This window comes from Paroedura picta, chromosome 3 (genome assembly GCF_049243985.1).
Source record: "Paroedura picta isolate Pp20150507F chromosome 3, Ppicta_v3.0, whole genome shotgun sequence".
In the NCBI taxonomy this organism is placed as follows: domain Eukaryota; kingdom Metazoa; phylum Chordata; class Lepidosauria; order Squamata; family Gekkonidae; genus Paroedura; species Paroedura picta.
Window position 1 is genome coordinate 58987210 of NC_135371.1, and position 124842 is coordinate 59112051.

At 44.0% G+C, this 124842-nt stretch overlaps 1 protein-coding gene and 2 long non-coding RNA genes across 5 annotated transcripts; 2 read left to right on the forward strand and 1 right to left on the reverse strand.

Annotated features, from left to right (window-relative positions):
* Positions 1-1981: 1981 nt before the first annotated feature.
* Positions 1982-109134, reverse strand: GRM2 (glutamate metabotropic receptor 2). 3 transcript variants are annotated; one of them, XM_077325885.1, is made up of 7 exons: positions 108825-109134; positions 75479-75540; positions 52837-53572; positions 25218-26055; positions 21016-22082; positions 9058-9223; positions 1982-7268 (listed from the first exon to the last, which is right to left on the reverse strand). In XM_077325885.1, exons 3-7 carry the CDS (start codon positions 53305-53307, stop codon positions 7195-7197), a joined length of 2616 nt encoding a protein of 871 aa, XP_077182000.1. In that variant the 5' UTR covers positions 53308-53572; positions 75479-75540; positions 108825-109134; the 3' UTR covers positions 1982-7194. The 3 variants fall into 3 exon arrangements, with proteins under 3 accessions (XP_077182000.1, XP_077181999.1, XP_077182002.1); XM_077325884.1 differs by lacking the exon at positions 75479-75540; XM_077325887.1 differs by lacking the exons at positions 52837-53572; positions 75479-75540 and having other exon boundaries at positions 108825-109131.
* On the forward strand, positions 38443-47000 carry LOC143832083 (uncharacterized). The gene is made up of 4 exons (XR_013229082.1): positions 38443-38690; positions 38805-38937; positions 40582-40653; positions 46928-47000. It is a non-coding gene; the product is annotated as an uncharacterized LOC143832083 (long non-coding RNA).
* A 57-nt stretch (positions 109135-109191) lies between the features above and the next one.
* On the forward strand, positions 109192-113150 carry LOC143832085 (uncharacterized). The gene is made up of 3 exons (XR_013229086.1): positions 109192-109543; positions 110051-110116; positions 112422-113150. It is a non-coding gene; the product is annotated as an uncharacterized LOC143832085 (long non-coding RNA).
* Positions 113151-124842: the final 11692 nt, after the last annotated feature.

Consider the following 124842-nt stretch of genomic DNA (forward strand, 5'->3'; position numbering starts at 1 on the left):
GTGGTATGGACCTGGGCCTTTTAAAACAGTATGTGTTTCACCCCATTAACAGCTCAGGTCACACCTAGGTTCCCCAACTCGGCACCAGCTGGGTCCAGATGTTTGGCTTCAGAAGTAGACTATCTGGTACTTTCAGTGCATTATCTGATCCAAATAAAAGTTGGTCAGTTAACCCTGTAATGTGTAGTGTTCTCCATTGGGCATGCTTAATAGCTTGGGCTTCTGAAGCTCTTTTAGGGCCCAGTGTGTGACTGTAATCTAAAAAGCAAGGCAGTATATCCTGTAACATTTCTTCTCCCCGTCTTTTCATTCCCATCTTGAGGGGTCCATTTGAGATGTTTGCTTACGTGGTTTGAGTCTTTGGTGTCCAGTTAGCTATATTCCAGTTTTCCTCCCGTCTCTGTCTACAGTTATGAATTAAGCTTCTCTAAGGTTGTAAAGACTTTTCTCAGAGGTTTTTCTGTGCTAAGTTAAAGAAGTCATGGCCCTCAGTTTGCATGTTCTGAACAAGGCTTTTAACAATAGGATATTTGGGAGGTCAGAAGCACCTTGGCAGCACTTGACACACACCCTTGTTAGCATCTGAAGAAATAATTATTTTCCATAACAAGAAACCCTGCTCCAATCCCCAAGTCAGAAATTTCCTGGGAGACTTTATGCTGGATCATCCATTTTGATGAAGGAATGTGACTTCAGGGTCAGCTGCACTGTATATCAGCCATTTTCTCTTAAGTCCTGTGGTGGCTATTTCCTGCCTGCTGGGATAGCATTGTTTTTTGAAATTGGCAGTTGAGTGTCATTAGAACAATGCGCATCTCTGAATGTCCTCTTTTCACTTAAAATAAATAAATAAAAATGTGTGGATATGTTACCTGTCCTGAGCCTTCAGGGAAGGGCAGGTTAAAAATAATAATAAGTGTCTTACTTTTCCCTTAAGAGCTCTCCTTTGTATCACTAAGCTTCTGTGGCAGGCCAGTTGTGAATGGTGTGCCCTGGGTCCCTAGCTAGAATCTCAGGGCAGGGTGAGTGTCCAAGCTTCCAGGGAGACGGGCGGTTCAGTCAGTTCCGCCTCCTTTGTTTCACAGCTGTCCAACTGGCCTCCAAGTTAGTTGAGGTTCTTTCTGGATACCCATAGAGACTCCAACAATTTAAAAAAGCACTTTATTTACATAAATTACAAAAAAATCACAAACTTGTTCACAGAAAAAAAATCACCCTTGTAAAATAACAGTTATCACAATTACACTGTTTAGTTTGAACAAAATTCACATTCTGTTTTGGAGCCTTTTTTTTAGCAGCATTCTTCCCCCTACCCCCCCCCCCCCCCAATCTCCTTGCTCTGTAAGTACTTCATAAAATTTTTAAATACCAAAAGATAAATAGTTAAGACTTCCCTTTCTGGCATTTGGTCGCTTGTGTCTCTCCCCCCCCCCCCCCCCGGTGTCTCATGTTTGTGTCTGGTTGTTGGCAATGTTTTGCCATTGTAGGAGCAAAAGAAACCCTGAATGTAGACTTTTTATACCCAAGAGCAATAGGCAGCCTAAGAGCTTGGTCTGGCACAAGTTGCCCATGAAAAATGAAATAGGAAGAACTTTTTTTCTATATCCCATATACTTTTCCCTATGAGGAACTACAACAGTCATGTTTCAATTGTGCAACAAAGCACCTCATAGTTCTCTGAGTGTGCTTCTGATCTGCTAATGTGGTAGCCCTGCAATTCATTTTTGAAGTGCATCCCTATTAATGCACTAACCCAAACAAATCCTGACATGCACTGCCCCCCCCCCCCCCGCCCGCTCAGATCACAGGAAGCAGGCTAGAAATACAGTGGTAACTTTGTCCCCAGGGTTGGAGGACTAGAAATTGAGAAAATGTAGAAAGAAAAGTTCAGCGGCTGTCTTCTGGAATGTTCAGTTTGGAGGTAGAACAGCTGTAATTGTGTACAGAAATTCTGTTTTTTTATCATGTGCTTTTCTTAAAAAAAAAAAAAAAAAAGCTGCATGTGGTACTAGAATCGAAGCTAGCTGTTCTACTGCCAACCCAATACAGCTACCCTCTGAAACTATGTAGAGATGCTGTGTCAAGGGTAGGGAAAGATTAGCTATCTTCAACATGCTGCTACATGCTGTGCCCTGGCAGGAGGCACATGCACCATTGCACATATGTTTTCAATATGGATGGTGCAGGTGAGGCAGAGATGCATATTATACTGTAGATGCCTCAAATAATGATTAATTTCTTATAGAAATCTAGTACAGCTCACAGGTCTACTGCAAAAATAAAGAAAAAAGGAAAGTGGCACCGATACAACATTTTAATGGTATTCATTAAGTCTTGCCTTTAAACAAACAAAAGAACCTGTGCTACAACACATTATAATACATTGTCTGTTTCAAACACTTACGTGGTTACATAGGAAACACTGCAATATGTAAACACTTTTTAAGACACACCCAAGTCACCATTTAATACTGTGGTTGCCATTTTGTTGACGGCTCTCAGCAGTGAGTTCAGATTAGCAGCGGTCTTTGAAATGTAGGCTTGATGGGCCAGCCTTTGAGTCAGTTTTGCAACACTTCATAGGCTCATAGGCATATGCTGGGGCCCTTCCCTCAAAAAAAAAAAAAAAAAGGAACCTCTCTCTGGAAACAATGGTCTACTGGGGACTTTGAGGTAGCTCCACCTTCTCTCTCCTAAACCTGGGAGGAGAATTATTCATTCAGAGGCAAGAGGTGGCTGCCTGCAGGCTGGGGGAAAATTGTTCCCTAAGCTTCATGCTTTGGACTGGTTTTAGAAGCCGCATAGCAAAACTATACAGAAGGTATTATATTTTTTTACTGAATTGCTTTATAGAACTAAATGTGTGCTTCTGACAGAGGTTTTAGCTTCTTTCATGAATAACTAAGGCCTTAACATAATCTCCCTCATAACTCTGCATGCTGTGCTTTTTCCAGAACATATTTTATAACTTAAAAAAGAGTTACTATAATAGCAATCATGATGTCCCTATTTCTAAGAGTCCTATGTGGGCTATTCTCAATTGTTGGGACTGAGGTGTTAAACCATTTGCAATGAGCTGGTTTCTCCAAAGTGATTGTCAGGCATCAGAATTAAACAATAATGTTTAACAAAAGCATCCATGTATGAAACACCTTGGTTAAAAACAGTTCAATCGGTATTATTCGCCAGGCTTTGCAGTCCTCCAGCAAACAAGGACAGGCATCACTAGTTTCTTCTGACCTTTAATAGAATATCTATGACATTTTGAAAATGGGCCGGGGGCTCCTTCAGCTCTCCTGGCATCTAGGAGGCTGGTGTAGGGGTGGAAGAGTAGCAGGTCAGCATGGAGCACACACTTGGCCTCCTGATACCTTTCCTAGCTTGGGGAGTGGGAAGAGCAGTGGGGCTGGTGCAGAGCGAGGGCTCGGACTCCCACGGTCTTTCCTGGCCGGGTGGAGAAGAGTGGCGTGGCTGGCATGGAGTATGCAGTTGGCCTTCTGCCTCCTTCTGTGGTGTGCAGATTGGGAGTGAGAGAGGCATAGTCGGTGCTGAGCGTAGCTGGTTGCCTGTCTCCACCCTCACAGGGCGAATGGCTGGAATGGTGCGAGGCTGGATGGCCATTGCCAGGGAGGGCAGGGAATTGGGTGGGATGTGGCAGGGCACGGCAGAGAGCATATGGATGGCTGTCCCCAGCTCCCAGCCTGACCTGATGGTGGCTTGTCCTCCTTATGCATGTGAAGTGGGGAAGAGACTTTGGAGGATGCAGCAGCCCTCTGATTGGCCCTCACTGGGAGAGGGCCATTGCCCTATTGGGGGGGATGTCTCTCAGTGAGAGCCAATCAAGACTGGCATGTTGTCGGAAGGATCATGCACATTTTATGTGGTATAATATTCAAAATTCTGGACTTCTTTAAACTTTGGAAAGAAGTAAATAAGGGAATGTATGCTAGTGCCCAGGGTTGCTGGGACTGAACAGGTCAAGAGCTGGCAACTGTTAAGGAGGTTCACCCAGTAAACAGTGTTGCCTTTGGGGATTTTGCACAGCTAGAGCTACCAGCTATGATTTGAGAGATTTCTAAACATCTGAGGGCAGTGTTTGGAGAGGGGAAGAAGCAGATCAGGGGTGTGATGCCATACTGTCCACCCTCCAAAGCTGCCATTTTTCCCCAGTATAACTCATCTTTAGTCTGGAGATGAGTTTAATGCTGGGAAACACTCTAACCCCACCTGGAGGTTGGCAACTTTAGAAACAGCACATGGCCTAACTAGGCTAGTGTTGCTAAGTGCTGCCTCCAACCTTCCCATGTTCTTTGAAAAGTAAGAATGCTACACGGATTTCCTTGTGAGGATGTAGGGGGCTCAGGGACCATGCTTACTGACAGGACTCTCTACTACTGTCCTACACTGATATATTTATGGGGCCAAGGAGCTCCTCAGAAATCTAGATCCAACCATGAAGAGACTTTCTCCCTTTGTACCTTTCATCGTCTCCTCTTCCTGAGAATGGGTTTACACAGAACTGTTTTCCATGTTGATAACATAGTGGAGAAAATATTTTATGTTAGGGTTTATGTGTGTTAGCACTCAACTCCCACCTTCACTCCATAGCTGTGCTTCTTATTGGCTGCGTTCATCTTGTTTGTCTTACTCCAGCCAAAGTTTTATTTATCAATCTTCTGAGGATTCTGTAACAGGAAGTCTTGCTTCAATCCCTCATGGTTTCAAATGAATAGAAGTGAATTTGATCACCCAAGAATGACAGTGAATTTAGTGCCCCAAATTGGAAATTATATGTATTGATATATAGGCTACACAGTTTACTGTAGTTGCTTACACCAGACAATAACTGGCAGCAGCATTCTCAACAGCAATGGTTTATACCCAAAAGTTCAGCACCATTTTTGGCTTTTCTGTGTGAAGATTTCTACGGAAGTCCTCCAGCATCTATGATAGTTTCTCCTTGTTCTCAGAAATCCTGATGGGCTTCCATAGAACAACACATCCAGAAGGAGTCAGAGCTTTAATACAGCTACTTGTATGAATGGGACTGATATTATTAAATATAATAATTCAGTGAGCACAACAAATATTTGTAGTAGTGTTGAACAGGGTTTTATTTTAAAAGCCTTTGGTATTGCAGTTAAACAGCTAGGCCCTGCCCACAGTTCAAGGAAAAACCTCATTAACCCTAATATGAATGGGGTAACAGGACACCAGTTACTTGGAGGACAGAAACAGTACATAGCTAGGTCATGCTCTGCACTGGCTGCACCATGAGTACCTCTTCTACACATGCCTGGATAAGAAGCAAGTCTCAAAAGATAGTCCTGCCCCTGCAGTGGGCAGGAGGAGTGGAGTGGATGAGGAACCCGCAAGGCAGGCCAGGTGTTTTCTAAGAAGAGGATTCTAACAACAACGGTGTGCCACCTGGGCAGGGAGTTCAGAATATTTTTTTAAAAAGAAAAAGGACACCCTGCCAGCCAGCTGAGAGCCAGGCTACACGTAAACAAAAGCTCAGTCGTCCGAGCAATGGGTGTGTCTCCCTGCAATCTCATGGAGCTAAGTTATCAGAGAGGTTCTATCATAGTTGTCTTTCTTTAGATCCCCAGAATCCTTTGGAGGCTAGGATACACTTCCTATTTGGAAGATTTGGCACCAGAACAGAATTTACCTGCCGTTTCCAGGGGCAAAGAAGCAAGGCCTGTTCCTCTAACAATGTTTAGAAATGGCAAGAATCTGCTGTGGTAGGCAATTTTGAGAACCGCAATTCTTACAAAACTTCAGTGTAAACAGCAAAGCAGCAGAGACCACCCTTCCCAACCCAATCTGCACAGGCAAGGGCTTCTGTTTTGCCTGTCTGCAGCCCCTACCCAGGCCTTGACCAAGGTCTCTCCTGCACAGAGTCAACATGAGCCCTATTGAAATGCAGAGAAATTGAGGTACTGAACCTAAGGAGTGTAAATTGCTTCCTTGTCATTGGCAGTTGCCTGTGTTTCTTCTTACATTTAACTTTATCTTGTACTTAAGTGATCTCTCTCTCTCTGTTTGCCTTCATTGACCATTCCATCATGAGCTCTCAGTCCAAATCACCTTCTGTTTACTGGAGTTTTCCTTTTCCTTTCTACAGTCTAGGCAGTTGGTGACAAAGACTTCCTAGGTGGTTGGTCCAAACAGTGGCATTCTCATAGAGGAACACAGACATCTTTCGACAGAGAAAATGGTGGTTTCTTCAGTTTGCTATTATTGCCATTCAGAACTTCTGTTTATCTTTTCTTCCTCCTCCAGCCTGCATCATCCTCTGATCATTCTGTCCCATGGTGATGAAATGGATCTTTTGTGTTTTGAGGCAGAATGCCACAGAATATGAGTTGCTCAGGAATACAGCAGGAGAACCTGTTGCCTTCATGTTCCTAGGAACATCTGATTGTCAGCTGGGAGAAACAGTCTGATGGACCATTATGCTGGTCAAGAAGGGGTCTTCTTATGTTCTTCTTCTACTCCCCAAACTTCGTTCTCAGACACTGGGAGCGTTAGTTCCAGGAAGTTCCTTTCTTCTTAAGGAACTGCCTTTGCAAATCAACATAGGATAACAACTATTTAAATTTGGGGCTGTTTACCCCCAAGCCTGTGTGTCTCCCTAGTTCTTTTTATGTATTGTTTAATGAGATTCTGTCCCATCTGTTCAATCTGTAGCACCTAGTATTCTTGTAAAGTCTGTGGCAGTTTCTCCTTCCTCCTTCCTCTAATAGCAGAAGCATTGTACTGTTTGTTAGGGGAAAGTTTTAAGGGTGGGATAGTACAATAGTACAGTAGCTTGTGTGTAAGAGAGGAAGATGAATATGAATATTCAGTCTTTATAGAATGCTGTCATGTCTCCCAAAGGATCAGGCAGAGAATCCATCTTGTTTGAGTAGTGTCTCTGCCTTATAAAGGAAACCTTTCATAGGTGCACACTTAAGCCTCCTGAAGTTTTCTCTGAGGTGACGCTGGACTTCAGGAGTATAGATCGGTTCTCTGTTCTCACAAGTCAGTTTCCCTTTCCTTGGGAGAAGATTGTCCAATAAACAGATGCAGTTTTGTTTTGGGTAATGTGGAACAAATTTTAAAGGCCCATTAGGAAGAAAAAGGCATGTGTTCATAATAGGAAGACTGCCCAAAGGCAGCATACACTCACTGGCAGAAAACACAGGGCACTCACAAGGAGGAGGTTGTGGAATCTACCACTTCACGGCCATTGCACACTGTTGGGACATACTGAGAAGATGACCCTGTGGGAGGAAGAAATAGGGGAAGATTTAGAAAAAGAATAGCTGTTGAGAATCCCATGTTTACGTGTTATAAATATCACCCAACCTACCTGGTGAGGGTAACACCCTTCTAAGCCCATTGATTCAATGGAGTTCAGTTTGAGACTACACTGTGATTTACCATGTACCGTTAACAACGCCATATTTTCAAAAGCAATCCTAGTACTAAATGCTGTATATTCTGTATATTAACAAATGCTATGGACTATTAGCATGAATGCATTAAAATATTCCTTCCAGATAGAAAACTAGCACATCAGGTAGGAAGATTCTGCTGAAGTCACTTGCCTCTTGCACTGCTGTCCTATTTTACAGAGAGTTTGACATAAGACGTGAATGGGAAAAAAATTGGTTCATCATCTGCAATCTGAATGTTTTCTATCCATTCTACCACATATACAACAGCATGTACATATTCCACACCACCCTTTATCCATCAGCATTGACTGCAGACTATCTAGAGATGCATGGGCTTAGTACAGAGGACCAGATTCAGGATCTTTCAGAAGCTTGGTGAGTGCCTGAGCAGAGGGTTTCTAATGACGGGTGACAGGCTTTGGTGCCACATGCTGTAGTTACTTTGATCAAGGGTTAGAAACAAAATTTATGGTGGTGGGGAAGTGCTCTCAAGTCACAGCTGACTTTTGGCAACCCAGAAAATTTCTGAGACAAGACCCATTCAGGGGTGGTTTGCCATTGCCTGCTTCTTCTTAGCAATCCTGACATTCCTTGACAACATCACATCCAAGTACTAACCAGGGATGACTCTGCATGACTTCTGAGATCTGATGAGATTGGGCAGGCCTAGGTCATCCACATAGGGTAAATACATATAGGTTATAAAATCCATACTTAAATATGCAATCGGAGTTGGCTGTGTACAGAATTTTGGATTCACTTTTTTAAAAAAAATCACAGAATGGACACAGCTTTGCCTTTACTAAAGGTAGCCTGATGTCACGCACTACCAGTGCCATCCTAAGCAGAGTAACCTTCTAATCTAAAGCCATTGGACTCAGTGGGTTAGTCTGCTCAGGATGGAGCTGTACCTTTATCACTGCATCTGTGATTCCCCTACTGTACTTGGTCTGAGCCAAGAAGGGTCTTATGTTTAAAAGTATGACAAGCTTTTGTCCTTTTACAGATTAGATAGAGACAGCAGAGGGAATAGCAGGAGGAGAAAAGGCCATGATATGGCTGGCATTCCTGATGACTAAGAAACTTAAGCCTGGTTCAGTCTGGCCATCCAACTGCATGCAAGGGGAGACTGTATTATGAATAATCCTCTCAATACACACAGTTGCCATTTTGTGTTCATAGTTCACATGCATATTCTCCAGTTTTGGTACATTTAAATATGTATCCTCAAAATCTGGATTTGTAATCATGTGCATCAAAGCTGGAAAACTATATGTGCTGCCCCATTCACACAAAATGGTGACCATGTGCATCAAGAGCATTCTGCAAGTATAATTTCACCTTACGTTTTGTGAGACTGCCAGAAATGTAACAATTGAACAGGGCTACAGTAGAACCTGTCGTTACCCATATTTATATTTTATGTTTTATCAGGAAGCATTTGCACCTTTTCGAAAACACTGCAACCTGAACCAGGTGTAGAATTTTCAGTTGCATCCCCACCACTGAGTAATTCTTTTTCAATATCAGCATTGTAGTTCAGCTGCAGGTTAAGTGAATTTGTCACAATGAGAACGAACACAGTGCAGGAAGAAGCTTCCCTGTAACTCACCGTGCGAACTTGCCGCAGTCACGCTAAAACGGTTGGTGGAGACCCGATGACTAGCTACGTTCTTCTGCGGCTGGAAGAGGATGATATGAAGCTTAGGCGTAAAGAGGCAGCCAAGGACCACAGTGCCACTCAGACTAACCGAGATGCACATAGTAGTGGTCTGAACCTGTGGTCAAGAAGAAGAATGTCAATTCTGCAGATAGGGAGAGAGATGGAAATGCATATATGCTCTGCCAACAACTACCTCAGCACAGGATACATCACCAGCTGGCAGAAGAAGGCATGAGGAGCATGTCATTCTAGGACAAAAAAAGGTATAAGCTTCTTCTATGAGCCCATTCTTCAAAATGTAGGCCTACAGGCTATGTATCACAGCAAATTTAAAAAAAAATAGTTCCCTCCCCTTCCTTGTACCTGCCTCAAAATCTTCCATTTCCTTGGTTTTAGATGTATATGTATGCATTTGGAAGGGGGGAAAAAGTTTCCTGGGGCTGACTTCTATAATATGGAGGCAAAAGTATTGATACTAAGTTACTGCTGGAAACATTGGTTGTTTTTTTAAACTTGGCTGTATAACAACATCCGTGTGCACTGCATATCAGTGTGCATGGCACTGTACAGAGTTACAGGAATCTGAATTGGTGATGACTAATTCTTAAAGAGATCTTGGGGCTGTGGGGGAAAGTCTCATGAAAATGTCAACTCAGTATTCAGTCTAGGGAAAAATTCTATACTAGTGATCATTAGAAAAGGGATTGAAAACAAAGTCAGTATTGAAATAGCCTTTTATAGATCTATGGTATACCACACTGTAATAAAATGTATGGTATTAGTCACCAAATCTCAGTCAATAGGCAATTAACATCTTCATTTGCAGAACTAGCACAAGGAAAAGTACCAATATTGATTCATGAATGAATTTTCCATCTTTTCCAGAAGCCTCAAGCAGGGTGGTAGTAGGAAGTGGGATCTACTGTTAATTGAAAACAATGCACATAGACAGGAATCTAAACCCTGTGAGTATGTGAGGTTTTTTTTCTATGTGATTCTCAAGCAGTGATAGGACATCAGTTTTTAAGAAAAGACAAAACATAAAGGTAAGAGGGCAAAAAACTTGACCCAACACCTGATATCCCCATCACTAAGTTCACTGTAAAACTGATTTCTGCATTTTTCTCCCATCTCACTTCAGATTTCAGCCAACCAAATAAGATGATGGGGGAAGTATCTCCTCTCCTCCAAACACTCCATTTTGGTTTAGTGATACAACCCCTACCAATGTTGTTAATTGCCTATAAAATGGAATAGGTTCTCTTATCTCCTTAGATTTTGGCAGGGAGGATCCCTGGAGTGAGGATCCCTTGAGTTCAGAGGATTTCATCTTTGGGGGGAGGAAACAATGGAAATAAGAGAAGAATACAATAAAGTCAGTGAACTATAATCACTGTTATAAAGATACAAATTTTAAAAACTGCCATGAACTGAAAGTAAACATTCCTACAGATTGTGCCATTAGACTACAGCTGCTTATTAAATACCAACAAATAACAACTGGGTAATCAAGAACAAGGGTTTAAAGACAAAGATGTTAATAAGTGGGTAGTTAGGCAAAATATAAAATAACAAATTGGTTTCATATTCAGTAGTGTCTGGGAAGAATTGAGAGAGTCAATTGCTTCCATTCTTGAATTGCTAAGAAAATTAATATATTGTCAGCTCACCAACATACTTATTTTTTTTAGTGTTTTGCCTTCAACCATACCTTCTCCATACTGACAGAAATTGAATCCAAGAATGTATATACAATAGTTGAGAAATATGAAGTGAAATTTACAACAAAGACTCAAATTGTCAAATTTAGCTGACCATGAAAATACAGCATAGTATCCCCCCAAATACTTTAGACTGAATAATTCATATATTTTGGCAATAACTTTACTAAGGACACCCTCTGATTATTATAACAATGACAGCCACCAAGATTAAGTTGTTCGTATGTTTTAAGCATTCATATATGCAGCTCTCAATTCTTATGTAAATTGTACTATACTAAGCTGAACAATTATTTCTTATCACATCTTGAAAAATCCTCTCTACATGTTTCTAGAGCTTGTGCAAATCCAGTTCAGTAGTAATTCAATCAATGTGCCATTATGCTCAGGCCTCTACCATCTGTGCTCTAAGAGAGTGCTCAGCAGTGAATATCTACCTCAAAAATTTAGCACCTGCAGCTGTAGAAACATGCTGCATGGGAAGGAAGGGATCAGAAGGGGAAGTTCAAGTCCCCTATCTGGATGGGTTGCAGCTACAACCTGCACTGGCCATCAGGAATTTGGGGGTGACCTTTGATGCCTCCCTTTCTATGGAGACAAAATTCACTAAACTGGCTCATCAGGTGTTTTTCCATCTACACCAGGTGAAGCTACTAGTGTCCTATCTGGACCCAGAACACCTAGCCATAGTGATCCATGCAATGGTCACCTTCAGCCTAGATTACTGTAACTCACTCTTTGCGGGCCTACCCCGACCTGGAAATTACAATTGGTCCAAAATGTGTCTACTTGGGTCTTTACAAGAACCCATGGAAAGTCCACATTCGACCTGTTCTTCAGCAGCTGCGTTGGTTGCCGGTTGAATCTTGGATCAAGTTCAAGGTGTTGGTTTTAATCTTCAAGGCCTTATGTGGCCTGGAACCTGTGTATCTTAAGAACAATTTCTCTGTGACTTTGGACTCTGGACTTCTGAAACTCTGCCTCAGAACCTTGCCATTCTTTGCGAGTATATTGTGTTAGCGATATTTCACAATGTTCTTATTTTTCACTGCTGAGTATATTCATTATCTATGAGTACCTCAATAAATACTATATTTTTAAAAAATCTTTGTCTTGAACAAGCTAAACCAAAACCTGCATCTTGCCTTACTCGTGCTACCCTACCAAAAACTCTTCTGCTTCATGGGTTCTTGGATCTGGGTTGGGTCAAGATTTCTGTTCAACCCCTGAGAGACCTCAAGACTGCCTCTGGGTCTTGAATGCCTTGAGGACCCTCCAGAGGTGGTGGCAGTACTACCTTACAGAGAGGTTGGCTTATTTAACTTCCTTGATTTTGTAATTCTGTTTTGACACTTTTGTGGACACTCACATAGTTGAGGCCTGTGGACTTGGTCTCAGCTAAGCGGGTTGTGACTACACTGGGCCTCAGTTGTCACTAATGTGTCCTGCTCTCAGCACCTCAGTGAAACCTCTTTCTTGTTTCCTATGAACTGTGAAACTTTGAAGACCAGACAGTAGGCAGTAACAATGGAATGTCCTTTCCATTATCTACATGGGAAACTCCATTAATCCAGTACCAAGTTGGGAGAGGTAAAGGGGCAGTAGGAGTGTTTCTACTGTCCTCTTCCCAGGCTCAGCAAATTCAGACCTGGATGGGAAGATCAGTAGGCAGAGCCTCTCATTCACTTGGTCTCAGCAGAATTCAGTGGACCAAAAGGCTAACATTTTAAAACAGGCTTGCAGGGAGTGCAAAAGAGAACACAACAATTTCTGGGGTACATTAAATTGGGATATACTCAAGATTAAACAAGATAAAATGGCAACAAAAATTGTGACCAGATCTGCAGTTTTTTTCACATTACTAGTAACTTCAGGAGACAGGATCCTCACACACTTGTCATCACCCTGATTTAAACACGCTTGCTAAACCTCTTATTTTGCCTGTGGTGAAAAATATGCAGGTCTACTTCAGGATACCTATATTTTCTCTCAGGTGGTAAATCAGTTTTGTTTTTGTGTTTGTATATCTCAGTGTGTGTGAAAGAGAGAGGGAGTGAGAACAAGGATTAAATCAGGGTAATGGCATAGCTTGGATGGTTTAATATTCCCCTGCTGCCGCCATAGCCCCAGGGTCCTATTGTTAATTCGACACATAGAAGCCAGATAAATCTTCTTTAGTTTCATATAACTGCATACATTCAGATGATATAGCCAGGCTTATTACTTTACTATCAAGCACTGAGGGACCCATTTACAGTTAAGTATGATAGTCTTTTGTCTATCCTACATAGATGATTTATTGATTCATTGTATGGCAGAGTTGCACACAGGAACCATATAATTATATAAAATATGTTCCACATAAAGTATGGAAGATGGCTAATAGAATACAAACAGGCCTTGGCAGTTCTGCAGAACTATTGTTTAAAAGAGACAAAAGACCAGGTCCCAAATGTGATTGTGGTACAGCCTGCCAAACTATTTCCCATCTATCACAGGAATGTGAGCTTTCCAGGGAGATGTGATGAAGCTCTTTGTACTCTCCCCAGCTGCAATTGAATGGATTGAAAACTTAAATATTTGTATTTAGGGGGATTTCCCAATCAGTCTGCATAACTGTTGTACCTACACAGACGAGACCTAACTCTAATAGCATACTGTTCCCTCCAAAAAGTGGGAATTTACACACACACACACACACAAAAGATTTCCAGACAACTTGGCTGAATCCTTTTCAAGCCCTGAATATGCCATTCATTCACCCATCCAATGAAGTTTAAACAATGGAGTTGTAATGTACAAAACAGTCAAGAAGTAGCAACTAGTTCGTAACCTAAGCAACCCAATACATTATGACCAGAAAGGGAAAAAGAGATTAGGATACTATAGCAAATGCATGAAGTCTGAAGTCAAGTAGAAAAGCCTCATATAAGAGATATAAAGTGAACATCTCTAGAGCTCAAAAAAATATGGGTCTGGAGAACTAGCAGTCCTGAGGTGAATTAATGCTATCACCAGGCCAGGTAAACTATAATGAGTAGAGATGTAAAGGCACAGGAAAACAACTAGGATTCACCTTGCCGTTTCTTCCAGTTTGGGAGGTCTCTGGGAAGGGGGGGCGAAAGAAATCTTATGAAATATTTTATCTTTGAGAATGAATGAAGTGCATCTTAGACCAAGGTTTTCACACTTAAAATGTACAACATGAAAAGATCTGAGAACTTAAAAAATGTTATTCAGTAGAAACACTGGGAAATTCTAGAGAGTACTGGAAAAAACCCACAAAATATTTTCTCTGTTGGAGTGAGAAAACTTTGTCTTAAAAGGTATTTCACACTTTCCAAGTACATAGCATGAAAAAGTCATTAAAACGATTTCAATTTTTTTCCAATAAAAACTTGAAATATTATGGAAAAAACTCTGAAAACTGGAGGGAGATTTTTTTCCTGTTGAAATGAGTGAAGTGAAAGAATGTTTTACTCAAAATGAGTAGTATGAACATTTTAATGTAAGAATATAGATAGCCTTGAAGAATGATTATTCCTAGACATATTGCAGACCTATATATTTTCAAGAATATATTGTGTTTAAATGCAAATAATTCCATCAACTAATGTATTTATGATAATACATTATTAAAGAGTTCAGTGTTTTCAATGTTATAAAGTTTAACTTAATATTCTAATATGCTGATAGTTCTATGTATTATGATTGTGTGAGTTCCTTTCCAAATAACACTCCTCCTTTAGTTTACTATTGAATTGCCTTTCAGTCTTCAGGTTTTATTTTTTCTACCTCTCAGATAGCAAAAATGAAGATACATAAGTAATAGTAGCATAAGTTATAGCAGTTTGAACTGTCTTTCAAATATTGGATATACTTGCAGATTTTCTAATAGAAAACTAAGAGATTTGTAAAAAGGCAAATTTTACAGTATAAGTAATATATAAATGATAACTTTTATATGGTTAAATCAGTTATAGAATTTAGGTTGGATCGGTAGCATATATTTCAATTTATCCCAAAATCCGTGTGGGTTTTCTCAGAGAGTGGGAGGAAAACAGGGCCTCCAAGGCTTCACGTTTTCAAGAGACTTTACATTTCTACTAGTGATTCACAGCTGGTGGCAACTTGTGATGATGGGGAAAAAGTCTAACTCCACCAAGGAACTCAATCCCAAAAGGAATCTTTATCCAGATCTCCTTGTGTAATACTCAAGGAAGTTATAAGCACTGCATATGAAGTTGTGAGCTCCAGCTTGGGAAATTTCTGGGCAATTGGGGCCTGGGCCTGGGCAGGGCAGAGTCTGGGGATAGGTGGAAGTTCTGTGACAAAGCTCAAATGCTAAGAAGAAGGGATACACTAATATATATATGTATGAGTGTATATAGTATATAAATATACATACATACTGAGAAAGAGGAAAAGAATACAAGACGTATATGGTTTGGGACTAACTAACATATTGAAGGACCACCTACTGCCCAACCAGTATGGTATCTTTGGAAGTTGTGCTTCTGGTACCCCATCTTATGAACTTAAGCAGGTGGCAACCTGAGAGAGGGCAGCCAAGTTCTGGAACTCGTCATGAAGATTCATTTGTTTTCTTCTGTTTCCATTTGCTGTTTCATTCGGCATTCTCTTGACTCCTCCTTCTTAACCCATGTTTCAATTGCTGTTTTTATGTCTTTGAATTTTAACTCTGTTTTTCATTGTTTTAATAAGGTGCATGTTTTCTTGGAAGGCTTATTTTAATGGCTTTAAAATGTCCCTTAATTATATATGTTCTAAGTGGCCCACCATCATCTCAAGAGGGCAGAAAGGTGGGATATACGATTTGTAAAATGAGAGAAGTAATGAAATCAGTACTGAGGTGGCACCTGGTGCTGAGACAATGTTATTTAAATGAGATGTCAGATGCCTATAGGGCAAGAGCCTCACCCACTTTCTTAAAATATTTGGGGCACTAGGGAAGGTGTTGGGCGCCATGTTGGAACCTCTTCTCTGTCGTGTGTGTGTTATGATAGCAATAGCCGTGGGGGGCACACTATGGAAGCAGAGAGGTAATTGAAGTGTAAATTCAGCTGCAGAGCAATTCAATTGATAGGTGAGGCGATGTTGCCTAGTAACTACCTGGGGCCTAGAACTTTCTTCTTCTACTTTCTGCTTTGTTCGCTTACTCCTTTTATGCTTGCTGGTTTTACCTCAAACCAGGACAGATCTCTAAACTGTAAATATTCAGCTATTGTTCTGTGTACTTGAAAGTTAAGTCAGAGTTTTACTTCTTGAAAGAATCTTCAGCTGGACTCATTTTTAATTCTGCAAAACTGCAACATCTATCTTGGTACACCACAGGAAAAGCAGGACTTTTGGTACATCGGCCCTCTCTAGCCACTCCAGGACTTCCTTTTCCCCCTCCGGTTGCCAGCTCCAGGTTGGGAAATTCCTGGAGATTTGATGGGAGGAACCTGAGGAGGTGAAGGACTTCAATAGTATACAATGCCACAGAGTCCACCTTCCAGAGCAGCCATTTTCTTCAGGAGAACTGATCTCTATCACCTGAAGATCAGTTCTAATCCCATGAGATCTCTAACTACCACCTTGCAGTTGACAACCCTATTTTCCCCAAGAACTTTTGGTATATGTACAACACTCGTATTCAGTGGTTTGGGTTTTCTAACATGCTACTTATGGCTCTTCCCCAATGTAGCACTCAGCCCAGCTACCAGGAAAATGAGCAAGGTTAGTGCCTGGTACTCACATGCTTTCCAGCTTAAAACAGCCCCTACTCATGGGGGGGGGGGGCGGGGGAGTGGTGAGCCTCCTTGTAGAACTCATTGCAGGCTTGTCCTTTCCAACAGCCCTTCCCTCCACAGACTCGGTGCTCTTATCTCAGCTCCTGGGCAACTGCTGGGAGGAGGACAAACTCACCACAAAGAGTGTAAAACCAACTCAGCAGCCATACAGAAGAGAGCAATCTGGCGGCCACCGATTGGTGAGAGTAGAATTTTTTCTCCTCTTCACAGACAGGTGGTTCAACTTCTGGGTATGCAAAACCAAACTCTATCCACATTAGTATGTACTCTCCTGCCCTTGCCAACCCCTCACATTCAAAAGAATGGTATTTTGCCTTTGCAAAGAGGAATAGATTAACAAGCAGCAAGGAGAGACCATAAGGATGCCAGCCCAGAATTACTACTCATCTCCAAACTGCAGAGATCTGGAGACAATGGATCAATCGAATACCTTTACTGTCATAATAGGAAAGAAATGCTTTGGAGGGTAGACTCTAGAGCACTGTACCCTACTGATATCCCTCTTCTCCCTGGACTCTATCTCCAAATCTCCATGAGTTTGCCAACATGCACCTGACAACCCTACCCTCTTATACCTCACCAGTGGTCAGGGAGGACCTGGCAACCCAAAGAGGTCATGGTTTTGGACTGATGAACCTGATGGACCATCTACTTCCCTATGAAACTACCCAACCAGTATGGTCCTCTTGCAAGCCCGTGTCAAGAGCCCTTCCTTTGGAGATTAGTCAGGTGGCAACCTGGGAGAGGCCTTCTCAGTCATTGCACCAAAACTCTGGAACTCTCTTCCCAAGGAATTGCAGACCTCCTCCAGCAGAGGAAGCTTTTGGGGCTTTGTTTGACGTTCCCTTCATGAACCCTACATGTCCAATGTTTTAGTTGATGTGTTTATGTTTTTCTGTATATTTTCTCTCTGGTTTTAATTGTTTCAATGATGTGCTTCTTGCTGATTTAATGGTTTTAAAGATATGGTTTTATTACATGTGTTTTAATTTGTTTGCTACCAAGGGTTGCTGTTGGGAAGGCAGGAAAAAATAAATAGAATAGAATAAATAAAAATCATCAATTTTTTCCAAGTCAGGAGAATGGGGAATTGTAGGTTTCCTTTGTACTCTGAAATCTGAACCCATTCAGAAGCCAAAGGATCATCAGAAGAGGCCCGAAACAGGTTCCTGGATGTATTTACTGAGCACTCCTTGCCAGTTTCTCCCTCCCTTCTCGAAAATATAAAGTTCTGTTACTTTAAGAACTGTGGAGGGAAAGGTGATGGAGAGGGCTGGATTGCAAGCCCCCCCCCCCACTGGAGCAGAGTGTGCCTCATTTTTAATCAGGCTCCAATCCCACTCAAAACTGATGGAGGCCTTTGAAATTAGGTTTCTTCTGCCCTACAACACCTCACCCACCCCCTCAAAATCAGTGGCATCAAATTTGAATTTTCTAGAAGTTTTCCTTATGCTGCTAGATACAGGGAAGAAATGGCAATTTTGCATTGAATGGTACTGTTATTTTTTTCTTACATATTTCCTACCCTTCATTTATTTCTGACAATACTTATACTCCGCATTTCCCACAACATAGCTGGACTGCAATCAACAGCTTGTGACACGCCTCTTGGTACTTCAAATACTTTTGCCCATAAATGTTTAGAAACTCCTGTTTTTAAATTTGGGTGGAAACTGGAATAGTATATATATTGTCACCATGTTGTACACAATGAAGAGGTTTCTGCTCTTTTAGGTTCTATGAAATCAGAAGGGATCAAAATAATATTTGCATCCTGAGGCTTGGATCTGAGGTAAACCCCCGTTGATAGAAGAGATTCCCACAGGGCACAGAACTTTCTTACCTCCCTCCTCCTCCTCCTGCTGTAGTCCCAAGGTACTCCAGGAATAACAAGGTACCCCCCCCTCCCGGAATAGCATGAAGGGAGAGCTGAAGGTCTGCTGTTGTTGTTGTGATGTGTGTGCAGCAATACAAATAGAGGTTTTCAAAATGGGGAAATCTACAGCACGCCAGCTTTGCAGTAGTCCCATGATACTTATCCAGGCTGCTGCTCTCAGGCTTTTATGCGGAGCTGGCTTCTCACCAGAAATGAAGGAGGGGGAATTAAACCAGCTATGTTTAAACAGCTTTGTAGTGTATTTAGCTCTGGCATCTAAAGCTGTCTTGGGAGCGGAGGGCACAGAGGGCCCTGTCACTCTGCACTTCAGAAGGTAACGGCATAGCAGGATTTTCCCATTAGCCAAATGAAATCACAGCTCTGGCTCCTACATCTCATGGAGGAATTTGGTGCTTCCAGGTGACTTCAAGGGGAGCTTTGCAGCCTATCTGCTAAATGCCACATACTCGGCATTCTTACAGAAATCAAAAAAGCACTAACAAAACATCCCTTGTGCAAAGTTTCTCCCAGCACTATATTAACAAGCCCCCCAAAGCTCTCCCAGTCCTCCTTCAAGTGATGTGGGCTACTCACAGAAGACCTGAAGGAACACCAGGATTGCCTCAGCTCCAGTCTAGGTGTCTCCCCAAAGACCAGGGCCCATCTCTATAGTAGGGGGGAAATCTCCCAAACGCCCAGGGTCTGCTTAACTACCAGTGACTTTGAGGTGCATAGTTAGAGGCCTGCTGGTCATATTAACTCCATGTGTCCATTACCTACAAGCCAAATGGGATAGCTGAATTGGTGCCGTCACAATTAGCCACACTCACGGAATCCCCTCATTACTTTCGGTTCCATGTTTTCTCACTTTCAAATGTAGTGCTGCATCTCAAGCAGGACAGGGATGGGTGGGAAGTGACCAGAAGGCAGTATCAGCTGCCTTGATGCTCACCTGATAGATGACAAATCATATGCCCTCTTACATGCATAAGGATGTGCCCAAAAGTAATTTACTGACTCATTTGAAACAGCCCAGTTTCTTCGTGCTCATCATCAGGAGATAAATACTAGGGGTTAGATACAAAGTGCTGTGAGTCGAATTAAGCTCACAAAGCAGGACTTTCCTGCCTCCTCACACTCCATATTGCAGCTCTTTTGGTTCCTGGGGGGCTGGGGGACCCTCACAAACACAGAGGAGAAATAGGGCTCTGCTGCAAAGGGCAGGAGGAATTTAAAAAATGTCCCACTGCTCCACCAGTGGAGCTTCACTAGCATGTGCAGTTGTGCTGGTGAAGTAGTGGTTTAGGATCCCATCCTAGCGCCACATTTCCCCCCATCTATCATTAGTTACCAAACATTCTTGTATTACTCATTATGATTTTGCCTTCAGAATAAAAACTCCTATAAGCGTTGCGCAGCTTGTTAATAGCCAGCAGGTGGGGCTGTTTCTCCAGAAAAAGAACAACAGGGCAGGGATGCCTGCAGTCCGACCCGGGCTGCGAAGAAGTGGGAGGAAATGCTTATTTTGGAGATTGCCCGAAGGCCCAGAAAGTAATTATTTCTCGGCTCCTAATTACTCAGTTGCAGATCATCTTTTGTGCTGTTGCCAGCAAAGTACATTCCCCCCTGATGCTTAAAAACAATGGGATTTTTCTATTTTTGACCAAATCTATGAGGTCTTGCAAAGAGCAGCTGCACAGATATGAAGCAGAAATGTGGGCTCAGAGCTCCCAGATAAGTTGGCTCTTTGTATTTTCTTAACAATGATAGTGTGATTCCAAAAACGAGGCTCGCTTTCGGACTCCTTGGCCTTCAACACCACTGGCATGTTAATTTAACAGCAAGATAACTGTTGCATTCGGTGGAATGTACTTGTATGAGCAGTGGATATTCAATAAACAGTGCCCATGTGGTCAGCAATGAAGACTAACGTGCTTTGCTTTCCCACTGCAAGCCCCAACAGCTATTTCCAAAACAACAGGTAAACTTGACTTTAAACTTCATAGGTCCCTGATGCCTACACCTTAATTGACCATTGTAACAGTGGGCTGGATCCAGGCTAAATGTTCTGCTAATGAAAGGGAAGGTGCCAGTTAGAATAATAGAATCATAGGGTTGGAAGGGGCCATACAAGCCGTCTAGTCCCACCCTCTGCGCAGTGCAGGATCAGCCTAAAGCATTCAGGATCAGCATCTGTCCAGTTGCTGCTTGAAGACGGCCAGTGAGGGTGAGTTCTCTTTCTGACACAGACCTCTGATTTGCTACTCATGCTGTTCCTCAGGGTCTCCCTTCCCCCAGGAGCAGCGTATTGAGGAGACAGTGGAGCTGGAGCAGAAGGGTGTGGAGGCAGGATAGTTCTGTTTCACTGCCAGCAGAACCTTCCATGAGGAACAAATTTAGTCTGGATCCAACCCAACATGGGGAACTGAGGTGCTGGTCTTCTAGCATATGACTAGGTTCTGGTCTCATTCATTCGGAGCATGAGATCACTTACCCGGTAATCGCTGGAAGTGACATAGAAGATGGGCAGGAATGCTAGCCATATGATGCACGTGGTATACATGGTGAACCCGATGAATTTAGCCTCGTTGAAGTTTTCAGGACATTTCCTGGTCTTGAAGGCATAGACTGTACACAAGACGATCAAGAGGACATTGTAGGTGAGTGAAATTAGCATACTTGAGTCTCGGTTGCTGCACTTGAGGATGACAATATACCTTTTGTCAGGCTCTGTCTCCTTGCGTGTTCCTGGAGTCTCCACCAAGAGCCAAATGATGACAATAATGAGCTGGCAGGAAATAAGAGCCAGACAGATGACCACTTGTGAGGTGGGGCTTATGAACCGTGGCCGCTGCACACCCTCTTTCACCCCACTGAAGATCCGAGCAATTCTGTTTGTCTTGGTCAACAGGGCAGAGTAGCAGACGGCAAAGGATGTGCCAAGCCCCAGCCGCCGCAAGGTGCAAACCGCCGTGGAGGGCTTGGCAATGAAGATGAATGTCATGCTGTAGCACATCAACACTCCAGTAAGAAGGATGTAGCAGAGCTCACGACCAGAGGCTTTCACAATGGGAGTGTCATTATTTTTAACAAAGACCCCAAAAACAAACAGAGTGGAGATGAAACCTAGGCAAGAAATGGTGACTGGTCCGATAGCCCAGACATCCTTCCAGCGGATGTACTCTTGGGGTAGCTCATAGCATCCGTTTAATGTCTCGTTGGGCCAGTAGCCAAGGCCACAGTCCCTGCAAGAGAATTCATCCAGAAGATATTCATAGGGCTGGCATGGAATGCATATCCAGCAGCACATGTCCCCTGGCTGCATGCTTTTCATTTCATTCTTCTTGCAGGGGTCACTGCACTGGGAAACAGGAATTGAGGTCTTCACCCATGGGATGAGGGAGGTGTTTAGGGTGAGCCCTTCTGCCCAGTAACCCACTTTTTGATAGCGATACCTCCCGTTAACTTTGTGGTAGTTGAAGATGTTGTAACGGCCAATCCCGTCCCCACAGCGGTCAAATCGCACAGTACTTTTGGTGTCTAATCGTGGTCGAAATGGAGCTGTGGAATAGGAAAATCTAATGCAAATTATACAAAAAACTGAATTGTTATGAAACTGGATTTCCACATTTAATTAAATCCAGTTCTGTATGCACCTGTTACTCTTCTTCTTAGGGTATGTCTTCAAATAATTAACTACCCAGACACTTGGACATTGATCAACTTTTGTTTCTTAGCATTGACAAAAATGTTTCAGTCATACAAATATTTCAGCAGAAAATGTGGCTTCAGTAGAACACATGTATGTATGTATGTATGTATGTATGTATGTATGTATGTATGTATGTATGTATGTATGTATTTATTTATTTATTTATTTATTTATTTATTTATTTAATTTGGTGATTTATATACCACCTCTCTTAGATGTACCATCTCAGGAGGATTTAAACAAATATTTGATTTTCAAAAATATTAATCAATTCAAAATATTTAAGTCTATATTTTCAGAAATGAATGAAAGGCAAATGTTGTTAATTATCTCTTTGGACCATATGATTTCCATTCTAAACACCCTCAACTTTTGTAATATCATGCCTTATCCTGAATGTATTTTTCATATTCTCATCTATGTACTGGTTCTAATACCACAGAATACATCCTCCCAGAGAAGTACATGGATGTGTTTTGCTGGCATGTCCTCAGCAAGCATGTAAAGACCCTCAGGCTTCTCACAGCAGCAATGAGTGAGCCTGTTCACCCTTGCAATGGCAGATTAATGTCTGTATGGAAGTTCATTCTGACTATTCTCAAAGGCATGTACCCCACAGTCCATTTCCACTCATGTAAAGGTCATTATGTTGGCAGATAGAAAGCTTCTGTGCACAGAACATTTCATGGTATCCAATGGCCTATTTCCAGTTGTTTGACACATAGCATAGAATGTTAGTTCAAATATAAGATTCTGTAATACATTTAATTTATAATTTAATATTGCTGTCAAAGAATGAATTTTCAGGTTGGGATATGGCAAGCATTCACAATTATGCAAGAATTTGCCATGTCAGGTGCTAACACTAGCACAATGACCTTCGCATTAACAGAAAAGCACTGCTCACTCAGGGTTTTGTTGGTTTTGTTGGGGTTTTATTGTGATGGAAATTTTATGTTGTAACCCGCCATGAGCCAGGTGCCCAAGTCTATAGAATTTGTCCCTTGGCAACAGAAAATAGATCATATACATACACACACACACACACACACACACACACATATATGATCTATTTTCTGTTGTATATGTATATGTATATAGGTATATGTAAATGTATATGTATATGTGTGTGTGTGTGTTTGTGTGTGTATGATCTATTTTCTGTTGGCAAGGGACGAATTCTATAGACTTGGACACCTGTGTCACTTATGTGCCTACAGTCAACATGCAGGTTGTATTCAAAAGTATACCATTCATTAAATGCCGGTTACTTCCTTAAGTTCTATTGCCACATTTCATAAGATAATGTATACATGTGTTATAGCTTCTGACTTCAGCAGTGAAAACCATAGCAATTCATTCAAATAAATACATTTTTCTGGGAGCGAATCCCAGTCATCATCATAAATAATAATTCACATATTAATCAATCAGATTTAACATTTCCCTCCCAACATATTTCATGTACCTCCATTTCAGAAAGCAGAAAATACAGGATAATATTTTCAGCCATCACTCATATTCTTTACTTCAAGTCCTCAAATTCTATGCCCATAATAAAGTAGGATGTTTTAAAATCTTACTTTTTATTGTCATCCCTACATCTTTTTTTTAAGTGATGGGAGTGCACCATTGGGAATGAGTTTAACCCGTCTGCACAGAAGATTCAGTTCACTGTTCACAGAGCACCCCAAGGGTCACGACCCACTGAAACTGACCATTTTAAAATACCATAGAGTCTAATGAGAGAGATTTTAGCATTTAACTTCCATTCAAATAGGTGGGACTTGAAAGTGCCTACTTCTCTTTCACCTTCTAAAAGTAGCTACTAGAAAGATGGAAGTGTCATGACTGGCCCAACTCCATGGGATGGGGAAGTGATTGCTGTATTTCTCTAACAATTGTGGGCCTTCAGATTTGGAAGGTATACCAAGAAAAAGGCTGGTGTTAGTCCATGAAAAGTCATGAGAGCATTAGAGGTGACATCCAGAACCAGGCACACATTCATGGTTGAGTCAGCCAGAGGACAATTTAATCTTCTCAGTGACAAATGATAAAGTCTGCAGTTCTTAGTCTGATGAAGAGTGCTTGCACTCGAGAGCTCACACCTCGAATAAATCTTTGTTGGTCTTAAAGGTGCTACTGCACTCTGATTTGATCACACCCTACTGTTTGTAACTGTGCTTAGGATTTCTCTCTTAATTACTTTAGATCAGCCTTTCTCAACTTTTTTACTGTTGAGAAACCCCTGAAACATTCTTCAGGCTTCGAGAAACCTCTATCCATCTTTCCATCTATCCATCGATCCATCGATCCATCTATCCATCTATCTATCCATCCATCCATCCGGGAAATCCTTCCAGGCCAACAAGAAACCCCAGGGTTTCATGAAAGCCTGCTTTAGATAGTGCCTGAACAAATTCATAAGCAGAAGATTGGAGGTGGAAAGATATGAAATTGAGGATCTGAATATCATTGGGCTCCAAAAAACGAGCCTGTGGATTCTCCTCCATAATCTACAGCTGGGAAATGAATTAGATATGTTTAGGTTTCTTACAATAAAATCCCTTTCCTGCTTCAGAAGGGCTTTTCTTATATCGACACGATCTTCACTGCAACATAAAAACTGAATAAATGGAAGGAAAATTATGGCTAGTCAGATCTCTAGGCATGCTTCGCATAGCAGAACTATAGTTCACTATCTGAGCAGTTTCTTAAAAATGCGGGACGTGATTGAGACTAGCTATTGAATAGGAGGCAATTCAGCAGATTAATGGGCATGCTGGAAAAGCTTGCCTGTAGGAAACTCTTAGCTGATCACAGCTATAGGTGCATGTACCCAGCATGGAAAATATATCTCCCTGATTAACATGAGAAGTAATCTTGAGACCTCACAGACTGCTTTAGAATTAGACTCCTTTCTCCTGCTGTTCCTTCTCTACTGTATAGCAAGTCCTTGATTCCCACAGCACAAATTGTCTTACCATCAAATGTTACATTGAGCATGAACTCCTTGTAGAACCTTTTGCCATTCACCGGCTTCATGGAATCACAGAGCTTGGTAGCGTTGGGGCATAGTGCCTGGTACATGTTATGAAGAGCATGGGCCATAGCATAGACTGCATTGACTACAAACATGATCTTGGATTCCTGCTCAAACTTGCCTGTCTTCAGAGAATGACGGCTGCAGTTCTGGTTGTGAAAACTGCACTGGAACTTATGTTCCCAGAACTCCCGGAACCAAGGGTTTCTGCTGTTGTTGTAGGGGTCGAGGTTCCGAAAGTACACAGCAAATTCCTGTATTGGGTAGGATGCCAGTTCAATAGTGATAGCTCCTTCAGCTATAGATTCACTGCCAGCCACCACGCTCTCGAGGGCACCCCAGCCATCACTGGCCACCCATGTGAAGGACACATTGATCCTGTGGGCAGCTGCCAACAGCTCCCGAGCATCTTCACTCCGGGTGAACAGAACCACCACCCTAGCACTGGGCTTCTGCAGCAGTGCCTTGATCACCCCGTCAAAAGTATTCTTGTTCATGGAGCGCCCCACTTTCTCCGAGGTGGCGATGCAAATGTTGCGGGCTCGAGCTTGCAACTCAAAAGCTTCAATGCCCGTTTCGCCATAGTCACCTTCTGAGGCCACTGTGGAGACATAGGTCCAGTTGAAGAAGCGGAGGATCTCAGACATAGCCTTGGCTTGGAAGAAGTCTGGGGGGACAGTGCGGGCAAAGTAATCGTAGCGAGATTTGTCGCTGAGTTTGGCACTGGTGGAGGCATAGCTGATCTGAGGGATCTGGAACAGTCGCAGGAGGTTGGCCACCTGAGGGGAGAAAAAGGGTCTTGTTCAGCAACAGCAATATGGTGCAGAGAAGAAGAGGTAAGGGGGACAGTTCTATGTATTAAGGTTTTCTCCATCTCTTCCTGCAAGCCCCTGAGGGTAGCAGTATTGTTCTCCCTATTTTGCCCTCATAACAAATCTGTGAGTTAGATGAGGCTGAGACTGAATGACAGGCCCAGATTCACCCAGTGAGTCTCACAAATGTGGATACTTTATTTAACCCGTACCTCCTAGCCATGTGCTATGCTACATTGGCTCTCTATTCCAAGCACTATCAAGATGAGAATGTTCTATTTAAATGTATTGTCCAAGCGGATCCTGTTCGCCTAAAGGTAAAGGTATCCCCTGTGCAAGCGCCGGGTCATGCCTGACCCTTGGGCTGACGCCCTCTAGCATTTTCATGGCAGACTCAATACGGGGTGGTTTGCCAGTGCCTTCCCCAGTCATTACCGTTTACCCCCCAGCAAGCTGGGTACTCATTTTACCGACCTCGGAAGGATGGAAGGCTGAGTCAACCTTGAGCCGGCTGCTGGGATTGAACTCCCAGCCTCGTGGGCAGAGCTTTCAGACTGCATGTCTGCTGCCTTGCCACTCTGTGCCACAAGAGGCTCTTGGCCTACCCTTCTCTAAATCCTAAGTGAAACAATTCTCCTCTAAGGTTTGATTCAGAATAAATCATGGTTAGGCATCTTAACTATAGCTTTGAACTGGTAATCCTTAGTCTACATTGGCTAATCAGAATTAGAAATCATGGTTAAAGTGGTGGAATTATAGTAACTATGGTTTGGCAAGATATTTGAATGGTAATGGGGAGGGATGGGATTTTTAGCCGTCATGTTAGTAGATTGATGTTTTAATGGGAATTTTAATGGGGTTAGTTGTTGTGACCTGCCTCGAGCCTGTCGGGAGAGGCGGGAAATAAATCTAAAAAATAAAATAATAATAAAAAAAATAATAATAGTACCTGTACTATGGACATTGCTCTGTTCCAATAGCAGCATGCGTTTTGCATTTTCATCAGGAGAGCGGGCGGTCCCACCTCCCATTAGGCCTCTCCCCCTTTTTCTGTCTTGTACAATAACGCACTTGTGCCATAATGCAATAAAAATTTTAAAATGAATCCCCCCATCCCTCGATTCCTGTGGCACTCAAATCAGTGGGTGGGATTGACATGTTATCACTTGAGACAGGAAAGGAAGAGGAAGCAACCTTGAATCCTGAGCTTCCTCATTGGATAACTGTGAATTGCCTTCCAAAGAGAGGGGGAGAAATCATGGTTTCTGCCATATGGCAAACAGGGATTGCATTTGGATCTGCTCCTTAAGAGCCCAATTTTTGTGTAAAAGTTTTGTTCCTTGTGGAAGGCCACTGTAGTATCTTTCAGTACTGCAGAAACAGCCAAGGATCAGAATCTCTCCCGCTCTGACTGTATGCATTTATCTTGTTCTTACTGCAGTGTTTTCTACTTTCGTAATTTCATTTGTGTGCTTTTAGTGACATATCGTGTCTGGTGCCTTTCTTCATTGTCACTACTTTGTAGTCCAATTGCATTAATTGTTGGCTGTCTCATGCTATTGGATTGCCTTGTTTTACACTGCATAATCTACCTTCGGTTTCTAAGAAAAGTGGATTATAAAAAGGTATAGGTAAAGGTATCCCCTGTGCAAGCACCGGGTCATGTCCGACCCTTGGGGTGACGCCCTCTAGCGTTTTCATGGCAGACTCAATACGGGGTGGTTTGCCAGTGCCTTCCCCAGTCATTACTGTTTACCCCCCCAGCAAGCTGGGTACTCATTTTACCGACCTCGGAAGGATGGAAGGCTGAGTCAACCTTGAGCCGGCTGCTGGGATTGAACTCCCAGCCTCATGGGCAGAGCTTCAGACTGCATGTCTGCTGCCTCACCACTCTGTGCCCCAAGAGGCCCTTAAGTGGATCATAGTTTGCCTCTTGTACATTTGGAAACTCAAACTGTGGCTCGACCTCTGAACTAGGGCTAGCACAAACCATGAACTGAATTGAGCCTAAATTCTAAACAAAAGTGCACAGGTCATAAGTCTTTAACATATCTTGCTTCATGAGAAACCGTAGAAAGGCTGAGCAAGGGACAGGAACTCTACTCCCTGGTGGCTCTGCCTAAGCTAGCAGCTGAATCGTCAGCAGACACTTTTCAATTTTTTCTTTCTGATTATGAGAATGGGACAATTGTTAAAAAATGTCTATCTGTCAAGATGTAGAGGCATGCCCAGTACTCTGTGATGCGACTGTGAACTCTGAAAAGCCCACATGGACAGGCAGCCTGGCAATCGGATATTCAAACCATAGGATTGAGGTTCTTTGCTGTTGAAAGTGAATTCCTAATTGGATGCATAACCCATTTCACTGTCTTATAAAGGGAATTAGGTTAACAAATAGCACGGCTGGCGTCATTTGGGCTTGCTTGCCTGAGTGAGTGATTTGCACAGCGCTTTAATGCCTCGCTGAAGTTCCCGTGACTTGCACCTGAGCTGTATTGTCTGAAAGGAAACCTCTGAACATTTTGGCTGAGCCGTCACTGTGCAGATTTCATTTCAAAGAGGGGCATGCTGCTCCCCTTCTTCAGCTTGCTCTGACCTAAAATTAGAGCAGACAGAAATCTTCCACAGTGTTGCTGTTCCGAGTGGAAAGAGCTGACACAAAGTTGCAGTGCTTGACATAGCACAACTGACCAGCTCTTATTATCTTTAACCGCTCCTAGTAGAGCAGAATAAATAAAGCAGTAAGGGCCCCGAGGGCGGGCCCTGTCCAGGATGAGGAAGGGTGCCGATAGGCCCCTTCCCCTGGACTGACAAGTGGAGGGCCCAATCGGGAGGTGTGAACCAATTGGGAGGCGCAAAGCGCCTCCCAACCCGCCCCACCCCCCACAAGGCCTAACCTTCGTTCCACGGCAGCCATTCCTGTGCTGGCCGCCGAGAGCGAAAGTAGGCCTCTGGCCCCCGCCATCTACCCGTTAACGGGTCCCCAGACCTCAGGGACGCTGCTGGATGGCTCGCTGAGTCACCCAGTGCCCTCCCCAGGGCCTGGGGAGCATTTTTGATGGCTGAGGGGAGGAAAAACACTCCCCAGGCCCAAGGGAGGGCAATCCGCGGCTCGCTGAATGCCCTCCCAAGGGTCTGGGGAGCGTTTTTGCATTGGGGGAGGAAACCCACTCCCCAGGCCCCGTGGCGGACGCCAATCGTCCTCCCCGGCCTTCGGGAGTGCTTTCCCTCCCCCCAACCCCATGCCCCAGGTTCCCCCTTTCCCTTTGGGAGGTGGTTCTGACTCCCCAAGCCCCTGGGAGCCAGGTCACCAGCTCTCAGAGCCAGTCCTGGCCCTCCCTGGGTCCTGGGGAGCATTCTACCCAGTGGAGGGGAAGTTCAGGGGGGGGACCAGCCTTTCCCAACCGCCCACACAGCGCTGCCACGGCGGTTGTGGATGGCTAGCACCTGCTGTATTATTTTTACAGCAGGCTTTATTACTAGTACATTAAGAAAACTACAGCAGGCAGACTGAAGCGTGTGGAAGACAATCAAAGTGTTGTCTAAGAGTGACAGGACAATTCCTTGTTGCAGCATTCAGTCCATGGGCAGAAAAGAAAATGCCCTGGATTTGTAGGAGTCCACAATGCAGCTGACATTGGCACATGCTCTGCAGACACCATAAATCTAAGCAAGATAGAACAGGATAGCCTGTGGTGTAGGAATGACCTACATTATCTTCACAGGCCATCCAAATTAACCCCACACTGAGACGAACAGGGTATTTAATGGAGGCTATTATTACAGGCTTCTTGCAGTCTCATTCAAACAGATGTGAGCTCAGACAGTTGGATGACATTTGGGGGAAATTTTGCTGCCGTTCTAACAGCTGAAATCCTGGAGTTTAACCCAGGTCAAATCAATAGGCACTTAGCCACAGACCTCAGTGGGATGGGGATTACACTTCCAAACTGGCAAGCGAATGGCAGTAGCCTCATGACACCATAGTATCTTTTGACTTATATCTGGTTCTTTAACTGGACTAAATGACACCCAGCTTCCACAGTAGACAAGCAAACCAAGATCTGTTTTGTTCTGGAGTCGCCGGTCTGCAATGGGCACTTGTCTTTGTTGCTGGAAGCAATTCTGAGTTTTACTGTCTGGATCTAGATTTGTAAAATCCTCTTGCTTAGCAAACAGATGAGCCTCAAGACTGATCAACATAAACAGTCACGCTTCTAATCCCGACTGCACAGGCATAAATGTAAATGTGTTCATAAAGCATTCTGTGGACTGTCTTCCTGGCTATTTGCACGTATAATTGGCACAAATGTCCATAACATTTACAGGTGCTGTCCAAAGAAAGCGTGCTGTCTAAAACAAACTAAATATTGATGGAAATTTGACAACCCAATTAGAATGCCGGTTAAGTAGTCAGCTTGAATTTTTTCTATGGCAGGCACACCACTGAGGGAGGGCATCTCCCCCCACCCCATTTGTTTTTTCCATGTGTATTATGAAATCTTCTTTCAAATTCAACCATAAATTCAGCTAAGAACAAGCTTTTGAACTTTGCTGTGACTCTTTCCTGTGAAATCTTTCCCTCGCATTCACTGATGCCTGAAATATGGAACACTACAAAAATACCTAGCAAATCTTCCCCCCGCCCCATTCCAGGTCACATGCAGCACATTAACTATGTATATTGTAGATTTCTAAATACCTAAATTCCTCTCCCTATCTTGATGGCAGAGAAAAGTTGCCAAACCAGCAAAGGGTTGCCCACCATTGAGTGGGCTGCAGGACAGCCAACCAGGCTCCATGCCCCAGGCTGGGTTGTAGTGGTGAAGAAATTAAATCTGACCAGCCTGTAAGGAATAAGTGATCGGGCATGAAAGCCGTGTATAGCCTTTGAGAAGGCTACAATACTTATGAATAATTTTGATTAATGGTATGTTCTCAATAGGTTCTATAGTGCATATGTGATGAAGAAATTAACTAATGAAAATTTGAACTGAATCCCTTCTTTAATAATTCATGATTTAGCAGATAATCTAATTGTCAGGGGTGTCTTCCAACCAGAATATCTAGCACGTGTTCCAGCCAAAAATAGCTGTTCCCACATAGAGCACATCCAATTTCCAGAAAAGAAGAGTTGGTTTTTATACCTCACTTTTCATTACCTGAAGGAGTCTTAAAGTGCCTTATAATTGATCCTTCCTCTCCCCACAACAGGTAGATGAGGCTGAAAGAGCTCTAAGAGTACTGTGACTAGCCCAAGGTCACCCAGCTGGCTGCATGTGGAGGAGCAGGGAATCAAACCCAGTTCTCCAGATTAGAGACGGCCACTCTTAACCACCACACCAAGTTTGCTCTCCCAAGTATTTGATCTTAAACACGTTTTGTTTTGGGTATATTCTCAGAGAAGCAACAGATTAGACTGTTCCCCCTCCCCCTTAAACTATGGCCTTCAGATTATCTATTCAGCTTGCCCTTTGCTTATCTCACCAGCGCACTTCCCAATTCTAGTACATTATAAGGACTAAATCACAACGTTTTCTTAAAAGTTCAGACCATAGTTGTAAAGGAACTGTAACACAACACAAACTGAGAGAGTTAAGGAAGAAAGAAGTCTAGCATGATGAGGATTGGGGTCCTCACAGAACAGGGACAGAAAAGGAGGACTTCCCAGACAGAAAGAGCAAATGCAAGTCCATAAACATTTGGGGGGGGGGGGTAGCTAGGAACACTTTAACATTCAGGACATTGCACCTTCCATGTTTCTCTTGCTATTAGGTACCTGTTGGTGATGTTTTCATTACAACAGCATCCAAAACTTTCTCCATGTACTCCTTTTTGGTTTGGCTTTTTGTTATGATAGTGACAATATTTAATGCGTACCCTGTGTGATGTTCCAGTTCAGCTGTCTAATATTCAGTCTCTTGTGTATCCCCACCACATAAAAGAGGTGTCCTATACCCTTACTTTATTTGAAGAACTAATGCCGATCTAGTGAATGTTTGAACCACTTATTGCATTTTGTTCTTGTCTCAATCATCACACTTTTAAGTTTATTTTTCTTCAGATTGTCATATTCCTCATATGTTTTTAAGAAATCAATAACATTACTGGTTAAAAATGCCTTGGTGAAAAGAAACGCAAAGCTATTAGCTCTACGCAGGAGAGATTTCTCAAAACAAGCCATAATGACCAAGGCCTGGGTTCTCTCTCTAGAGCATTAATGACCAATAGCTGAAACAGGTTGATCTGGGTCATAATTTCCCCCTGTCATTATTTCCCTTGTGGTCTGAAGCCATTCTCCTAGTTGTTATGAAGCTATATTTTATAGATTAATGGTGTGCTTTTATTCTTTAGGAACCATCCAGAAATAAACCCTTGCCCCACAGGAGTGCAGTGTAGTGATGCATGTCCTTCCAATGCAGCAAAGAGTGTAGGAGGAGAGGGTTTGGCCGTGCTGAAGCTCAGCCAATACAAAAGGACCCGTAAACCATCCTGGAAGCAGTCAAAGGCCAGATCCTACTAGGCTTCTGGATGATGGAGAAGCTTTAACCTGACAAACTCTCTCTGGCTGCGTGGATTTGAAGGACTGAGCCTCCGTATATTCTTTGCTCTGCCGGAGATCCTTCCAATAATCCTAGCAGAAGGGGCGGGGGGCTATCTCTTGTTCCCAGAAGGCATCTGCCAAGTAAACGCATCAGGATACTGCTGTGGCTTAGACTCCCATATTGGGAGGACTAAACAAACCAGGATATTGACAAGTTGGAATGTGTTCAGAGGAGGGCAACTAGGATTGTTGAAGGGCTGAAATCCAAGTCTGATGAGGAAAGGTTGAGGGAGTTGGGTCTGTGGAGGAGGGGTGACAGGATAGCTGTGTTTAACGACGTAAAAAGTAGACCTGTGGAAGACGGAGCCAACTTGTTTATTGCAGCTTTAGAGAGAAGGACAAGGCGTAATGGATTCAAATTACAGCAAAGGAGGTTCCATGTAATATCAGAAAACATTTTCTGGTGAGGGTCATTCATAGATGGAATTCGCTGCCCCCGAGGGTAGTGGAGTCTCCTTCACTGGAAGTTTATAGGAGAAGATTGGTGATTTTTAAGTCCCGAAGACTGTGGGGGGCTGGACTGAATGGCCCTCTGTGGCCTCTTCCAGTTCTGTGTGTGATCTGGATGACTCCAAGCAAGAACCCGGCCTTGGCACCTAGCTTTATGCTATGTTCAGTTCTCTCAGGCACATGCCTTTGTACATGACAGGAAACCAGGGCTTGTTTCAAACCAGGAATCCCTTATTGAAGGGAGGGCAGAGGATGGAGTGTGCACAAGAATAAAAAAGAGTTACACTGTCTCAGCTTAATTGGCTCTTTTTCTTTTCTTTCTTTCTTTTTTTTTGGGGAGGGGGGGTGATGCCTGAATTCAGCAGAGGTGGATTGGGAGGTACCTGGAGATTTTGGGGATGGAAGGAGCCCCAGGAGACTACAATGCTATAGACTCTGATCTCCAAAGCAGCCATTTTCTCCATTTTCTCTGCATCCTGGGGATCCTGAGAGCTCCTGTGACACTGGGCTTAGGTGCCTCTGTCCCTCACCTTCTTCTGTGCTGCTGTTGGATGGCTTTCAGCTGAGCAGCTCCTGCAGTGCACGTGGGGCCACGGGGCTCAGCCTGCCGTTTTGGCTTCCTTTTGGAATGTTATATAAATGATCTGAATGCAACCAGCCATGGTTGTGTCAGTAGAAGGAGCCATAGGTGAACTGAAATAAACTCTTCTAGGGACAATGGAATGATCTGCATAGCACAGATCCAGTCACAACATTATGTATGTCATATATCACCCAAGTTCTAAGAAATCAAGACGTTCCTCTGTTTGACTTGGCTTTTTGGTCTGCTGCTTTGTTCTGTCTGCCTTCAGTTTCCTCTGCAGTCCAGCACTCATGTGCCCAGAGCAAAGTTTTTTAATGCTGATAAAATTTGGACCATCAGTTACCTCTTTGTATTGACAAGGTAACAGGAACAAACCACTTCACAGATTATTCTGTTTCTGAGACAAGGCAAGGTAGAAATAAGGGGATTTTGTGGAATGCTGCCAGAAGGTACTGGGAAAAGCACCCCTCCCCCCCACACACATGCAAAATAATTGAGGATAGGACAAAACATGCTAGGTTAGTATTAGAAACAGAGCAGCAGCTAATTATATTTTGAAATAGAATCACATCAGAAAAAGCAGAATGATCACCATTACTACGGAGGCTGCCACATCATTCATGGCAGAGGCAGCATAAGGTGGAGTCCTGTCATTTGGGCAACATGCCAAAACTGCACACAAGCCATTCTTGTACATCTCAAGCTTTCCCACATGCCATGATGGGGGAAAGCTTCTCCTGTTGCCTTTCTGTCTGCCCTGCCAGTGGAGGAAGAAAATGCCAAGCTGAGAAGTCAAGCGAGCAACCAGCAAGTTAAAATATGCATCAGAGCGATGGATGGTCCTGCTGCAATCCACAGCTCAAATTGTCCACTCATTCCAGAAGCTCTGCAGTAATGCTCATTATCTTCAAAGGAGAGAAAAATCCTCACTAATGAGCTTGTTAAAAAGAAAGAGTACAAAAGAGGCAGGCTAGAGAAAGGCCCCGCAATCCAATAGGCTCCTCCAAGTCACACGCCAGAACACATTTCACAGCTCAGGATGTGTCAAAACCTTGCTGCATAATTAACATGCACAAAAAAACGTTTTAAGCAGAAAATTACATTCTGCCACTGCAATAAGGCACCAGGGACAGCAAATTACTCTCTAACGACTCCCTCCAGGCCCTGTCAAGGGCATTTGACCTTAAGCCTCATGTTTAGGCATAGGTGTGATGGGGAATGGGAACCATCTTTCACACCTGTCAGGCCTTATTTCTGAATGATTAGTGCGATGTTGTAATTCATAAATTCCACAAAGTGTCCTTTTAAAAGAATCCAAATAAAACTCAAGGCCATTTTAATTCCCTGGTAATAATGCAGCCATTCCTCTATTGTTAATGGACCATTGTTTATTTAACCACCATAATTACAATTGAGGTAGATAGTTTCAGTAACAGCTGGTGGAACAACGTGAAATCTTTTGTTCAAATGTAAAATGATCTGTTCAGGTAAAACGAGTTGTGAAATAGGATTTGTTTAGCAAAAAAGAGTTTTCTTTCTTGTCGTTACAGCTATTATGTCAGGGAAAGCTCCCATCAGGTGAATGAGTGCCTTTGGAGGAGGCAGATGTATTAGGCTGTACGTTCTGGAAAATGGGGGCCTATACCTTGAGATTATTGGTGATAACTAATTCAAGCTTGTGGATGATAGTGGGCATCACCGAAGGACCACAGCAACAAGATGCTGGAAGACTGATTAATGGATTTCTCCAGTGTTCTTTAAAGGGTAACAAATTGTAGTATCATGGGTTCAACTTTCCTCCAGCATGGTTTTGCTGATCCATGCCAACCTTTCTACTCTTCGGCATGTAGGAGATTCTGGAAGGCAGGGAGGGGGGGGGAGGATCTCATTCTGTTCATCTTTTGTTCCTTCCAAATCTAATAATGGACCTACGGAGATCAATCTTAATTGGCTATATAGCATGGGACCCTTACCTGGATAGCCCAGGCCAGCTTGATCTTATCAGATCTCAAAATCTAAGAGGGGCAGCCCTGGCTAGTAAATGGATGGAAGACCTGTAGAATACTAGGTTTGTGACACGGAGGCAGGCAATGGCAAACCACTTCTGAATGTCTCTTGCCTTGAAAACCCTACAAGGTCACCCTTCTGCAACACCACATTTCAAACAAATCAACTTTCTTCCAGTCAGCTTTCTTCATTGCCCAGCTTTCACACTCATATACAGCAATGGCAAATACTGTAGCATGAATTATCTTGATTGTAGTCACCAGTGACATATCCTTACTCTTAACTAATTCCTTTATGGCCATCCTTTCCATTCTCAGTCTTCTTCTGGTTTCTTGGTTGCAGTCTTCTTTTCAGTAGATGATGGAGCCAAGGAATAAAATATCTTGATCATTTTCTTCATTGCCAATCTTAAAGTCTTATAATTATTCAGTAGTCATTACTTTGTTCTTCTTGATATTGAGCTGCATCTCTGCTTTGGCACATTCTGTGTTAACCTTCAGAGGTTAATGTTTCGAGTCTTCCCTGTTTTCAGCCAGAAATGTGGTGTCACCTGCATATCTCAGATTGTTAATGTTCCTTCCAGTTTTCACTCCAGCTTAATCTAAATCTTTCCTTATGACGTATTCTGCATATAGATTGACAATGTGGCCAAAATTCTCGTTTATTAACCACTGTAGAAATCTGTTCATAGATCTCACACAACCATTGTTTTAATCTACTGCTTGTAAATACAAACAAATTTATGGTTAAAGTATTCCTTTTTTTTAAAAAAGTCTGAAATCTAACCAGGCTCCTCAGAGATAACTTTCTTTACTGTCTGCACTTTTTATGTGTTTCTGAGACCTAAAGGCTAAGTTATTCATTTCCGATCAGCATTAAAACGAGATAGTTCTCCCAGCTGTAGAAAAAAAATCTTGAAATCACACTGCTCAGATACAGAGCAATGCTCAAAGTTAAGGCATCATGGAACCCCATGAGACACATTCCCATAATACAGAGTAACTGCAACACAGGAAGCTGGTTAGCTGGGGAAGCCATTTTATGGGCTCAGACATATAGTCCTTAGTATTATGGTCACTAGAAATTCCTATGTCGATTGGTAGAATTGGATAGATTAGCCTTGAACCAGAAGGAATCTAATTATGTACATTAGAGGCAAGTGGGCTGTAATTCCCATGCAATTACTTTTTCGCGCTACAGAGAATTGCATTTCGCCCCAAATCTTAGAGCAACATGACATCACAAGGGAACAGGCCCAATAACAGGGAAGAGGAAATGCAAAGAGTGAGACTCTCAATAACCATGCTTCACCCGCTGTCACTTTTGCACACTGAATTATAACCACTATGGAGATGCTGGAGCTCGAGCTGAGCAGAGGTAGAGAACTGTCAGACCTGAAATTTCAGCCTTCCCTTGAGACAGATTCCCAAACACTTGCCTGAGTCACTACACTGCAGTGAACAGCAAGAGGGGAGCACAAGAGAATCCCAAAGAGCCTGTATTCCTTTTCAGATACATCTTTGCTATTAAATTAATCTGTGAAATCCAAACAGCCATGTAGGTGTGCCCAGAGGGCCTGTAGGAAAGTACTGAACTTTATGTCTTAACAACAGATGCACACAAATGAGTGGCTGGGCCACTTTTTATTTTTTGCATTTGGCCCAGTTTCTAGAAAACCAGGGGCAAAACCATCTCCCTCCCTTCTCAGTCACAGTTCTTAACTGTCTGCCATGGGTGCACAGGTTGTTTTAACAGTGGCCTCCACTTCTGAACCACTTCTTCCACCAGGCCTTTCACTGATTTGAGGACTTTTATTTTGTGAGTTGGCTATGGCTACCCTGTGCTACAAGCCCTCTGGGCACACCTACATGGCTGTTTGGAATTCACAGATTAATTTAATAGCAATGATGTATCTGAAAAGGAATACAGGCTACCCCGTGCCACTGAGCCTCTTGTGGCGCAGAGTGGTAAGACAGCAGACATGCAGTCTGAAGCGTCTGTCCATGAGGTTGGGAGTTCGATCTCAGCAGCCGGCTCAAGGTTGACTCAGCCTTCCATCCTTCCGAGGTCGGTAAAATGAGTACCCAGCTTGCTGGGGGGTAAACGGTAATGACTGGGGAAGGCACTGGCAAACCACCCCGTATTGAGTCTGCCATGAAAACGCTAGAGGGCGTCACCCCAAGGGTCAGACATGACCCGGTGCTTCACCTTTTACCTTTTTTACCCTGTGCCACAGCAGAAACGGCATGGGAAACATCCCTCAACTTCAAAAGGGGTTTTCTATGTACCATTGGGCTGCTGTTTAAGCAAGACATGTGTTTTGTGGAATCACAGGATATGCCTGTGCTGTGTTAGTGTAGCGTGAATCACAGGAGACATTTGCCTTGAATTTGTAAGAGAAAACGATATTCAGCCATGTGCGCTATTAATCCCAGTTAGGCATGAAGAAGAAAGGATTGGCTAACATGCCAGCTATTGGCAGCTGCAATCACTTGCTTGGACGAACATCCATCTAACGCTATTAAGGTTTTGCCCACTCCGCACCTCCCTGCTCTGCCTCCACAGCCTCACCATTGATTACGAGTCCTGCACCAGAAGGAAAAACCTCCTCAGTCCGTTTCCATGGCACGTGCACACCTACCAGTGACTCCTCTCCGGTCCAGCCAATTAGCAGCAACAGATTGTCATTAAGGACAGACCCAGGCAGCAAATCTGAGAGGGGCACTATATAAATAAATCTATAAGTAAATAAATCAATAGTGATGGTCAGGACCAGAGCGGGGGGTGTCAGCGCATTCATTGTGACATCAGAGTGTACAACCCAAGTCCAGGCTGCTGTTCTAACAGCCCTTCAGTTGCTGGGAGTCAAACATCTCCTGTCCCTGAAACATGGTCTTTTCCTGAAGGAAGTCCATCATGGGAGGAATATGCTCGGGACGACCACTGTGCTCATGTTGTGTAAGTGGAATCTACATCTTTAGTATTTACAGGTTGTGCAGTGATATAATATCTGTTCATCATGGACATCATAGAAAAAGACCCTGTTCTGCCCTGTTGTCCTCCCATTTATAGACGACAGGCAGAAGACCTCCCCCCCCCCCAAGAAGTAAGAACAGATGGAAAGAGGATCAGGATTGTAGTAATTAGCTCTACTCAATCCCCCGTACTTTGATCAGCTCTGCGCACAGCCTACGTACATACACAGGTGAGCACATTCTATCCATGTTATCGCATCCTGTAAAATGCAGGGTACAAGTCCCGAATACAGTTTGTCCATATGTAGACTCTGCACACAGATTTGATTAAAGTGTGAAAGCTTGGGTTTGGAGGTGGTGAAAGCAACCCCCCTCCCAATATGTTGAGTTCCACACTTTCAGATTGTAGAAGTCATGGAAACACTGAAGGAACTATAGCACTGAATCTCACACAACACACCAAGAATCCATCACAGATTTTTTTTCCCAAGGAAAAAATGCAGCCCAGAGACGGAACAGCAGTGGCCTGAACATAGCTAAGAGAAAAGTCAATGATTAAATTAAATTGCTGGCAGGCTTTGTTTTGAACCTATTTCTATGCTCAGATGTTACCGAGAGCCCTGATAAGACAACAATGACTGTTCTCTATTGTGTTCCTCACCCCTTGACCTCAGTTTCCTCAGATAACGTGTGCTTTTTCGGGCAACAAACTAATAATCACTTATGTTAGTTATAGTTACTATTCAGTGTGTCTTACTAATGACGTGTCCTTGAATGTAGCCCAGCAGAGACAGAGAGAAACTAAAACCATTAACTTCCAAGCTTCTCTTATGGTCAAGTACTTTTGCATTCTAATTAGAGAATTTCTAAATATGCCAACATGAACTGTAATCAACTTTATTCCTAACAATGACCTATTTAAAATTGGAATCAATATGTTGGATACAGGCAATGCATTTGAACATTGGAAAGCCCCATTTGGCTGCTGTGCACTTCTAGGAGCATCAGTTGTTATCTTGCATCTGCCTGGTACAGTGGTTAGGAGTGCGGACTTCAAATCTGGCAAGCCAGGTTCAAGTCTGCGCTCCCCCACATGCAGCCAGCTGGGTGACCTTGGGCTCACCAGGGTACTGATAAAACTGTTCTGACTAAGCAGTAATGTCAGGGCTCTCTCAGCCTCACCCACCTCACAAGGTGTCTGTTGTGGGGAGAGGAATGGGAAGGTGACTGGAAGCCACTTTGAGACTCCTTCAGGGAGAGAAAAGTGGCATATAAGAACCAACTCTTCTAAATGTTCATGTGATGCTCTCTGTTGGTTGCTGCTACCAGGTTTGTGCCCTTCTTTTGTGTGATCCTTTTGGCTATTCTGGATGTACCCATAGTATGTAATTTGAGTTGGAGCTCACAGAAGCCTAGTTCAAGAGTTATGGTGGGAATGCTGGAGCTGAGCTCTTACTGGAACACACATGAGGCAATCATGAGAAATTTCTCAGCCTGCACAGAGTGTATTTCAGTCTTCAATGGATAGCCAAAGCATGCCCATGCCTATTTGGAATTTGGAGGCTTGAACTAAGGCTGTGGTTTCTAGACAAGTCTGAAATGCTGGAGCATATTTTTTTCCAGAACAGAAGAACAAGATATGCCTAATAGTAAGGTATATTCTGGTCAATTGTTCTTCCAAATCTTTGTCCCTAATATGTGCTAAATTATATACATGGCAGAATCCCAGGGGAAGTCTTGGTTAGTGTTATCAGCTTGAGAGTTCTTGTCGCGAAGGACGCAGTATCGGTTGGGATTTTCTCATTGCTTAAGCCTTAAGCTCTTCTTTGTCCTAACCATGTTTTTTTCTCTTTTCCATTGCCCTGGATGCCCAGTACCCAAGGAGTCATGCTGATGAGGAATCAGCTTACCCTGAACCAGTACCACCTCTGTATGAAGCAATTAAGGTGTGTACCAAGCTTGGATGTGGCCAACAGTAAACTGATGGAACTCAGTTATATGTTGTTCTCACTGTCCTTTGAACATTCTCATAGAATCATAGAGTTGGAAGGGGCCATACAGGCCATCTAGTCCAACCCCCTGTTCAACGCAGGATCAGACCAAAGCATCCTAAGGCATCCAAGAAAAGTGTGTATCCAACCTTTGCTTGAAGACTGCCAGTGAGGGGGAGTTCACCACCTCCTTAGGCAGCCTATTCCACTGCTGAACTACTCTGACTGTGAGTAGTAACATTAGCCTCTGTAACATTAACATTCTGTAACATTAGCCTCTGTGTCAGGTAATGGCTTTGTCACATACACATAAATTAACCACTGCAGAATAGGAGGTGTTTACGTTTCTCCTTCTTAACTGTGGCAAATACCCTCCAGTCCCCAGACACACGTTGCTTAGGAGGCATTTCCTCAGTTATTATGGGTGCTTATCAAGGATGCATGCTGTGTGCATTGAATCAAAAGGAAAATAGATCCCTAGTACATTGTATGATGCACTTCTTAAAAAGACAGACAAGCGGTGAACACTGTGAAGAATGTTATGCCGCAAGCACAAGACAAGTAAGAGTCAAGATAGGAACAGTATGTGATTCTACTGAAACTCTCCAGCCAGGAAATCTTACGTTATTCATGTCTGGCAGGCTTTAATAGCTCAAATGGGTCAGCAAATCAAAAAGCCAATACATCGATCACTCCATCTTGTGATTTTTTTTAAAGGGCTTTGAAATATAAAGCAGGGCAAAAGCAAGGATCCATGACCATGCAGGATATTCTGTTTCCTATTTCCCCGTCAGATATAATCTTCTATTAGGGCAAGAAGAGGCAGATATGTCCTATAGGACAGAGTTGGTTGCTATTAAGCAAACACTGTGGGACACCTCTGGGGAACAGTGTTGTGGGAAGATTACCCAGATTACCCAGGAGTCAAGTAGTCCCTAAAAGATTGACGTTTATTTCAGTGTATGGCTTTATGGGAAGTTTTCTTACATAAACCACAATGAAATGAGAGGGAGTTGGCAAGGGCACAATCATGCTCTTTCACGTTTCAATGAAGCATGCATGTACAGACCTTCCTGTTAGAGTGTACCCCATGTTAACAAATGGAGCAGGGGGGCCATCTGGATTTTCCGCTTCAGGTACCAAAGGTCTTTGGCTGACACAGCTTTCCCTCCCTTCCCATTGTGTTGGAGTGAAGGTGATGAATCAAACTGGCTAATGAATAACCAGCATCTAAAACATTAACTCTCTCTCTCCCTCTCTCTATATATCACACACACACACACACACACACACACACACACACACACACACACACACACACACACATGAATATGGAGAGAGTCATCATCATAGCTGACTTATGGTGACCCTGTGGGGTTTTCAAGGCAAGAGAAAGTAATACCCAGAAAGTTAATGCCAAGAGGGCATAAGAAGGTGCTATGCATATTGCAGGATGATAATATTGATTTTCTGTCCTTTCCATTCATCCTATGTACTTCTGTTCACAGAAGATGGGGATGGCAATATTTGCCAATTTTCCCCCATGGGCAACCCTCCACTTCGGTCACCATGGTATTCCTGTGGATTCATTGACTCATGGGAATCACAGAATCATAGAGTTGGAAGGGGCCACACAGGCCATCTAGTCCAACCCCCTGCTCTACACAGGATCAGCCCTAAGCATCCTAAAGCATCCAAGAAAAGTGTGTATCCAACCTTTGCTTGAAGACTGCCAGTGAGGGGGAGTTCACCACCTCCTTAGGCAGCCTATTCCACTGCTGAACTACTCTGACTGTGAAAATTTATTTCCTGATATCTAGCCTATATCGTTGTACTTGTAGTTTAAACCCATTACTGTGTGTCCTCTCCTCTGCAGCCAACAGAAACAGCATCCCGCCCTCCTCCAAGTTACAACCTTTCAAATACTTAAAGAGGACTATCATGTCCCCTCTCAACCTCCTTTTCTCCAGGCTGAACATTCCCAAGTCCCTCAACCTGTCTTCATAGGGCTTGGTCCCTTGGCCCCAGATCATCTTAGTCGCTCTCCTCTGTACCCTTTAAATTTTATCTATGTCCTTCTTGAAGTGAGGCCTCCAGAACTGCACACAGTACTCCAGGTGTGGTCTGACCAGTGCCGTATACAATGGGACTATGACATCTTGTGATTTTGATGTGATGCCCATGTTGATACAGCCCAAAATGGCATTTGCCTTTTTTATTACTGCATCACACTGCCTGCTCATGTTTAGTTTACAATCCACAAGTACCCCAAGGTCTTGTTCACACACAGTGTTACCTAGAAGCGTATCCCCCATCCAGTAGGCATGCTTTTCATTTTTCTGACCCAGATGCAGAACTTTACACTTATCTTTATTAAATTGCATCTTATTCTCATTTGCCCATTTTTCCATTGTGTTCAGATCTCATTGAACTCTGTCTCTATCTTCCGGAGTATTTGCCAGTCCTCCCAATTTGGTGTCATCTGCAAACTTGATGAGTAGTCCCTCCACCCCCTCATCTAGATCATTAATAAATATGTTAAAAAGTACCGGGCCGAGCCCCGAGCCCTGAGGTACCCCGTTACAGTAGTAGTAGCAGACAAGTCAGAAAATGGCTGTTTTTGAAGTGCAGCTCTGTCTACAGCCCATAGGATCCAAATTAGAGGGACAGAGCTATCTCATCAGAACCATAAGGTCTGTGAGCTGAACGTATTAAGCTTATCAAGGGCCTGTATGGAAGTTATCTTTTTAGAGACCAGGAAGTACATGCCCCTTTACTGACAATGGCACCCACACCTCAGTACTCCAGTCTTATTCCAACTTCAAGTACTTTCTGGTTTACAGTGTAATCTTATGCCAGGTTTGATCCATTTACTCTGTACAGATTCACTGTATATGGGATGGTACTCAGTCTACTAGTAGTCTCCTTGAAGAGCAATCAGTATTATTTAATTTGTTTATTATCATAATGGATCAAGCAGAGTTGTCTGAAGCTCAACCCTGCAAAGACAGCGGTCCTGTGGTTGGGTAGCAAGGGACTATGGGAGGAAGTGTGTCATCCCACCCTGGACTATGTGCAGCTCTCAGCAATGCACTCCACCAGGAACCTGGGCATGATCCGGGATGTTTCCCTTACAATGGAAGCCCAGGTCACGAAGGCAGCACGGCTGGCATTTTACCACCTCCACCAAGCCAAGCTATTAGCGCCCTACCTGGACCCAGAACACCTAGCCACAGTGATCCATGTGATGGTCACCTCTAGACTGGACTGCTGCAACTCACTCTATGCAGGCCTACCCTTATCCTTCATCCGGAAACTACAACTGGTGCAGAATGCCGCGGCCAGGATTCCCACTAAAACATCATGGAGATCCCACATCCAGCCGGTACTCCAACAACTTGGATTAACAACCAGTTGAATTCTGGATTAAGTTTAAGGATTTTGGTAATCACCTTTAAGGTCATACGTGGTTTGGGCCCAGTGTATCTGAGAGACCACCTCCCTGCTTATACCCCCCAAAAAGCCTTACGCTCTGCCACCTCCAATTGGCTGCGGATCCCTGGCCCCAGAGAAGCACGTCGGACTTCAACAAGGGCCAGAGCTTTCTCGGTCCTGGCCTCCACCTGGTGGAATGAGCTCCCTGAGGAGATCAGAGCCCTGCCTGAACTCCCACAGGGAGCTCCTCCACCAGGCATTTGCTTGAGGACGACCGACTTGGAACATCTTCTGGTCCCCCCTCAGACATCGTGCCATGACTGAACAATTTGATCTCCCCAGCGTTGTTGTTATTCACGTTGTGTTGTAGTTGTTACTGTTAGATTGTGATGTTATATTGAAAATTATATAATGTTATAGATTGTTATAATGTTCCATGTAAATTTATGCAGTGTTCCATGTAAACCACCCAGAGCCGCAAAGAATGGGTGGTTTAAAAATCCAAATAAAAATAAACAAAAACTTTTAAGGGCACTTGTTGAATGCCCCCGACATTGTTTTTAAAAGAGTCAAGCTATCTCTAGTTGTTTGTAAAAGGATTTCTCCCTTTTCTTGTTTTTTGTGGGGGAGGGGGGAAGAAAAAAACTTGTATGCTGCTTCTTATGTCCATGCATCTAAGCATTTTACATCTTCAGGGCATCGGTAAATGAACTAGGCAACAAGGCTATTTCTCACACTTCCAAAAGTTTGTTCCCTCCCACCTTTAATAAAACCTGTAGTTATTAATATGCATATCCATGACTGGGGCTAGAAAAATAATAGCTGTAAATAAGCACTGCTATTGCTCTGAAAAAATGATTGATACATGAAGTTGGTTCTTTTGTCATCAAGTTAGAGCTGACCTCTAGCAAAGCAACAGACATGCTTGCCTCTGGGTATTGACCCTGGACATCCTTGATGGCATTAGTATCTAAATACTAGCTGACCTTGCTTAATTTCTGAGATGTGACAAGATTGGGCTAGCCTGGGCCATCCAGGTAAGGCTACACAAGACCATTTATGCACTAGTGATATCGTTCAGATTTGCCTTTTTAACTGGCCAACATTTTTGTCTATTTCCGCACTAAAATCTGCTTTTCCAGGCACAGACCCAAATCGCCCTCTCACTTACTGTGTGGTTATGGAAATCCCAGTTACAGGGATTTCACTTTTCAAGACGGAATCTAATTCAGGGTTGCCCAATGGATAAATGCTTTCATTTGTTTTTTTCCCCTCCCACCTGCTGTTTTGAGTCATTTCTGCATGCCCCCACCTCATCACCATTCTCTCTCCCCCTCTCTTCCTCCCCCTCCCTCCTTCCATCCCAAAACATCTGACCTTTTTTTAAAAAGGGGTTATTGCATTACAACTCTGTCTCTACTATAAAAAGTCACCACCAAATGCTGCCTCCTTGTCTCAACCTTATGACAATCCACAGGATATCCATGATCAATGGTATTAAAAGCTGCTGAGAGGTCCAGAAGAATTATTACAGGTTGCACTACCCCTGTCCATTTTATGGAACTGGTCATCTGCTAGATCTGCCATCTGCCAGTATGACTAAGGCAGTGCCATACCAAGGGCTGAATCAGAATCACACACAGAGGTGAAAGAGACCAGAGATGTCTATCCAGTCCAGCATTCTCAAGGACTTAAAAAACACGGACTCATAGATTTAAAGCCCACACTCATGACAGGTGCCCATCCAATCTCCTCCTAAACACTTCCAGCAAAGGAGATTCTACCACCTTCTAAAACCAGACTGGACAGGATTCAAACAATCACTTCAATCAGAAATTTCTGAAGTTGGCCAGTCATCATTCATTCATTCATTCATTCATTCATTCATTCATTCATTCATTCATTCATTCATTCATTCATTCATTCAAAATTTGTTGAACAATGGTACATTTGAGACTGAACCATACTTATTCAACTCTCCTGAGTCCAGAGTAAGTTATTTAAGAGTGGGTGCAACACTGCTCACTTAAAGACACTCTCTTAAGAAGGCATTTCCTATCTCTGGGACCTAGTCCCTCAGCCCCTTCCTAGCTGATTTAACCAACTGGGCAAGGGAGGGAGGGTCATATCAGAGGAGATAGGCCTCAAACCTTCAAGAAGCCTTTCCATATCCTCAGACAGAATAAGCTGGAAGGTATTTCACACAACTGGACAAATCAGCACTATGGGACCATCCAGTCTTTTTACTGCTAATGTAGAGTCCAAATTGGAACAGATGGAAGAGGTTTTATCTGGAAAGTGTTGAGCAAACTCATCATAGCAAACCACTGGGTTGTCTGCCTCCTCCCACAGGCCAGAACCCTCTAGGCCAGGGTTAGTCAAACTGCGGTCCTCCAGATGTCCATGGACTACAATTCCTATGAGCCCCTGCCAGCATTCACAGACTACCCCTGCTCTAGGCCCTTGACCACCGCAAAGAGTTCTGCAGGTCTACACTGTGTGGAATCAATGATAATTGATAGAGAATTGGTAGAGAAATATTGTTTATTCATTGAAATGTAAAGCAGTGGCCTAGTCATTCATCTCAGATGGCAAAAGACTAGAACACATGTATTGTTAACGCCTCATTTATGTCTGTTCATTACCTTGGCCTTCATTGTTAAATCACTGATTCTTGGATCTATCAGGAAAACACTTTTGGTTGCCACTTTGCTAACATTATTGTGACAGCCAGTTTATTGTTTCTCAATTTATAAGCTGACAATGAGATTTCCCTCCTTAATTTCCCTTCCAGGCTGCTGTCACGATCCAAGCCTGGTGGCGTGGTGAACTAGTCCGGCGCACTGTGAGATATGCGGTCATCTGCGTGTGGTGCATCCAGAGGTGGTGGGCGCGTGTTTCCTGCCAGCAACAGGGAAAGCAAAGAATGAGGGAACTGGTGATGTACATTTGGCCTAAGAAGTCTGCTGTCCTCCTGCAGTCCATCTTTCAGATGTGGCTTAAGAAAACCCAGTACCAGAAGTATCAGAAGGCAGCCCTAATCATCCAAAACCACTGGCGGCACTACTCCTACCTGAGAGCTGCCAGCAACTTTTCGAGCAGCAACCCAGCCTGTGAGGGTGTGAACTTGAACATTGAAATTATTATTGGGTAAATAAACTCCATGCAAAAGGTAGACAAGGCTGTTCTCAGACTTCCATTGGTAAAAGACATGGTTTAGAATCTCCTGTTTCTCAAATGTAGCTTTCAAATACTGCATTGGGAGGAAGCCTCAAGGTAAAAGCTCAAAAGTAATGGATGAAATTTGAGTCAACTGAGGTTGCAGTGAGTCACTGTGGGCGTGTGCATCACAAAGAAGTGATTCACACATAGCTATTTTGAAGTTGTGGGTTGACCAGATGCAGATGATCATTTTTCTGCTCTGGATGGGTGGTGAAACAGTGCTCCCACCTTTTTCAGTCCCCACGTGCATGGCGCTAACAAAGGTCTTCCAGCAGAAGGATTAAAAAATTAGGACCTGACCGTTAAGGACCGTTAAGGATCGGTTCCATTGGTGGATGCTGAAGACAGACATACCACCGGTATGTCAGTTTATAAGCAAAGGTATCATTTGCTAGTGGTCTGAACTAAAACACAGATCCATACATGCCCTTATATGAAAGTCCTCTTGTTGAACCTGTGGTCACCTGTGGAATTCTGACAGAGTATGCTAGGCACAGCCAAAAAAGGCTACTGCAGGAGGCAGAGCCAGCCTCAAAACAACTCCCACGTAGTACCTTCAGCCACACAATGAAGATCCCTCTGCTGGAGTGGCAGTTTCGAAAAACCAATCAGTTCTCTAATGGCCAATCAAAAGTCTTGCGGGACAATATCCATACTGGCTCCAACCAGTTTCTAAAATCTACTTGGAGGGCACCAGGAGAGGTGCTGGTGAGTGCCCCATTGGGGACCCCCACTCGAGAGGCTCAGTACACAGCCAATACAGAACAATGTTCACCAAGTTCCACTGAAGAGAAGAGATCAAACTGCATCTCAGCATTTCAAAATGATCCTACCCCAAATAGTTCAGCCTTGAAAGTATCCATAGAAGTCACTAGTTCTGTAACAACTTGTTTACCTGACTAGGTTACTCATTTGTGGTCTCAAATAAAAGAACCACAAACCTTTTAAACGTTTCCCTGACTTGGGAGCTGGTTGTCACACACCACAGCTGAACAAGCAAGAGGTTGGTTGGTTTCTTACAAGAGTAAGGTATCTCATTGCACAAGGATTATGCTATTTTGCGCCCCTTGGCCAGCTCTCAGACCAGCCAACATATGTGCAACTATTTAAAGGGGTCATCCACATCCAACGCACTTATAGAAAATCCCTTGAGCAGAGAGGCTGGAGAACTCTGATTTTCATTGTATGAATGAACCATTCTTACAAAACTTTTAACATACGAACATTGATGGTCATCAGAGCAAAAGCCAGACTGTGCATGCAAAACCATGGCCCATGTCCTCCTATGACCCTGAACTCTGCTCCTGATGCTGCCCCAAAAGAATTACAGCCTGCTTAAAAGGGAGGCTAGAATCACCTCCTTAATTTAATTGGGCAAACGGGGAAGAGAGAATGCCTCGACTGTAGGGGCTGATGCATTTATGCAGCTTGCCACTGTTGCTGGCGAGACTCTCTCTTGCAGCCACCCACTGCAGAAACCATTCTTGGTGGAGCTGAGAGGGGAAACAGGAAGGTGTTAATCTGCTGCACTGTTTGGAACCGTAGTGTCTCAGCTGCATCAAATCTGCAGCTTTCACTGTGCCAACCCCAGGGGGATGGCAGGAGAGAACCAGGGACAGAGAGCGCTCTGGTTTCTTCCAGCCTGGAGGGGATGCGCAGCACAGGGGACAGCGGAGAGGGAGAGGAGCCCAGATTTATTAATAAATGCCTTTGTGTTATTGCCACCACTGCAGAGCTCTACGGAGAGGGACTGCCGCTGTCGCCAATTTATCTGCTTATCTTTTTAATAAGCTGCCTAATTATCTTGCCAGCCTGTCCTCCTCTCATTGGTATGACTCCCAGCACAGCTTTGTATTTACCCACCTTTTGGGCTGTTAATTTAGCTTCTGGTTCCTTGATTTTAAGAACTCTCTGTTTTGCTTTCTGTCCTTCTCTGTCGGGGTCTTGCTCACTTCACTTTGTTTGCCCAGAAGCGCCATCGAAGTGGGAAAACAAGGTGACCCTTTTGTTCTCACCAGGGTCGTTTCAAACAGATTTTACTGCTGATAATCAGTTCCCTTCCTTCTCTTTGCCCCCCACCCTCCTCTCATGCCCAGTTAACTTTTCCTTGCTTTAAGCCACCACATCCCTTTTCCTCCAGGGCTTGAACTCATCCCTCTTCTTTGTTTCTAACTTTCATCTTTTGTTCACCACAAATATTGTCCTATCTAACCTGTCAGCTCTTCTTAAAAAGGTGTCCCCGCCCCCCGTGTTCTTCTTTATAGCTCCGTAGCACACCCCTCTTAAAAGGAAGCGGTTGGGGGAGAGAGATTCTGCCCCAGTTCTTCAGTAATTGATTGCAGAATGGAACAAATAGACTTTATATGGAGGAACCTTAAAGGGGGGGAGGGTGAATAAATGGGTGGAGTCCCAAAGGAGGGCCAAGGAAAGATGACCGCTCTGCATCTGCTCATCCCAGCTTGCCAAAGGCCAAACTATGTTTGATGCTGGAGACCCATCACCAGATGCCCCAGTGAAATTAGCTGTAATTTAGCTGCCCAATGAACTGGGGCCAAAGCACTTTGGAAAGAGGGCCATGGTGCCACAGACAACTGTGAGCCATGAAGTCTCATTCTGAGAATATGTCTTTTTCACACCAGAGGCTTAAGCATCCTGGAGAGAGCATTTTCAACCAGAGAAACAGCTTGGGGTTTTTAAATATCCCCTTCAGTCTTTATGCACCCCTTCCCTAGCTGCTTTTCAGTTCAATGATTCATCGGAGAGGGGAATTTAACCAGTGATTTCCAACATAACATGTAGTTTGGCCCTAAATAGCCAGAAGTGAGAAGAGCCATGTGCAACTTTGCATTTGAAAGTGTGTGTGTGTGGGGGGGGGGTGCCAGGCCTAAAAGTAGAGTTGCCAGCTCTGGGTTGGGAAATACCTGGGGACTTTGGGGGTGGAGCAGGGAGTGGGTAACTTCAATGGAGCATAATGCTATGGAGTCCACCCTCCAAAGGAGCCATTTTCTCCAGGGGAACTGATCTCTTCAGTCTGGAAATGAGCTGGAAAGCCAGGGGAGCCCAGTTCCTACCCTGGGACTACCGTTCCTACCTACAGGAAGAAAAATAGTTGGTTCTTATATGCTGCTTTTCTCTACCTGAAGGAGGCTCGAAGCAGCTTACATTTGCCTTCCCTTTCCTCTCCCCACAACAGACACCCTGTGAGGTAGGTGAGGCTGAGAGAGCCCTGATATTACTGCTCAGTCAGAACAGCTTTATCAGTGTTGTGGGAAGCCCAAGGTCACCCAGCTGGTTGCATGTGGGGGAGCGCAGAATCGAACCTGGCATGCCAGATTAGAAGTCTGCACTCTTAACCACTACACCAAGAAGGACACTCAGGGCCCAGCCCTGCTACATGGCACAGCCAGGCCCAGGGTAGCAGCCTTAATGCCCTTCTGCCAGCTGGATCCTCTGCTCAAGAGTTAGCTAGAGATGGTGTATAAACCCAATGCACAAACTACCCAGCCAACAGACTGGTAAGGTCTTGCTCTAAACAGAGTCATCCTCTAAACAGAAGCCTTCTTCTCTCTCTGCCCCTGGCTTGTTAGTTCCAGAGGCTGACTCCAGCAGCCTGTCTTGTGTGCACTGTTAGTGTCTTTTCATTAAGGGAAAGGGGAGACAAGAGGAGGAGTTTGGCCAGGGAGTCTCTGTTGGAAACCAAGTGACAGACGGCTCTGGTGTCAGGTGCCTTCAGAGATATCCTGTGGTCCTCCTGCCCAAGGAATTGGGGGCAAATCTAAGACTGAAGCAAACATCGCGCAAGGAGACAGAACTCAAAGGCATGAACAGCATGGGGTGGCACCTTCTTTTTAAAAAGACTGGTGTTACTGAAGAAGGTAGGGGTGTCAGTCCTCAGATGAGACCTGGGGATTCCCTGGAATTCTAGCTCATCCCCAGGCTAAAGAGATCAGTTCCCCTGGAGAAAATGGCTGCTTTGGAGGATGGCCTCCATAGCATTATGCTCCATTGAAGTCACCCACTCCCTGCTCCACCCCCAAAGTATCCAGGTATTCCCAACCCAGAGCTGACAACCCTAGAAGCAGGCCTCCCTCACACGCCACTTGCTTGCATGAATTAGTCTCCCTGGAAGGTTAAGGGCTTCACGGGATGAAATAGCCATCCTGTCATGTTCTGCTTTGGGGAAGAGGACCAGAGATATAACAGCAAAGCCCTGGATACTGGCTCTGCCTCATTTTGCAAATGAAACAGTGGCTTTCCATCCTCTCTCTTAGCAATGGGCTCTGTACATGATAATGATATATTAATTTGCATTAATTATAGCATTAATACATCCTCAGGGCTTCTCACGAGCAGCAGCTAATTACTCTGTCATATGAACGTTCTGGGATATGGTCCCTGTTTTAGCACGCCTCACATTCCACTAAGCTTTTGTTGGGAGGGACGGACCCAAAGGCAGAGGTGGTGGTCAGAGAAGGCTATAAAAAGGACGTTCAGCTTTGTACAGGTATGTGACTCGGGCTGTGATTATCATTTTCACTGCCTCTCAGGAAACGTCAGTAAAGCTAAGTTGGGACATTGAGAAACACCCACAAACCCTAGGTACAAAAAGGCACTCAATGCACTCACTTCACACGTGAACAGATCTGTTCCCAGCATGTCCGAAATCTTATGTTGCCATCCACAATGACTGGCTGCTGCATCCTGAATATACAGAGCTGACAACCTGTCCACAACCCCTTTCCAGAAATACATTTCAGGTGTAGCCCACCTTGGTCTGCACATCTTGCCACAAACTCTGCTGTTTAGGTTGCAGTTCTTTTAAATTCCCATATAAGACTACAAGTTGTTGAGATGACCTTGGGGCCTTATGGAGGCAATTAAGGTCTACCAGGGGGAAAAATCTAAAATTAGTAATGTTCTAGAGATGTAAAATTTGAGACAGGGTACTCTATTATATTTTACAGAAGCTGTGATGTATTGAAATAATCAACAGTCCTTTCGTGGGCCACCTAAGAAGCCTTCAGATCATCCCTGTAAGAATGCCACAGTTTTATCCCCATAATGTAGGATAATAGCTTGCCTAACACTACTGAGCAAGTACACTAAGGAAAATAATTTAAAGTTGTTTATAGTTTACAACCCATTGAAAGGAAATAGAGTAGTACTTTCTCTCTGTTTTCACTATTGCTTTCCTTTATCATCACTCTAGTTCCTTGGGCTGACCTCTCTGATATGAGGTTGCCCAGCATGGCTGGCCCCCAAATGTCGTTGGAAGGCACATGATAAGGCAGCCTCACTGAAGCTAGTAGGTCTGCATCTAGTCGGTGTTTGGACTGGAGACCTCCAGGAAACACTGTGTGTTCTGCCTTAACAGTAATGATGGAAGAAAGGTGAGATACAAGTACCATAAGACCCTGAACATAGGAACTTCTGGTTTTAAACACTTATCTCTGCCCCTCCACTATCTTTTGTTCACAATACCTGGATGGAGACGTCACTGTAGGAGCCCCCAATGACTCCTGTGATAGCTGTGGGTACATCATCATGGATGGCATAGGATCCGTCGGGACAGATGTGCTCAGAGCCATCCACTCTGGTGAGGGAGGCACGGACAAAATCTAGTGACTGTTCTAGAGCATATGTGTCCTTGGAGCAGGTGTCTAGGATGTGGGCCCCCAGAGTGATGCCTGGGAGAAGATGTTGGTCTTTGTTGATCTCGTCTAGGGCAAACAGCATAGCTTCAAGACGTTGGATGCCACGATGTTCATTGATCTTGCCGCATTCCTCTGCAGGGCTACCTTTCTCGTGAACAGGGAAGAGGCCCCCAATAACCAGGTCACCTTCCAAACTGATCTCCTTTTTGGGTGCCACATTGTAGCTGGGATTCTGGCTATTGATGTGACATGCTACAGAGTAGAACAGTAGAATCCATATGGTGGCAGAGAATGCCATTGTGTTGCCTCAAGAGGGCAACAAAAGGTCATCTGAACCACCAGGTCACTCTAGTCAGAGCAAAGGCCTCTGTTGGCCTACCATTGGATGTGGCAGTTGAGAACGAGAGAGAGAGTTCTACTTGGCATCTCCTGGAAATAACAGCGTTAGCTCAGTGGCTCCCTGAGGAAAGTTCATCCTCAGGTATATCCCAGTGAAAACAACCATTGGTATGGAGAGTGGATGTGCTTTCACCAGCCCTTTTGCAGAAGGAAACTTACAGCACCTGTGGGAATGGGAAGCGGGCGGGGGAGAGAGAGAGAGGGAGGGAGGAAGGGGAGAGAGAGAGTTAGTTAGTTACAGTATAAATAGCCAAGAGGCAAAAGATGTCTTTATGCTCTGGATCAGTGCCTTTATGATAAACTGTAGGAGTCTACAGATGCTATCACTCCTAGTGGGGAATCCCACAACCAGTCACTCTGTAACACTTAGATACTAAAATCACTGTCTACGAAACAGAAAGTGGTGTTCCCTTAGGGTAGGCTAGAGAAGGCTTCCTGGTGTGCATGGGATAGCCTCAGGGAATATGTCTCTCTGGTACAGTTAGGATGCAGGCAGTGAATATCTGAGTCATTTGCATTCTGTTCCCGCAAGCTGGTAGAGAATGGATACCAGATGTCCCGTATTTTCACGGGTTATTTCAAAGTATTCTTTTTTCTTCCGGAATGCATCGTAGTGTGGAACTTAATGGGCATACTTCAGAACCCTGCAGTTTCATAGAGCTGAGAAGATGACACATTTAGCTCAAGTTTCCCCTTTGTTTTCAGATTTTGATCTCATGCCCCTAAGCAGCTGGAAAGCTGCCATTCTATGGAAGGAAAAGAATCCCTAAGGAGTATTAAAACAGGCATGGTGCCAGGCAGTCCAAACACGAATCTCTAAATCTCCAGCGACTGCAGGAGACGTTCTAGTGGTTGTTCCTCCTGCCCCTGTCTCCACCAGACCCATCTTCTGTATCCTCCCTCATTGGCTGTTGGCTCACCAGGATTCCTATTCACAGCAAAATCTAATTCAGAAGCTAATGAACCCTGCTGAAAATTTGGGCCCACTCTTCAGGCTACATGGTAGCAACCCTGCCTCACCCTGCCCCAAGCCTCTCTGCCTTTGCCTCCTTTTCTCTTGCTGACGAAAGCAGTTCTCCCTTCTCCCCGCCCCCCTGATATTTTTTTTAAGCACTTCCTTCTTTTCTAGCCCTTTGGCAAGTATCAATCCACTGGAATATGCTCTAGAAAACAAGACTGCAGGCTCATGGCCTATAAACTGTGGCCAAATTCTGTGTCACTGTGATGACATCCTGTCAAAAAAAAAGTACTGAAAATGTGCACAACTTGTACAAATCATCTATAAGAAATAAATAGGACTAACTTGATGCAGTACATGATATTCCGGGAAGAACTGGTGTGGTAGAGCGGCTATGAGAATGAGTTCGGATTTAGAAGTCACAGTTTTAAATCTCATCTCACCCTTCATGGATGGCTCATTTCAGAACCTCCCAAGTCTGTATCCTCATATTGTTCAGTGTTTTTAAGGATGCTGATCTTGGCACCCTTGCTTCAAAGGAAGATACTTCTGAGTTGCGGCTTTCTAGGATTCCTTGTCACCATAGAAACCGGGAGCCGGATTGGAAGGGAGATGCTTGTGTATGCATACATGTGTGGAGGGGCAGTTCTATCATTAGGCAACTGTAGGTGGCTTCCAAGAGCAACACAGTTCACTGGGTAGCACTTTCCTTGCAAAATTTGCAAGAGGCTCTTTGCTGGAGACAGAGGGAGGTATGGTGAGGAATACAGCATTTCTCTACCACGGCTGAATTGACCAGGATTATTTATGAGCTGCTGCCTGAAAAATCTGCTGGGTGTGGGAGTTGCAATTTTAACTTTCCACCCAGGGCTCCCAAATACTTATGGCTGTCAGTGTGTGTTTATTAAAAAACCCAGTAAAAACAAACCAAATACCACCACCCTATAATTCTGCCAACCTTCCAGCCTGCCCATCTCTTTCCCTTGTGTTTTGAATTACATGCCCTTTTCCTTCCTCTCTCTTTTCTTTTTGATGTGGAACATATACTGGCACTGTCCCTATAATGGAAACGATAATGCCGTTGTCCCACCTTAGGGAGTGGGCCTGTAGATGGCCCAGGGCAGCGGTGGCACCAGAGGAATGAGCCCCGCATGTTGCTCCGGCACCAACCGCTGCCAGCCTTCCGAGGCCACTCCCACCCTCCGAGCAGCGGCCTCAGAAGACACTCACCAATGGCCATGGCACCAGAGCAACAAGTAGGGCTCAGTGCCGGGGCTCACTGCTCCGGCACCATGGCCTCCTGTCTTCCGAGGCTGCTCCCACCCTCTGGAGAGCAGGAGCAGCCTCGGAAGACTGACAGCAGCAGCATGGTGCCCAGGAGCCACAAAGGTATGGAGGGAAAGGGAGTGGGGAGTGGGGGGGAGGGAGTCTGGGTCTCTGAGAGGGGGGAGTGGTCAAGGGACAAGGATTCTCACCCTTTATATAGATGTTCTATATAAGGGGTGAGAATTCTTGTCAGTAAATTTCCCCCCTCTTTTCCTTTCTCCCCAAGCATAGTGTAAAATGATGTCTTAAGGACCAAACTACCAAATCTCTTGAGGACACACTCTAAGCCTAAAACAAGGAAATAAGATAAAGCCATGAAGATACGCCCAGTACCCCAGAAGAGCACTACTGGAATAAGTACCTAACCATAATGAAGTAACAGCTTTGCTTTTGGCTTAGTAACTTGGGGGCTTTCCGCACTCCTTCAAAATCGCACAATGGTTGCCAATTGAAAACGCTACTGATTTGCCATTATGCACAACGTCATTGACAATCTGCCACACACCTGAAACCGATCCGCAAAAAGCGCTTCGTTGTAGCGCTTTCAGGGAAATCCCCAAAAGTCGATTCACCCTCCGGAAAGTGCTACACTCCTGCAACCAATCTGCAACACTAGCGGGAAAGTTCTCTGTGTTACCATTGTTGTGGTTTCTACAAAGTCCCTCCCCCTGGCTCTCTCCTCTGATCTTCCAGTGAAGCGATCGCCATTTTTTTTTCTCCGAGCGAGCGGAGATCAACACACCAGCGACCCACCTTTTAGCCAGTGAGGCTTCCCCGGCTGCAGTCCCTCCCCAGAGCTGTTTACAGTCACTAAGCACAAACAACAGAGAAGCCCGTTTGCTGATGTATTTTCCCTTTACTTTTCACACTGTTTTCAGCCGAAAATCGGGCCCGTGAGGGGGGGGGGGTTTCACTCGGGGGGAGCGTGGCAACAATGAAACGGCAGCTCAAACACCACCTGCTAGCTGGATGGGTCTCTCTGTTGCAATGAAGCAACGCATATTCGTTGCAACGGTGTGTGTGTGTGTTTTTTAAACTTCCTTAAAGGGAAAGGGGCTGTTTGGGAGCATGCTAACGGCCGCCCATTGGCTGCTTGATGGCCAGGGGCGGGATGAGCTCGGCAATAGCGCTTCCTTTCTAGCGATTTTTGCCGAGACCGGAAGCCTGTGGGAAACGATATAAATGCAACTGGATTCCACTACAAAGGCAGGTATGCATAACGACGAATTCCACTATTTTAAATGGCGATTTTTTGTTCAGCAAACAATTTGCTACAAGGATCCCGGTGCGGAAAGGTGTTCAGAGGGGTGTGAGGGGATGGAGAGAACTAACAATCATGGGTGCCATTTTAAGGAGCACCAGGAACAGTTGCAGAGCCAGGTGTGAGTGTAGGCCAGCCAGCCTCCCTGAGAGCAGGCACGAATCCTCTTGCCCTGAAGATGGATGAGTGTGCCTGCAGCAGCAGGGTTGCTTCCAGCTGCCATTGCTAGTCCATCCCTCACTGTCTAGGTGACCCAGTGGACAGTAACAGTGCAGAGGAGAAGGGATAGTTGCCACTCTTCATCCATGGACTGCTCTGGAGGCAGGCAACTGGCCAGAGCGGTTACAATTGTAGCCAGACGATAAGGAGCTACTGGCTGCTGCTGCAGGTTCCTGTGTGACCCTTACTACAGTGATGGTGAACCGTAGGGCGATACTTTTCCTGCTTTGGTCTCTTGCCAAGATCCCCCGACTGAGTAAAGTGAAAGAACAAGCAGTGGGGGAAGGAAAGGTCATGGGATGACAGTGGACCCAGTCGGGACGCCAAGGCTGCAGCAGCTGCCGGGTAGTGCCCACCCCCATAAAAAGTCACTTGCATTTTCACCCATCTGAAGTCATTCAGTTCATTATGAATGGTTTTAGCTGACTGATTTAAATCTTTGCAAACTGGCATGTGAACAAGCTTGTTTCTGCAGGGAAAACATTTCAGTTGTATCACACTTGTCACCATATTAGGAGGACTGCCTCTTCTAAGATGCTTTTGTGAGTTTTCAGAAACCTTTACCTAATTCATCTTTTTAACTGGATTTTGTCACTTAACCTGAATGGAGGCAGCCTGGCACCCTTAAAAGTAACCATGCTCTTAAAATGCACATGGGGGGACAATTAAATTGTAACAATATGCAAAAGCAGGATTTTGAACCTTGCTGGGAATCCTCCGACTACAGCTTTCACATATGCTGCAGAGATGGGAATTTATTCACCTGCAGCCAACTCCTTGCTACAACCTGGAATAGGGCCTCTGTGGATGACCGCAGATGTACACCTATAAGCCCTATGTTTATGACTGCCATATATTTGATTGTAGTACTTAATTCATGTTATTAGCCATAGCTCTGAATGTCAGCAGTAAGAGCCTTCAACAGAAATCAGGTGGATACACAAGATCACAGGAATTGATATGAAATGATGTAGAGCACAATTAGTCTTCAAAATTGGTATCCAGTTTTCCCCCTCTTGCTACAAACAGGTGCTTTTTATTAATGTTTTTTAGCTCATCAGAGTAAGAATCTAGCTTCATAGAAAACTAACCAATATAGTCCACTCCTAAGGACGAAAGGAATATTCCCCCTCACTTTTCTAAGGCCTTCTCATTTTAGGTGCACGGCATGTGTTGTAAATAGCGGGGAATGTTTCTGTGTGTTTTCATTCTTGCTTTAATCATTAGTCAATCAAACTCGCAGATGTTCAAAAGCAAAGTCAGCAACAATTAGTTTTAAAATGCTGCCACCACAACAATTATTTTTAAAGGGATAATGACATGTTCAAAATGTGTGGATAAGAGTGGGTTGAGCACTCTCTCTTTAAAAAACAGGCACAGCTTTAAAACGTGATCCTCAAAATATGACACAGTCCTTTACAACTGATCTGGATTAACTGTTGTTCTGTATACTTTTTAAAATCCCTAGCTAGGCTAGTTGAATTGTGATGAATTAAACAGGCCATAATCAGCTCTGTGCCTCTATAAAATGGCCGCTTGGAATGACACTTTTGGGGATTGGTCCTAGACTGGCTGGGATTCCTCATAGTTACTTCTAACCATCAGGGAGGCTTAAACACCCACCAGTTCTGCTCATGTTCTGTTTGACAAACACAAACAGAAAACTGATTTTTGATGGTTAGTGCAACTGCTTATTAACCCATTTGGCACATGTTCAGCAGGTTGCTTCCAATACTGCCAACAGAGAGGGGCAGGGGGCCAAATCAGCTGGAGGGTCCCTGCATCCAACCTTTCCATTTATTTTAATGTCTTTCTGACTGCATCCACTAGGGGCAGAGTAAAAAGTGGTCGGGGCTATACTTCCCTTTCTCGGAGGCTGAAGCTGACTTGCCAAACAGATCAACTTAAGCCCATTAACCAAGCCAGCAATGGAGAAAGGCAAGACAGATAGCTGCTCCAGTAATTGCCAGACTGCTAACAAGGTAGAATCATAGAATCCTAGAATCATAGAGTTGGAAGGGGCCACACAGACCATCTTGTCCACCCCCCTGCTCCACACAGGATCAGCTCAAAGCATCCTAAAGCATGCAAGAAAACTGTGTATCCAACCTTTGCTTGAAGACTGCCAGTGACGGAGAGCTCACCACCTCCTTAGGCAGCCTATTCCACTGCTGAACTACTCTGACTGTGAATTTTTTTTTCCTGATAACTAGCCTATATTGTTGTACTTGTAGCTTAAACCCATTACTGCGTGTCCTCTCCTCTGCAGGCAACGGAAACAGCATCCTGCCCTCCTCCAAGTGACAACCTTTCAAATACATAAAGAGCTCTGGCCCTAGTTGGAGTATGATGTGCTTCTTTGGGGCTAGGGACCACCAGTCAGTTGGACGTGGCAGAGCGTAGGGCTCTTTGGGAGGGGGGGGGGAGGGTCTAAGCAGAGAGACAGTCTCTCAGGTATACTGAGCCCAGACCACGTATGGCCTTGAAGGTGATTACCAAGACCTGATCTTTATTTCAACTGAGAGACAGTGCAGTTGGTGGAGAGCAGGCCTGATGTGGGACTTCCACAGAGTACTTGTGAAGATCTTGGCTGAAACCTTCTGAATCAGTTGCAGTTTTGGATCAAAGTTAAGGGTCAGCCTGCGAGGAGTGAGTTGCAGAAATCTACAGGAAGGTATTCCACCACATTTTAACAGTTGGTGGTCAGCAGTTTCCCCCAGTCCCCAATGGGGATAGGTGGGGGGTTGGTTTGCCGCCATGCTTGTTCTTGGATTCTGTATTTTGTTAATTGTTGTAATTTTAGCGGGGTTTTTAGAGGATTTGTATTTTTATTTTTTATCTTGTAACCTGCCACGAGCCAGCTTCACTAAGAGTGGCGGGAAAAAATTCTAATAATAATAATAATAATAACAATAATAATAATAATAATAATAATAATAATAATAATAATAGTCTAGAGGTGACTATCACATGGATCACTGTGGCTAGGTGTTCCGGGGCCAAGTAGGGCGATAGTAGCTTGGCTTGGTGCAGATGGTAGAAAGCTTGCCCCACTATTCTCATGATTGTGCCTCCATTGAAAGGGAGGCATTGAGGATCATACTCAGGTTTCTAGTGGAATGAACTATCGATAGCCACTCTGAGAGCATACCAACAACAGCAAAGGAACCATGGCCACCTTTTTCCTTACAAGAAATTTAACAAGGAAAATGTAGCTTAGAAATGTCTTTGTATAGAATTTTAAATGCAATGAGCATCCTTTAAAAGCCATTAAAATATACCCTCAGGCTTACATCAAAAGGCACCAAAACACCTGTTTAAGTGCAGCAGCACACCAGGTGTGTGCAGGGAAGTTTAAATAACTGCTGTCACCATCTTCTTAACAGACCAGCTGATAGCCTGCAATTAAAAATGTCAATTTATATGTTGCAAGCATTACAGAACAATTCCCAGCTTGAACTAAATCAGTGTTAATGTTTCCACAATTGCAGTTTGCAGCAACTGAAAAGTAAAATTGCACAGTGTAAAAATAACACAGTCCAACCTACTCTGGAAGTAACTGCCTACTTTCGCATCCACTGGCCTGATCTGCATGTATATCAAAGGGAAGACTATTTGTTCTTTGAGTGAAACATTCCTTCAGCCAGAGGTATCAAACTCAGATAGGTGGAGGAGAGAAATGTCTGCGCACCTACCTGTTATTGTGAATGTGTATGCAGTGCATGTGTATGTCTGTTTCTGGGAGGTGCTTATATTGTACACAGCTAAGTTTGGCATTGAAATGTCATAGGCTAAATAAACATACTGTGCATTTTGCAATTCAATGCATTTTTTGCCTGCGAGGTCCTGATACTTCTTGATTGGCTTGTACAGGTGGAAAAGGCTAAGCACTAGGTCTTGGCCCCATCACAGTCTTTCACAAAGGTATAACTAACACCTATCTAAGTTGCCAAATAGGGCAAAATTTCCCAGTGATAAGGAAAGGGGAAAGGGCTCCTATTAGTCACTAAGGAGCAATGTTCCTGTAAAAGACCAGAGTGTAGTCTTCATGCGACTTTTTTACCCATTCGCAGATTGAATAAATTCCTCTCGTCTACACTGAATTCGATTTCCATTTTGATTATGGGTGCTACCTTTCCCTTGCAATATCCAGAAGTGGATATAAGCCTCAATATTTGAAAAAATCATCTTCAGTAAGTATGCAGATTTCTCCTTTTTGCGAATTAACTTCCTTCTCCCTACCTCATAGCAAAGCAGTCTTCCCGGATTGGCCAGGGCATCAGTTCAAAGACTTCCTGGTTCAGGCTTCCCTCCCTTTCTTAAAGTGACTGCGCTCCAGAAGCCCTAACTTCTCTCAGCAGAGATTTGCCTCTTGTATTTGCTGTCTCCAATCATCCCCTCCCCCTCGTTCAAGAAAAGAAAGAGAGTCTAGGGTTGTGCGATTTGGCTGCCAAAGCGGCCATTCCTGCCCATAGTAGCCAGTGGCCTACCACAGGGGGGGGGAGGTGCAGGTGCAGGTGCAGGTGCAGGTGCAGGTGCAGGTGCAGGTACAGGCGCAAGCACGCCGGGTGATGCACACACGCAGGTGTAGAGCTCTGCACCTACGTGTGTGTGTCACCCAGTGCGCCGGCACCTGTGCCTCCCCCCCCCCGCCCCGCAGCACTGACTGCTACAGGTGGGAACAGCTGCTTTGGCAGCCAGCTCGCACAGCCCTAAAAGAGACTCTTGCTGCACTTGGCTCCCCTTCCTGTTCTGAGCTTCCCCAATCAAGTGCAGAACACTTTCTGTTTCAATGGGGGGGGGGGGAGGAAGACCCAAGTTCAAATTGGACTGAATTCAGCAGGATCCACAACGGAAAAAACAAAGTCAGAATCAGTCAAGGTATATAGCTTGGGGGTACTTGGGCCTCCTTTTGGACTTGGACTTGGGCCTCCTTTTGGATAAGCATGCAGCAGCAGTGGCCAGAGATGCCTTTCAACAGTTTTGGTGAGCCATCTATAGTCCATCTCACAACTGTGATGCATGCCCTGGTTACACCTTGATTAGATTACTGTAATCTGCTCTATGTGGGATTGCCCTTGAAGACTGTCTAGAAGCTGTAATTGCAGCCAGAATGTTGATTGAGTAGGTTGTAGGAATCATGCCACTCCAGTATTATTTCATCTACACTGGTTTCCAATTTGCTTCAGGGTCCAGTTCAAGGTATTGACTTTTAAATCCCAACATGATTTAGGACCAACATATTTTGAAGGACAGCCTATTCCCATAGGAACCTACTCATCTGCTCAAGTAATCTTTGGAGACCCTGCTTTGTGTATTCCCACTGGATGAAGCTAGACAGGTGGCAATTCAAGAGAGGGTCTTATTGATTGTGGCACTATAACTTTGGAATTTCAATCCCAGAGAGATTCATCTGTCTTGCTCTAGCATTGTCTTCCCTTATTGATGAAGACTTTTTTGGTTTTGTTTGGCATACTCCCCACAATTGTTATTGGCCCTCCTCCCTGGTTGTGATATATGTGTTGTGTGTTTGTAGTTATTGAATAGTTTAAATATTTTCTATATACTAGTGTGACCAGATCTAATACTTTTGGTGGGACCGCCCCGACTTCGGGGAATCCACCCCGCGTCCCTTGACGTTCTCAAAATGTCCCGATTTTTTTAAATGAACATTTTAAATATTTTTTTGGTCCGCTGCATGCCGTGCAGGGCGGGGGGAAGAAAGAGAGAGAGAGAGAGAGAGAGAGAGAGAGAGAGAGAGAGAGAGAAAGGTGCCACCTTTCCCATCATGCAGCGATGGCGCGGGCTGCGGGAATGAGGTAAAAGGGGGCAGGGGCAGCGAGTGCAAGTTGGCAAAGAAGAAGGAGGAGGAGGAGAAGGAGGTGCTGCCTGAGGAACTCACTGGTGAGGGGGCAGGGGGCGGGGAAGTGCCTGCCGCCGCCGAACATGTGAGGGAGCCCCCCCACTGGGGAGGGGGCATGGCGGGGGGCAGGGCGGGGAGGGTGGGGAGCAGGGGGCGAAGAACTCACTGGGGAGGGGGCAGGGCATGGAGGGCAGGGGACAGGGGGGTGAAGAACTCACTGGGGAGGGGAAGTGTCTGCCACCACCGCCAACTCACTGGTGAGGGGGCAGGGCGTGGAGGGCGGGGAGCAGGGGCGAAGAACTCACTGGGGAGGGGGCAGGGCAGGAGGCAGGGCGTGGAGGGCGGGGAGCAGGGGGCGAAGAACTCACTGGGGAGGGGGCAGGGTGTGGAGGGTGGGGGGCAGGGGGGCGAAGAACTCACTGGGGAGGGGAAGTGTCTGCCACCACCGCCAACTCACTGGGGAGGGGGCAGGGCGTGGAGTGCAGGGAGCAGGGGGCAAAGAACTCACTGGGGAGGGGGCAGGGTGGGGGGCAGGGCATGGAGGGGGGAGCAGGGGCGAAGAACTCACTGGGGAGGGGGCAGGGCGTGGAGGGCGGGGGGCAGGGGGGCGAAGAACTCACTGGGGAGGGGGAGTGTCTGCCACCACCGCCAACTCACTGGGGAGGGGGCGGGTGGGGGGGGGCACAGCAGCGGCGTTGTGTCCTGCCTTTCGATGGGGAAATTCTGGTCATGTTCCTATATACTCTCTTTTAAATCCTGATGTTGTGGTGTTGAAATGTTTGTGGGGACCCTGTTTGGGTGGGAAGATGGCATAGAAATGTCCTAAATAAATATATGCTTGCATATGTCTCTGAAAATCTCTCGGTGTAGTTTAAGATCAAGTTTGTTTTCCAGGCAGGCCCTGAACACTGGTGAGCAAACATGGGTATAGGTCTAAAGTCTTCTTCCATTTCCATTTCCAGGGCAAGTGTGCCTTGAGGAGCCATTCCTGGGAAGCAGAGAAGAAAGCACTTTGCAAACTGTAAGTGCTCAAGGAGGAAGTGCACTCAAAATGTGTGGATAAAGAGGAGAGGTTATCCACTTGCCTCTCTTCTCCTTTTGTTGCTGTCTGCAAGCCTTTTTTGTTAAAAAATAAATAAATAAATTTCTGCATTATGAACCAAGAATGACAAGCCTATCCAATCCTGTCTCACAGCATTGCAAAAGTTCTCAAGGCATGTCCGAGCCGTCATGGACGGATTACCCGCTTCTGCCCATCTGCTGCCAGGGTGTCCTTCACAGCTCGGATAGATCCTGTCATAGGGGGAGGTGGGGAGAGATCTGATTGACTATTCAGGGGAAACATCCTTGGATTTCCTCAGGTTTCAGCCTGCCTGGGGAACAAAGCAAGAGGGAAGCACTGCCAATTTCAGCTTGATGGGCTGATGAAGAAATTCCCCCCTGACCCAAAGTATCTGTTCATTGCCCCCCCCCCATTAACCCCTTTTTCCTGTTTCACTTATCCAGCACTTGTGAGCTGAGGCTGATCCTGATACTCAAACTTTGCAAACAAAAAAAAAATCAAATTTGAGATTAATGTCTAATAAATTGTTGCATTACCCTTATTTTTACTCCCCCCCCCCAGTGGAGAGGTTGTCCTGTGGTCTGCTGGCAAACAAACACTGAGGAATGATGTCTCTTTCAGACGTTTGGGAGCAGCTTGAGTATCCTGTCCTAGCTAGTTATCTCCAAATATGTTTGGAAGGCAAAAAAGACAATAAAAGAGAAAAAGCTGGGCAGTTGCATTTTCATTGTACTAAGATATCATGCAAAATGAGCAATGGTTTGGTTCTCTCCTCTGAGAGAGAGGTCAGCCCACCTTGGGCATTCTGGTTTCATGTCCTGCAGCGTCTCATTACAGTGATGGCTAAGAGCACCTTCCCAGATTCCAAAGCTGCAACTCTCCACCCTTGTGAGCCCTGCATCTTCCGGCAATGCCCGGCCTCTTTGTCTGACCTATGAATGGTGAGGAGGACACAGACAACGGCACATTAAGGACTGTCTCAGATAGTCTGTTATCTCCAACATGGAAAGCACTTCTAGGTAGGGAGGAGCTTGAAATCTGTTGGTAGATAGTCACATCTGTTGAATATGCTTTTGTTTTTTTCCACTATGTGTACAACCAGTGGGTAGCCGTGGTGGTCCGTGCCGTCAAAGCGCATGCAATTAACCCCCATCATAGGATATGGCTGTTTACATGCAGTTCTAGTGGTCCAACCCCACAGTTTCTAGATGTTAAGGTTAAGCTGTCTTAAGAGAAGGCAGCAATTTCCACCAATTCACCTCTCCCCCTGCAGCCCATGGAATATCCCTAAGTTTTGTCCCTGGTGTCAGCAGACTCTCAGCAACAGCATGAAGGGCAACATGGGGGATTCTGCAGGGGGAGGGAAGGTCCTGTGAATATATCCACCTCTTAAGAAATCTTACTTGCCTGTAAGTCTTTGAAATGTGTGGCTGGAGACAGGCTATTGTGTATAAGGAAGTGCCTTCCCAGAGAGGGTTAATGCAGGATACAGCACTCCGCATTTGGGGAGCTCCTTCTCTACAGGGCTTGAAATGTGGTATGTACTATTATATTTATTGACTGCTGATATAAATTTATATTTGTTTCCCATCAGTGCCTGGAAGAAAGAATGTGAGGTTTTCCATTGCAAGGCTGAGGCTTTGATCAAAGTAATGATAATTCTAGAGGCTGTCATTAAAAATATCATTTTTCTTTGGCCAAAGATTTGTAATGTTTTATCTGATTCTGGGTGGGTTACATTAATTGTAGTATGTGACCAATTTTGAATGAATATTTAATTTTATACTGCCCCTCCCCATATGGTCTCTGGGTGGTCCACAACAATAAAATGTAATAAAATCAGTTACAAGAATATAATTACAATTAAAAAAAACCTCCATCCTTATCCCCATCATCTTTATTTGGGGTAAGTGTCCTTCTGATTAAATCAGCCTTTCTCAGCTTTTTTAACATTGAGAAACACCAGAAATGGTGCGATTGTGCAGAATATGGTTGAGAAGCACAGTTGTGCACATGCCCACCGGAGGCCCCTCCCCTCCCCACCTCCTCCAGGCCCATCATTGGCCACTTTGGGAGGGGGGAAACAGGTCAACATGACCATATATGTTCATATCACCCGATATTTAACAATTAAACAAAATTAAAATTTGTATATATATACAAAATTAATTAACTCCTACCCGTTCAGGAAACCCTTCCATGGCTGTCAAGAAACCCCAGGATTTTCTGAACCCCTGGATGAGAAAGCCAAGACTAAATAAATAAATACATTATATCTAAAGTAAGGTGCATTTCTCACCATTGCAAAGATTTTTGTCGAAGGGGATTCACCCACACAGAGTATGTTTACATTAGTTCATGCCTACAGATTCAGTGTTGCTGCATGCCTGGGTTTGGATATGTATACACAGTCACACACACACACTCTCTCTAGATCCGTACACCGGCAGGCCTGTCTGTGTCTCTGTTCAGACTTCTGTGCCTTTGTGGTGAGGGGGCGAATGTATTCCTGTGGCTTTGCCTGAATAAGATGCGTAGGTTGTGCGCTTCTTACTGCCGGCGAGATTGAACTGTTTTGTCTCCTCGCGGCTAATGGGATCAGTCGAAGAAAATGATATAATAATTGTTTAATTCTATAATTAAATCTCCATTAAGAGAAAGGCACTTCTGTTTATAGCGATGGAGTGAATACAATAATGATCAGCATCAATTTGCCTGACCTTCTGACAGAAAGGAGAACAAAGAAGCCGGCCGGCCTGCAGAGAGAAATGTAAAGCAAGCTGGATGGGAAGAGGCACTTTGAGCAGGGACAACCTTGCTGGTTGCTGCTAGTCAATTTCACACCAAGGCATTGTGCGATGCAGGGCTTGGCTGATGCAGTCAATTAACAAAATACAACTCTTGACTTGTAAAATGAAATCCACCCTCAACGGGATTCTGCTCGAAGCACATGTGAAAATGCAAGAACGCACAGCAAGACGACAAGGCTGGCCTGCTCAGGTACCCAGAGAAATGGGCCCATTCTTTATTTATTTATTTATTTATTTATTTATTTATTTATTTATTTATTTATTTATTTATTTATTTATTTATTTATTTATTATACTTATAGGCTACTGCTCCCAACCTGTCAGCTCGCGGCAGCTAACAACAATAAAATATGATGCAACATAGTTTTTTTTAAAAAAAATACAATAAAATACATAAAAGCCCGCAATTCCCAAATCCCACAACAAACTAATGACCTTAGCTCAAGGTCATTCTTTGGTCTCTTTGATAGTCCAAAGAAGCAAGTATGACCCGGCAGCAAGAATGACTGCATATCTAATAAGGAGTCCAATTACTGGTTCATCTAAGCCAGCATGTTGTAGTGGTGAAGAATGGCAAACTCTGAGTTTGATTCCCTACTCCTTCAAATGCAACTGGGTGACCACGGGCCAGTCACAGTTCTCTCAAAGCTCTCTCAGCCTCATCTACCTCACCCACTTGTTGTAAGGAGAAGGGTAAGTGATTATAAGCTGCTTTGAGACTCCTTCAGGTAGTAAAAAGTGGGTTACCCCCCCCTTACCTCCAGCTCTAGTGCTGTTTCCCAGGCAGAAGCTTCCCAGCCCTGATTCTTGTAGTCCTTCAAATAGAAGATGGCCCAAACTGAAGCTGGAATTTTATTTATTTATTTATTTATTTATTTATTTATTTTTATTTGCATTTTAGCAAGTACTTTGTCACTGAATTATAGAACAAGTCATGGGTGTGTGACATTGCACATCATGCGATTGTGTAAATGTGCATACACTATATGTGCATAAAAGCGTTCCCCCAGCAGATACAATGTGAAAGCAGGGGTGTGATAGGAATAAAATATGGTCAGGTGTCAGGAAGGTTCACATATACCCTAGATAGGTTGGCTACCTCCAAAACAATTAGTGCAACCTAACCAGTATAAAATATGTTAGTAGCTAATGCTAAAAGACATTTCAACAGAGAGGGAGTGATACAAAAATGGATGTATCCTCATACCCCTCCTATAGCATGCAGCAAAAACCACTCTGTGGGACCCTCACAAGAACTTGTGAGAGACTTCCCCTGCTTCTTGCTTTCCTTTTAGGGTTACCAACCTACAGGTGGGGCCTTGTGATCTCCTGGAATCATAAAAGATCTTCCAGATACAGAATTCATTTGGCATTCATGGCTCATGAACTACGAATGGAAACAAACCACATTTGCTTGGTTTATGTGCATCCCTAAAGTCAACCACAATCCATCAGGGAATTTAATCATGCATAACTGTAACAGTAATGCTTCAGCATTTCAGTCAGAAGCACTGTTTAATCGGATGCTTTTAAAAATTAACATATTGCTTAAAACATTTTCTTGCATGCTCACAGTTTATCTTCAGCATTTCATGAAGTCTTTGTGTTGTGGAGGTGGAAGCTTCCGCCGAAGCAACACCTTAAAGGCCTGTACAGGCAATCGGATCAACAGACAATCAGAAGACATGCTGGGCTCCATCCACTTTCTAAGAACACTTGGTGGGCATCAGGAAAGCTGTTCAGTCCTGCCATGGCACCCACAGGAAGCATGCCGGGGAGTCCTGCCTTAGGGTCTTACAATATGAGAGAAAAAATGAAACCACCCACTCCAGCTGCCTCCTCCTCCCTCCTCCCAGTCTCCATATGTACATCACACAACCCCCCAGTCCTGTCACCAGGACTACCCTCTCTGTGCTCTTTTAGGAGTTCTAATTTTTTTTACTTTTGAAAAGTAAATGGACAATGTTTAAAACATGAGATTTTCAAAAGCAAAACAATGGTCAAAAGTTTAAAATAGTTCACTTTTAAAACATGAAATTTTCAAAAGTAAAAAAAGTGTGTGTGGGGGAAATTAAGAAAACCCCTGACAAGGCTTGAACCCACAGAGCTATGATCACCAGGCAAGCACCTTACTGACTAAGCCACCTCAGACATACTATATTAAAAGCCTATGTGCCCTATATGCCAGAGTTTTTTGGAATTTTATCTCTCTATTTTCCCAAAGAAAGAAAAGTGATGGCTCCTTGGATTTTTTAAAAGGAACCCAGCATCCACTTCATTAAGAAAAAAAGAAATTGCCCAACTGGGAGGGAAAGAGCAGGAGAAAAGAGCACAAAGAGGGCAGCCCTGGCCAGTGTCACCACCCCCCCCCTCCTTGTAAAGCACCTGTCAAGACTGGGAGAAAGGAGAAAGAAGCAGCTGTAGGCAAAGATGGGCTCATCTTTAATTCCTTCTGATAGGAGTGCTTATTGCATTACTTAAGGGGGCAAATAAAGTAGGAATAATGCCTTTACAGCACAACAGCTGAGATAAAATGAAGGCAGGACTAAAATGGAACCATTGGTAGTTGAAGGGGCTACACCTGCCGGAAACCACCCAATCAACAGTGCAGAAAAAAGGAAGAAAAAATCTTGGCAATCCGGTTTTTCTTATTAGCATGCAGAGTTAAACACTGCAATTTGGAGAGGAAAATTTGAGAAAGAAGATATGTGCAGAGTGCAGAAACAGATGTGAACAGGATATAGATTAAAGGGATACTGGCTTCAATTCAATATGAATCGCAGTTAGGCTGTGAATGCAGAAAGCCCCCAGATCTCGTATTATACAACATCAAAGTGAGATCTGCTCAAAAACATGGAGTCATAGCCCATGCTTATTGACAGATGAATGTTTCTGTATCACACCTATTTTAAAACACCTGTTTATCACATGTATATTTTACATTTTTTGTTGCAGTTTTTTGAAAAAATATAATGTGTGAAGCTTCCCTGGAGCTATGAAATTTCTGGGCAAAAAGCAAAGTCAAAATGACAATGCAGAACAAGATACTGTGAGATTTTTATATAATGAGGCAAGTTATGCAGTCAAGCCAATTAATCAATTATTTGTTACAAATGTAGTTATTTCAGAATAATAAAAGTGGGAAGATTCTTTTAAAGTTATTACTTTTCATGGTGAATTTTGTTATTTATAATTTCTTCCCCTTTCTTCAGTTCCATGGGTCTCCCACATTATGTATTCCTTTAAAAAAATTCTAATTTCTCGCAAAATAAATAATAAAATTAAACATACAACACACTACCTCTATACAAATGGATAAGGGGACTAGCAGAATCAAAAGCTTTTGCAACACGCTAGATGTTTTTATGGCAATAAAGTTCCCTTGGAGGTTCGTTGCCTTTTTCACAAACAAAGGAAATGTTTTGTTGTTCATTTAAAGCTGCCTTTGAAATAAACTGTACTGTTTTTTCTTTCTCTCCATGGAATAAACGCAATAGATCTTTTCTAACAAATGAAGGGTTTCTAGTCCTCATTAGCATAAACAGAAAAGATGGACAGATGGAAGAAAAGAGGATGAAATGAGGAGAGATTATATCCTGTCCTTTCAAATAAGACTGCACAGAAACCTCGGCTTCTGGTGAAGGCTGAATTTTCCTTTCTAGGACCTTTCCGCACCAGGAATCAGGCCTGGTACAACGCTTGCCCAGTTGCGGGGCTGATTTCCGCTTCTGTGCAACACCCCCTTGCCATGGGTCAAATTAGGGCCTGCATCACACCAGGCCTGGGACCACCCCGAATTGGTGCCGATGTCATCTGGGAACCTGACAAGCACTGTGCCGGGCCAGATTCCTGGTGCAGAAAACGTCTCAGAGGTGACTGGGTGTGAACCCTCTGAAGGTAACTGATTAAGCAATTGTATTGCTGAATCTGCATTCTTCTTCCAACACCTAGATCCTGCAGATGACCATTTTCCCTTTTGGTTTGCAGACAATAGGGATCATCTTTAGGGAAATCTTCTGGCACAAGCCCATTTTGGATTGCTCTTGCAGGACTCCCATTCATTCAATGAGACCTACATAGGAGAACCTTCTAGCATATTGTGTACTATCGCATAGAATCATAGAGTTGGAAGGGACTGCATGGGTCATTTGGTCCAACCCCCTGCACTATGCAGGACACTGTTCCCCATGTTCTTGCAAGTCAAGGCTGCAAATGGCTTATCTTAATTTAAACCACTGGCTTTCAGAGATTATTGTATGAAAACACTTTTCCCATCATGTGCAGTTCCATCCTGAATTACACCTATACCTTTCTAAAATCATTGACTTCAACAGACTAACAAAAGGATTAACTTCGCTTATGAGGGTACAGTAAGCTAACTTTTCACAAATAAGCTTCATAGGGACATAAGATTTTTACCATATGCCAACAACATGTAATTCAGCAGTGAAATCTAGTTGCCCCCAGCCAGATATCCCCTTATCTGCTGCACAGAAAATGACAATGACACAGGAGAAGTCTTCTCTGTCACTGCCATTCCTGCAAGTTTCTGAGGCTTTTGCACTAACTGCATTGACCATTGAGGAGGAACTGGTTGATAACTGGACTCCTGTAAGCAATGTGGACATCAAAGGGAAGACAGATATTTACACTGTACCCTACAGTAGCCCTTGGGAGCCCTAAAGCCAAGACAATTTCTTGGACTGCTCAGTGTCCAATCAGAAATCAGGTAAGGGAAATCAGGTAGGACTCTTCTAGGTGGCCATTGGTAGAGTCATTGTATGTATGTATGTATGTATGTATGTTTGTATGTATGTACATAAAAATTACTACAGTAGTACTGTCCTGCTTCCCTTAGGACTGGTGAGGCTTGGGCTAGAATATGGAATTGTGGGCTTGCACATCACTTCCTCTGATCAAAGGCACAATGCTTTTCAAAGGAATTCATTTCTACATTCATCAGGTCTCAGGCAACACATTGATGTATGTGCCTGTAGGAAGGATACTCTGTGTGGAGACAGCGGGTACTTAACTTGCCTACTAGATACACAGAAGACAGTAGCACACAAAAAGGTTTGCACCATTCTTATCTTAATATATCATAAGAAAAGTGTACATTCTTGTTGCTGATGGGAGTGAAAGATAGTATGCCTGATAGAAAACTCCCAAGCTAAAATCTGATAGATGTTGACAATGCAACAGACCATGAGTTACAAAGACAGGTTGTAAGGCAGTCAAAGCTAAACGACCCATGAATTAGAGATCTAGGATGGACCCTCTAACATATAACCAAACTGCAAAAGCAGCTATAGGCAGGCCTGAGTGGTTCTGCAATGCTGCCAGTTTTAATTCTTTACCTCATGCTATCTCCCTGCCTGAAAATGACCCCTCCAGGGTGCTTGAAGCCCTGGAAGGGGGAAAGACACGCTTAGTATGATTGCCTATCTTTTCCCCAGCAGGACTAAATGTAGTCAGGGGACATTTCAACCAGGCAAACTGCACGGAGAAGAGTTATCCCTTCCTTTGCCAATATTGCAACCCTGATCTAGATCACGCCCCCAAGGTTGCTTTTTGCACCTAAATTACACGTTAAACAACCGAGTCACTGGTCTCCAGCCTCACATGTAGTTTGACCCTCAGACAGGCAGCTTTGTGGGCATTTAACAAGATACAAAATGATTTAATCTTACTTCTGGATCATAAGAATAGCTGACGTCAGCCTCTCAGTTTTACTGAATTTCTATGACTTCTATTATTTCTCTATAAAACACATGAATGTACAAAGAGATAGGAGGCAGGATGATAAAAACCTCCTATAGGAAGGAACTTTGACCTTTCTTCTCTCTAGCACAGCTACCTAATTATAGCTCCCTGGTGTGCTGCTCTGACTGCCACCATCTTATAGGGAAGAGCTATTGTTATCTTGCGGTTCTTGGCCTAGTTTGCCTTGCTTTGCTGTATGCCGTACGGATATACTAGTTTCTCTCGTCTCGCTGCAGTATATGCCACATGGGGTTTCCATATCAACATTTTCCAAAGAAACAGGATATTGTGGGGATTAGTGGTGTTTGTTCTTTGTAGGCAGAGTTCTGAAACAAGCGAGAGCCCTTCAAAGTAAAAGACATCTCTCCGTCTTGTATGCCAAGCAGGCTGACCGTCCAGCTAAGTGGATCATACCAGACAACCACCTACTTTCCACTACTTCTTTCGTAAACCAAAATGGAGCTGAGGATTATATAAAACTGAACTGGACATAACAGCCAGGTGCCTGTTACATGCTGAAGCATGAAGCATATGTATAACTTGAGCCGGACTGTTGGCATAACTATTTAGGGGGAACCACAGGAGCCCGGAAATCCCCCACTCAAAGCTCTTCTTAGATATGAGCTTTAGCCCTTCTCATGACCTGCAATAATATGGATAATAATACAGGCCTACCATGCAAAAATGGAGATATTATATTGTTCATTCCCAGCATGATATAAATGCTATTGTAATAATTCATAGAAAGGCCTGGATGGAAAAAAGGAAGTCTGCTAAAATATTTACTAATTATGCCTTGGCCTAGAATTTGGAAATATGCTTCAAACCTGAATGAAATTATTTCTGACATTTGGAGGGGAGGCAAAAGCCTTCCTAACAAACCATTATTCTGCTGCCTTATTGGTGTCATTGTTTTGAGAAGTGGGTGGTGGAAGGAGCTGGGGAGGCTAAAGGAAAGAGCATCTGAGAACCAGGGGGGTCATGTCTGACAGGAGTTGTGTCAGAAGACTCCCCACCTAATAGAAGGGGCCTAATTGGCAATTCTGTCAATTTCCACTTTCCTCCAATTATGATACCATCATCTCCTAAGCTTTGGGAAGGCTTTCTGGTTCTAAGCACATTCAGGAATGGTATCATGTCAGTTCTTGAAAGCTTAGCATGGTCAGTACCTGGAAGGGAGACCATTAAGGAAGACTCTGCAGAGGAAGGCAATGGGAGACCACCTCTGCTTCTCATTCGCTTGGCAAGCTCCTTGTTGGGCTCACCAGAAATTGGCTGCAACTTGACAGCACTCCACACACACACACACAAGCACGTTCCGTTTGTCTGAGCTATTTCATTATCTGTGGGTGTGCATACTAAGCAGGAAAACCAAACGGTTCCCTTTATTTCCATTGGAAGCAAGGCAGGGCAGGGAGATAAGCAGCTAGTTTGCTATGTTTGCTTGCCTTTGGGGAAGGAAGCAGAAGCCATAACTTTCTCCCAATTATAGTAGGTGGTGCTGCCCAGGCCTCATGCCCTGCAAAGCTGCTCTGACTGAGCAGTGATATCAGGGCTCTCTCAGCCTGACCTACCTCACAGGGTGTCTGTTGTAGGGAGAGGAAAGGGAAGGCGATTGTAAGCCTCCGAGCCTCCTTCAGGTAGAGAAAAGCAGCATATAAGAACCAACTCTTCTTCTTCAAAGGATGGATGGTAATGTTTTGCTTGAGCTAGCTGACAAGCACTCAGGCCTCCAGATGCCATGGAAGAATAGAGGCAGAGGCTCAAAGTCTTGCCACCAGTGATTGGCTGTGTGCCTGCTGTGTAGGCAAATGGGGGGCAGAGGCCAAGGCCAAATCTCCACCTTTGAACAGTAACACAAACATATGAACCCAGTCTCATGAGATGTGACAGAACTATTATGAAGGAAAATCCAGTGTCCGCATGAAAGATCTTGCAATTTTGATGCAAGAGTACTAAGCAGTGGTACCTCCCCCCCCCAACAAATGCTTTCCTCCTAACCCCCATTAGCCCAATAATATAAAGGAAGGGAAAAGCTGAACACTTTTCTTTCACATATAGAGAAACTCTGTGTCTGTCTATTGTTCAATAAAAACAGAACTAACAAGTTATGGAACAAAGAATTGGCTCATCCTCCATCTTACACCAGTGCTTAAAGACACCCCCCCCCCCCCATTATGAAGCCCAGGCTGGTAGAAAAATGCTGAAAGCACCAGAGTGTGGCAAGTTAAAGCATGGGCAGGGCAGTAGGTGCTTAGCACCCACTGCTTGCATACTCCATTTGTTGCTTAGAAATAAGTACCCCAACTCCTTAGTGATGAACCGTCATCACCCTGGAGCTTTTCCCCTGCTATTTTATGAAATTTTCCTGCAACATAATGTATTCTGTGATTGTCAAGGTCCCCTGGTCATATGACAAGCATTCCATTCATTAATTGACTCTCTGACCTAGTGCTTGTTCTACTGGTCTCTGTAATCCAAAAATTAGTTGTAGCCATAATGGATCAGGTTGCAGGGAAGAATCTTCTCACTTTGACCATTTTCATTAGGCTAAAATGCAAGTCATTTGGTAAATTCCTGACCCCCAGGTGCCCTGTCCTTGAGGGTAATAGCTTTGGACAATTCTGTTAATAATGCTTACATGTTTGTGTCTGATCAGGCCATGGTAAAAGGATCTCTGACAAAATCATTCTAGACAAGTAGTCCTAAGTGGAATATTTGCAAAACGAAGGGCACATCTCTCTCCACTGACTTTTAATGTGGCAACAACCTTTTACTGTATTAGAAGAATCAAGTTAAGAACTTACTTTATTCGGCTTTGCTTTTTTGGTTTGGTTTTGCCATTCGTTTTCTGGACTTATATGGGCACCTAATAGAAAGAGACAATCTGATGAGACTTCAGAGTCTGTCTTCGTCATAGAGTTCTCTTCTGCAGTCTTTCAGTGCTTTCACATGTACTAAATAACACACTTTCAATTCACGTTCGATATACTTTGCAACTGGAATTTACTGTGTGAAATGGCAAAATCCACTTGCTAAAGTGTATTGAATTATCTGAAAGAACCATAACAAAGGAACATATTGATTGTATCCAGTCTGTCTCATGAAGTTCAACATAAGCCTAATAGTATGCTAAAGTAAATAAACATATTGTGCATCCAAGCAACCAATTCAATGAAAAAACAAACTATTAAAGCCATCATTCAAACTGAAACATAACTTGAAAGCCCAAATGTAAATAAAAATAGCCTACGGTGGTCTAATTAATAATAATGGGATATTTATGGGATTTTATGTGATTTTACTTGATTTTATATTTTATTGTGAACCGCCGTGAGACCTTTTGGCGAACAGCGGTATATAAATCCAATTATAAATAAATATAAATAAATAAAATAATTAGATCTCACACTGGCAAATATACCAATATGTCTAATTATTAATATGGACCCATCTGTGGATACTTAAATACAGAGCCTGAAGCCATAAACAGGCAAGACAAATCTTTAAACCGCCCGCGGCGCCACAGGCGCCGTGGACTAAATAAAGCAGTAAGGGCTGGTGGGGAGGAGTTAGGGTGGGCTTTGTCCGGGATAAAAACTCGGAGGAGCGAATCAGGAGCCGTGAAGCGCTTCTGATTCGCTCCTCCGAGTGGCACTCCAGGGCCAACGGACGCCGGGCCTCCAACTCTGCAGTCCTCCCGAACAGCCATACTCACCGGATGGCTGCCAGGGAGGACGCTCACCCCGCTCCCTTGCCGCAGGACTGACGACTCGGGACTGATGACCCCCCCCCCTCCGCGTTTGCCAGCATACGGCTGCCCGCCGCCATTACCTCCATCCCCCTGGCCAGGGCAGGTCACTGCCTCTGAGGAACCGGCGGCGGCAGCAGCAGCGGCCATGGAGGCAGTGGCGGTAGCAGCGCCGGCGGCCGCTAACAAGACGCCTTCCCGCTGGCCCGCACACAGACGGGCAGCCACCGTGCCCGGCTGCCCCCGGCCCATGCGCCAGCACCGCCACCGCCAATGCAGCACACTTCTACGCGGCCTCCGCCGCCGCCCAACACCGCCAGCACTGGCCGCCGACGCACCCAACTCCAAGAGTGGCGGCAGGTCCAGCCATCACCCTCTGGCCCCGATCGACACTCTACACCCTCGGGCCCCGATCTACGCCGGCATCAACAACGGTAGGCCGCGCCGCGCCTGTCCGGCATGCGGCCGAGCCGCTGCCAGAGCCTCCCAGCCCGCCACATCCCTGGCCTCGCTTGTGGGGGGCCTGCGGGAAACGCTGCAGCCTGCCCCGGGAAGGATCTCATCTCTGCTAGCGCCCGCTGTATTTAGGAGACAGCGGGCTTATTTGCTAGTCTTTTTATAAATAGGAGGAAATCCACAGGTTCACAGAAAAATTATAAATTAAGTAGCACCTGTACCTTTAAAAAATATGGCCATTGTGGGGTTGCTAGGCAATCACAGCAATGTTGTCAAATTTTGCTTTTTATCAGTAAAAGGTAAGGAGAAAGAGCTCCTGGCTTTTGAGGTTTTGAGAAAAGACTCACTGGGGCCCAGCAGCAACCTTTAACAGGCCTGGCTGTTCACCACAATTTACCAGCAACCACTCTATAAAAGCCGGTGCGGCGTAGTTAGTTAGAGTTTGAGACTAGGATCTGGGAGATCCAGATTTGAATACTCTCTCTCTGATGGTGGTAACTGGGTGACCTGTGGCCAGTCATACATGTTCAGCCTAATCTACCCCACAGGATTGTTGAGGAAAAGAGCAGGGCTATCTTAACAGCATTATTGGCCCCTGGGCAAAGCAGGGCACTTGGGCCCTACCAACACAATCTCTCACAGGAATAAAAACGTAAATTTTTTATAAAATTAAACTTATATTTATTGGTTCCTCCAACAAAAACAGTGTTTAAACAAACAAGCTGTATAGCAAAGATTAATCAGCACATATGTTTGGACAATATCACATGAGCTTTGAACTTGAAAAATAAAAATGTCAACGTATTTAATAGTACTCAGCTGGTAAATCACAGAGATGGCACAGTATGAAATTACCATGAATTATTTATTATTAATCAAGTGTTTAAGACAAACATTTGCTGTGATTTCCCCCCAGATAATTGCTTTATAATTGGTTTGTAGTCAACTATCAATACATACATAAATTAGCATGGGGAACTTATGTTCATCTCCCCCCCCAGGCAATCGCCCAGTATGCCCATGTGTTAACGTAGCCCTGGCAGAGGAGGTGTAAGATGTTTGGATCCATAATGTAAAAAAGGCAGGATATATATGAAATGCCCTATATACTCATGTATAAGCCTAGTTTTTCAGCACCTTTTTTCACACTGGAAAGGCCCTCCTTGGCTTATATGCAGGTATATGTGGTAATTGAAATAAAAGCCTGCTCCAGCCAGCCAATCGTTGCATTGCCTTTTGCAAATGTGTACTGCAAGCTGAGCTTGCTCTGGCAGCTTGTAGGACATCAACGGTTTGACTGAGGGACTCTGATCTTTTTTTCCTTTTGCCTTCAATGGCAAAAGGAATAGCAATGGTGGATGGGAGAGCCTGTGATGATGGAGCATTTCCCACCCTCGGCTTATATGCAAGTCAATAAGTTTGCCTAGTTGTGGTAAAATTAGATGCCTTGGCTTATATGCAGGTCAGCTTATATGCGAGTATATACGGTACATAATAAATATAGCTGAAGATGGGAGATCAGATAAAAGGTTGGTAGGTGGGAAGGAGAAAAGGAAGCAGGGAAAGGTGAGGATATTTGGGCTGTCCAGAGGAGGGAAAAAAGAAATAGTGTGGAAAAGGCAATACAGGTACAAGGGAGGCTCCTCCCACAACTCCTTGCAGGTTTACTACTGTGCAGCCAGGCCTCAACCAGCCTGGGGGCAAGAACCATACAGAGCTTTTTCAAAGGAGAGGTTGCTAAGAGGAGGGAACTGTGAAAACACTTGGCTAGTAGGTGGGAAGGAGAGAAGGAAACAGGCAGCAATATGTAAGAGTTATAAAGAAGGACCGAGAGCTATGTTTGCTTAGTAATGTGTAGTCCTACCCTAAATATTTACATAGCTGACATAGTTCTGAAGGGGAGGGCATTCCACAGGTTAGAGGCCACTGCAGGAAAAGGCTCTATTCTGTTCCACCCCTACTTCTGCTTTCCGAATCATTGGGATTCTGTATATATTTTCTCCAGCTGATTGAAGAAAATTGTATCCTCATAGGCATTGGGGCAATCCTCAAATTGGGTTACCAAAAGCCTAGAGAAAAAGCAAATGTCCAGTTCCTTGAACAGAGGCACAGTGTGAGGAATGGGCTTCTAACGCTTTCCATGGTGTAGAGATAAAAAACATCACATGGCACATCACATTCTAGGCCTCTGTTAAAGGGCTCAGATTTTTTTTCTCAAGGTCATTGCCAACCCTATATCTAAAGTATACACAAGCCAAAACGTTAAATGTAGAAATCAGTTCCCTTAAAAAAAATTGTGTACAGAAATGTGGAGTGCATTCTTCCACTGGCATAACGGCCCTGTCTTTAAATTTGCTCAGATTTTCACTGCAGCTACAACCAACTCTGGGAGATAGATATAGATCAATATCACACTCTCACAATGAAATCCTAAACATAGCTATGCCCTTTTAAGCCTTAGAAAGGTATAACTCTGACCATTTCCGCATGGAGGCATCTCCTGATTTGAAATCTGTGCTCTGCTAATGTGCAGTTACTCGTTTCCAGACGGGAATCTTCTCCCACATTTGCCGACTGCCTTGTCCTGGATTTCTGCTTCCTGACAAGTCAAATGGCTGAGTGGAAGTTGGGACCATCTGCTTCCCCTCCCTCCTATTTTCGTTTGTCAATCACTGTGACGCGGCATCAGCCACCAATCACCTTTCAGTGCCGTATTCTCGCACTCTAGCAGCCCCCAACCACCCAAACATAGAAAAATAATTTTTTATTTAAAAAAGCAAGATCCACGTAGCAGCGCAGATCCGGCGCAACATATAATGATTTAAAGTTAGCGAAGTGGTGTTTTCATGTCTTCCCCCCTTCCCTTTGCAGGAGAGCTCGATTTGTGAGTAGCGCGGAGGGGTGAAGGAGAAAACAGCCGCTTTCCCTTGGCTCCGCCGCCTGGCTCTAAACAGAGCAGCACAGCAGGGCAAAGGAAAAAGCAGCGAGGTAACCCAGCGCTCTGCCTCAGCTCCCTCCTACATGGTCAGGCTATAATCCCATAAAAAAACCAAAGGAGGAAAGAAAGTACATGTCTCTCCCTTGGCTCCGCCTAAGCATGAGTCAAGCAATGCATGCATGAAGTGGACTGGGTGTAATTTCATTACACTGGAACCATGTTGCACCACAGCTCCAACCTTTTATTTTATACACACACACACACACACACACACACACGATTGCCTCTGCAGCACAGCTCCAGGGAGCAGGCTCCCTTACCACCCCTGCAGAAGTGGGCTTTGGAAAAATCCTTTGAAAAAAGTGTGAAGGGAGGAGGATGGAAGTGACACTCAGGGGTGGGTGGTAGTTGGGAGGGTGGGGAAAGGGACAGCCTGAGTTTTCCCTTCCCCACGTCCCTGCTGCAACTTGCTGCTCATTGTTTCCTGCAATAAAAAAGGAATGCTGATTTATCAATAGCCAGGAAGAGTTGCACCATCCTTGGGGGGGGGGGGGGGCGGAGCCACGGGAGGTAGCTGACATGATGAGAAAGCCCAAATAAATCCCGCAAACAAGCAGAAGGTAAACCGAGGAAAATGACTCATGCAGAAATAGTCTCTGTTTAAGATTTCACTGTCAGTAGGTAGCCTTAAGTTAGCCTCCATCATTCACCTTCCCTTTCTACAGGAGCAATGTAGGGATTATTGATAATATTGTGAAGCACCTTGAATATTCTAAAGCACTACAGAAGTACAAATGTTTTATAAACTTTTCACCCCTTCTAACCTTGTGACTGCATGCGCTATTCATTCAGAGCCTGTAACATTCAATCATGTACAGTGAATGGCCATTTAACTAGTCATGGATCTACACGCTTTTCTTTCCTTTTTATTAAAAAGACCGTACACAGCCAGAACCTTAAGCTGTTCTATGAAGAGCTTCCCTGCAATGCAAATGTCAAGGGTGGCCGCCTTCCTGTGAGTAAGGAATGCAGTTTTGGTTAGTTTGTTTTTGGGCAAAATGCCTATCCTCATCCCAAAGTCACCCTTTATGAAGATGCTACATCCAAGGCCACGGGAGGCAACGGAAGTGGCAAGGGAGATGGGGGCAGGCAGGCTAACAGCAGTCAGACTGCTGATACCTGGAGGAGAAACAGAGGAGAGGGAAGGAAGGAGGGGTGAAAAGTGCTGGGCACCGTCAATTAGTGGGTTTTTAATTGTTTCCCCTCAAGGGGCCTGAAGCCCATACCATACATCAAGCAATTGATACAGGTAAATGCTCTTTGAAAAGCTGCCAGCCCAAATTGGAAGCAATTATCTAATCCCAATACATCAAGCCTCTGAAGATGGAACTACCTTGAAGAAGGCATAATTTCAGTGGCGATAATCAGAAGGATTTTACGTCTGCGTTTCATTAGGGCTTGTACAACTGATTTTCTTAAAAAGGAATGGGAGCAACTTCTTTTATCAAGCTATGTGCCCTCCAGCCCTAATCAGCAGTACAAATGGAAGGGAGGGAAATCCGGCTATGTGAGGAAGACGAATTGTCCAGGAGGATAGATTCCATGAGCACTCATGAAAAACAGAAAACAACGAAGCTTTAAAAGCAAAATGCAAATTTCTACAGGTGGGATTGGGGAAAATAGGGTGTCGACATTGTTGTTGTTATGTGCGAAGTCGTGTCCGACCAATCGCGACCCCATGGACAATGATCCACCAGGCCTTCCTGTCCTCTACCATTCCCTGGAGTCCATTTAAGTTTGCACCTACTGCTTCAGTGACTCCATCCAGCCACCTCATTCTCTGTCGTCCCCTTCTTCTTTTGCCCTCGATTGCTCCCAGCATTAGGCTCTTCTCCAGGGAGTCCTTCCTTCTCATGAGGTGGCCAAAATATTTGAGTTTCATCTTCAGGATCTGGCCTTCTAAAGAGCAGTCAGGGCTGATCTCCTCTAGGACTGACCGGTTTGTTCGCCTTGCAGTCCAAGGGACTCGCAAAAGTCTTCTCCAGCACCAGAGTTCAAAAGCCTCAATTCTTTGACGCTCGGCCTTCCTTATGGTCCAACTTTCGCAGCCATACATTGCAACTGGGAAGACCATAGCCTTGACTAAACGCACTTTTGTTGGCAGGGTGATGTCTCTGCTTTTTAGGATGCTGTCTAGATTTGCCATAGCTTTCCTCCCCAGGAGCAAGCGTCTTTTAATTTCTTTGCTGCAGTCCCCATCTGCAGTGATCTTGGAGCCCAGGAAAATAAAATCTGTCACTATCTCCATTTCTTCCCCTTCTATTTGCCAGGAATTGAGAGGGCCGGATGCCATGATCTTTGTTTTCTTGATGTTGAGTTTCAAGCCAACTTTTGCACTCTCCTCCTTCACCTGCATCAACAGGCTCTTTAGTTCCTCTTCACTTTCTGCCATTAGAGTGGTATCATCTGCATATCTGAGGTTGTTGATATTTCTCCCTGCAATCTTGATCCCAATTTGTGACTCCTCTAATCCCGCATTTCTCATGATGTGCTCTGCATACAAGTTAAATAGGCAAGGCGACAGTATACAGCCTTGCCGAACTCCTTTCTCAATTTTGAACCAGTCAGTGATTCCATGTTCAGTTCTCACTGTTGCTTCTTGACCTGCATATAAATTTCTCAAGAGACAAATAAGATGCTCTGGTATTCCCATCTCTTTAAGAACTTGCCACAATTTGTTGTGTTCCACACAATCAAAGGCTTTAGCATAGTCAATGAAGCAGAAGTAGACGTTCTTCTGGTACTCCCTAGCTTTCTCCATGATCCAGCGTATGTTGGCAATTTGATCTCTAGTTCCTCTGCCTCTTCGAAATCCTGCCTGTACTTCTGGAAGTTCTCGGTCCACATATTGCTGTAGCCTAGCTTGTAGGATTTTGAGCATAACTTTGCTAGCATGAGAAATTAGTGCAATGGTGCGGTAGTTTGAACATTCTTTGGCATTGCCCTTCTTTGGAATTGGAATGTAAACTGACCTTTTCCAATCCTGTGGCCATTGTTGAGTTTTCCAAATTTGCTGGCATATTGAGTGTAGCACTTTTACTGCATCATCCTTTAAGATTTTGAATAGTTCAACTGGAATGCTGTCACCACCACTAGCTTTATTGTTACTCAGACTTCCTAAGGCCCATTTGACTTCACATTCCAGGATGTCTGGCTCCAGGTCAGTCACTACCCCATTGTGGTCATCAGGGATGTTAAGCTCGCTCTTGTATAGTTCTTCTGTATAATTTTGCCACCTTTGTTTAATCTCTTCTGCTTCTGTGAGGTCCCTACCATTTTGGTCCCTTATCATACCCATCTTTGCATGAAACGTTCTCTTCATATCTCCAATTTTCTTGAAAAGATCTCTGGTCCTCCCGATTCTATTGTTTTCTTCTATTTGTTTGCACTGTTCATTTAAGAAGGCATTCTTATCTCTTCTAGCTTTTCTCTGGAATTCTGCATTCAGTTGGGTGTATCTTTCTCTTTCTCCCTTGCCTTTCACTTCCCTTCTCTCCTTAGCTATTTGTAAAGCTTCCTCAGACAGCCATTTTGATTTCTTGCATTTCTTTTTCTTTGGGATGGTTTTAGTTGCTACCTCTTGTACAATGTTGCGAACCTCCATCCATAGTTCTTCAGGCACTCTGTCTATCAGATCTAATTCCTTAAATCTATTTGTCACCTCCACTGTGTATTCGTCGGGGATATGATTTAGTTCATACCTGAGTGGCCTAGTGCTTCTTGAAGCAACGCCCAAAAATGATGTGCTTATCATCATGGGGGATTGGAATGCTAAAGTAGGAAGCCAAAAGATAACCGGGATAACAGGCAAGTTTGGCCTTGGAGTACAAAATGAAGCAGGGCACAGGCTGGTAGAATTTTGTCAAGAGAATACAATGGTCATAGCAAACACTCTTTTCCAGCAACCCAAGAGACGACTCTACACATGGACATCACCAGACGGTCAACACAGAAATCAGATTGACTATGTGCTCTGCAGCCAAAGATGGAAAAGTTCTATCCAGTCAATAAAAACAAGACCAGGAGCTGATTGTGGTTCAGATCATGAGCTTCTTGTTGCAAAATTTAGGCTTAAATTGAAGAAAGTAGGGAAAAGCACTAGGCCAGGTGTCGACATAGTGCATCTGAAATTCAACCCCTCCAAAATGGAGGTCCTAGGGCTAGGAAGGAAGAGGGTGGGTCAGGAAGCATATTTACCTACCCTGGCCAGGTCACAGTTGAACATCACACTCCTAGCCAGGAATTGGGGGGTTATTTTGGATGCCTCACCATCCATAGAGGCGCAGGTCATGAGGATAGCTTGCCAAGCATTTTAACATCTACCTGTCTTCAGAACACCTAGCCATGGCGATCCATGTGATGGTCACCCCTATAAGTGACTTCTGTAACTCGCTCTATGCAGGCCTGCCCTTGTCGGTCACCTGGGAATTGCAGCAGGTGCAAAATGTAGCACAGAAACATCTTGGAGGGCTCATATCCAGTCTGTGCTGAGACGTTGGTTACCAGTTGTAGTCTGGATTAGATTCAGGTTTTGACCCTCGAGGCCCTTTGCACTCTGTGAACCACATATCTGAGGGACTGCCTTTCACTTTATGCCCCTCGCGGGGCTTTACGCTCTACAGGCTCCAACTTGTTATTGATTCCTGGCCCTCGAGAAGCCTGCCTGGCCTCAAAGAGGGCCAGGTCCTTTTCCGACTTGGCCCCAACCTGGTGGAATGAGCTCCCAGAAGAACTGAGGGCCCTGCAGGAGCTTTCTGCATTCCACAGGGCCTGTAAAACAGGTCTTCCATCTGTGGCTGAGGCCACGGCATGGAATATCATGGGTCCCTCCAGGAGAGAGACTCCAGGCGAGTCTACATTAGGCCAGACCATCACCAGAACATGTGGGGCTGTATTGGAAAACTATAAGAGGCAGAGAATCACTTTATGCCCATACTCCAGTTTTGCCCGTGTGTTAGTAAGTGGATTCATTGCCATGCAGTGTGGGGAAAGCCATTTATACTTCTTTAAGTTGGTTCAGCTAAGTGTCACCAAAGAGGCAGACAGCCCCAAACAAACAAACAAACAAACAAACAAACAAACAAACAAACAAACATAAAAACCAAAAAAACAAAAACAAAAAAGAGGACCTATTTCACCCAGGAGAGCTCTTAACCTATTACCACACAGGACTTGTGCTAGTATTTCCTGAACGGGGAAGAAATTCCCTTGCAATTTGCAGGCACAGAACAATTCCCAACTAGCATTCAGAGTCAAGAAGGCTGGGGGGGGGGGAGTTCACTGAATAATTCTCAGTAATGAATAAATGCAACGAAATGCTGATTTGCTCCTGGGGATTCCTAGAGTGGAAAGAGAGGTTAAATTCATCCAATGCATTATTCATCTTTTGCAGCATGTGCCTCTGTCTCTACTTCTCTTCTTGCTGAAGGTAAGTATTCACACTGTTGCTGTCCACTTTTGTCTAGACAAACTGCATTTGCATCTATCAACTGTGAAAAGAACGGTGATATTTTCACTGGCGGTTTTTAAGTAGAGTCTGGATCCTGCATTGAGTACGGGGTTGGATTCAATGGCCTGTATTGCCCTTTCCAACTTCTGGTTCTATTTTAGTAGGAATATTGCCCTCACTCTGAACTGGATTTGTCATGTCACATGCCATTGGAACTTCATTACCTGTCACAATGTAACAATCCTGAGTAGTGGAGATGGCATAATTGGGAAGCATGACCTCCCCCCCACACACACTGAAAATGGTTCCAGAGTTGCTGTGGATCAATGAGTGAATAATGAAAAGGGAGGAAGGTGCTGTTTATGTCTATGCATAGGGTTCTGGGGACTTTTTAACCTTCCCAAGGCACTTATACTTTAGCATGCAAATATGTGCTGCAGCTTGGAATAGCCAACCTCCAGGAAGGGCCCCCAAGATCCCCTGGAATTACTACTGACCTCCATATGACTGAGATCAGTTCCCCTGGAGAAATTGTCTACTGTAGCCCCTCCCCTCTCCATACCTCACCCTCCCCAGGCTCCATCCCCAGATCTCCAGTAATTTCCCACGCAGGAGTTGGCAGCCCTCCCCTAGCTCCACAGTCTCACAGAAGCCTCTCTTTTCTTCCTGCCCCCTGTCCGTCTAGTCTTGAATCCATGAAGGTCAACAGCACTGTTAAACAAAACTGTAGCAAAATGTTCATTTTATGAGTGCAGGTATATATGCATGCATGCCATGTACCAGCATACCGTAATAATCTCTGCAGTTGAATATTTCTGGAAAGAATGGGATGGAACTGGAGCATCTGCCTGCTGGGAGATTCACACTTTCGCATTTGTTGTGCTGCTTGTTTATATGCCCTCTCCATGGCAAACACCTGCCCCGTTTCACAACCCTTCCTCACACGGCTCACAGTTTACACATTTTCTTATGCTCCTTTTATGAATTATAAATGCATACAACTTGCAAGCAGGCAGTTCCCTGGCTGTTGACAAACACTTCACGGCTCATCCAACCTGCCAGATGAACTGGGTTAAGGAACACTAATAACATCCCCTAATCTCTGTGTCTGAACCATCAGTCACAAACCTTTTCCAGCGGAGCTGGTGTCTAGAGGGTCAAGGTGATTACTTAGCTTCCTTGGCACCCCCCCCACCCCAAATTATGGGGAGCTGGGTACAAAATGGTTATTTCTGTGTTCAGCATTATCATGAATAAGAATGCATGTGCACACACAATATTACATTTTTAATGGGATATTTTTGGACTGCTGTTTACCAGGCTTTGTTGCTACGTATCCTCCATGCCGATGTTTATGTGGATATTAGATCCATCATACACAGTACTCAGTAGCATACTTGGTTTGGCATAGACTATAGACTTGCCAATCAATCCTAGTTACATATATATACTTGTGGCAACTGGACAGCTGCCAATATAATAGCTCAGACTTCTTGAAGGCAGGGCTGCCAGCTCTGCGTTGGAAAATTCTTGAAGATTTGGGGGTGGATCCAGGGGAGGGACAAGACTTCAGTGTGATATAATGCCACAGAATTAATCGTCTGAAGCAGCCATTTCTTCCAGAGGAACTGATATTTGTCTTCTAGAGCAGTGGTCCCTAACCTTTTTATCACCGGGGACCACTCAACGCCTTTTACTGAGGCCCGGTGGGGGGGGGGTAGTTTACTCCTCTACTCTCAACCACTGCCCTAACGCTCTCTGATCGCTATGTTAATGTTTAAACATCCCAGCAAAATAAGATACAGACACGCCACAACAATGAAGTGTGTTGTAAAGGGCTGGGGGGGATGAAGTAAAGGGCCGGTGGGGGGGAGAAGGCGTCCTTCGGGGCCCACCTCCAATTAGTCGAAGGACCACATGTGGTCCACGGCACACAGGTTGGGGATCGCTATTCTAGAGAACAGCTGTAATTCCAGGAGATCTCCAGGTCTATGAGGCTTTCTGTAGGCAGAGGAATATGCACTGGCACACTGGAGTTTTTTCACCTTCCTCTTCCATCAGCAACCTGAAATCCCCCTCCCACCTCTTGTTCCTGTGGTTTCCTGGCCCTCAGGAGCACAACTGATATGGACCATTTCAGGCTGCTGTGTGAGGGGAGTCCAGGAAAATTGTACTCCAGGAGCACCAACCCCTCCACCTACAGAAAACCATGGTGGGAACTTTACTTCCATTTGCAAATATGTTCTTAGAATTTCTTTAAAATACTCCTTAAAGTGTAATACTCCCTGTAAAGTGTTAAGAGTCAGTTGTGAGCCAGGAGCGGTTAAGAGTGGAGGCCTCTAATCTGGAGAGCCAAATTTGATTCCCCACTCCCCCACACGCAGCTAGCAAGGTGACCTTGGACTAGTCACAGTCCCCTTAGAGCTGTTCTCACAGAGCAGTTCCGTCAGAGCTCTCTCACCCCACTTACCTCACAGGAAGTCTGTTGTGGGGTAAGAAAGGGAAGGGAGACTTCTTCCGGTAGTGAAAAGCAGAGTATAAAAGCCAACACTTTTTCTAGTGATGTATAATCAGGTTGCGGCTGCCTTTTCTAAAATAAATATTGCTTCCAAACAGCATAAACATTGTGTTTCGAAACCCTAATTCTCCTGTTACACTCCACAGTGGCTTATGAATTGAAAAATAAGCAGTGATCATATATTTTTGTTACCAAATATTTCCTATAACCATAAAATAGAAAGTAAATACAACTTTCCTAAATGCAACTGACATTCTGTAGCTAGAAGCTGAACAAAAATATCACAGCAATTTCCTGAAATAACAGCTTTTGGTGCGTAAGAATGTTGGGCCAGTAGCACTCACCAAACGCTAGCATGGCAGTGAGCAATAACTGGGTCAGTGGGTTACCAGTGGGGTGTTCCTGATGGCATCCATCACATTGGTCCTGGGAAGATGGACCACCGCATTTTGGGCAGCATTCTAAAACTTGCTCATGAGTCTGCCCTGCAGCTGGTTGTAGGGATTTATTTCTCCATGAAAAAATAATATGTGGGGAACTAATTTACACAAGAAGTGCTTTCCCTCCCCTACCTAAGGCCACTTAAGGCCACCCAGGAGCCTATGGACACCGCTGTAGACACCCCAGGGACACCTGCAATTTTGAAGCAGCATGTTCCCAGCTGTGAGGTCATTTAGATGGTGGTGTGGGGTCATGGCTCTGGTTGGGATGACCATGCTGCTGGGGAAGAGGGGCTCCTTCCTCCCCTCCCCTCCCATGCCCTTTTTCCAACCCAAATCAGCATGGACACGAGGTGCCTTTGAGCAACTGAGGAACTAGAGAAAGAAATGGCTGGAAAGTTGCCTCCATAGTGATATTTTCCCATTGAGATTGTGGGAAAACTCCTAGAACATCACCCAGAAGTGGTGTCACATCCTTCCTAACTCCATCCTCCTCAGGCACCTCCCTCAAAATCTCCCAGCTTTTGCTGAGGTGGTGGTTATCCTAGTTGCTCCCTAAGGAAATGTGTTTAGGAACAGGCAATGGAACCTGCTTCTCCTGTCTAGCAGTGCTTTTATCCATCCAATCGTATCACACGAGAGCCACCAAGCGTTTTTGGTCACTATTATATAATGTTCTAATTAGCATTAAAATAAATGAAATTGGCATCTGATCCTGCTTTTCTTCCCTAGCCTCCTTTTCTTCTTCCCTGCCAATGGAGCAGCCTCCTCCTTCCTGCTCTGCTTGGACTTCTCTTTCCTAAAGGGAAGGAGTCCATTTCTCAGCACGGGTGAGGAGGAGCAGAGAAGCCAAAGGAAGACTGTCCTGAAAGAGAAGGGGAAAGAGGAGCAAGTGGCAGCCTCTCCTTCTCCTGACTCTCCCATTGTTTTTATAAACTAGCAGGGAACTGCAGGGCTGACAACACCAGCTTGGGATTTTCCTGGAGATCTGGGAGTCGTGCCTTAGGAGAACAGGAGGGAGTTCAGCACGGATGTAATTCTACTAGGGTTGCCAACCTCCAGGTCAGACCTGGAGATCTCCCACTGTTACAACTGCTCTCCAGATGACAGAGATCAGTTCCCCTGGAGAAAATGGCTGCTTTGGAGGGTGGGCTCCATGGCCTTGTATTCTGACGAGCTCCCTCCCCAGGCTCTGCTTCCCAAATCTCCAGGTATTTCCCAACCCAGAGCTGGTAAGTAACCCTACATGACCTACGTGACACAAGCACTTAGCCCAGGCTTCCTCAACCAGGATCTTGTGAATCCCTGCAGTTCCCCAATGGTCCTGGAAGGGTTTCCTGAATGGGTTGGAGTTACTTCATTTTTATATATTTTTAAAATTCGTTAAACATTTATTGGGTGATATGACCATATATGGTCACGTCAACCCGCCACTTCTCCCAAAAAGGCCAATGATGGGCCTGGAAGGAGTGAGAAGGGGCGGGGCCCTGAGTGGGTGTATCCACAGCTGTGCCAACCAGATTCTGCACGATTATGCCACTTCTGTGGTTTCTTGAAGCCTGAAGAATTATTCAGGGGATTCTCAATGGTAAAAAAGTTGAGAAAGGCTGACTTGCTGAACATCAGAAGCACACTCAGACTTACTTTTCTTTACCTGCTAATCTGCCTTTGGTCAGTAGGTCACAGATGAAGCTTTCTGACTCTTATATAGTGGCCAACCAAGAAAACAGCCCTCCACGGTTCACTCCCAAGATGACAATCTCTGGCCTTTAACTTGTAGACAAAAGCCTGGGCAGGTAGCATCCTGACAGGGTCCAGAAAGGAAGGAAAGGCCATGGAAGAAAGTGGTAAAACTGAGGACATCATTTCACGCCCTGGAACACAATGCTGTAAAAAGACATTGCATTGCCTCTATTTGACTGTTTATTGCTGTTCCGCCTCCTTCTCAGTCTCCTCCTAAGCTCTTTGATCTGTGTAGCAGAAGTGAAACCACACTTGCAGCAGCTCATCGTGAACTTAAAATGCAAATTGGATGAGTTTAAGGCGCTGTCTAGTGACCCAGCAGCCTGTTTCCAACCATGGCCAGCCAGCTATTTCCAGAAGGACATGAAGGTGACCTTGGCAGCGATTGGCTTTTACAACAAAGTCATCAGCTGCTCTTTCTACGGAATGATGACAAGACAGATTTTTGTGACCCGGGCGTTTCAAACAACCACTTTAACAATGAGCACAAGTGTGTGGTGAATGCAGCACTGAACGTCAGCGAAGTCCGTAGCAGTTGCTGGTCCTTACAGAGGTTAGAATCATAGAATCATAGAATCATAGAGCTGGAAGGGGCCATACAGGCCATCTAGTCCAACCCCCTGCTCAACGCAGGATTAGCCCTAAGCATCCTAAAGCATCCAAGAAAAGTGTGTATCCAACCTTTGCTTGAAGACTTCCAGTGAGGGGGAGCTCACCACCTCCTTAGGCAGCCTATTCCACTGCTGAACTACTCTGACTGTGAAAAACTTTTTCCTGATATCTAGCCTATATCGTTGTACTTGAAGTTTAAACCCATTACTGCGTGTCCTCTCCTCTGCAGCCAGCAGAAACAGCATCCTGCCCTCCTCCAAGTGACAACCTTTCAAATACTTAAAGAGGGCTATCATGTCCCCTCTCAACCTCCTTTTCTCCAGGCTGAACATTCCCAAGTCCCTCAACCTATCTTCATAGGGCTTGGTCCCTTGGCCCCAGATCATCTTCGTCGCTCTCCTCTGTACCCTTTCAATTTTATCTACGTCCTTCTTGAAGTGAGGCCTCCAGAACTGCACACAGTACTCCAGGTGTGGTCTGACCAGTGCCGTATACAATGGGACTATGACATCTTGTGATTTTGATGTGATGCCTCTGTTGATACAGCCCAAAATGGCATTTGCCTTTTTTACCACTGCATCACACTGCCTGCTTTAGAAAGGTTGTGGCAGCCTTGAGAACATGGGCTTCCCAGAAGGTTTGCACTTGCATTGTTTAGTTGAGTTGTGATTTAGAATTGCAAGGGTACAGGAGATGCACTTCAGGGGTGTTAAAATCTCATGTGATGTTCCCACACTTCAGCATGCTATCTGGCCACAGCGAGCCCAATAGTTCTTGGAACACCATTTGTAACTACAAGTATGAAAAACAATTGCCTTTATTTCTATCTAGCGAGGCTCATAGTACCGTAGAAGAGCTGGCTCTGAAAGTATTGACTGGGTGGGAGGCATACACATTTACCAGTACCGTATGATGAGTGTGATAAAAAAGAAAGCATGGAGTGAATCCCTACCTGTGTGACGGAGAATAGTTTTGTGTGTCTCTCCTGCTTATTCCAGTGACAGAACCTTTGTTTCAGACCTGTGTGTGTGAGGCTTCCTTGCAAATGAATATGAACTGGGAAAGGTAACTCCAGTTTTTGAAGGAGGCAGGGGACTCAGAAATTATTAGGAAAACACCTTTCTGCTACAGCATGAAATGAAGGGATAAGGAATCTCTTTTGGTTCGTTTTTTTTTTTAAATTTTAGGGGGCTGGAAGGCCTTGCTTTGATTTCCTTTTACAGGAATTGTTTTGATTTGGGGTTTCAGTACTCACTCAAAGGCAATGAGCAAATCACTCAATAGCTACACCAAGAGATTTGTATGGGAACTGAGGAATTAACGGGAAACAAATCTGAACCAAATCCCTGGCTTTCTTCAGTATATTTATCTGTTCACTAAGAAATTGGTAGTCTCTGGATATCAGCGGAAAGGTGTTGTGATTCCTGGTGCCTGAGCTTGCTGATTTTCACAAGTCATTTGAGGCGGATGTGGAAGGGACCACAAGGGCAGAGCATTACTCATCTCACAATCTAATTAGCACAAGGGCATTTTCCAACCAGAAAAGTTAGCAGATGGTCCCACTGAGGGTGATTGTCCTCTCAAGCATTTCTGTGCAGTGTTTTGTGCCAGTCATTGTACTATTGTACTACTAGTAAGAGGGAGGGGGAAAATTTAGCACCCTTTATGTGCTCCAGTGTTGCTTAGAATAGGTCCCCTCCCAACACACATACACACTTCAGGATCCTAGAAAAGGAGGAAAAATGGACTCTTATGCCCATACACACCTTCAAGCAACAAAATCAATTTCCTATGAAATAAGTGTTTTTTATTTTATTTGACAGGGAGGTTCTCTTGGATGGGGGCATAATCTCTGAGAATGCAATCGCAATTGTATGAGAAGCAAAGAGAGCTGCAACTAGAAATGTCTCATTGTAATGAATGAAAACAATAAACTTGTACTAACTAAACTAATGAGTTTGATCCAACCCTTCCACTGGTAAAACACAGAAGAGGAAATGCCCTTAACCACCCAAAATGGCCATGCTGGAGATCATGGTAACTGCATGAAAAACAGGCCTGTTAGATGGGGGCTGTAGTAACTGGGAAAGCCAACTGAAGATCCAAAATAAACATATCCATAATTGGATTTCCTTCCATTGGCTCCAACAACGAGGTCCAGTAGGCGGGCAGTGGGAGGTGGATCCATATTCATATTCACATTCAATGATTCTGGGCTAGATGGCATTTTTCAGTTCTTCCCTTTACAGATTAAGGATACAGCAATGGCTGCTTTACGGGAGTGTTGTGAGAACAAAATGTTCACAAATCATGCAGCTCGTTTCACATTAAAGAGGGAAGCAATATTTGTTTATGTTGTCTTAATAGGCTCCTGAAGTGGTAAACAAAAAATAAAACTGAAAACTACATAAAACAATTACAAATAAAAAGACCCATAAGACCCTGAGGAAGATCATGACAAATCACAAACGGTAGCAGTCGGAAAACTTTTAAAACCATCCTGCTCGACAGAGTCTGAAATCCACTTAGCGGCAATAAGGCCCACAGTGTAGGAACAGTAACACAATCAAATAATTTTGCCGCAAAAAAGCCATGAGAGCCATTCAGCAGTAGTAAGATCAATATTAAAATGTGGGCGCAAACCAGTCACACATAAAAAATGAACCACTAAAAGCCTGGGAGATTATCTGGCAACAATTGCTAAACCTTAAACATGTTTACTCAGAAGTAAGCTGTGCCGAATCCAATGGGATGCTAAGTCTGCTTAGTATTGCAGCCTGAGCTGCCTCAAATCTAATTACTTTGACATAACTGGCCTGTATACTCCTCAGAGCCTGCGGTGTTCAACTGTGAAATGAAGATAGCAAAGAGAAATTATATTTGGATTTTGGAGATGCCCATCTAGTACCAATTGCTTCCATAAAACTTAGGTTTTTAGGGAATGTTGGTCCCTAAACCATCCTTATTATATGTCCATGTTCCTCATAGAAAGGCATGACAATGTCAGCAAAGAAGGAATCGGGAGATCACCTCTGACATGCATGGATGGCCACAGAAGCCAGGAAGTGACAGGTACAGCTGCTCTGGGAGTTTCACACACTAGTGCTTCCAGTCAGTAAACCTGTTTGCCTTTCTGATTTTGCAGATTATTCTGCCTGGTCATGTGAGACACCAAAGATCGCAGCCTGCCACCTAACATGGAGTAGAACACCAGGGTCTCACTGGGGTTCAGTTTTCCAAACTTTCAGACATCTTCTAGCTGTGCTCATTTTATCACTAAAGAAGCAAGCAATCTTGTGACAATGAATTATGGAAGGCTTTCATGGTCGGAGTCAACTAGTTGTGGGTTTGTTTCCTGGGCTGTGTGGCCATGGTCTGGTAGTAGCAGCCCCTGATGTTTTGCCAGTAGCTGTGTCTGGCATCTTCTGAGGTAGAAGGAAAAAAGTACAGGCAGCCACAGGAAATGCTTACAACACGAGCATAAGAAAAAACACCATGGCATAGCTGGCAAAACCAACCCAAAAATCCAAAGGATCATATTAAAGTTCTCTTCCAGTTACATTTATTATTCTACATTAATATGTGAGAAGGATCTGGTACTGAATACCTTGTTTCATCTCCACTTTGCCATAGCATATTTCATGAGTACAGACAAAAAAAGTAGTTCCCAGGCAGTGTAACAACCTGCATAGCATGGATCCAGTTTGTTGTATGGGAAACCCACAGCAACCAATCTTGTGACACCTTCAAAACTAATAACTGCACTAATAACTGCACATCCCTAGGACTGGGAACAGACAGAGTCTTTGCAATGAGAAGTCTACTCATGCTTTATCTGTCTCTGAAGGGTTAAACATCTTTGAATATAGCAGAGGAAGTCCTAAGGGCCTTCCCCTCTTTTCTGTGGCTTGAGGGTATTTAACAGATCAGGCTTCCAACATCCACCCCTATAGGAGCCCACTTTGAGAACAGCCTTCTTTCCAGGGCAGCCCCTCTCTCTCTGCCCTGTACATTGCCACCGCCGCTCTGAGGGAAAATGGGAGCTCTTTAAGCCAGCTTGGTATTGTGGCTGGTAGAGAACCTGGGAAAACCAGATTCAAAGCTCCCCTGCTATATGTTGCTCACTGGTGGACTCTCTCCCAGACTAACCTGCTTCTCAGAGTTATTGTGAGGGTGGAATGGAGGAGGAAGGGAGAAGGAAGGCTGGCTAAAAATGTATCAGATAAACAAAAATTAACACGGATGGTGTGGAAGAGAAATAGAATTGTAAGCAAAATATTAGCAAAGAGGGGATTGTGCCCTTTCTGCTCAAGGAGAACCTAGTGTTGTTTAGCAGCTAGGAAATTTAAGATCTGGAATGCTTGGGTTTGAATCCCCAGGGAAGCTCACTGGGTGACCTTGCTTTCTCTTTCTCTCAGACTAGCCTCCCTCACTCCTTCATACAGAAAACTGATAGGCTGCCTTTCCACAGAGCTGCTCAAGGTGGCTTACCAAGTAAAACATGATAGAATCATGAAACTGCATGCAACTGCTGGAAATAGTGAAGCTACGAAAACCCCAGTCAGGGCCCTGAGACAGCATAAATCATTTAGCAGCCTAAAATGAGTCTCATAAAACAATTTTCAGGCTAGAAGCAGACTGTCAAAACAATTTAAAAGATCATCCCCTTCATTAAAAGCCTGGGTAAAAAGAAATGCTTTTGCTTGGTGCCACAAGAGTACAGGGTGTGTGCCAGGTGAGTGGCCCTCAAGGGGAAGGCCAGTCCACAAGAGAGGTGCTGCCACTGCTCACCACCACCCAACCTCTGCAAGCAGGAGCAGAGAGGTCAAGCACTGTATGTGAGCAGGAATCTCTTAGGCTTATTGTGAGAATGGATTTCTTTTTTTAATCTACCTGTTTTTCCCCTCAAAAAACAGTCAAGGCAGCTTCCAACAATGCTCAAAGTATGAAATAAAACAACAGAAGCAATAATTAAGGCTGCAGTTATAAAGGCACTTTCCTGGGAGTAAGCCCCATTAAATAACATAGAAATTGCCTAAGAGTCAACCAGCTTAGGATTGCTCTGTAAAGAAAAAAAAAACACCAAAGATCGCTGAAATAAATGTATGTGTAGCTCATCATCACACATCATCAAAATGCTGTCTGTAACCAGGTATTCTAAATGAATAAAAGATATCCTGAAATCCAGCACACATCCTTTGCTAGCCCATCCCATGAGCCCAGCTTCTCAGAGAGGCTAAATGTGCCAACCATACAGAGAGACTGGACCAAAGGGAATATTAGGCAGACTTGAGTGGGAAAGTACACATAGAAGGATCAGATACAATAAAATGAGGGGCAGGAGAGCCATGCATGCTAAGGACAAGATAAAAATAAGGTAGGGAGAGTCAGCTTTTTGAAAGCACAGAGAAATGGATTTAACATTCACTATCTCTAGCCAGCCAGTCATACACATACACACATGCACACACACTTTTTAAAAATACCAACATCTTTTAAGAAGTGTTGTTTGATGAAGGGTCCTTTTGCAGCCAAGGGCTTTTAGCCCCTGTTCCAGTCATTGCCCTTGTTACAGTGATCAATCCCTGCTTTTCCCACCAAGAAGCGGGTGTCTAGAGGAGGCCATCCCAGGGCTGTTATGGATGAGGAGGCTGAATGAGATATAAATAGGACAGCGTCCGCTTTCATGAACGAAAGATTTGCTAAACACCCCCTGACCTTTCCCTAGTTAATGGGACGATGGTGCAATCAGGCATGTCCTGGCTACCCATCCAGAATTGTTAAACTATTGCATTTCATCAAGATGGCTGAGCAGAGCTGCTTAAGGAACCAGGGACAGGATCTACTAGGCAAGACAACAGCAAGGGCAGAAGTGTGTGTGTGTGGGGGGGGGGGGGGAAGGGGAGACATGCAAAGTGGCTTGGAATCATGCAGGTTCAGGGCTAGGCGGGGCTCATTGGGGCCAAGAGACATCCTAATTGAGTGCAGAGAGGAACTTGCAGGGAGTCCTGGCTCCTACCAGTCCCTGATTAGGCTCACAGCAGTAGCTTCGGCCCCTGCAGCCACTATCACTCGCAGAATTGGAAACAGACTTAAATAGCAGGGGACAGAGAGTGCATGTTGCCCGTGTGGAGGGAGCTGCATCCCCTTTTTGACATCTCAAAGAATTTAGTTAGCCAGCCTGCCAAGAGTACATCTTAGTCTCAGAATCAAAGTGGGGCTCACATAGCAATGAGAGGTAGCTGAGTGACGAGGACAATTATTCCAGCTGAAGACATGTTGGAATTGGTAAAGCAGGAACGAGAGGGATGTCTCAAACTCCTCAAGCCCGTGAGAGAAACTGGGCATCAGTGCTTTGATCTCTGTGGCCAGGGTGTCCAATAGAAGGCTTAATAAAATCCCTGTGAAGATGCGTTCAGTCAATTAAAAATAAAATGCTGTCCAGTGCTAAGGATCCCTTGGAAAGAAATCCTGGGCTTCAGGCTGCCAGATAATTTTACATGTTTTATTTACACATAATTAATTTAACCAGCATGGAATGTGGATCACAAGTGAGGGCTGTCCAATGTTCGTGGCAGAAAGAAAGTAAACTCTTGTCAGCTGAGCAATTGTGCCTGTTGTGATGGCTAGGTGTATTGTTGGCATCTATGCTGCTGCTTCTGAAAATCCCAAGATGCTTGAAAGTGTGAATATTGAGAAAGAAATCAGAGTTCTCCTTAGCTTAATTTTATGTAGCGGAGATTCATGGTGTTCTTTCATCACAGTATGATACTTACCTGTGCAGCAGAGGCTTATACATGTCTTGTAGTTTTAAAAAAGACCAGTGCTGGAATAAATCAATGCAAGTTTCCTCAAGTATATAAGGACCAACATGCAGAAATGCTTGATTCCACCCAGTGGCACTGGAGACAAAGAGAAGGAGCACGACGGGAGCAAGAAAGTGGTCTATGCCTATTTAAGATGGTCCAAAGAGCTCCCTGGCAAAACCCAAGTAGGGATGGCTATTTGCTGGCAGGGGGAGGCGGGTATTGCTCAGTATGTTGGGTGCTGGAGTTGAGGTCAAATTGTAGGAGACTACAGAGGGAAATGCTAAGTAGGATGAATCCCTGGAAATTATGAGGTTTAATCCTTATATTTTCAGTAGGCCTTTAAGGATGGCAATGGAAAGTACCATCAAGTTGTAGCCAATTTAAGGCAACCCTGTATGGTTTTCAAATGGTCAAGAAATGTTCAGGGGTGGCTCGCCATTGCCTGCTTCTATGTAATGACCTTGGATCAACCAGGGCCAACCTGGCTTAGCTTCAGGATCTGATGAGATCAGGCTAGCTGGAGCTACCCAGATCAAGGCAGGCCTTTCATAGAGGGGGAAAATATGCCTTTATGTCTTTAACCATTCTCAAGTGTGTGCAGGCAAAGTAGTAATATTGCTCTGTCAGTCAGTCTGTCTGTCTGTCTGTCTGTCTCTTTCTCTCTCACACACACACACACACTTTGCCCTGAAGAGCAGCAAATTCAGTGAAGGTTTAGCTTTTATTGGGTCAATATCTGTAGGTGAATGATTGTGTCAGTTTTCAAGTTGGACAAAACGACACACCAAGCCACAGTTGAACTCCAGTCAGGCACCATCCTGGCTTGTTGCTATGCCTGTGAGTAGTCCTTATCTGACCCACCTCTAGTGCTTGATGAAACACTTCTCAGGTTTAAGCTCCAGTTCACCACGATGTCTTAATTCAGGCCCCTCAATGAATGAGAACTTGCTGATTCCACAGGAACCAGGATTCTAAATTGTCATTCAGCTGAATTTTAGAATACCAGCTTGGAAGGAAGAAGGAAATAAACTCCTGTTCACTGTGGCCGCCATCTTCAGGCATCGGGATGAACCGGAGCTTGACCAAGCTGGGAACTTTTGCATCAAGCTCTGGGCGAGAGGCACCAGCACAGCTACTCTCTGTTTCTATATCAGATTGGAGTTGCAGCTGGTCATGACACTTGAACATAGGCTTAGGAAGTGCACATGTGCTAAGCTGTGTGAGAGAAATAGGACCACAGGGAGAAACCAGGGAGAGAAATGGCACAAAAATGCTTTGACTAAAATCAATCAATAAATTTATAACATTTATGTGGAAAGAGGCAGGAAAGATGCAGCAGGGGACCAGATCATCCCCATAATTGGTAGATTAGGCAGATGGAGGAAGACAGTTGTATTCATTTTCATTGCTGAATGTTTTTAGGCATGTGTACCCAGCCCCCTCGAAGGAACAATGTGAAGTAATAATAAATTGTAGACAACATAATAAGGACAATAATGAAATATGTGGAAGATTTTCCCCATGTTATTTACTAAGCCTTCTATCAATTAAATAGTTTACTGAATTGATTAACCATCATTCTTATTAACATTTGCCTTATTACACTTTAATAAATTTTCAAATCACAAAGGTTTCAGAGGAGGTGCCTTTGGAGGCAATAGAAGATAACTTGGAGTGTTTTTTTTTAAGCTGCTGCATTGCTTGAAGGAAGAGCTAACATTTAATATTTTATTCCCATTTTAACAATTTGCCCATTTCTAAAAAAAAATGGCTTTGAAAATAAACAAAAGCGTCCTTCAATCTCAGACTCTCCAGTTAAAGTTAGCCCCCATTGATCAACATCCCCTCCTCTCAATAATCAATGAAAGCTTTAGTTGATGAATGGACCTGCTGAGCCCAATAAAGCTTGCAACCCTGGCTGTTTGTCTTCCAACTGCAGCAGGTCTGCTACGCACTGATTCCTTAATGGCACTGAGAGCAGCAATAGCCCTTCTTTGGGGCTGCTCGACCACCGCAGAGACTCAGGGGGAAAGAGATACCCCATGGAGTTCTTATTACAAATGAAACTTTGCCTGGTCACTTATCATTTTGGGAGGAGCGTGTCCCACAAAGCCTAGGGAGTCCAAGGCCCACAATACTTCAGCCAGACAATATGGCAATTCCAAAGATGGAGTGCCAATAGGCTGTGCAGCTTTCAAGAAACAGCGAATAGAACAGAGATGAAGGACTAGCACTATCTCTTAGCCTAAAAACTCACAGGGCAGTTGTGAGAATAAAGGGGGGGAGGCAGGACTATATATGCCATCCAGAGGCCTTTCAGAGGAAGGGGGAGACAATAATTCAATAGTTACAAAATGGGGAAAACCATTTTTTTTTAAAAGGCCACCCTTTCTTCCCTGTAGGCGACTAGGGTTTCCAGTCACCACAGTGCCCATTTGATTCCAGCACTGTTTGCTCATCACATCTGTTTAAATGCTACCACCTATGAAGTGGAGGAGGGCAAGTCTGTGTATGCTCAGTGCTGGAGGCAAACTGAGGGACAGCAACCATCACCACCGGGCCCTACAGCTGAGTTCCCAGAGCATCCAGCTGGCCATTTCTGGAGCAACATGCTAGACTAGCCTTGGCCTGATCCAGCTAAGAATGCTTCTGTCCTTGTGTTGCTTTGCAGCTTTTAAAGTGATGGGCGGAATTTTGATGAGAGAAACAGAAAGAATAGTTAATACAGCTTTTAATCACTTTATCATACACTTGTAAAACTAGCCAAAGATCTGGGCCGTGTTCTATGTGCTCCCATACACCCTGAGCTCATTGCTCAGTTGTGTTCCAGCCAGAGGGAGATGGTGTACAATATACATTATCAAGACAGGTCGCACGGACTCTTCATCGGTACCCATTTATGCAGCCCCAGCTCTTAAGGATGACTGCCATATTCCCTGAGACAGACCCACCCTTGTTATATACTTCTTGCCTTTTAAGTATTATATATGTAAATCAATTTTTAAAAAACTACTAACACACATATTTTTTAACTCCGTGAGCAACAGTTTGCTGGCCACCAGAACCCATGTCAGAGATCAAAAGACATTTATGTTTTGCTTTGCTGCTTTTTATATCTAGCAACATAACAAGTGTTACTGCTAATGACAGATAAGGAAACAGCACCAAACTACGGCCTGATGAGCAGCTTGCTCCATCACCAGGTAATAATGGACAGATGCTTATCAAGGAGAGGGGGCTTCAGACTGCCAGTGATTTGACACCACATAGAATTTTCACCCTTAGGGAGAAACTGCCTCCCAAACCAAAGCCGACATGGTCCCCTGGTCCACACCATTCATCTCTCCCCCTTTGCCCATCCGCTTCACCTTGTCAGTTTACATCCATGTCCTTTCTTGAAGAATTATACTGGAGACTACTCTACAATGACTACGAGATATCAGAGCAGGGAGTGGGTAAGAGCAGATTTAGGGTCTTGTTTAAAATAGTAGGAGGTAAATGAAAAACAATATCTCCCTTGAGTACTAAAACATTGGAATGAACATGGACAGTGCTCTGTGTTTCAGGGATGAGCCCACGCCCCTCCACACCACCTGAGTCTCAGATCTGCTGTCAGGGAAGATGTGAAACACAGCACAATGCAATACTTCCCTTAAAAAACAAGATGTTGACAGGAAAGCTGATTAAGAACCCCAGCCTACTTGTCAGATACAAACCCCAATTTGCTCCCCCCCCCCTCATTTTCAAAGGGAGAAAAATGGCAAAAGCACTGCACAGGGAATGATCTCTGAAGGGAGGCTTTACGAACCCTGTGCCTGCAAAGAATTGGATCTTTGCCTCACTGCATTTATGGACCCCTCTCCCCGCTGCCAACACACGTCTCAGCAGCACCACACACAACAGTTCAATAGCAGGCCATTCTATTCAAGCCACTGACCTCCTTTAGTGAATCAGAATCAGAAATGCTTTCTTGGCATATAAAACTAACCCCCCTTTAGTGCTAACAGGGTCCACTTCTCCATGCCCTGCCCTTCTGCAGCACGAGATCTGACTCACACCCCTCCTCATTTTCCTTTCCAGAGGTGCTCAAGTAGGTAATGAAATGGATGCTACCATTTGATGAAAAGGAGAAATCAATGAAACCTGAGCTGCCCTCAGTGAGATACAGGTTGAAAACGTATATGTGGGAGGTGGGGGAGCAAGCAAGAGTGCTCCTTGTTTCCCTGACTATCCAGTGTGCCTCCCCTACTTGGACGCCTATGCGGGGCATAACAGTTGAGCAAACCATCGGGTCAGCCTAGCCCCAGAATATGTAGGGCCAGACCATTGTTTCATTTTTCTCCCTCTCTTCCTTCAAAGAGCTCATGGAGGTCTCAACTGAGGTATTTTATGCACGATCTGGGCAGAGAGTCAGCCACTAGGCCAAGTTCATCTAATAAATTTCTTAACAGAAAGTGGATTTGAACTCTCCAGTCTGCCCAATCCAAGATTAGTAACTATTCTATAAAATCCTGAATCTATCTATATGGCCACAAATCTTGATATTGTTGAGTCTGGTGTCATTAAAAAATATTTGCCTTGTGCAGTTACATAGACCATCTTAATTTTGTGTTATAAGCCAACTCAAGATGTTAATTTTATTAGTTTATTAACTGTTTTTATTAATTCAATTTTGAAACCATAATCTAATGGACAAACCTGAAATTCACATGTTTATTAAGTGCTTTGAATTAGATTGGATTGTTAATTTTCATCTTTGAGAATGTACACAGAAAGGAGTCAGGTCCCCACCACAGCACCTGGCTCTTCCTGGGCAGGTGGCATATAGCTCTACCTTGTTATACCGAGCAGATGGCTTACATCATGTTTTGCCTTTTATATTTGTATCACTTGAATTGCAACAGGTTGGCAATATTTGCCCACATTTTTCTGTGTGTGAATCTAGTATAAAACAAAAACACTAGATCCACCCCAGAGATAAACTGAACCACCAGGTAAAATAGGAAGAAAGCATGAAATAGTTATCAACATATATATTGTACTGGGCAATTACAATTTTGGATCGCTCGAGCTCCCGCGAGACCTCATGAGACTTTCTGTTTATAATTTGTGACTGCCTAGAACTATGGAAAAATTAACTAAGGCACAGCTTTTCCATTTGTTATGCGAAGGGAACTCAAAGATACTGAAAGCAGTCAACAAGGTGGAAAAGGAAATCCGAAAGACTAAGAAAAAGCTTTTAGACAGAACCGACGGTTTGGAAAAAATAGCTGATGAAAACACAACTCAGCCAACAATACTTCAAATGAGAATTCAATGTCTGGAAGTTAATCAACAGGAGGGGGAGAGAGCTAGGGACGTAAAAATCAAAATCACCTTGGAAGAACTTGGGAAAACAGATTTAAGGAAGGAAAGCACCGAAAACCTGGAAGTCTATTTAGAGCAGGAAGTGATTTGGATCAACAAAATAAATAGAGTCTATTCAAAGGCGACAGCACGCAGGAAGCTATCAGGAGATATCTCTGTGCGACCAGAGGAAGAGATCCAGATTGACAAAGTATACAGAGCCTACTTAAAGGCGACTGCAAGCAAGAATCAAGCAAGAGACTTCTTTGGCCGTGACAGAAGGGCCACCAGAAATACTCTATATAGGAATCATCAGGCGACAGTATGGAAAAAAATACAATTTCATTTTCTGCGACCACCTGAAGGATGTGATGAACAGTGGAGCATTCTCCTGGTTTCCTGTGGGAAAGACAGCAGCAGTAACTTTTAGGTCAGGGCCAATATATGAAGGGAACTGATTTTATATTACCTAAGACAATAATAGAATATATTCTTATAATAGATTATACTCTCATATGTATCAACAATTACTCTGCTAAGAAAGATGGTAATAACTTCTAGACCAGGATCAATATGTGATGGGAACTGAATATGTATGCTAATATGTATGCTAAAAGAGGATGGCAAACTATACTTCATATGTATTAACAAGACAGCAGTAGTAACTCTTAGGTCAGGGCCAATATATGAAGGCGATCGACTTTATATCACTTAAGATAATAATAGAATATATTCTTATAACAGATTATACTCTCATATGTATTAACAATCATTTCGCTAAGAAAGATGGTAAAAACTTCTAGATTAGGATTAATATGTGATGGAAATTGAATATGTATGTTAAAAGAGAATGGCAAACCATATCAGCTGGTCGCTTTTTTTCTCTTTTACTTTTCTGTAAATGCTTTATATAATAATAAATAATAAAATTATAATTAAAAAAAAGAAACAATTGAACAGCACCACTGCAGACACAAAGCAAAAGTGGTCCTCAACCTTACAGAATCATAGAGTTGGAAGGACCTCCAGGTCATCTAGTCCAATCCCCTGCACAATGCAGGGGACTGCAGAAGGCAGAAGACTACCTTCCCACAGTGGACCTCTGGCCAGTCTCGCCTGGAAGAAATTTTCTTCCCGATCTGAAAGTGACAATCAGCATTTCCTTGGGCATGCAAGAAAGGGCCATAAGAGCCAAGTACTGCCACAATCCCTTCTGCCCACCCACTTACAATCTGTCTAAATTCATAGACTCATTATGGATAACCATGCTAGAACTAATATACTCCAGAGTTAGAGGAAAGGCAGTCCATTACGCTTTAACCCAAGCTGATATGGAGCCCCATCACTACTTCTTCTAGGCAATGTAGTCTGGGAAAGGGAGATTTGGAGGGAGAAGTGAAGGGAGTGTTTAATCCACCTTTAACAGGTCCACTACAACTCCTTTCCCCTATTCACTTCTGTTCCCCCTACCCCCAGGTCTCTCAAGACATGTCTGCAATGTCTGAAATAGAAATATACATTTGGACCCTACCAGGTAGCAGAGTGCTGAAGCAGCAAAGTAGCAAGAGAAGGCAGGGGTAAGCCTACCTCCCTCATGCCATCTCTGGACTGTTAATTGTGCTTTCTTGTACCCCCTTTGACCATAAGCAGCAGCTGTCCCAGTTTTATTAAACACACTTGCATATAGTGCAAAGCAGGGTAAATTCGGCCATAACCAGGGTTTTACAGGAGCATGCCCCAAGGGTTTAGCGTACAAACAAAAATATTTCAGGATAACTTCTGCAAATAACTGGTGATAGCAATAGGGCTCTGTTAACACAATCTCCTCTTTCATAAGGGACTAAGAGGGTCAACAGTCACGTCAATGAAGCCGTGGCCAAATTGAGGAGATAATCTCATTCAGCTTCACCCAGCAATAAGCCTGGATCCAAAGTCTGATCCTTTTGGCATCCTCCTTCGTCTGGTAAGATGCTCATTTGCCTTATGGAAGACACGATGCAATATGCTCTCTTGGTAGGGATGAAAGCACTACAGCTTGGAAAGACTATTCCCTTTGGAGGGCAGTCTTATTTTCATCATGACCCAGTGATAAAAATCCAACCTTTTGCCTTAGTCAAACACACATTTAATTTAATTTTCCTGTCTTAATATCTATTTCTGCAAGGACAACTGTCATACCGATGACTTCATTCACGGGTAGCCCCAGAGGTTCTGAACAAATTACTAACACTCCATTTTACAGTCCCTCCGTAAGGCAAGGAAGGATTATTGAAGCAATTTTCCAGAATATAAAAGATGTAATTGGATCAGATCAATGGTGTATTAAGTCCAGCATTCCATTCTTAATACAGGCCCATTTGGCATGATTTAAATGAAACGTTTAACAGAAGAGCAAAGACTATCAGAGACTTCCATTCACAATCCATCACTTGGAGTTTACAGCATTCCTGTGTTTAGCACTACCTTCAGAAAAAGTGCGTGTGCCTTAGCCATCTTTATTAATAGTCTCGGTCAATATTCCTCTTTGATAAACTTGCCTAATCTTACATTCCTGGCAACCACCACATCTCATTCTAATGAATTCTAAAAATCAGATTGGGGTGGAAAAAACACTTCCGTGCACTTATTTGAATTGTGTCTGTTTCACTGCTACGCTCTATTTCTAGAATGTTGTGGGCAGAGAACAAAGTTTCTTTTTGCGCAGGTCACTCAGAATTCAGAGAGCCAGCATGGCTTGGTGGTTAGAGTGCCCAACTAGTTTGAAGAACTTCAACATGATACTCTGCAGCATCTTCTTGGGTGGATTGACCATAGGTACTGTTGCTGGAGAGGAAGAGAATTACAAGAGTGAAAAACCATCTATTTCCTGGGCAAAGTTCCAAAATTATCATGGCCGCCCCACCTAGGAATGAGCTCTGCTCCCCATCCAATTGATTCCATTCCTCCTCTTCCACTAGCAGCTCTTCTTCTACAAGAAGTCATCTAGCAGAAGACAATGCCGGCAGAAGACACTGTCTTTTGGATGACTGCTTGATTTTTTCCCTAAACTTGAAATACATTTTGTATTTCTTTAAAACGCCACATTTATATTTCAGCTAGCCTCATTTATCTCGATATTATTTTTGTGAGCCTTTTGGGGATAGAAATATTTGCATTTGGAACAACTGCTGTAAGCTGCTCTGAGCCCTTGGGAGAGTGTGGGATGTAAACCAAATAAATAAATAAATGTGAGCATAACAGCAGTAGAATTCACAGGAGAGGCTGGCTCAGGTACTACTGCTGAGGCAGCCTGCTAGAGAGCTGTTCAATTAGTGCCATGGTCTTAATTAACTTGATATAGAAGAAACAGATGAAATACTTCTAATTTCATGCATGCCAACTTCTAAACTGTATTCTTCTTGAGGCTGATTTTGTTTACTTATATTTTTACATTAGTTTCTCCCTCCCCAAAACTTCTAAAAGTCTGTCTACCATTAGTTATAAAATGTCCCACCTGTAATAATTAATATCATTATTTCTTCATTCCAAGCAGGCTAAAATGAGTACCTCTGGCTTGCTATAAATGGCCATAACATTACCATCCCCAGTACGTTTGCCCTGATATGCAAGAAAAGAAACAAGGAATAGGCACCAATGTGCTTGTTCTTTCTTCCTAGCTTTTCTTCTGATGTGCTCAGGACAGCAAAAAGTAGATGATCCAATGTTATCACTGTGGAGATAGATCAGGTTGAGAGGTGTTGAGATTCATGTCTCAGTGAAGATCAGAGCCCAGTTCTGTCCAGTCTAAGACTCTAGCCATTCCACCACAGTGGCTTTCCAATAATTATTTGCTTACCTTAAATTTAAGGTTAAAATAAAACTGTGGACTGGAAGAAAAGCTGGGTTTTTGTACCCCCCTTTGTACTACCCAAAGGTAGTACGAAGGAGTCTCAAAGCAGCTTACAATCACCTACCCTTCGTCTCCCTTCTGTGAGATAAGTAAGGCTGAGAGAGCTGTGGCTGGCCCAAGGTCACCCGACTTGCTGCATGTGGAGGAGTGGGGAATCAAACTCTGTTCTTCAGATTGGAATCCTCCACTCTTAATCATCACATCAAGCTGGCTCTCAAGGCAACACTGTAAGAAAATGCTATTGTGGCCAATCCCGTTCCCAAAGAACAAGTAGTCATTTGTTTCTATTTGCTTGTGGTCAAAAAGTTCTGCCATGACATTTTGCAAAAAGCCTCCCAAAGTCTTCAAATGCCTACCCAGGCAGCAGCAGCAGCACACCAATCTGAGGGCAGCAGAGACAGTGTGATTTACATGTGGAAGCATAAGCAATATGCCAGCTGCCACAAGGTTTGACTCTAGTGTTGCTATGCTTTGTTATCTTTCAAGAACTAAACGCATACACTCCAAGCTTGGAATCCAACCGTCATCTATACTCTAAACCAAACAAGGTGATTCTGCGGACAAAAGGTCCAAGTTCCTTTGGTTTTTTGCTTAATTAACACCATCAGTCATTCCAGTGCATCACCCCAAATGAGATGATCTGTAGGGGCAGCTTTCTGACTGGGAGATGTTCTGTCAGTGGTTGCATGATGGATGGCAGTCCAGGGTGATTTTAAATTCACACAAATTAATTCAGACTGCTTTTCAGAGTAGCTGGTCAAACAGAACATTTGAAAGTCACCAGTAGGAATATAGATGCCCTGACCTGACTTTCTAATCTCCCCTCCCATTTGGGGGGTTATATATTTTAAAGGATTTGGAATAGCAAAATAAGTTAAACTAGTGCTCATTTATAAAATAAAGCTAACTTTTTGGAAAGGCACTTGATCTTTTTCTATGTGTATGTTAAATAATGATCTTTGTATTAAAGAACTTGCATTAAAATCTAGGTATTTCTTTTGAACTGAGACAATCCCCCACACATCCTCTCCCCTAGGAGTTCATTAAATGTTGTAGAAAAGTATCTTTGGCTCTAGATTGTGAAAGATATCCTTACTGAGATATAAGAACCCTTATTATTTTTACACAGTGTTGATATTTGCAGAGTTGCTAATTTTTCATGTCTTAAAAGAATAACTGATCTGATAGGGTTAATAAACTGAAAGAAAGTAAAACGAATTAGCATAACTCTCACTATCTATTTGCTTTCCCTATGCAGACCCTGTACACATTGGAGAAGGCATAAACTAGGAGTGGTTAAAAGTCATAGGATAGAGCAATGAAGAAACAAAGCATTCCTAAGTAAGATACTAAAAGCATACCTCATGTCCATCACATACCTTCCTTTGCATTTCTTAATTTCGATATTCATCTTATTCATTTATTTAGTAATTCCCTTGTTTGAAGATACACACACACACACACATACACAAATCTTGCAATGTGTTTTCATTTCCTTATATTTTTAAAAGGTCTTGCTTCTAAAATAATAGCAAATTGAATCCCGGGGAACCTCATTAGACAGGTCACCCACTTCTTTGCTGCTGAGAGTATTTTTCAAAAAAAATACTAGTTAGGTATTCAGTCATAAAACTTAATATTTTTGCTACCTGTGGGATCTCACTGGGCGGTTCTCAGATTTTGGCTCAAGCTCCTGCAGTGAGCTTTGAAATTGATTGATGTCGTCCAAATTAAACTTTAAAAGTCAATTAATTACTAGAAATGGCAGTGGGTGTCTGGCATAGGCTCAACCTAGCTTCAAAGCAATCTTCTATTAGCTTCTAAATCTGTTGGGAAGAACAGGATTAGATGCCAAGGATATCTATAGGATTAGAAAGCTCAAACCAAGCAACGTGTTGGGCTAAATCATCCCACCTCAGCCAAATAATTGGGAGGGAGAAGGGAGGAAATAATAGGAAACAAATAATATCAGTTGGATCATGTGAAATAAGAACAAGGAATAACGCTACAGAGCTTTCAGCACTCCACCCCCCCCCCCAAAATGAGCCGTACACGGCAACAACATACGGTAAGGAAATGACATAATAAAAGGCAACAGTGTTATTGCACTAGTTGTCCACATCTTTGAATCACAAAGCCTACCTTGCAGAGCAGAGACACCTGTTAGGCGAAGGGAACCTGCCTCTCGCCAGTCCTTGCTCCTTTGGAGATTTCCCAGGCGAGCCAGCCAAAGAGACTCCGACTTTCTTGTTCCTGGAGGGCTGGATGCCTGTTCGTCGCCGCAAAGATGCCGCCTCTGTCAAGTGGCGGAGGTGCTGCGCCTCCGAATCCTCTTCTCTTGCATAAGTAGCTGCCCACAGCTCTGGTGTTGAAAGCTCTTGATTTGCTTAGCGTACAAACGAGCCTGTGGCTGGCCGCGAGGCTCGCACATGGGACTCACGTTCGAAGCGCCTCCAAAGGCGTTGCCGGCGAGCAGCTTCCCAAGCATTTATGTTCTCCGCGGGGAGCTGTCCGCATCCAGGGTGCTGAAATCAAACTCCCCGCGCGGGGGGCTGGGGCACAAGGCATCCTCCCGGAGGGAGCTGTCCAACAGCGTGGCGGTAAATTCAAGCTCCCAGGACAAGGGCGCTTCGGCATCAAACACTTCCCGCAGGGAGCTACCCAGGCAGGCACACCCTCGGCTAACACACTCAGCCCCCAGGACGCCCAGCTGGCAGGAGAAAGGTCCGAGTCCCATAAAGACCTCGGCAAGCCTCCTTCACCGCCCCTGGCTGCAGTCCTTCTTTGGGGTCCTCGAGATGTGCTTGGAACCTTAGGAGCAACTGGGGGGAGGAACACGTCCCTCAGTATTCACTCTAACGGTGGGTCTCACTGCAGAGATTGGTCTGAAGGTACATTTTTTCTCAGTCTGACTAAGGGGATGGAAGGGTTTTAGGCTTTATTCCTGTTCACATTCCTCAAACAGGGGCTATCAACCTGAAGCCAGAATCTGTAAATTTGAAATGACAACTTGTTAAATGTTTTTGAAGCTTTACAGGGGATAAAGCAGATAAGTGGGGGTAAACAGGAGACACAAGAGGAAATGGTAGTGTACAAGAAGAGAAAACAGATATCGGGCTGTAGGCAAAATCTTCGGGAAATCTTCACTTATACAACTACCATGACAAAAGCAGAGTCCAGTGGCACCTTTAAGACCAACAATGATTCCTCCATGAGTCAAAGAAGTTGGGTTCCACTTGCTCCCCAACTAGCAACTCGTGAAAAATCTTTTTAAAAAAACATCTCTTGAATGTGTAAGAAAATGTAATAGTTCAGTATATTAAGAATTTATTGTTTCCAGACAAAGTCCTCTGAATTTGTCCTCACAGCCTTCTGCCTTTGTGATTTCCCTTGCTTGGATGCCCAAATGATGTGCACCGGGATTCAGATTTCAGGTAAAGAAGGTTTTGTGAAAGGTATAATGCATAACAGGATTCATATAAAGATAACTAGCTTCATTCTCTATCCCAGGCTAAAACATTATGAATTGTCCCAGAATTATTCATGAGTTTAAAAAAATGCTGAAGGTTTAATCGCATCCCACTTGTGGATAAGACTATGGTTTGGAGTGAACTTAATTCACTAAATGGGCAAATCAGCTTGATGGTGTGGAAAGGCAAATTATTCTCTTGAGTTGCTCCCAATCTAGGGATAGTTTGTGTTCAGGGCTGACATGTTTTCTGCCTTTCCTTATGTTAACAGCCTCTTTAATCAGCCACTAATTATGTGCTATGGGGAAGCAATTCAGTCAACAGAGAATCTTTCCTTATCCTATTCTGTCTTGTTTAAATACCTTTAGCTTATTGCATGACATGGTCCAAATGCCTCCATTTCTTAATAACTTTTATGATCCCCACTCAGAAAAGGAACGTATGTCTCTCCTGAGCGCTCTCTGTTTATGAGCGACTGTCTGAATCCTCCACTGAGTCTCTGGCCAGATGTCTGGGAGCTGTGTTGAAATGGCTCCAGCAGAGCCACCTGAAGCTTAACCCCCCAGAGACGGAGCTCCTGTGGCTGGGAGGGAAAGGACCAAAAGCGAAGGCACCCCTCTCCTGTCTTGATGGGGAGCAGCTGGAAGCAGCACAGACTCTCAAGAATTTGGGGGTGAGCTTCAGCTCCTCCCCTTTATGGAGGAGCAACACACACAAGATCTCAGCAGGTGTTTTTCCATTTAGGCTGTGGAACGTTTAGTGCCCTTTCTGGCTCTATCTGGCCCTAGAACACCTAGCCACAGTGATCCATGTGACGGTCACCTCCAGGCTAGATTACTGTAGCTCGCTCTATGTGAGTCAACCCTTGACCTTGCTCTGGAAATTACAGCTGGGACAAAATGCAGCTGCTCAGGCCCTCACTAAGACCCTGTGGAAAGCCCATATTTGACTTGCTCTCCAGCAGCTGCATAGGTTATTATTCGAATTCTGGATCAGATTCAAGGGGTTGGTTCTTATCTTCAAGATCTTATGTAGTCCGGGCCCTGCATATTGGAGGGATTGCCTCTCTGAATACATCCCCTGAAGAGCACTGTGCTCTGCTGACTTGAACGCATTGGTGGTCCCTGGCTCCAGTGAAGTGCGTTAGGGCCTCAACCAGAGCCAGGACTTCTTTGGCCATGGCTCCAGCCTGGTGGAAAGAGCTGTCAGTGGAGATCTGGGCCCTATTCAAGCTATCAAAGTTCTGGAGGGCCTGTACCATGGTGCTTTCCCTACAGGCATAAGGTTGAGGTCAGTATTAGTACCTCATAACACTGGAGTCAGCCTCCCTTCTCCCCGCCCCACCTCTCAACCATCAGAACTTGCACTGGGGATAATTAATTTCAAAGATATAACTTATTTAACCCCTACTGGAGATTTTTATCACAGCATTTTTATCTTATGTAATACCTGTAACAGAAATTAATTGTATATTGTTTTTAGCCATATATGTCTGGTTTTTATACATTGGAAACTGCCCCAAGACTGTAACTAAAAAGGGGAAAATAATATTAATAAATCAAATAATTAATACATGAGACCCTACTCCCCCCCCCGAACCTCTTTGGGAAAGCTTATGAGAGACAGCCTCTTACACAGATCTACACCATTTACACAGTTCACCTTTGAAGACTCTAGCTGGAGTCTTGGCTTCCTGGATCGACTAGAGTCCACAGGACCAGATTAGGCAGACAAGCTTTTTACCATTGTGTGATCCATTTCTGATACTGTGCATCTTCACTTTTACCATAGTAGTTAAGTGTTAATCCTTCATCTGTAGACTGTGCTCTATATATAAAAAAATTAACTCCTCTTCTGAATACAGTGTAGGGTTAGCTAGTAATTTAACAAAACAAGATTAGTAATATGTCCAAAGACTGGATTAATCTCATTGCATGTTCTCTGGTTGCCCATTGTATAGAGGTTAAGGTTCTTTCAAGCATTGGATGTTGCAAGTAGGTATGTAGGGGATTTTTAGTGCAAAACAAGGTGACCTGAAATTTTTAGAAGACTTTGATAATTCAGAATTGACTGAATTAATCCACATTTGGGTTGTAACATTTTCCCCCTTATGAGCAGCTGCAGATTCCCACTAGTCTCAGAAAAAACATACGCTTGATGTTAGCCTGCCCGGTATTTTTTCTGCCTCATCCCATGTGCCACATATTGTATTGTGTTGTTGCCGCTGCCACCATTGCGACTTCTCCTGCCTCAGTCTTTTCTCACACAGACTCTTCGATAAACAGACGATGGTGCTGCCAGCACAGACGGTTTCTGAATGAACTGATGCCATCTGCAACTGCATGAGCACCAGGCTATGCATAAATCAAAGCCTGTTGAGCTCTTCTGCAAAGGACAAAATCTGCCAGAAAAAATGAAGGATGGCTTTCAAAAAGAGCCCCGAATGTCAGAAGCTCTTCCAAAATGTCCTTGATTCTGAAATCAATGGGGTGCTTAACCCAGGTGCCTATTCCTAAATGATCATATCTCGTCTAAGACTTAGAACAAGTTTCATTGACCAGAACAAAGGAGAACATTCAACATGCAACTTCTTTCAGTGATAGTTCCATATTCCTATCTTTCCAGAGTTGCTTGTTCTTGCCGGGTATTATACAACTGCTGTACCTTCTATGAGGTGATTACTATGAAGGACAGAATTCTTGTGGCCAAGCATGTGATAGTGCCTCCCACTCCACGCAAAGAAGCCATTAAGCATAGAAGGAAGAATACCAGACAGAAGTTGCTGGCCCAGCGCACTAAGGGGAGGGTCTTCAGCCACAGCTTTGGGACTCCTAGTCAGCAGAAGTCTGTGGATTCTCTGGACTGGAATAAATTGCTAAACGGGACTCTGTCCAAATAATAGAAAGCTTGCCAATCAAGCTTATATCTTTAGGAATAGTTCCCAGGAACAGCTTTTGAAGCTCATTGGCCTATTTACATGTTCCAAACATGCATTCCAAACATACATTTATCCAGCCTGCTCGGTCTGTACACAAATACAAAAAGGTTGTTCTTTACTGAGAAAGACATAGGCCTTTTATGCATGCACAGCTTACTTTTGATTTTCTCTTAAGTTGAGTCAGTAACCCTTTCCTTCAAATTCTGTGCATGCACTCTGCACCTTTTCCCCCCTACAATTTTTCTCTCAGGAATCAGAGATTATTTTGCTTAGCCATGAGAAAAACTGGACATTGTGTCGCTGTCCCAAAATTTCCTCCTTTTTTGGTGCAGCATGCTTGGTCTCTCCTTATTGGTCAGTTTCCCTCTGGGTATATTAAGATAGAATAGATTGTTCAAGTTGTATTTACTCTTTGCAAAGCCATCTTAGCAGAACATTAGTGGGCCCCTTCCACTTCAGTACACAAGTTCCACTATTACTTACTTTTCCCATCATGTAATTTTTTTAGAGTTTACTTACAAGCATTATGAATCCAGCAAAATGAGTTCATTGCTAAACCTTGAGCACTGATCAAAAATATTGACAGGGAAAGCTTTAAGAGATAGCATTGCCCCATGCATCTCTCCGAGGAGCTGCTTTGGAAGCTCTGGAAAGATGGAGTATGGGAGAGGTTCTCTGCTAGCAGCATTGGAGCCTCGGTGATCCCAGGTGGGCTTGCTCCTGTAGTCTTCCCTCCCCCCCAAAAAAAACAGAGTCACATGTCCTGCTCTGAGACAGTCTGGCTGAGAGCACACTCAGCCAGGGCCAGGTGCTACAGCAACCAGTAAAACCTGGGCAAGCTAAGCATCTCACAGAACATTCCCAGGAGCTCCTAGCGGCCAGATTGACTACATTCAGGCCCAAAGTATGGACAATTTGGCCAGATAGGGCCAGATAGGACACTAATAGTTTCCCAGCACAAATGGAAAAATATCTGCTGAGTGTTCCCACATGACTGCTTGATTTGCCCAGGGTTTGCTGATTGCTGTGGTGTTGGCAGGCACCTGGACCCAGCTGACTGTGCTCCTGGGCTGCCTGGTCCAGAGTGGGACATATGGCGCAGCTTTAAGGGGGGTGGGGCTGCAAGAGATGTCCTGTGTGGGACCACCAAGGCTCTCCAGGACCACCAGCAGAGAAACCTTTTTCCCCACCCCCAGAGATCTCAGCTCTAGCGTCTCTCCCTGGTGAAGGACAGAGGCTGCTCATTCCCAGTGTTCTGCTGCTACCTACTCCTGCTGGTACCATTGGGGTGTGTGGAGCTGAGCCCCTTCCATCTGCCTAGTGAGGCTCTGCAACTGAACCCCTCCCTCTACCCTTTCACAGTTTCCAAAAAGGCTCCTCAGAGAGCTGAAGCATGGGACAATTCTACCCCTTAAAGCATTCCCTGTCAATATATATATATTTTTACCAGTGTTTAGCAATAAACTCATTTCGCTAGACTCATCATGTCCATTAAAAAGAAATCACATGACAGGAAAAGTAAGCACTGATGAATGGGGGAGGACGGCACAAGATGCAGATTGGGAAGAATGACATCAATGTGGGTGGTGGAGGAGTGAGTTCTAAGGGGCAAAAAAGGGAAGCAGGGGAAATCTGAGGGAATCTGTATGCTTTTGAATTACCTTCAGCTTGGGAGCAAAGCAACATGAAAAACCACTTTCAGAAAACATGGGGAAACAGCAACAGGAAAGCAAACTGAATTCTGAAGTGTGGAAAAGAAATTTAGAATGAAAAAGAAAACCTGATGGGTATGCAAAGTGAAGCAAAGGGAAATGCAGAAGTAACAAGTAAACCTGATAGTAGAAGAAGAAGAAGAAGAAGAAGAAGAAGAAGAAGAAGAAGAAGAAGAATTCCCATTCCTCTCCCCACAACAGACACCCTGTGAGGTGGGTGAGGCTGAGAGGTGGGTGAGGCTGAGAGAGCCCTGATATCACTGCTCGGTCAGAACAGTTTTATCAGTGCTGTGGCGAGCCCAAGGTCACCCGGCTGGCTGCATGTGGGGGAGTGCAGAATCGAACCCGGCATGTCAGATTAGAAGTCTGTACTCCTAACCACTACACCAAACTGGCTCTCCATAGACATGCACTGTGATAGTGTGGGAAAACACCTGTACATAAAAAGATATAGATAAACCAAGACTTCTCTATCTCTCTCTATCTCTCTGTACTTGTGTGTGTGTGTGTGTGTGTACGTATATGTTTCACAGAAACACAAGTGTGGTGTCGTTTCTCGAGAAAATATCATCCCCTAATGAAACAACCAAGTATCATTTGCACACAAGTCAACCTGTGTGCGTGTGTTTCCATAGTGAAAATCTTGGGACTATCACAACCCCCCCCCCAATTCTTTGACTTCCCCTTTACATTTCACTTTCTACCACTCACCTGCTGACTGCATAGAATCAGCAAATATTCAACCAAATCTCTTGAGCATGCTTGATAATGAAAGATGTGCTCAACTACTAACCATCTCCTTCCTACGACCAACACGTTCAAAGTAGATAGGAACATTTTACAATGCACTGGAACCCAGGTGAAGTTCAGACACAGCTACAAGGGGATGTCTGTTATGTGTATCACAACTAGAATGCAACCTTGTAGTAACGGTGTTTTGTTATTGAGGAATATTTTGGGGGAGTGATAGAGAACACCTTTCTGAACTCAAACAAATCCAAGGCATTCAGATTATGGTGACTTTTTTTTTTAGATGTCTGGTTACTAGTTAAGTTCTTCCAATGCTTTTCTAAAGGAGACCATCATCTTCACCATCTTGTGAGGATTGTGCCTGCATGCAGAGCTATGGAATCATCTAGATCAGAACAACCTGACAGCCATGTTCAGTCCTATTAACTTAGTAAAATGTGACAGGGAAAAATCAAGCTTGCTGCAGGGAGAATGTAAACTCTGAATCTTAATTAACACATCCTTGTGATCTGTGTTTGCTAAATGTAAATAGTTAGTTCCTGGTGAAAACTCTTTAATGCTACTGCCGATCTACAGAGATTGTGTTGCTAAAACTTTGGAATCTTGGGTATCTAGGTTTACATCCTAAAGCACATAAAATGGATTATTGCAATCAAGAGATTAAGAATTTATTGATACAAATTATTTCCTGTGCTTTAATGGAGCTAATAGGCCCAGGAGCGTTAACATTAGTGTGTTAATGTTTGCTTGTAAACCAGAATTATTCAGCACTAGCTGACAATTGTGGTCAGTTTGCTAGAATGCATCAAATAATTGTGGGATTTTGAAACTCAGAGAGCGATAGAAATCTGAATGCCAGAACTGTACTAATTTGGATGATTATTCTTTCAACTAGATGAAGCCCTTTCTGCCAGTTAGCTCCATGCTTACCAATCGTGATGGATCAAAAATCTTATACCCCTAATAGAACTCAAAATGAGCAACAGAAAGAAGAATGACTAGCAGACACGTTCACTTCATGAAAAAGATCAATCCAGAGAGATATGCCACATTTTAAAACAGTTCATCCAGTGCCAAAGCAAAGTAACACCTGGTAAAGGTAGCTTTACAAGGATAGCTTTAAATGGGCAGTCAATCTTTCTCCCTTGATGATCACTTGCTTTGTCACTTGGTCACCAGCTGCCTTTAAGGGCTCAGGCTGGCCAATGCCTCTCAATGTTGTATGTAGGGTTGGGAAGGATCTTTTGTAGACAGGTGTCTGTTCTATTTTGCTGTTCCCCTGGCTACAGAAAGATACAGGAAGCCCTTTTCTGATGTACTGTGGCTGATGTTACAGTTGGAAACTCTCCATTTTCCCCAGTCACCTGTATAGCTCATTCCCTGTGCTGATTCAAGATTCAATAGCATGGCTTGAGGAGTTCCACAGAGACACCCGCCCCCTTAAATTCTATACATGGAGCAAGAGAACAACAATTCTTACCATCTAAAGCTGCTATGAGGTGCAAAAGCAATAGCTGGGAAGGGGAGGTATATCTATCCCCTCTCAGCCACTCATATGACGATAACTCCCAGTTAATTATAGTGACCCATCAAATTCAAAGCCTCTTCTAAGTAATGATGGCAAACCTCTTGATACAAAATATGCAATCTAGAGTTTCCTGCAGATCTATTTAGATGTGAAGGATTGGATCTTGCTTGTCAGTTCCTCTGGTGCTGGCATATTCTTCCATTGCGGCGGGTTATGAGTTTTTCCATAGGTGTGTTGTTGTGAAACCAGAAAGGAGAAGTAGAATGAGCTGTGAGAGGAGGTTTCATAGCAAATTTGATTTTGCCTCTGCCTAATGTCATGGAATAGTGTGTTGTTCAGTAATGTTGTCAATATATCTAATTCTCAATGTGGTGAAATTTGTGGATACTGAAATCCAGAGACTGGGGTAATGTTTAAAAAATAACTCCTCCTTTAAGAAATTTGTACCCTCGGGGCTGTTGCTAGGCAACCAGAATTTCCATCCAAGTCTGGCTTCTGTCAGTTAAAGGCAGGGAGGGGGGGCATGGCCTTTTCTAAGACTGTTTTGGCCTTTAAGGGAGCCAAGCTTGACAGCAACCATCTGGTGACTTAATACTATGTTATCTGTATGACTGACAGACCATTCTGCATGGAGGACTCAGCTAGCCATTATGTTGCAATGTCACCTGATGGTGGCTCCCCGGACCTTTTCCACCTTCCACATGGGGGAGTCCTTGTCACCCTTTCCCCTTGTTTCCCCAGAACTTACCATTATTTTTCTTTACTTGACAATTATGTCAGATGGTGAAAATGCCCAATCATCTTCCAGAGCCATTTTGTCACATTTAAAGCCATTTTGTCACCTGTTACAAGTCCAAAATATTTTTTTTAATTACCTCAATTGCATTATAACGTAAAACCATAACAATACAATCAAGGTTATACAAAAAAGTGGCTTGTTTTATCATGCCTCCCCCCCCCAAAGATACACACAGCATGAAAAACATTATCCAGTAAATGATGAACATAGGAAGGAAAGGTGCTGAGCAAACATGTCAGTGGTTGTGTTTGTTGTTGTTTTTATTGTTGTGTTTTTTTGTTTGTTTTTTTGCTATTTCGTTATATTGGCATCACATTGTAATGTGATTGGCCACTTTTGGGTTTTTCTTTTTAAGACAGGTGAAGGTTGCAAGGATAGATGATGGAAGTGACACTTGGGGTGGGGGAGGAGTTGCTGGGAAAGCACAACTGGGGAAAGCATTACTTTTCTCACCCCCAAAATACACCCTGTTTGGTCCCACATCAGAAAATGGAACACAGATTTCTGAATATTCCCTTGATATAGGCCAGCTGAGGGGACAAGTGGGGACAGCCCTGGGACCCTGCCTGAAGGTGCCTGATTCCATGCAGAAAGTGTGTGTGTGGGGGGGGGGGGGAGGAAACCAGATGCAAACAAATAGAAATCACAGCATTATCAGTTGTGCGGAAACAGTCATGCAGAAGTGTGATGTTGTGATTAGAGTTTCAGATTGGATTTGGGAGACCCAGGTTTAAATCACCACTCAGTCATGAAAGTTCACTGGGACCATTTCCGCACTGGGAACTTCGCTGCCCCAGTTTCCATGCAGGAGCACAAATCCAGGGTAGACAAGGTGTACTGGGCCAAATGCTCCCCCATGCAGGAGTAGACGTGCCCTGACTCAAACTCCAGCCTGCAGCCCGGCATGATACCTCCAGTGCAGAAACGATTTGGGTGACCTTGGGACAGTTACACATTCTCAACCCAACTTTACTCATAGAACTAGATCACTTGAGTAAGTAACACATCCCTAGGTCCTTTGCAATAATGCCTTGCATCTTCTTGGCCTTAAATAATTGCTTATCTTATGTTATCGGCTGTATCATTTCAACAAGATCATGTTTCCAACCAGAGTGCCCAGTGCCCACTCGTAGATAAGGAGATACAGAATTAATGTATAGCCACAACTGTGCTATAAATAATAGAATCTGGTTGCCCACACTGCATGCAAGACACTCACCAGATTCTGAAGAACCCTTGCTGGCAAATAGCACATTTCTAACGCTGATAGAAGACCTCTGTGGTTTGATGCAATCCTTACAAATTGCTACCTCAGGCCACTGGTTTCAGTGGATGCAGGTGTTTCTACCTCTGCATAGAATCAGGTAGCAAAACAGCTAAGTCTTGTAAAGGCTTTGAGATTTAAAAGATCAGGGAGGCACTTCCCCTGAGAGACCTTTGTACTCTTTACAGCTCCTTGCCTGTCCACGTGGACCCAGTCCCATCTGTCCAGCCTACCAATGAGACCCATTCATCTTCCGCTGTTACTCATGCATGGTTTTCAATCAGGGCAGAACAGCTGAGTGGGGATAGTATTATGTCAGTTCAGTCTCGGTACAAAACCTGACTTGGGCCCCCATCCTGCAAAATGTGTCATACTCTGAGGGCTCCCCAGTGGAGATTTAAAGCATGTCTGCAGTGATTTCAAGGAGCTGCTGAAGCTTCAAGTCAGAACTCCTTGCTCTCTGGGTGAGGGGCAGGGGTGTGGTCATTGTCAGACAGTGGGAGTGAAGCAGGGGGAGGAAATAAGGACTCTGTGAAGTTCTGGATGCATAGAAGAAAACATTTGCATTGTTGTGAAGTGAGCATATCCACCTTGAACTCCCTTTGCCTTCCATGATACGTTGTCTTCTCCATTTTCCAACTTCTTTGTTCAGCAACAAGCCACAGAATTTGGGCTGCCTGATTATAAGGTACTAATTGCTTTAATTCCAATCTGCAGTGACTTTTCACCCTAACCTCTGCAGCTGCTGAACACCACTGAACTCTCTATATCCCTGGTAGTTCGTGAAGCACCAGCATGCATAGCATAGAGGCAATCTTGCCAGCCTTTTTACTCTGGTGATGACTAATCCAGTGTAAAATTAATTTAAAAAGAAACCTAGTACGTGCTGCTGCTTGATCACAATGCAAGCTGCCTGTCAGCATTCCCTGTTAGGGATTCCTGCTTCTGTTCCTTCCCACTCAGCCCAGCATGAAAGAGCTTCCTACATCAAGCTCCCTTCAGAATTCATTACCCACAGATCTGCAAGCCACTCTCATACCCATATGCATTTCCACTTGGGGGTGCAGAAGTGAACCTTGCCCTCCGACAAGGAAGATGTGGGTCGGCAGGTGAGATATTAATCTCAGTGTTGGGATGCTGGATCTGAAACCATGTAGATAGTAATCTCAAGAGCCTGAATTCCCATGTTAATACCCCCAATGGCCTCTGCTCCTTATTAGCCTTTGAAAGCCCAGCCCAGGCTCTGGTTGGGAGCCTAAGTCCCCTCCTGCCATTAACTCATCACTAGCAAAATGGGGAATTCAGTCTAGATCACTTGGATTCTTATGCTGTTGGTATAATAGCCCACAAGGCCTCACACTGTGGTGTCCATGCAAGGAGGACATATTCAATATAAAGTATAATAAGTGAGGATGATTTCTAGCAAGCTGATAGTCCATTGGGTCCTAGCAGTCTTTTGTGGTTTGGGGCTATCACTGGCACTGCACAGGCAGACGGCTTGGCCCTGTCTTACAACGGGCTCAGCCAGGTTGGCATACCCATCCGTTAATCTAGTGGCATGGCAGTACACTCCCCACTGTTGCAATCATTGCTGTTTCCTGGCTGACAGCTATTTCTGGTCGCAGTGGCAGGCCCACTGTGAACTTTGGAACAGTTGCACCGAACACAGGGACACAAAACTAGGCCAAACCCAGTTGCATTTTTTGTAGCAGTTAATGATCATTGGTAACAAGAAAGAGTTACCTGACATTTGATAGAACAATATCAAATGAATTGACATGGATTTTAATCACTGCAGAGGGACCAGGTTTATATTGAAGTCCTGTGCAATACATGTTCTTACTAGGGCATCGTCTGAAGACACCTGATGATGCAACAGCCATGCTGATGCTAGAGGGCAGTGGCTGGTTAATGCCTGCCTGTGAGATCACTGAGGGACCTGAAGCAGTGATTACAAAATACGGTTACAAAATAAAAGGGAATAGAAATGTAATGGATAAATGAAAATTATGAGCCAAGTCAGGACCACAGCATCAAGCAGTGAGCTGCCCTTCATGAATGCTCCTTCACTTTGGAATCCTTTTCCCATGGAGAGTCTTCAAAGCACCAAGCCTGGATATCTTTTGGAAGGAAGGATAGATGTTTTAATGCAGACTGCATCTGGATGTCCAAAGACAAGAAAGGGTAGGGTAAAATAAACTGACTGCACTGCTTAGAAAGGCATTGTTTTCTGAGCAGTGGAATTGGGAGGATGTTGCTCAGTTTAGGACTGCAGTAACTTTCCTTTGGATGGGGTGAGCTTGTAAGTCCAGTGACATACATCAAACATACTTTGGCTCTTCAAGCTGGCAGGGGGGAAAGGGAGAAAGAACTTGCTGGTATCAAGCTAGCAGCAGCTGAGTCCCAGGTGGGCTAAGCTTGTCTCCTTGTCCTTATAGGCAAGGCCAGACATCCAAGAGTATTAAATGAGACCTGTTTCCTGTATTTATTGTTGTTGTGTTATTTGGGAAATTGTATTCTGGTATATTTCTGAGAGCCACTTGGGGTCTTTTTGGGGAGAAAAGTGGCATAGAAATGACAGGACTGAATGAACAAAGGACTGAGGCAATTCTGGTAACTGAAATCCATGAGTTCTTGGTTTATGTCTTAAACTGGGCAAATGACTCGCTTGACATAGGGAATGAAAAGGCACTGAAATTAACCTGTGAGCCAGCCCTCAGAAGAATATGGAAAGAAGGGACTCATGGCAGCCCAGTTCCAACATGTAGCTAAGAGTTCCTAGAAGGTCTAAATGAAAGGAATTTTGGAAGGGAGAACGTTTAGGAATTTATGTGGCAGATGGAGAATGGGAAACTGGAATGGAGACTGGGAAAAGAATGGACTAAGGGGAAGTCATAGGAGGTTATAGCACAGCAATGCCAGCTTATGGGGATTTGCATGTCAGGTAAGGTTTTATTATTACGGATGCTAAATTCATTACATGTGTGACATGATGTAGAAAAGAGAAATAGCCCATTTATGGAAATGGCAGGGAAATACTTGACTGGATAGGAAGATGGCTGAGGAAGGTACAGGCTGATTATTAATAGGAGAACAGGAGAATTTTCCTGGTACAGAAGTCCACTTGGAGTGATTTCCAACTGGTATTTGTGGGCAATTCAAAACCTGCTGTTTCAGGCCCTGCCAGCTTTCGTTTGGTGCTTGTGAGATGAGGGATGTGGACACTGGGCAGATGAAAAGTTAATGTAAACAGAGCTGAGCCATTCCTCTCCCCCCCTGCAGATCACAAAACTGCCAAGTGAGATCAAGTATGCAAGCTCAGCTTAGAGCTTTTCCTCCAAGTGATGTTTTACCAAAGATGACCCTTCTTGGCACTTCCAGGCTAGTCCTTGCTCTCTTAATTTGCTTTCCAAATCAGCTTCCATGCGTAAGCAGGAGACTAGAGCTGTAAAGAGGGTTGGCAGCTGGTGGATGGAGACCTTTGCTTGTCACACAGCTGTCTAGTGTTGTTTCAGCATTTTTCTGGTCTTCCCCCCACTGTAGCCACATAGGACATTTTGTCTGTGATGCACAGAGCCCGTTTCTCAAACACAGGCTCTCTGGTGTCAGCAAGGCACTCTGTGTGAGGAGAGTTTGCAAGCCCAAGGCAATGGACTGGATATTCACGGAGGGGGTGTGTATACACATTGCTGAGCACAGCGGACTCCTGTACTCTGTGATGCTCAAGCGTCTGAATTCCACTTTAATAAAATATGATACAATACATTGCACTTTACACCATATGTTGCTTAATGCAGAATGCTGCACTGTACAAAGAAACCCTCTGGTGACTATTTGCTATCTAGAGCAAAGGGCCATATGCATAGTGATGGATGAGCCCCTGTGCACCACAGTAGATATGACATCATGCCTTCATCAGACCTCATGTACATGGATTCACATGTGGTGACTGGATATTTTGCCACATCACTCCACCTTAATTATGGATGGTAATCTGGTTTGCCTTTTGTGTATCTGGTCTGTTGGATACCTTTCAGCTTCCTTAGTGAAGGGGTATGAACTCCTTGGAGGCGTGAAGCCTACCATCCATTTATTCAACCTTTACTCTTCCTGGCTTATTAGTGCTGCCAGATGGGGACTGATTGATTAGCTGGAAAAACTCCTAAATGCCTCTTTAAAGGGAGAGTAAAGGGAGAGTAAAGTGAAAAGAGGATGTGGTAAGAGCATTGCTAAAGAAACTCTTCTTTGACCCATCCATCTTTCAAGTGTGACGCCGTGTTGGTATGAAGTAGCACCACAAAATTTGAGTCCAGTGGTACCATCTTTGATATTTTTGGCAATAAACTCCAATGCTGCACTCTTGGCTATGGTACGCAAGTAGATGGTGACAAATCAGGTCCAAAGATTGCTGGAGGATCCTGATTAGACTTCCAGGCTGGTTTGGAATCTCATATTGAAACTGGTAGTTGGATGGATCTACCTGAGACATTAGATAGGATGAATGCATTTGTTCTCTTACTGGCTTCCTGGATGAACAGTTTCAGAGAGTAATGCTAGATGGTTTCTGATCCACTCATAGCTTTTGACTTAATGAATTCTGGGGAGTTGCATCTTATCCTCTATACTATTTGACATTTACATGAAATAGTTGGGAGAAGTTCTCTAGGAATTTAGTCTTTGATGTCATTAATGTGCAGATAAAAAGGAAAAAAATCTAAAGAGTACCACACAATATGCGTGTAATAGAAAAGACATGACAGCCAATAAAGAAATTCATTAGGACAGTATTGTAAAATGAGAATAATGAGAATAATGATTATTGGGATAGAATTCAAATAACATCAAACTATGTCACTTGTTTCAGGAGGATCTAAACAAATGTCTGAGATCAGTAAGACTGGAGGAATGGGAATCATTTTAATCCAGACAGAGGGTCTGTTGATCAGTAACAAGACTGGTCTAAGAAAAGGGGGTATGCGCTTTACTGCAACTTGGGCTGTCATTTTTTAAATCCATCCTTGATCCTCAATGGCTTGGTAGAGGCACGGTTAAGAGATCTGGCCACAGTTTCTTATGCCTTAGTGACATATATGCTTCTCATGGGGCTGCCTTGGAATGGTATTTTAACATTGACTATTAACTAATTAAAACGAAGATCATGGCATCCGGCCCTCTCAATTCCTGGCAAATAGATGGGAAAGAAATTGAGATAGTGGCAGATTTTATTTTCCTGGGCTCCAAGATCGCTGCAGATGGGGACTGCAGCAAAGAAATTAAAAGGCGCTTGCTCCTGGGGAGGAAAGCTATGGCAAATCTAGACAGCCTCCTAAAAAGCAGAGACATCACCCTGCCAACAAAAGTGCGTTTAGTCAAGGCTATGGTATTCCCAGTTGAAATGTATGGCTGAGAAAGTTGGACCATAAGGGAGGCCGAGCGTCAAAGAATTGAGGCTTTGAACTCTGGTGCTGGAGAAGACTCTTGCGAGTCCCTTGGACTGCAAGGCGAACAAACGGGTCAGTCCTAGAGGAGATCAGCCCTGACTGCTCCTTAGAAGGCCAAATCCTGAAGATGAAACTCAAATGCTTTGGCCACGTCATGAGAAGGAAGGACTCCCTGGAGAAGAGCCTAATGCTGGGAGCGATCGAGGGCAAAAGAAGACGGGGACGACAGAGAATGAGGTGGCTGGATGGAGTCACTGA

Bases quoted from the DNA above. Each gene is read 5' to 3' on its own strand.
- GRM2 (XM_077325884.1), bottom strand. From the start codon at position 53,307: ATGGCATTCTCTGCCACCATATGGATTCTACTGTTCTACTCTGTAGCA. The intron at 9,224-21,015 runs GTAAGTGATCTC...TCTTGACCACAG, and splicing joins TCACTTCCAGCGATTACCGG to GTTCAGACCACTACTATGTG. The intron at 7,269-9,057 runs GTGAGTTACAGG...TTCCTCCCACAG, and splicing joins GACTGCGGCAAGTTCGCACG to GGTCATCTTCTCAGTATGTC.